Raw genomic sequence first — 141,941 nt, 5'->3', positions numbered from 1 at the left:
GTTAACACTACCTTACGCGCGCTCTACAAAAATCTTTATCCAGTAAACGGCTTGTACTAATTGCTAGATGATACTGCTGAATTTTTAATTGTATTAGCGAAGAGACGCCATCTATTGTTGCATAGTAGGAATAGTTTCGGCTTCGTGAAACGATAATGATCGGATGTAATGAAGGTAGATGCTGAGATTGGAGGCTGCGCCACCCATGCTGGTGGAACGGTAGTCGCTTGTTTTTGCTTTGTTTTTTTTTTTTTGTTCGATTGAGATGTTGTGTGATTAGGTCGTATGTAGCGATCGGTGATACGCAGTGGGCGGTACGCGAAAGCGGAATTCTTTTGGTGAAGGAGTTGTTACAATATATCTGAATGTACGGGTTGGCGCTGGAAAAAAAATACTTAATATCATTACGTGGGTTTACAATTCAACTGCATGATTCAATCAATTGTTCAGTTGTAGTACTTGGGATTGTATTTAGAAAAGTTTATATGTTCCTATGTCTCTTTAATATATCTAGCTAACTGTTTACTCATAATAATTTGAATAGTTTTTTAGTAGTCTTACATAGCTACATGAAAAAACATTACTCGTAAAACGTTGATTTTTCGCATTCGTTAAATATTATAAAATACTTGCTTTTACACGGGACTTCGCTACCGTGGGAATTTTTAGACAAATCCTGTTATTTCTAAAGGTCTATTCTATCTGTGTACCAAATTTCATCAAAATCAGTTCAGTAGTTTTTAAGTTAATTCGTTACCAAAATACCATAATACAAACCTACCTTTTCTTTTCATTATTAGTGTTAACTGAAGATAAAAGATAACTACTTACTAAGAAATACTTACATACGCGAAAAAAAACTACATAGGTACTAAGAAATACTTACATACCTACGCGACTGGCTATGAAAAAGTTGCTAAAGAAAATATTCCAGTTCGACATAACAAATCCCTCAGTATATTTCCGTACAATCTCTGGGGCACACGTCTGATATTAACAGGTACTCCAATATTGGGACATGCATTTGATCTTTTCAAGTCCCAATCGAATTTCACTTTGATATTTTTTCCCTTGAAAGACACAATGAAAAGGGTCGACTCGAAAGTCGAACGAGTCGAGTCAAAGTGAGTGCTCTAGAGTCAAAAGTTGGACACTAATGGTAGGGTCGTTTGTATGTTTGTTTGTTTGACTGTTGCAAGGGTGACGTCAATAGTCGTTGGAATTTAACTTCAGTAAGTATACACAATTATTTTGACTACATGTATTTTGTGGTTGAACACGGCTTAATTTCCTTAAAAGATTATGTCGGGCTTTTCCCGAACTGTGACTCGGGTCAGATATGGTTCTGCTTGATAGACCTGATAAGGTTACCTTTTAATATTTTTGGATTTGGTCTTCTGCACGAAATTACTAAGTTTATAATATGCTGTCCAAATGTGATAGGTTTCTCGCCCTTCGCCTAAAAGAAGAATCCCTTTATCAGCTTATCCCTTAGTCGTTTCGGCACGGTCACGGTAGTTTGGTAACAAATATCTCACTCTCTTTTGTTTGTGTATTACCAGTTTTTAAGTCAGGAGCCGGCTACTTATCTACTAAATCTGATAAGAATTTACGTAAAAAACTGACTTATCTTCGCTAGCGATAGTTTTTGTCATAAAAATATGATTCAATTCTTAGTACTATATTGTTTATGTTGTTAGAACATATAGCAGTAGTAACAAATATAAAGTCATAAATCACATATTGAATAACGTTAAATCGCTTTCACATCTCATTAAATCAGTGGATACGTATCAAATATGTTCATCCAAACTTTATCTCTATAGTTATAAGATTGAATTTGTAAGACGTGCCACAAATGATACTTCAAAGAGCGTGTTATCGTATGATCGCTTCTTTGTGAGAGCAAAAGGCCGCCGTATCAAGTTCTACAAAAACTTGGTTCTAATTACGATAATTATTCATTAGCGTGGTCTGTTTCATGTGGGAAACTTATTGGCAAAAGGAGCTTCTGTTTTAGTAAGTACTTTTATATGTTAACGTGGACCTGAACGTAGCCTTTCAGCCTCAGCCTTCGGTAGAGGCTGTTGGCACTGTCTACCCCGTAAGAGATAGTGACGTGATAATGTGCGTGTATCAATTTTTATATGTTTATCAACTTATTATTGTCGGGCCTGTTGGAAAAAAGTCATGGCTGTTTCTTTTCTAACTAGGTGTCTTCTTAGGGATGGACCCGGGGTCATCTTTTTGTTTCAATCCATAATTGGGTATATCAGGTTAAGTTTCGTTATTAACCTATTTATAGGTTCTCCTACAAATTCCTATACCTATGGATACATACACATACATATCATATCTTTATTTCAAAAGCCACCTCACTACCTGGCCATGGGTTAATGACAGATAGCAGCACATACATAATTAAGTAAAGTTAATTATATATATAATAGATACTTACGATAAAAAAAAGCAGCTGAAATAGACTTTGATTGTTCATCACTACTAAACAGCCCGTGTTAGTTTAAGCTTTATAGATATTTAAAGCTTTATTTACTCAATTAATTTATGATTTCAATACAATACCTATCAATTTACTAACATTATCGCCCATATTCGCTTATAAATATCAACAAGTCGAATTAAATCCCTATTTTCCAACTTTGCAGACCTTGTGGACGGGTGGTAATGTAGAAAAAACATTGTGAGTAGCCGTCTGCGTGAGCTTTAAGCTCCGTCGTCAAAGGCGCCGCATGTAAGCTCGCTTGATAGCAGCCTCCATTTTGAATTTCGCTGAGATGAGTAATGTCGATTTTGTACGATAACTGTTATGTTATTGTGAAATGTTATTACAGGTAGTTTAGAAAAAGTTCAGGAATATATCTATATATATTCCAGAACTTTTCTAAATTTCTTTGATTTCTAACCGATGCTCTTATGGCGAGCGAAAACATCACTCACATATATGTATTACGTCTTTCTCCCTTACAAGGTAGACAGAGCCGATAGTCAACAAGACGGTCAGTTACGTTATAATAAAATAGAGATTCAAAAGTAGTGATAGGTTGCAAGCTCATCGACTAAAAGCGACATCCCAAGTTACTCATATAAATTTGTCCCTTGATTGACTCCCACTCTGTTAGTGAAAACTGTCTTTTATTCGCTACACTAGCATTCGAAAGCTAAAGACGTTATATAATAAATTACACATACATACATATAATCACGTTTAAATCCCTTGCGGGGTAGACAGAGCCAACAGTCTTAAAAAGACTAATAGGCCACGTTTAGCTGCTTAATATATTAAATTTATAAAAAAAAACTCGGTTTCCATTGAGATCAAGTCTAGAATTCTGTATCTTGGTATCATTAACATAGTTTGAAGTCGCTCGCTTTCACCTCATTAGCCGCTTTGATACCCGCGGCACCAGGTGGCGGTAATGCGCGCTGTTTACTAGAAACTACTTCGATTTAACCAATTGCACAAGGAAACGAAATTGTCAATGATGTTTCCGATCTTAATAACATAAATAAATAATTTCACAGCATGCAAGTAGGTGAGATAAAAGTTCAGATAGGAAACTTAATTAAAAAATGTAGATAAAAGATGAATATTTGTAATTTTGTACTATAGGAAAAACGTCCCTATTATATTTGAAACATTTTGAATTCCGTAACAGCCCTATACAGACTTTTTAGCATTCGAATCGTATAAACTATTCAAAGATGACTCGTGATACATACTCTGTGGATGTAAAGCATCAAAGGATATTTTAGCGGATTTTATACAAAACACACGCATTTCAAGTACACTCGTGTATTTAAGTTGTGACGTCAAAGGTTCCTCCTTTTCTGAATACGAAAAAAAGCGGGAGTTGACAAAGAGTTCAATGCATGGAGCTGACATAAAAAGCTGAGGTTGCGAGGTATATTGCCATTGAATTAACAATAATTTTGTATCAAATTGGTCAAATCTTAGTTTTTATTTTACCGCGACCAAGTAGACGATTTTTTTTAAGAATTATCAATTTTAAACTTACCTTATAACGGTCGCTTTTTAAACATATCAAACAAAAGATGTTTCTTAACTTACGCGTTACATATACTTATTTAAAAGTTCTTTTCGAGTTTAATTAAAGTAAGTATTAACTAAGTAAATATTTTATTTATTCGTTGTCACGTCTTGTTGTTAATCTCTATGGGTTTGGCTATACTTGTAATTAACATAGACGTGTCTACAAAGTTTTAGAGTAAAGAGCATTCGGCTTTGAGTTGTCGAGCATCATCGTGGTTTGCTTTTTATGTGATAGTCGAGTTAGTTGATGTTTTCATTAAAAAGTAATAAATGTATGAAGCAGTACAAATTGGTACTCTAGGGCCATATGCACTTTATATTACTAAAAAATAAACAAGCTTATTTTGCCGTTGCTGACATATATGACTATAGGATCATGTTAGCGTTATAGAAGTAACTGAAGGACAAATGTAAGTTTATTTATGACCTTTTCACCGTTAAAGTTAAACCACTAAACCGATTTTAGAGAAACTTGGTTCAAATATAGTTTTTAATTAGAACATTTTTAGAACTATTTTTGGTAGTTGATACTGGAACGAAAAAAAATGAGAATTTTACTTTAATACGTCGGTATTAAAGTAAAAATAGTCGGTATTAGAGCTGCGGTAAAAGAGTAAAATTGTAAAAACTAGTATGAAAAATAATGGCATAAATGTTTTTATAGCTTGTTACGTATGACCTCCTTGTGTGAAGTAAATGAATTGTAAAATTAATAAAAATTGTAGTTCATTAGAGATTATTGAACCAAGTTATAGATAGTTTTGGAGTTCAACTGTCAAAATTTCTATGTATCAGCTACCGATGTTAAGGATTCGTCAGTAGTCAGTTTTGTGATGTCAGAACAGAAATAAATTACGACGGACGCCGTAGGGTCAGCAAAGCCGCGCCTCGATTTGTTACATTGATTCCGAAATGACGGGTAGAGATAGCAGAATAATTATTTAATACTCGTATTTATATAAAAAAAAATGTGTAACAAAATGTATAAATAAATGGGGGCTATATTGCATGATAAAAATACTGCTGCTACTCAAAAAATTTTGTTTCTAAATATATTTGTTTTATAAGTAGGTATAATTTTATAGAAAAAATATAATGAACTATCACTATCACCGATTACGTACCGATTTCTTGAAAACATAGTCTTGATTAACAAGAACAAAACTTTATATTTTATACCCTTTTAAAATAAAGTTATGATTGAATTGACAATCATTTGCTTATGATTTTGTATAAATTGGTCTTAAATTATTACTATTTTATGAGAGTTATTACGACTTTTAGCTTTTATTTTGCCGCTACCCAGAATAATTTTTCGCATCGCGAATATTTTTAAAGAATTATCAGTTTTTAAAAGTAACATAAAGTTTATAGCAAAGATAAAACGTTGGTATTATATGTAATAAAGTATCTCTATAGACTAACTAATTCAATGTCAACATTTTGTGAAAATAAGTTATTAACAATACTTAATTCATAGTTTTGTAAAATTTTCTTTTTTTGAATTATATAACAGCTTTTCAAAATATATTTAAAATTAATATTTTTTTATCTGCTGTCTGTACATTTGATTGAAACAGCATAACATGCACTAGTGCTGGCAGTCGGCGCGATAAATCAATCCATTTGACGGAGAAATACTACTAGCTTTCGTGTAGTTACACTAGTCTTTTGCCACGAGTTCACTCGACAAAATATCTAACAAGGATCTCAAATATATATAATATATATTTTTTAATTTTATTTATTTATATACTACTTTATGTACACAGAAAACATCGAGAATGATAAACACAAGAAACAAAATTACATTTGTTCTACTCAATGTTCTTATTTTCGTAACCTTAAATGGTTGAGAATAAATGGCGTGCATTGCTGAAGGCCAATATTAAGTATTGGATGAAAATAGTCTAAAGATGAAGGTGTACAGTGGAACACATTGAAAAGTGTGTTCTTCTTTTGCAATTGCTTTTTAATTTCTATTCCTCATCTAGCTTGTGAGCCAGGCTTTACACCAGTGACCATTTTTTTCAAAAATCCTACCTAAGCTTTGAACTATGGTAAAATTTGCGAAATACCACTAGTGGTTTTGGGTGTGCGATGTAACAGATAGTTACATCGAGTTTTTTTTTTAATTGTCACGTTTGATTAATTAAAAGATTCGACAAAAAATACTTCTTAAAATTTATATTTTGCTGCCGGTACAAATTTGATAGTTCAACCAGTACTTACACAAAGCGGCGTGCACCAGTGAAGGCGGCATGATAAATCAATCTATTGTGAGGCCGTATGCCGTGTCTTCGCTACCGACCACACACTAGCCCAGAAATGATGAAATGATGGGCTGGTTCAATGAGCTATGGCCTCTTGGAATTCTTGAGTGTTGATTTGAGTGATATTGATCCAAATTATGGTTTAATGACGAAGGCCTGATCACCGTAATGGTGATTTGACACTAGCGAATCTGGTTTGATTAATATAATTAAAAATTTATACAAAAGTGTCAGTTTGAAGAAAATTTCAAAACTTTAATACTCGTTCAATTGTTTTAATTACTATAAACGGATATAGTTTCAGTAACTACGTAAATATTACCGTAAATGATTTTGCTGGAATAAAACATAAAGATTTAAGTAGATGTAGAAGATAAGTACTTCATATAATATGAAAGGTTTTTGGAAAACCTACAAACGGTAGTGCAGTCTCAGACAAAAGCTAATACCTAGTTATCAAACATAATAAACTTCTCACGAGTAAATTTAACACAGATAATTTTCATCCCAGCTCAATGCCGACAGTGAAACAAAAAAACATATCACGAGATACATGAAAAGCTTTTTACATTAAAAAGCTCTATCTTAATCCATATTAAAACTTTTAAGTCCATCGGAAGGGTGCGGCGGGAACAAGAGGTGTTATTTTGAACCCATCACAGATTATAAATTTTGTTTTTTTTTTTTTTAATAACGCACTTAGGTATCGTAACACAAGGAGCCGGTGAATTAAATTTAAGAAGATTATTAAAAGTATTATTTTGTCGATACCTCTTTAGTGCGTTATTGATGTTAGTGTATTATACTTAGCTTAAAATATTTTGGACTTTTGACTATTAGGCACTACCTAAAGTGCTGGTAAAAGATCTTGCACTGTTGTGTTGTGTGTATGCATTTTTAATCCAAAATGTTTTGTTAAATAAAATATCACTCCTAGTGCGGATATAAGACGGATTTCTTAAAACATGTTTAGACTAAATAAAACGAAAATTCATTGAAATGTTACATTTAATGAATTTTTCTTTTATTCAGTAATAACAACTTTTATGCGATTTTTATTAATTTGTACCCTCGATTCATAAAATTTTTTAGAGACTGCATGTCCTTTGTAGATAATTGAGAATTGTTTATAAAGGTTATTCTAGAACTCATTCTGAGATTTTAGGCTCCGTCTGCCCCGTAAGGTTACAGGTGATATATGTAAGAAAAACAAATAATCATGGCCTCTGGCCAAACCGATCACAATAATTCTTAGTAAAAAAATCTAAAATCGCTAATTCGTTTCATTTGATCTCGCCGATCTTCTTCAATGCTCATTGTCGAAATGGTGTAACTTCGAAACTGGTAATTTCGTTAAATAGAGACTTCGAGTGGTATTGTCCGTCTGTGTATTGTGGTAACAGATCTGTGTGACAGTGACGTGGGACGGGGCGGCGCGGTTCAGACAGTTTTTTTTTGTACAAATTTGTCTGCAGAAAGATCTATTTGTTGATACTGTAAGCAGTTTTATTTGATAGATGTGGATATAATGTAGTCAATTGAAATGTCTAGATCTATGTTATCAAACATTTTTGAATATATTTTTTCGTGACAGTTTTATTGTTAAACTATCATTGGGCCGATTTAGCCTATAATATGTCATTCTATTCTATATTCCTGTTAAGTTTCATCCAAATAAGTTCGGTAGTTTTTGTGTTAAACAGTAACAGTTTGTTTCTAAACTCTTTATTGCACAAAAATAAATATAATACAACAGTCATAAGTAGTCCTTATGAGAGACTTTTTATTCTAATTATAATATTAAATTCTTGTATATTGTCGATTGTGTTAATTTAAATTTATGAAAAAATAACCTATACTTTTGCAGTATATGGGAACGATAAAAAATACAATCCCCATTTTTGCACAAGAAAATCCAACGAATAAGCGTACCGCTATAAAATTTACAAAAATATGACATGAATGAAATCAATAAATCGATGACGTTTCGAGCGTGCCGACAAAGTAGCGTTCAAATGCTACTCGACCATTATTTATGCTGTTGGCTGTTGACAACCCTATTATGAAACAACTCCCAGGGGTGCCAAGCTGTACTTTGACATTTTTTTCGTGCATTAATGACAAGTCCTCGACAAAGAAAGACATAACCATTGATAGTGGAGTTCTCACGTGCAGTTATTACACGGTGCTAAATGATTTGGCTGCTGACTCTATCGATGATTTCAAGGTTCGAAGTGATCGCTCCTTTGTGAGCTACGATTTGGTGTGGAACGTTTTATTTGTCCAAATTGTGAAAATAAGAGAATAGATACAATACTAACACTTACACAATTTTAAGTGTAAGTTATAAAGTCATGTAGCCACTAGAATGAATCATGTTTAATCATTTAAAGTAAATTTAAAAAATTTAATTAATAAATTTTCGTAAAAGCAAATTTCCGTTTCATTATTTATTTTGATAAAAAAAAGAGTTTGATAAATAATCTTTGTAAATTGTAACGCTTTTAGTAAAAAATAATTATTCTGCTGTAATAAGGGCTAACAAATAGGGCGCCATTTGCAATTAAATATTTATAGTTAATTGTTTTATTAGTTAAGTATTTACCTACGACATCCCACAGTTGGCCGATGAGTGTTCATATGTCTATCATAATTAAATGAAATTTATTCGCAAATATTATTGAATCATAGATCTCACTCATAAATTGTAAAATTTTAGAAGCGGTAACTAAAACTCACATAGAGTAAATATATTTGATCTCAAACTATTGAGATTTTAATTTTGAACCCCATTGTATTTTCAAAGTCGTTTTACAATAAGATATCAAATAACATTGCAATGATGTTAACAAAACTGGTAAATGTTTATATCTCAGAATTATCTGTACAAAAGATACTGTAATTATTGGCTCACTTTACTTTTTTTATTGGCAACAAATAAAATATTGAATTACGGCCTTTTGTGGCGCGGTCAGGTAAATCTTGTGTTAGGTTTTTATCGTATTGAAAATTGTAGCATTCTTTATTTAAAGTTTTGATAGATCAGATACCTAGTGAGTTTTAATGATTAATTGAAAATGCACTGAAGAAGTGTATTTTAAAAATAATTTTGCAAAGAGTTAAATTTTGAAATATTGTAGAGTAAATAAATTAATTGTAACCGCATTGAAGAACTATATTTCAAAAATATTTTTAGAGTTAAATTTTGAAAGATTTTTGAGTTGTAGTATCTCTTTTTCAATATTAACTTAACTGTTAGTTAAAAGTTATTGGACTTTTTAATTCAAACTTTTAGTAAAGAGTTTATATAAAAACAAATATATTATAATAATTAGATAAGTCGATTGTCACAAAGATTTTCAAACTATTTTATTAAACAGACATTTACATGTCATTATTTACAGTTTTTATGATACAACTTCTCATATAACAATTATGGTTATTAATTGGCTATCCTGGTATTATTTGTTTGATAAACTCCCAATTAAAAAAAATTCAACTTGTTTTTCTTGAGAAAGTGCTTGTCAGATTATAAACTTTAACATAAGGAAAAAAATATATATAAATGTTCCCGCGGTTTCTGCGATAAATCCCTCGTAGCGTAGGCCTACGACTACACCTACGATTCTACGAGATTATGCCCTAGAAAAGGACTCAAACGCGCCTATGTCACAACAACAAATATTGTGCCACTATTTATTTTATATTTTTATTCTTCATCTTGCTTATGTATGTAAAACTATGAAACAATGTAGCACATACCTAAAATACGGAACCGGCGGAGGCCAACCGGCAAACCACTAAAGTCCGAAACACAAAAAATCACTCAACATTCATTAACACAGTCCGAAGGAACGCGTGACGCGTCAATGCACGAAATACTTTAATTTGTCAAGTTTCTGAACGCGCCCGAATGGTCAGTGTAGCGCGTAATCATCGAATGCCCTAAGTATTGAGAGCGTTCGGAAGCTCTGCGAACCGTTCACGATGACACGGCTGGGTAACGACTGGCCGAGCCATCTGATTCCAAGTCAGCCGTGTGAGCATCGCAGGGGGCGGGGCCTCGAGGGGCAGAATCACCCTAGGGTGGGTGCCGCACACAGCCGCAAGCCACACACACAGCGTGCGTATCGACGCCTACATTCGAACTTGGAACAGTCGGCGCTGAACGCACGCGTCTTCTGACTTGTCCATTGTCTTAGCAAAATGACGTTGCGTTCCAAGTTCGAATTTGTTTGTTTTTTCTTAGTATGAGTTGCCAGTTACTTTAACGACAGTTTTATTATGTGTTTTGTTTTAGTTTTTTTTCTTTTAATAACCAAACCTACTTACGTTATAGCTATACAATTCTTACTTTTACCTTTTTAATTGAAACTTGATCATCTTGCAACTGAGTATTGCGGTATTTTTGACTCTAATAAGGCAGATTTATAGACTATTACGCGTAATTCGTACGTAGCCATTTTTGCCACCGAACCGTTGGGATCATAAAGTGAGGATAAAACATTTTATAGGCACTGCTCGTACGCCCAATGTTCATGTTCACGACTTTAGGTATAGTAATGTTCGGAATAAAAGGTTTGTCGGTTAAGCAGAAAGGGTTCTAAAACTTTATAACTATACATAACTGAGATCTCCACCTTTTCGGTCGGTCGGACTAATGTTTCAGATAGAATCTCATTTTTATGACAATAAATGTTACATTCTGTTTTATCCCTGATGAAACTAAACAGTTTCAAATTGGAAAACCTAGGCTATGCTTACCATTTTTACGTTTGTTTAATTTGAGATGTTCATACTAAGTCTAAAAATTTGAGTGAAATCCCAGTGATGTCCTGATCTCCCCTGGATCCCAGGGTGTGCCTTTTGATAATGATCCTGGATTGGGTAGGTAAATCAGGTTTTTCCCCGCCTTAGTCGCCTTTTCGATTTATGGTAACGTGGGTTACGGGTAGTACTCACGTTACGTACTTAAATATGTACGTTTTATATAGTTAAGCATTTAGGCATCTTTTGCTATTATTAATATTCCCCTTTGTCGTATTTATAAATGCAACATGATTATACATTCAGAGTTCTTTATTTATGAATTCATAGCTACAGGCGACAAGGGTACATCTCATTATACGGGAAAATATTAATTCCATTGTTTTTGTTGTAACATTTAGGGTTGGGATTAAAAGTAATATAGTAAATATCTGTTCTTATTCAGAGTTCTGTTTTTTTTCGTTGATTTCATTTTGACCTTTAGCATTTTATAAATAAGATGACTATGATAAAAAAACAATATAGATTCATGGTCGGATTTTATTAAGTACTTATGCTTTTGGCAAAATTACCATTAGGTAAAGCTGTTGTAACAAGATATGAAATTTCGATGCTCGGGGAGTTTCAAGAAATGTTCATTAAATCAGATCAAAAATATCAAAAAGTTCCAGTCCTAAAGCACGTGCGTAAGTTTTTGTACTTGGTCTTTTTTACAGAATAACCTAACGTATCATTTTTCCTTTTAAAACCATATCGAAGTCAAAAACTGATACCAATAAATCTGTACAAAGATACTCCTTTGACGCATGGGTTCACAGAACAAAGGTGGTCGCAAGTAAAGCTGTTACAGCTCTGTGCAAGGGTGCAATAGCGTATCTGGAAACCGCACAAAAACAAGGTTTGCGAGACACCGCGTCACATTGGCTGCATGCCGGTCTAATCTGTAACCTATCGGCAAAGTATCATCCTTTTTTAATGCCGAATTGGGATGCAAGTTATAAGAGACTTGAGGACTATAATTATAAATTATAGAATAAATTTAATTAGAATGTGTATAATATATATATGTATACATATATGTTAATGTCATCGTAAGTCGAACTTACTTCGCTATTGGTAGTAAATATAAAAAAATCTTTATATTGGCTGAAAAAGTGTGAAATAAATAGGAAGTGACACATTTCCAAGAATATCTGTACTTACATGTTATGAAAAGCAATCGGGATTTCTATACATACATACTGTTATAATTATCCACCGTAGCAAAAGCTATTGGATCCCGACAGGCAAAGGAAGGTTCGTTAATTCCACTAAGACCATAATTTAAGCGAGCGAAGAGCCTCAAGCCTTTTTCTATAAAACCTTTTTTTTCAATCAGTATCGTGTTTAATTAATTCTTATCAGATCTCAATTTTCTAAAGTGTTTTGTTTATTTTGGGCCCAATTGGAAGTAGGTAGGTATACTTTGCGGATCATACTTACCATTTGCTAACGAAAACAAAATAATAAAAGAAGATTATCAAAAAATCCTGTGTCAAATGATAGATACTAAAATTGTATGGACAAATAAATATATATTTTCCATCTTTCTCTCTTATCGCTTGGGCCATACCCCTAATCTACCGGTATGAGCACAAAGCTTGCGTTAGAGCCGGCGTGTTGTGAGCCGCCACTGATGCGTGTGTAAAGTGAGGCAGCTGTGGCTTCAGCCATTTGTAGCATTTTTACACGTCCCTGTCTTCAACGGGGGTGACAGAGCCTCGGTTCGTAGGGTAATGCAACTGATGGTTGTAACCATTGTTACACTATGTCATTATATTTTATCTCAATTTGAGATTTGTTTGACAGCATTACGACTGCGCAGAAACTGCGTGCAATGTCAAACGATCTCTTAGCTTTGGTTTAAGCACATTATGACATTTCTATTGTCATTTTTGTATTTATTTTAAATAGTCTTATAGAAATTCTTACGGACTTATCCCATACATCTTGGCAATCAACGCAATCATTTTGTCAGTTAAAATAACGGCCAATTTAATGATTAGAAAAATGCAATCAAAAGCATTTTCGCGAAACAGCCCAACCAACAATAACGCTGCAAGACGGCTCCTTTTAAACGCAATGTAACAACATTGAAAACAATCCCTTACAAACGCGAAACTACAAAATACTTATCGATGCGTAAATTAAGGAACCGACGCTATTCACTCGGAGAGCAAATATAAAAAAAATACTTACTTAAAAAAACTTTTAGCCGTGCGTATCTAGATGTCCCGCTGCGGTAACATACATTGTTCTTAGACAAACATCTTTGTGCATGAAAACCTCCTTTATATTTTATTTTTATTTTTTAGTAAACCAGCCAGTATTATATTGTATTGTGAAATTTTTGATGGTTGAATTAATCGGGGTTCAAATTAGCGATGACGACGCTTTGTATCGGCCTTGTAAACATACAAATAGTGAAACTTTTGACCTGGGGATCAAAATAAAGCTGGAATAGAATGTAATAGATTTGCGCAAGACTTATAGTTCTGGATACCTACATTTTTGCCGGATTTAGGATCAAGAAGGATGGGAGGAATTTTGTTACCAGTATTTTACGCAATTTTACATCACTTATTTACTTACGAAAAACATTGCGTAAACGGAAAACTACAAAGTGCTTAAAAATTATGATGATATTTTATAAGATGGACATTCTTCTACCAGATTAAAAATACAAATAGATCAATGAAGCTCTATTAAAATAATGTGTCCCCTTATTTACAAAATACAAATCAATACCTGAATCCAAAAACAAGTGTCACTTCTGTGTTATTATTAATTTAGCGATTACAAATAAAAATGATGTCTCAATCAGAGTGTATCGAATACCGTGACATGGTATCGCGAAATCCCACAATAAGCGAGAGGAGCCGTGAAATTAGGCTTGTATGAATTAGGGCTAACTCATTCTTTGCTAAGCAGCGTGTCAGACGCCGCGTGTCCGCCATTGTAGGGCCTCGTGTGAAACCGATTTGTTAGTATCCATCCGTGGTAATATTATAAAAGATTTGTATTTTTGTTTGTAACGAATGAACTTAAAAACTACGAGAATTTAATCCTTTAATGGTTATGTTTAAAGCAAAAAGGTTTTGTTTTTATTTGTAGGTAACGAATAAACTAAAATACTTTGAGGGCAACAAAGATGACATTTGGCACAGAGACAAACAAAATCTTTAGTACTTAGTAACTTATTTCTTTTAATTTCTACATTAACGAAACTCCGCGCAGCAGATATTTTATCAATAATTCACAGCTCTTACTGGATAGAGATTTAAAACTTGTCCCAGGGGAGACATAGAAATGATTTCCAAAAATTAAAAATATACTATATTATGTATTTGTATCTATATAGGTTGTTTGCAATAAAAATAAATTTTGCGTAACATGACGTATCGTTTTATTTTCTTTTTAGTATTTGTCTACCCGAGTAGATAAATAATCTATGTAAAGGTGACATATCAATCAATGTTCAGCCAAAAGTAACTTACTTAATTATTATATTCGACTTACTACAAATAAGTAGGTACCTAAGATAATGTGTCAAATTCTCTAAGGATATTTTTTTGGAAAGTAGGTTAGAATACCTACGCACTCCTATAGTTGTAGGAATAAGGAGTTCAGAAATATTAATTCAAATTAGTTTTTAAATAAATCAGTTTTCTGTTCAATACTTTTAAAAACTCTTAAGGTATTTTTCCATTTGGGTGTGTGTTTTTCACAATTTCTGTGTGTTCTACACAGAAATTGTGAAAAATTAATAGAAACACTTTTTTTATAAAAAAAACATTCCACTTTCAAAATGTATCGCCGAACGTGCGTCGAATGGCTTTCCTCTTTTGTGAAAAGTGGAAATTACGCGGGCAAACTTGCACGGTGTTCTATTTTCCTCGTACATTTATCAATAAACACATTTTGTAGTTCTTAACTTTCATTGTATGAAGATGTCGCATTACTACTATACTTTGCAATGTAATACCTATATCATAAATACAAGTTTTATAAAATATAAAAAGTTCATTTATATCAAGTTTCAAATCTTAAGTCTTAGCTCTATAATAATTATATTATTTTTTATAAAATTTGTTGTTGATTACATTAAAATGTTTTGTTTAATAACATACAATAACGCAGAACCTTAACACTTATAATAATCCCGAATTAATCCAGTCTTTCGCAAAAAAATACTTAGGTAATACATAAAATCGAACAGTAACCGATACTAAAACAACACGATGCATCATATTTCCCCCTGTACAGACTATAAACACACGCACGTTTTCCGTCTCTTTCACACTCGCTGTTTTCCCGCATACGTCTGTTTCAAGCGTCTTGGGGCGTGAACTTCATTGCGATTGGTAGAGGGGCGAATGGCGCTGAACGTTGCCGACGGCAAACCTTCCGACGGCATTTTCCCGACGCTCGACGTTCGAAATTTAAAAATGTGTCGTTTTATATATTCTTAAGTGTTTAAAAAATATATCACCAATTTTTATAATCTTAACAAAATATATATTGTTCCGATAAAAGTTGTTAACTAATCGCCCATAAACTTTAAATATATTTTTTTTTTTTCAGAAACTAATTTGCCCGTGGTACTTTCTACAAACCAGTCATATCATTCAGAAAAAGAAATTATTTGTGTAGCAACAGCTTTACTTACCTACATGTTATTTAGATTTTAATATTAAATCCAACAGCAATTAAACCAACAGCAAAGGTTCGACTGGCAGAGAATGCCTTGTGGCATTAAGTCCACCTGTAGTACATTTTACGTGCATGAAGTCTAAATAAATAAATAAAAAAAACAATACGCAAATATAACTTATAAGTATATTTCCGTATTAAATAAATCTTATCAGAAGTAACTTTGAGATCCTACTTTTATCTTGTGCGATCCATGTTAACGATTTAATCTTAGTAGGTAAGATAACCTTACTTACGGGATAAAAGTAAAAAGAGTCCGTGAACTCAAAAAAAGTAAGTACTTTTTGGTTGTGAAACAATTTAATATTCACATGCATACTTATGGAAAAACGAATATTACTTGTTGTTAAGTCACTTAAAAAGTATTTTTTTTGTAGAGCTTCGACACAAAATACTGAAAAACAAATTCCTTAATGACTAAGTACATATCTTCATGCGAAGAAATTTTTCCTGACCTCTTTCTTTTATATTACCATAAGAGACTGAATTTTATTAAACATGCAAAGTAGGTATTTGTAAATAATTGACAAACAATACAACGTAAATAAGAAAAACGCACCTTTTACAGGATGCAACTGTTTTATACTTAAAATACTGGCCACAAAGAAACAAGTTCCATTTTTAAAAATCATCTGGCGCCGTAGTCGACGAGCGTGAATGTAAGGGCCAATTCACACGGACGCGCGCCCAATTACGGCGTTACACGGCGTGCTGCGCGTACGCACTGGCTCGTGACCACTCTGCTTAGGAGTTAATAACCCATGTGTTTGAAACATAATTCTCAGTAAACAGTCATATTTTGATAATAATGAGGATACTTTATTGGTTAAAACAAAAACGATCATATTTTGCTAGTGTCATATGACATTTACAAGAATTTGCAATACATTTTTGTATTGAGAATTGTACGAGATATTTCTAGAAAGCTTCGTATAAGCTTTAATTGTAAAATAACTACGTATTGCTGGAGCAGATTGATGTTTTTATTTGCAAGAAAAATGTGTTGATGTATATCTTCTTGATTTCCGTCTGGCTGCCTAGTCGACCATTAAAATTTAGTAAAAAAAATTATGTATGTATTTTAAATACTTACATTTTATATAATATGATTATAATGGATCACACTGGTCTGGTACAGGAGAAACATAGCGTATGCCAGTTGATTCTATTCTGGTGCAGGTTGTAAAAGTCAAATAAGGGAAAAGGTAAATAAACATTTACTTCTTTCAAGACTGTTGAAATCATATTTTATTTATCCCGTAACGGATGAAGATGTAAGTAGGTAAATGTAATTTTGTATGTTAAATTTAGATCCCGAATTTGAAGCAAACACCTCAGCATGCTATCAGCAATATGCTGTAATGAGAGAACCCTTTTTTTATTCTAAGAAACTTTTTACCCGCAAGACTTACATAATTGGAGACTGAAATTTATAATTTCCTTCGCTAGGTTTAATGAAACAAATCCCGTTTTCTCAATGTTATAAACCTTTCACAATCAAAATAACTCTAGATCGGGGACAAAAATCACACCTCGCTAAGAGCATTACTGCGAACGTTTATAATCGGCTAAATATCGAATTGTTCCATCTATTGTTGGAGGCTTTGGAACCCTCCAGAATTGGTTCCGAGAGTTTTAAGCCTACCGCCTTCGGAAAAACTACTTAACACACCCAAAAAACAACTCTAAAACAAAAGCTTTGAGTGGAATTTCGATTGCCGAGTGGAGTAAAATAATTCCCGAAAAGTGAAAGCTTTCCTACGCAAGGTATTTAGGTTTAAACTCGTATTGAAAGAGGTGAAAGTTTGGGGACGTGTTGATAGACAAATTTGGGCTTTTTGTTGTAATTTTAGAGTTTGCTTTAGATTGTGTGTGGAGGGTTGTAGGGTAGTGTTGAGAAGATTGTGTAGTAACGAGTCTACACACTGAGTGTAATTGTATCGGGGATCAGATCGACCCGGGGCGCTAGGGATGGGGTAGTGTCGATGTTTCGATTTCATTTGCAAACGATTTTGAATCTTATGACTTACACGCTCTTGAATATAACAGTTAAACTATTAATTCGATCGAAAGTACTTCAACCAGAGCCTTGAAGAAGAGACTCTTTTAGGCTCAGGTTGAAGTGCTTTGTGTGGTATTAATAAAGAAAAAGTGTAAAATCTAATTTTTATCAAAAGAAATCGTACATGGTACTTTTTATTTCTTAGTTGATCTTAACTTGAAATAAATCTTAGAGGTATTGTTCCATTAAATTTTAACTTCCGTATTTATTGTCAACACTTACTACTAAGAGATAATAATTTCGATTGTTGAATCATATTAAGTATCGAATACCTACATTAATACAGTTATGCAGGCAGAGTCCGTCAATTCTCGGTAGAGCACTCAAAATTTTTCTGAAGACGTTGTAGTGTAACCCTAATTGTAATATGTTATACTATTATATACTATATACTTGATGATCAATAAATCAGTATCGATTCAGCTTTTGTTTAATTTACACGCATTCCCTCCTATATTAGATGGCGACCCTTGCCTAGTCTGTCTCCGCGCTCGCGACCCGATACCGCGCCTTTTAAGGACTACGGAATTTTATCATCGTGTGTGGCCGTGTGGCTCTCTGTGATCGAAAATGCGTTTGGAAGAGTACAATAATAAGATTCGTGAAGCGATCACAACGCTATTGTTACACGGAGGAAATTTGGTAAATTTCACGAAAAATGGGTGCATCTCAATCTAACAAGAACGAGGATGTGGTGATTGCCCAAGTTGCATCTGGAGGGAGTAATACGACCCAATTCGAGAAATATATGAACACCAATAATATAATCTTGGTCTTACTGCTGGTTTTGGTGGCCACGGGCGGCCTGATATTCATATACAGAATTTTTAAAAATTGGCAGGGATTTGTGATACGACAAGAAGTTAGAGATGCAATATTGACCAGATATTCTAGTATCATACGACGGCAGCAGGATAGGGGTGATCCTGTGTTCCAGGCCTAGCGTGATTGACGATGACGACCAACTACGTGACTAGCAGACCCAGTCCTGATGTTCATCCTACTACGTGCGTTTTAAATCTCTCGGGTGTGTACAGTGTGATATATATAGTGATGCGTTACGTTAATAAAAATTAAGAGTTGTTGCGGTATAGAAGTCGGGACTGAGTGCGAATACGGCAGAATTTACGGATTACGATACCTACCTATTTAGTGGACATTAAGTAATTATACCTCTATATTAAATTACCAATATACTTATACGTTTTATACTTATATACAAATTATTCTTATCCATATTAAAGTGTTAAAGCTAAAGCATAATTGTGGTATAAATAATATTTCATAATGATAAGTACTTAACAAAATTATTACTTTACCGTGTATTGTTTACATAGCGATGTCCATATATGATACGTCTCGGTGCCACTACTACTGGAGCTCACGGGAATTAATATGGTACGTAATTTTATATTACTTTTTCTATTGCTATTTTATACTAAGTTATGGAAAGAGAATTATTAAAATGCTTGGAAGATATCATACAAATAAAGAAGTATTTGATTAAGAAAGGAAAATCTAGGTACAAGGGAAACGTTATAAAAAATAAATTAAGTGAGTCAGATTTAATTTTGAAACGTTGTGATAGTATTGTAAAAGTTTTGTGTCAAGAGAAAGGATTGAGTAGTAAAACAGTAGATAGTATTAACTCCATAACAACTGAAATTCGTAGTGTGTACGACAATATTAAACTTTTATGTTCAACTCCTAAAGAGGAAATAAGTAGTGATAGTGATAGTAATTATAGTGAAACTGCTGAATTTTTAGACTCAAAAATGGAGTTTGATTTGAAGACGGCCTGTGAGTTTATCTCTGTAATGAACAGTAATGAAAATAATACGAAAAACATGATTGACTCGATAGAAATGTATGCTGAAATGTTGTCCAATCCAGGAAAACAAATTTTGATAAAATTTGTGCTGAAAAGCAGACTTACAGAAAATGCTAAACTTCGTATGCAAAAGGAATATTCATCTGTAAGTGACCTTGTTAAAGACTTAAGAAAATTTCTTTTATCTAAAAAATCTTTTACATCAATTCATTCGCGATTGCAAAATGTTACTCAGGGTTGGCGTACAATTGATCAGTATGGGGCAGAAATCGAAAAATTGTTTTCCGATTTGACAATTTCGCAAGCAGAGGGTAATTCAGAAAAATACGCTGTTTTGAAACCTTTGAATGAAAAGTTGGCGGTGAAACGGTTTTCAGATGGACTGCGGGATTCCCGTCTGAGCACCATCATTACAGCTCGAAACTACGAGCATCTCAAGGACGCGATCCAGGCGGCTAAAGACGAGGAGGTAGCTGCAACGTCTTCGACGACGGCCTCAGCAGGTATCATGCAGATCTCGCGCCGTGGAAGAGGTATGTATCCTCAATATACTCGCATGCAGCATGGCAGATTCCAACATTCGAGGTATCAGCATAACAATGTAAGAAATTTTAGACAAGGAAATCAGTTTCGTGGCAGTCAAAACACTTCGTTTAACAATTTTAATAGAGGACATTTTAATAATAGAAGCGGTCAGAATCGTACTCGTTATAATACCCGTGGTAGGGGACATATGAAAAATTCTTCGAATCGTGGTTCGAATCATCGTGTATTTTACAATGAACAAACGAATGAGGAGGTTCAACCCGAAACATCTAGTACAAATGAATTAAAGTTTTTTCGATCTTAAACATAACATTTTGACTTTAGATGGTAAAACAAAATTTTTGTCTTTTTATGTTAATAGGAAATTACATTTTTATTTGGTTGATAGCGGTGCATCTTTATCTGTCATAAAAAGAGATTCTTTACCTATAAACGTAACTTTAAATAAAGACGACACTATCGTGAACGGAATAGGCGGACAAATTCGTTCGGCAGGATATATTTATCTTAATTTGGAGCATAATAGTGATCATTCTAGAATAGTATTCAATCATAAGTTTTACGTATTCGATAGCATACCATTACAGGCAGATGGAATTTTAGGCTTAGACTTTCTGTGTTACTACGGTTCAAATATCAATCTGAGCTCAAATGTAGTCACTGTATCCCAAAACGGAATGGAATGTTGTTTGCCACTTTATGATTCAATCGATTATTCTAGAGAAGTGTTACTTATCCCAGCACGAAGCGAATCATTCCATCATGTTTATGTTTCTTCTAGTAGTGACAAGGATTATGTTGTTTATCCAAAGCAATTAGCGGAAAATTTGTTCATGGCAGGATCTATAGTTAGAGTAACAAATAATAGAATACCAATTAAAATATTAAACACCAATGAACATCAAATTGAGTTGCCTACATTTCAACCAGAATTACATTTGTTGTCAGATTACGATACATATAAATTCGAGTCTTGCTCAAGAAACTCAGAACGAGCAAAACGTTTATTAGATTTAATAAATTTAAAAAATTTAAATACTGAAGAACGAGATTCAATTCAACTTTTGTGTTCCAAATATGCAGATATTTTCTTTTTGCCAGGAGATAAGTTATCTTCTGCAAATGTTAATGAACAGTCTATTACATTAAAACCAAACACGACACCAGTTTATGTCAAGCAATACAGGTTACCACAATCTTTAAAAAAAGAGATAGACAATCAGATAAAAAATATGTTAGACAATGATATCATTGAGGAGTCTAGAAGTGAGTGGTCTAGTCCAATAATGTTAGTTCCAAAGAAATCGGATGGCAAAGACAAAAAATGGCGTTTTGTTGTTGACTACCGAAAATTAAATAATTGCATTGTTGATGATAAATTCCCGTTACCCAATATAACAGACATATTGGATTCATTAGCAGGTTCAATTTACTTTACACATTTAGATTTATATCAAGGGTATTTTCAAATAAGCTTAGATAAAGACAGTAGAAACTGCACATCGTTCACAACGAGCACAGGAAAGTACCACATGAAAAAATTACCCATGGGATTGAAAACTAGCCCAAGTGTTTTCAGTCGTGTAATGTCTATAGCGATGTCAGGATTAAACTATGAAAAATGTTTCATATATTTAGATGACCTTGTAATTTTTGGCCGTAACCTTGAAATTCATAATCGTAATTTAACAGATGTGTTTGAAAGGCTTCGAAAAATTAATTTGAAATTAAATCCTCAAAAATGTGTATTCTTAAAGAAAGAAATACTGTATCTAGGACATTTGGTTTCTGAAAAGGGTGTACTTCCTGACCCAGCTAAAATTGAAGTAGTTAAAAATTATCCAAAACCTACTAATACCGACGAAATCAAAAGATTTGTAGCCTTTTGTAATTACTACCGTAAATTTATAAAAAAATTTGCTGAAATAACTGCACCTTTAAACAAGCTTACAAGGAAAAATGAAGTATTTAAGTGGACGGAAGAGTGTACAGTTGCATTTGAAAAATTAAAGGAAAAATTAAGTTCACCCCCTGTTTTAGATTTTCCGGATTTTTCCGAAGGTAATGAGTTTATTTTACAGACTGATGCTTCCGGTATTGCTGTCGGAGCAGTGTTGTGTAATAAAAATATGAAACCTATAGCTTATGCCAGTAGACCCTTAAACAAAGCGGAATTAAATTACCCTACGATTCAGAAAGAATTACTTGCTATAGTCTGGGCAATAAAGTATTTTAGACCATATTTATACAATAGAAATTTTACAATTTTAACAGATCACAGACCATTAGTTTACTTATTTTCAATGAAAGACCCATCCAGTAGACTTTTAAAATTCAGACTTCTTTTAGAAGAATACGATTTCAAGATTAACTATATAAAAGGTAAAGATAATAGTGTTGCAGATGCTTTGTCTAGAGTTTATATTACGTCAGATACATTGAAAAGCATGAACGAAGACATTATAATGGTTTTGACTAGGAGACAACGTAAAAATTTGGAAGAAAGTAGTGAAAGTTCTATTTTAAGTAATCCCACTGATGAAAGGTCTGATCAGCCTCGAGTTGTGGAATTGTTTAAAATACCGAACGATTACATGGAATTGACTTTTATAGAAAAAAAGGATTTAGATAAATTGAGGAGCAAAAATAACGTAGATTTAGAAAAAGAATGTTTCATTTATTGCAAAATAAAGAATACTATTTATATAAACATTGACTTTAGGGCACATTTTACGCGAGCCGAATTTGTGACTAAGTTAATGGAATTTTGTAAAATAATCAAAGTAAAAGAACTATGCATAGTAAAAAATAATGAGATAAAAACATTCATAAATGATTTGTTACAAGAAATAAATAATAGAACGAATTGGACCGGTCCACGATTTTATATAATAAAGAGTGTTAAGAGAATAGAGAATGACGAAGACAAACAGTATATTTTGCATGACTTCCATTTGTTACCAACCAGTGGACATGCTGGAATTCGTAGAATGACTAATAACATTAAGAGGTTATTTTTTTGGCCTGGTTTAGATAAGGATATTAAGGATTTTGTAAATAAATGTAGCAAATGTCAAAAAATGAAGCATTGTAGATATACCAAGGCGCCAATGGAGATAACTACAACTGCTTCCAATGCTTTTGAGAAAATTTATTTAGACCTTTGTGGACCTTTAGAGAGAGACTCAGATGATAATCGCTATATCTTGACAATCCAATGCGAATTAACAAAGTTTGTCGAAGCTTATCCTTTAAAAAATAAAGAGACGGTAAGTATTGCACATGCGTTTGTCAATAATTTTATACTTAGGTTTGGAATACCAGATACTATTGCAACAGATCGCGGAACGGAGTTTGTCTCATCTACAATGGAACAGGTTTGTAATTTATTAGGTATAGAAAAGTTAACATCTACAGCTTACCACCACGAATCGCTAGAAGCTATTGAAATTTCTCATAAGAGCCTAGGTGCGTTTTTACGCATACATTGTGATGATCAAAAAGATACGTGGAGTCAATGGCTTCCATTTTGGTGTTATAGCTACAATAATACTGTTCACACAGAGACGAACTACACACCGTTTGAATTGGTATTTGGTAAACCTAGTAAAATTCCCTGTAGAGTTAGAAATAATAATAATATAGAACCCTTGTATAATCCAGAAAATTATCCTTTACATTTAAAGCATCGTTTACAAGTATCTCTTCAAGATGCTCGTAAGAATTTAATTTATAGTAAAGAAAAGAGGAAATGTTTATATGATAAAACATTAAATGATGTATCATATAATACTGGAGATTTAATATTAATTAAAAATGAAGTAGGTAAAAAGTTAGATTGTAAATTTTTCGGTCCTTTTACTGTCATAGAAGATTTAGGATGTAATGTGAAAATTGCAAAAGATGATAATAAAGTAGACGTAGTACACAAAAATAGGACAAAAAGGTTTATTATGTCATATCAATAATACATCGTTAAGTACTTACATTATGTTAACATTTATTAAATATGTACAATAATCGTATACTTAAATATGTAAAAAAAAAAAAAAAATTGTACTTACCTTGTAAAATGTAGTCGTCAACAGTATACCTAAATACATACCTATATCTATAATATAATCGTCTAATATTAAGATTATCTGTGTTGTTTAGCACATAGGTATACTTTGTATTAATTAATATTCTTACAGTAGGTAATTTTCGTCGACGAAACCTACACGAATACCTATATAACATTGTATTTGTTTATAATCATAAAAATAAAACTAATATTTTTATTTTTATTCTTTTTGCACCCCCGTGGTGTAGTGTAACCCTAATTGTAATATGTTATACTATTATATACTATATACTTGATGATCAATAAATCAGTATCGATTCAGCTTTTGTTTAATTTACACGCATTCCCTCCTATATTAGAACGTCCTAAATAGTACATAAAACTTATTAAACATCAACCTACTTGGTCAGCGTCGGAGGAATGTTTCATGTTTTGCTCATAATGAAACATCTACTGATATGGCTAGTTATAATGACCAGCCTCTTTGTCTTTTACAGATGAAAAATCCTGACGGTTATTCTTCTATCTTATCAATGACTGAAAACTTAAGATACTTTTTCATTTCATTTCCTCCCATACATAAAAGTTTACATACACGTATATGTCAACTTTTTACGATTTCCATAAGGCTCTATGTATAATTTTGTCCAGTAGGGAGCTTTCCCAAAGGTTATTTGTCCTGATATCGTACTGTACTGTGTACAGTAGTACTCTGTAGAGTAGAATAATTGGAACACTTAAAAGTAAAGTACTTAAGGCGACTAAAGAACAAAGGTACAAATAACTCATTTATCACAGAAATTCATTCATTACTGAAATTTGATTTTGTCAAATAAAATTAAAATGTGTAAGGTATTTCATAGTGTTGTTTTCAAGTGATCCCAAATTTCATAACAAACAGCTAAGAATAAACACGCTATAAAAATGGTAGCAGATTGAGTCAATAATCCCTTACACACATATTCTTATCGATAAACTGTTGCTACAGATTTCTATCGATAGATGCTCGGACATCACTAGTGCACCATGGGGCGCACCCCGCGGTAAGCCAAGAGGGTGAACGGGGGTCGTATTTATTGTCCCTTATTTTTATTTGTTTCGCCATTGATATAATTGTTGCTTAATGATCGGCGACGATACGCGGATGTAATTGAACTCTTGGGAGTCAGTTTGGTATGTGGTGTGTTAAATAAAAAACTCGGTGATGGGAAGTCATGAGGACATCTTATCCTGGAAAGTGGGGATTACAATCCAAATTAAATCATTCTAATATTACAAATGCGAAAGTTTGTGAGCACGTATGGATGTTTGTTACTCTTTCACGAAAATACTACTGAACCGATTACGATGAAAAAGAAAAATTGTTAAGAATGTAGGTAGCTGAAGACCCAGAATTACACATAGATTACTTTTTATCCCGGAGTAGGTACCCGCGGGACCCCACGCGGAAGAAGTCGCGGGCGGCCTCTAGTAACATGCTAAATCATACTTAATTAGTTTTCTCTCATAACATACATCTTTGAGACTACTAGCGACATCTATATAACACAACTGTAGAGAAATAAGATGGAAATATAGACAGTGAGGTATCAAGCTAGTTCTTACTATTATTTTCGCGAATTCGGGAGGGTTTCAGAGGGCAGAGCACTCTCCGAGAATGAGAGTGCTTTCAAGTATTACTACTACCCTGCGATAGATGGCGCTGACTTAATTTTACATAGTAAAAGTGTTGAATTATTTTTGTATAAATGTTTATTTTTGTAAGAAAATAAGGAATAATAAACTATATAAACCAAAATAAAATTGAAGTTAGTTCAACTTCATCAATTCTTATAATAACGTAGCAAAAATTAATGTTCATTTCCTATCACTCCTTATATACTTATACGTTTGCCCTTGCTTGCAATAGTTATAAAAAAAATAAAAAACAAGTTATTACCCTTACAAATTATATCAAAAAAACCCGCAAGCTATCAATAACAATCGATGTTACAGAGGTTATCTTTGTCGGCGGTTTTCTTTGTAACGCTCAATATGGCGGCTCCTTTACCGCGATTACGCAATGGATTTCTATAATCTCAACCATTGTTTGATAGACAAACAGACGGACGAACAAGTGTTTGCCGTAAACAATGTTAGTGTAGGGATTTTTAAAATTTTGTTTCTTCGATGTTTTGGAAAGATGGTTTTATTTTTTGAAAGGTGACTTCTACCTGTTGATTCGAAAAGAATCTGCGAAGAAGTGTGGTCACTGAAGATTTTGTAATTAATTTTTATGTTACTCTTATTCTTTGGCGTGTATTCCTGGTTTTTAATCCACTAAAGAAATATCTAATGTTTCAAATATAAATAAGAAAGTTAAGTTTGTATATTTGTTTGTTTGGCAGCTCAAACCTATTGTTTTTCCATCTATAAAAAATAGCCTGGAGTCTTATGACTTTTCTTACTAGTAAGGAATTAAACTTTAGTAAGTGAACTATTTGTGGGGGTAAAAAATAATAGTAAAAGATAGCTACGAAGCAGCTACGATCGTAGCAGGCGCTACGACCGCCGTAGCTCGCTACAGCTACGAAATATCAGAAACAAGTGCAAGCATAATCCCGATTTCTATGATTATTCAAAATACATCTATTTTTCAACTTCTTGTGTAGCAAATCTATTCAGAAGTACGTAGATGTATGTGAAACCCAAAGGATAATATAGATAAATTCTCAGTAGAACAGTTTTTGTCACTATGTTCCGTATATATTTTTATTTATTTATAGCATGTTGGCACTTCCCAAGCTCTGTCACGTATAACTTACCATCAGGGGATTTCATAGGAATGTTTTCTCAACGGCAAATAAAAACATAAAATAATTAACCATACTTAAAGCCGTACCGATCCATTATTATGTTAATGCAGTAATTACGGACCATCTGTCTTGGATATCAATTGTTGATAATCTTCGTAATCCCACCCGTTACCTGCGCAGGGTGTGGGTGCAAGGTGGGGGGGTGCGGGAAAGAAATCCTATTTTCATAGTTCACTTACCCAACCGCCGTAATTTCGTTAGCACGCATCAGAGCATTGGGCTTCTGGGTTGGATGGTGACCAAAAATTTTGATAGTTTTAAATCTTATTTGGTAATTCTTTCCGAATCAAAAAAGATCATTGTCCATCAAATAAGAGTAAATATTTACACAATTATCAAGTCTTTATCCCTAACGGGGTAAGCAGAACTTATATGCCTTTCACGGAAAAAGAAGTAGCTGGATAAATATATATATTTTTCTTTGTTTGCTTACTGGGAGCAAGAATACAAAATAATATAAGTACACAGTGACTTTAAATGCATTAACATCTTTTAAATTTTTATATTGTGTCCATGATTCTGATCTGAGCCATCGACAGGTTGAGTCAATTTATACGCAAAATTAACATTTTCATTTTCAAATAAATTAATAAATTAAACGAAATAAAATTGAGATGAAGTATTAGCTTTATTTTCTCTTATTAAAGAAACTTTTTAATAATTTAATTACTAATGATTTACAAAACGAATTTAAAACGAATGGCACACTCTGAAAATATTTATATGAGAAATAAAGAAAACAACAATTAAGTACTAAATCTTATTTATTTTTAAATATATTTTTATATAACAATAAATAACACAAAAATTTGAATATTTGGAAAATTAAATACGATTATCACCAAGTACAAAGATCATTTGATCCCAGCACCAACATCTTAGATGTTTACAAAGTTATTCCATATTTTCAATTTAAACAGTCTACAGTGGGAAGGCGGTTTGTTTCCCCTCACCGCCAAAACTTTACACATATAGATATTTTATTTATTTGTGTTTATAAAAGATTGCCTTTTCATTTATAGTATCATATACCCACTGACGTTAGTCCTAGTTGCGTCTCCACCACACTGGAGATTGAGTTATTGTATAAAATAAAAATATGTTTATTTATCTCCACAACCAATTATGGTCGTGTTATAAACTATGACTAAACAATAATTAACACCAGTGGACATGGCGTGGAGATCTGTAAAATAAACATATTTTTATTTTAAGTACCGTGAGTACGAATATAGAGCATATCTCTGCCTAACCGGTTAGGATAAAAATGTTATGTGTTTTTTATCCACGAATACTGGACATGTTTTATGTTCTTTCTCTTCTTATGTTTTAGTTAACTTCAGAGTTAGAGAAAGAGAAAAAATAGACATAATTATGCTTTGTCAATGTTCGTGAATAAGCCTACTGCCTACCTATTAATAATAAGTATACTAGCACAATAAAAAAAATAACAAGACATAATAAAGGAGCTACTCACGGCATACCACGCCTATGGTAAGTACTACCAGTCTCCCCATTGTCATAAACACAAGGAAACTTACGTTAATTCCACATACCATAACTCGTCAAATATCAAACTACCCGTGAATAATTGTTTTGATAAGATAATTTGCGTTTCCGCCAGTCTGTCCGTCCGTATGTCACCGGGAACTCGGTAACTCAAGATGGCTGTCGCCCTTGCCTGTCCGTAAGCCTATTGGACCGGCAGAATTCATTATAATTGTTATAGGTTATTGAGATACTAACTGTCAATATTTATATGTCACGGTGTTCGAAATGAGGGGTAAACTTTGAAATGACAAATACATTTTTGGTTGTGAAAAAATGGGTATAATTGGCATCGCACATGGCGACTTGGAGTACTTGGAGGTGACTAGGTATATCAACTGATTATTAGGATCTCAATTTTACCATACCTTGGCTTTAAATCTGGCGACTCTTACTCTGGCTTTGTCTCCTTCGTGAAGGATTAATACATATGAGCTTTGTTCTCTTCAGTTTCTGTATGGTTTCGATGGAGAGCCCTGATGTAATAAGACATAAAGCATTATCGTTATTCGTGAATAGCCCCGTAGGTAGACGTGGCGTTCATGCAAGTTTAGAGTAGGACCACTCTGTCACTTTTCCGTAGCAATTCAGAATTTGATAAAAAAGAAAGAAAAGAGTTCATACAATTTGACAAAAGAGAGTTCTACTACAAAACATCTACAAGTTTTGCATGACAACATACTCATGTAAATTGTAATTTTATTTATACTCTCTTGTTAAATATTTATCTCATTCCAACAAATGCATCATCGTCCCATCAAACTGATTAGCTCAACATTATACAAAGAAATTTAACTCGCCATTAATTGTTTTTAATTAAGTTCAATGAGATGCCCAGTGCGTCGCTTCCAAGAAGGAGCAACGATCCAGCACCACACCGATGCGCGCCCGCGCGGAAACTGTCACAATTTGACATTTCACTTGACGCGACGTTCCTTATTCAAACAGCCCGCCTTTTATTTTTGTTTCTTTATCTACCTCAATCAATCCAGCCAGCATCTTCAAATTATAGTTTTTATTATAAAGCAAAAAGGTTCCTTATTGAAATTGAAATCAAGATATGGGATAAATATAATTTTTAATCGTCTGTTATATCAGTAACCTGTTGTGGGGTATTTCATTTCGTGCAACGGACGCGATGAATGCATAATAAAGTGGAAGCATTTTTATAATTCTCTTAATTTCTGAAGGTCAAATTACCTCACCAAAAGAACTATATGCGTTATAATAGTTCAGTTTTGTGAAAATATAAAGTTACGTTCCTGAAAACTGAAATGTTTCAAGAACTCCCCTTACTTTTTATATTAAAAACAAAACCATCTACATAATCTATATTGTAAGCTTATTCAATAAATATGTAATAAATATAAAAATATTTAACTATTTAACTTCAATAATTCACAAACTATTTACAAAAAATCTAAATATTTTAGCTGTTGTTATTTTAACTTTTTTTTACGTCGGAACGAAAGTGAATCTGCATCAAACTTTTTTCGGACTGGCCGCTGACACTACACGTCACGTTTGAATTCCGAACACACGAACCTTTATATCGAAATAAAAAAACATATTCTTTTTTTACCGCGCTACACAACGCAACCCGATCCCCAAATTCACTTGCTACCAAGTTTATTATTTGATACTTTGAGGATTATTATTTTTTAAAGCTTCTTTACTGTGGCGGCACCGCTTTGGCTTTTTATACCCGCCCTCGTAATACGCTGGTGTTGTATGGAAATTGTTTACCAAATAGTTTCAATGACGCTCCACAATCACGTTTTTAAGGCAAAGGCAAACACGCATGAGATTTGATGGACTTTTACAATATACGAAAAATCTAAACAATATTTTCCCACAGTTGTGATTTACAAAATTGCATGAACACTTTTCATAATCTCATATAAAAGTTAACTGTAAAACATAAAAAACTCAGACCAAAGAGTAATATTATTAACTACTCAATCAAACTCACGTAAGCGTGTAACGTTTCAATCATTTCTTGCAAAATAGATTGACCGTGTTTTTTTTTTCAAACCCATAACCACACTAATGCTCAAAATATTTCTTCACTAATTGTAATTTAAACTATTTTTATCTCTTCCCGATATCTCTTTTGGCGCGAGACTTGGCCTGGTGGTCCTCAACCGGCCTGACACTTTCTTGAAGAGCCAAATTGTCAAAATGTCGACCGATCACGACAACTAAACCAATTTATTTTAACTTCCAAACTCTAGCCTGTATGAATTTGAACCTAAATGCTCTATGATTAAAGACAAAAATATTGATAAGCAGTTTTTAAACTGCGTTACATTATTATAGGACAAAAAGTTCGATCAAGATAAAAGATGGGACGACAAAAATATCAGTTCGAAATTTTGCTTGATGATTTTTGATATTAAGAAACGTTTTTTTAAAAATGGAACAAAACTAAGTTTTAATTTCTTATTTACCCGATGAGCTTATAGTAGAATTATGAGGTGCCTAGAGGTTTTTCACAAAGCAGGCAAAGTGATAATGATTGCTGAGATAGAGGGAAGACAATACCTGTAATTTTACATACATACATATAATCAAGTCTATATTTCTTGCGTGGTAGACAGAGTAGAACAGTCTTGAAAATACTGATAGGCCATGTTCAGCTGTTTGGCTTACTGATAGAATTGAGATTCATATAAAGTGACAGGTTGCTAGCCCGTCGCCTAAAAGAAGAATCTTAAGTTGATAAGCATTCCTTAGTCGCCTTTTACGACATCCATGGGAAAGAGTTGGAGTGGTCCCATTCTTTTTTCTATTGGTGCCGGGAACCACACGGCACTGTAATTTTATAAAGTTTGTTTTAAAAAATTGTCCTTAAAAGGGATCGTCCTGTTTTTATTATTACTGTTTGTAAGCTTATATTTTAGTAACGAGTATTTGATGTACATATATTTCGTGTATTCCTACATATACCCTGTATATGATGATGATGTGTATTATTGTGATTCAGAGAGCCACAGGTTGCTATCCCACCACCATACGAATTATTGATACACACAAATTACAAAAGTCCATTACTTTGGGGAGGTAATTTTTTCGAACGAAACATGCTGGTTTACTTCAATGAGGGGAGTACATAGAAGACAACGACTGAAAAATGTTGACTATTACATGTTACGAGTATTATGAGAGAATCTTAATACCAACAAAAATATAATATTTCTTTCAAAATGTTTTGTACTTACCTACGTAAGTTCCTCATGTGTCGGTCTGTCTGTCCATGATTGTGAGAGCGCTAATTATTCGGAATAATCGTCGTGTATCGATAATTAGTTGAGGCGACGTTGTCGCGCGACCGCCCGCGACTTCAGTACTTCTCAAACTTTATTTTTGAATTATTTTTCTATACGATAGCAAATAATTTTGTACCTAATGGTAAATAAAGAACAATTTTTTATTTCAGACATGATTCAGACAATATCACTAGAAGTATGATAAAAAAGTAATGTTACCAAGAGACATTAAATTAAGTTAAAGTTAAACTTTAAGTATTCTATTACCAAATCCTCTAGCTTATTTTAACTTTATGTTTCTACTTAATTCTTTTATTAAATTAATTTTTGCATTAACAAAGCTATCACCTGATCCCTAAATTAGTTTCTTTGTGCTATGTTATATATTTTATATACACATAAAATATAGAAACTACTCTTACTCTTATTTATGTTATAAAATTAAATCACTAATGAACTTAAGTAAATAACCATTACTGTTGAATAAAGTTTGAGAATCATTTGAAAACCTTTGAAAATGATGGATCGACCGGCGGTCGACGAGGTGTCGGAGCATCGCAGAGGTTTTTATAATCGAATAATCGTTATCGCTGAATCGATTCACTCGCCCCGAAACTCTTTCGGGACTTTTGAGTTTAATGGATCGATTTCGTTTTCGTAACCGATCGAATTTACCTCGTAAATCATATATTAATCATTTGTTTCGTTTAGGTCAATTTGGATAACGTTTTCTTGAAGTAGGTAGTGAAATGTAATCGAGATTACATCTTCACGCCGTGAGGAAGAAGTAGAAGCAGTCGTCGAAGCCTTTGCATTAAAGTTTGACAAGCACAGTGTATTGAGTCGTTGTCACCTAACTAGGTGGCGTCTGGCTCAACCTACTTGCTCGATTGCCCGGCAAATGTGAGCGACATTGTTTGCCTGACTGAGCCAGCAAAGTTTGAGAATATATCCAAGTTTTGAACCCGTGTTGCTAAAGTTAGATATACTTTCATTAAGTACACTGGAGTACGGGTAAAACGAAGAATCACGCTAATGACCGTTCCCGTGGGAATTTTAGGAAATTCTCTCTAGTGCACCCCTAGACCACATAAGGAACCTAATTCCAGACTTATTTCAGGTTATGCGTTGATATGCCAGTCAACCAGTCAGTGTCCTTTTTTATATTTATTTCAGGATAAAAAGTAGCCTATATTCTAATCCAGGTTACTAACTATATCTGTGTCGAATTTCGTTCAGATCCGTTCGGTAGATTTTGCGTGATGCGCGTACAAACATACAGACAGACAGACGGACAGACAGACAGACAAAAAATCTGAAATAAATTGTTTTGGCTTCTGTTGACCCTAAAAAGACCCCTTATAATTTTTTTTCTTAAATATCTTCAATGTTCTGTACATTGAAGATATTTAAGAAAAAAAATCAGAGTTCAGTTCAGTTACAGTTTTATTATATGTATGGATTATTTGTAAGTGTTGGTTTTTAATATTAGAATAACGGAACCTTCGCTTCTTGTAAATTTTGGCTCGATCTTCCTCGTAAGGGATTAAGACGTAGTAAAGAAAATTGTATAATTGCAAGTCTCTACTTTGTGGTTGTCTAATACAGAGAATCTTTTATTCCCTATGAAATATTGGTCCTTCGTCAAAAACGTCATAATTCACATTTTTTGCCCCGGACCGCCCAGTAGCCTGAATAACTACGCCGTATTAACTTCCCCATTGTCATTTATTGGGCAAAAGTTAATTTTAACATCGAAATCTTTACAAAATCATAATAATTTTATATGGTAACTCTTACTGCTTTGGGTTAAGGTTCTAAATTGAGTAAGAAATACGAAATATTTCTTTGAATGTTCTTAACAAAGAAATGACATTATTTATAATCCGTTTGGCCATATCTTAGCTGTTTGTTGTTTATAATAATATTTGTTGGTCCCAAAAAAAAAAGTGTTTCGGGAAAAGATTATGAACATACAGGACTTGCTTATCATGTAGTTACAATATATTCCATATTCTTCTATTCCTTTTTTCTTTTTAAATTTTTAAAGAAAGTGAATGAACTTCAGTTATTTATATTGTTATACATAGAAATTTACTTTTTTGTCATGATGTACTTACGTACCTACTGGAATTACAATGATAATCTCCCACTATTTTCAGAGTTATCGATACTTAGATATATTTATAAATCTTCCTCTACTGAGTGTCAGACTGACAGACACAGCATAGTCCAAACCGCTGGGTCTACAGACTTATGTGGTCTAGGGGTGTATTGTATACCTAATACAAGAGCTCCAATTTGCCAGTAAGAGGACAGAAACCGCGGGCTGAAGCTAGTTATAAAATAAATGTTCAGCTGCCCGCCAACTGTTAGAATTTAGTGAAACAAATCGTGAGTCCAGCACTGTCAACGAGAATGTTTTTATAAGTTTTATACATATACATGTGGTCACGTCTATATACCTTGCGGGGCAGACAGAGCCAATAGTCTTGAAAAAACTGAATGGCCACGTTCAGCTATTTGGCTTAATAATAGAATTGAGATTTAAATAGTGACAGGTTGCTAGCCCATCGCCTAAAAATAACCTCAAGTTTGTTAGCCTATCCCTTAGTCGCCTTTTACGACATCCATGGGAAAGAGATGGAGTGGTCCTATTCTTTTTTGTATTGATGCCGGGAACCACACGGCACTATTTATTAGTACGACCTAATCGCTATATAGTAAAAGCAAGTATGACCACCAAAAAAGGTACAAAAATATAAGCCAAACGCGCAGCTTACTTAACCAAAACATATTTGATTCAAACACTTATTCCGCTTGATAATCTATAAATAGCATTTCCGTCTTATTTGCAATTAGTCTCAACTACTGGAAACCACTGAGTAAATATAAAAATATGAGGTGGGGTACAGAGGTCGCGCGAGTTCCATTCGTCTCCTGTCAAAGAGTGTATGATCAATCGACACCTGTTGATTGACGCTTACCTTTCAGATATAAATTACTGGAAGATATCTCAATCAATTTTAGAACCACTGTGACGGATTCATATCACTAACATAACACCTGGGTCAATTTTTTAAGCAATGATGCTTTTCTGAGCTGTGAACTATGCGCTTGAGTGCTTACAGAAAGGGAAAATGTCGTGGAGAAACTTACACCTTTAGGCAACGGTATGTGTAACCATGATACAATATGGGGAGGTCAGGTCGGAGTCGGTTAGTAAAACATGACTTAACCCATCACGGATCATGGTCAAAAGACGAGTGAGGTTGTAGAGCAATCTCTTACAATCTGAATAAGGTAAATGAGGAGACATGTGAGGATTTAATAAGAAAAGTTATCTTAATCCAGGGGAAGATTAAGTCCTAAGTACTAAGGATTTTTTTTAGACGTCCATCTTCACGAATTCATGTTGGACTAGCAACCTGTTACTATCTGAATATCGATTCTATTATTATATTCCATCCAGTTTCACGTAAATAAGACTTGAGAAAAAAAAATAAAACACACAGGATTCTTTTTTTTCTAATAAGTACATAAGTTGATCATATCCAGCCAGTTACATCTTTGATCAATGGAAGGCGTTGTGGCCACACCAAATTAAGCAACCCATTCCATAGGCAGCTTCCCGCAGCTCGGTAGCAGAGGTCAAATTGTAATTTAATTAATTCAAACATCATACACTTTTTACCATTTCCAATTTGCCCTGGGTACCAATACAGTTTTGAATTAAGTAGGAATAATATTCCAAGTCGAATCTCGATTTAGCTGTTAGGAATTTATTTACATACAAAAATTTGTCTGGAAATTTGCGTGATGTGAAAAGGCCGCTATTTTTACACAATTAAATCATCCATTATTTTTGTTTATTTCAAATAGTATAGGATTTCCAAAGAATTTAAATGAATTTAATTTAAATGATTGCATTCATGTAATTTGAATGAATTTAAATGATTGCATATACTTTTATAATCTCAACCATATTGTCGCCATTAGCTGACTAAAGACCATTTCATCTCATGGGTCACGTAAGAGGCGACGAAATAAGAAAAGAATTAACCTCATAACAATCCAAACTAACTAATGGTTTCCATTAATATTGTCTTCGCCAATTATTTATTTTTTAACATATTTTTTATAAACGCAACACTACATATACGCACTCTTTCACGCACGCACTCAATCCTATTCCTGTCCCACTCTCACACATTTCCCAAATTTCGAAAAAGAATTTTAAAAAAAAAAAAGCGCGCCAATTTCGTCTCCGCGCGCAACTGCACCGCTCTCTGCATCGATTGTGAATATTCGCAAAATTCATCAAAGACGCTAAAACTTTATTAACTACGCACCCCGGGGTTAATTTGTGAAGTGCAGTGATTTGTGTTTCCCAAAAACTACCCTTTGGATCGTGGAAGATACCGGCGCTGGACAAGAGCTCGAGTTACGGATCAAAGGTACTCCTTGTCCATTTCCTTCCGCGAGACCAAGTGTTCCTCACGAGCCGTATCCCTATCTGCTATCCTCACATTACTCTTCTTCAACGCAATACTTCTCACACGCTATTAATATCGTATATTTTACTTAATTCCAACGCACCACGCAACGCATCTCATTACTACATACTTAACTACCTACATTACGCTACACTTTCATTCGCTTAAACACTCATAAACTCATATGTTTCTCTTAAATATAATAATTTATTATCTTATATATTCACAATAGAATATATATTACGCATAACAAATATTCGTTCAATTGTATTTTTCGAGATAATTTGATATTTTTTGTTACGAATTTGCGTCAAATTATTTATCGACATCGCCGCCATATTTATTTTCACCGATTTATTTTATAAATTTATTTTCTAGTTTCATTAAAGTAATTTTTTACATATTTTCAATTTAAAATGTCGAAACAAAAGTCTGAATGTGCATATTCTCCCGAAATTGTTCGATTAACAGCAAAAAAGGAACATCTTTTTGCTATTATTCAAGACGCATATACACTTAGTAAAGATATTTCCGATGAAACAAACAAAGAGCAGTTCTTGATAATGATACAGTCGCTTGAAAAAACTAGGACTGATTTTATGCAAACGCTCGATGATTTAGCCATAGCTCAAATCTCTTTTGATCCAAAATCAAAACCGGATTACTCCAGTATGAAATCTTTTGACCAACTTTATTGTCATATTAAAGCTTGCGAAAATAAATACAACTGTAAGATTTCCAGGTGCGATCAAAAGTTTGAATTGTTGAATAAGAAATTACCCCCGCTTAATTTGATATCATTTGATGGTACCCCCACAAAATGGTCACTCTTTTATGAAAACTTTAAGAGTTTAATTCACGAAAATCCCCGCTTGACGGATGCGGAGAAGGTTCAGTATCTGGTAGGCAAACTAACAGGTAAAGCCCTAACAGTATGTTCCGGTATACCTCCCACGTCAGACAATTATTTGATTATTTGGAACGCGCTTTTGGAGAAATACCAAGATATCAGAGTCCAAGCGTCATTTTATATTGACCAAATGATTAATTTTAAGACTGGCCAATCGCTTGATACATTCTTGGAGCAATTTTGCTCGGCCGAATCTGCGTTACGCAGATTAAAAATCGATAACTTGTCCGATTATATTTTTACGCATATAGCACTCAATAAACTTGACAAAGAGACAGTAAGGTTATTTGAGCAAATGCATTCATGTGTTGAGATACCTACTTTTTCTCAGATAACGCAATTTGTCAATCATCAAAACAAGATACAAACGCTTCGTTCGTCTGCCTTTACTATGAACAAAACGCTACCCTCGAACGCTAATAAAAATACTAACAAAAATAAACCAACGCATAATTATTTCGCTAACACCGATCAGATAAATACCAAAACAGACATACGTAATTCTAATTCTAAAAACTCACTATCTTACAATTGTTTGATATGCAATTCTCAACCTTCACACGCATTGTATAAGTGTCAATATTTCTTGAATCAGACTCCAGTTTCCAGAAATAATTTAGTCACTAAGTACAATTTTTGTATTAATTGCCTCGGATTTCATAATATTGCAGTCTGTCGTTCTCAACGTAACTGTAATATTTGTCAGCAAAGACATCATTCTTTGTTGCACATGCATGATACTCAAAGTGCTATCACACCGTCTAGTCACAAGGCGACGTCAGTGAGCTATCCGTCTCACTCGCACGCACCGTATTCAGCCCCTGTTGCCGATACGCTCACACAGTCGAATTCTATGCAGCAAGTACACGCAGACTCGAATACGCGCGCAAATTTAAATAATGTTGCGCTGTCGGTTGTTACTTCGTCTCGTTGTAATGAGCTAGGTAATACCGTTGTTTTACCTACTGCTTCCGTTTATGTTTTTAATAAGAATAAGCGACATAATTTACGTCTATTTTTAGATTGTGGATCTATGAGCCACTTCATCACAAAATCTTGCTGTGATCGATTAAATTTAAAAATAACTCCCGCTTCCTCCTCGATTAAAGGTATCGGTCAGACCGAAAGTGTATCATACGGAGTCACTACTCTGAAATTCCATTCCCGTTTCGATCCTATGTGTTCGTATGATATAGTTGCGCGTGTTATTGACTCGATCACCGACCACCTACCCAACTATGAGTTAGATATTTCTAAATTAACTCACTTTAGTGACTTACCAATGGCTGACTATAATTACCACACGCCCGGCGAGGTGGATTGTTTAATTGGTAACGAGCTCTTCCCGTTTCTGTTAGGAAGTGACAAAGTGACTTCACCGCATTCTTCCGTAGTTGCGTTAGAAACTACTCTTGGATATGTAGCCATGGGTAAGGCTGCTGTTACGCGCATCAAGCCCTGTCGCAATGCTAATAATAAAACTTTCTTTTGTTTTACTGAACAAACCTCAACGCTAGAATCAATTACTCAACGCTTTTGGGAACTCGACAATGTCCCTCATAAAACTCATATGAGCCCTGACGATCAGGCCTGTGAAGAAATCTTCAAGTCAACTTATTCTCGAGATAGTACCGGTCGTTATACTGTGCATCTCCCGTTTAAACATAATCCTTCAGAATTAGGAAATTCTCATTTTATCGCTAAACGCCGTTTACTGAATTTAGAGAAAAAACTTGATAGTAATCCTGATTTACGTACAAATTACAACGACACTTTGCAAAGTTATATTGATAAAGGTTACTTATCTAAGGTTGAAAATGCATCGTCGGATGATAGCTCTTATTATATTCCGCACAGAGCTGTTTATCGCCCCGACAAACTCACTTCGAAAACTCGTATCGTTATTGACGCCAGTAGTAAAACTACTAGTGGAAAGTCCCTTAATGACCTTCTTTATACAGGTCCAAATTTACAGACAAGTATATTTGACCTTTTATTAAATTTACGCATGTTCTCTGTGGCCCTATCTGCAGACATTGAAAAGATGTATTTTCAATTGAAACTTACTCCCACTCATCACGCTTTTCAACGTATTTTATATCGATTCGATTCTAGATCTGATATCGATACATTCGAGTTCAATCGTGTATCTTTCGGTATATCAAGTTCCCCTTACCTTGCCATGAGAGTCATTCGCCAGCTAGCTGCCGATAGCCGCGATCAATTTCCTCTCGCCGCTACAGAAGCTGAAACTCACATGTACATGGATGATTTCATCACATCTATGGATGGCGTAGACGTCGCTCTAAAGGCCAAGTCCGAGTTGATCCAAATGTTTGCCTCTGGTGGTTTTAATCTCACGAAGTGGATTTCTAATAGTCCCGACCTCTTGGACAAGTCGTCCGCAATGCAAAGTGAAGACGTCATACAATTTGATACTAACGCTTCAACTCCACATAAGATAGTAGGAATGCAGTGGTTACCTACTACTGATCATTTTCAATTCTCAACAAACGCTGATATGCAAGAGTGCACCAAGCGCTTTATTCTCTCGATTACTGCGCGCTTGTTCGACCCATTAGGACTACTAGGCCCGGTGGTCACATACATGAAACTGCTCGTTCAAGAATGCTGGATGGCTGGCCTTGATTGGGACGATCCAGTGCCTCCCGCGATCTTAAATAAATGGACACAGTTTCATAATGAACTTGCTTGTCTAGAACAAATAAAAATTCCGCGACATGTCGGATTACGTTCTCCGCATGTCATTCTTCTAGGTTTCGCAGACGCAAGTGAAAGGTGCTATGGCGCTAATGTGTATATTCGCGTTAGTCAAGACTCATACTCACCCGGCTCTGTCCACTTGCTCGCTTCTAAGTCTCGCGTAGCTTCACTATCTAAAATGCCACTCGCACGACTAGAGCTGTGCGCCGCTCTTCTTCTCGCTAACCTTCTAGACGCCGTTAGACATACTCTTTCCCAGAGATGTCATATCAACGAAATATACTCGTTTTCAGATTCATCTGTGGCGCTTACGTGGATTCATTCTCCGCCGTATAAATTCCATACATTTGTGGCTAATAGAATTACTGAGATTAACTCAAAACTTCCCGCTAAGCATTGGTTTCATGTAAAAGGCATTGAAAATCCCGCAGATATTATATCTCGCCCTGTAACGCCTAAAGCTCTAGTCAACAATCAATTTTGGTTTAATGGTCCCAATTGGCTAAGCCTTAGTTGTTCTGATTGGCCATTGAAACCTTTTACGATTAATCCTAATGGTTGTTTAGGAAATTTAGAGACTAAAACAATAAGTTTAGTCGTTCAAAGTCCTGAAGATATTCAGACTTCTCATCCAATTGAAATTATGGCTGAAAGAATTTCAAACTGGTTGAAATTATTACGCTCGGTTGTTTATATGTTACGTTTTATACAAAAATTAAAATCTCAACAACCTATTTCTGTACAAGATTTAGAATTTTCTGAACTTTATATAATCCACTTTGTTCAAAATAAGCATTTCTCTAAAGAAATTACCGCTTTGCGAAATGGGAAATTATCTGATAGTTCTCTACTCAAGTTAAACCCTTTTATCGACAAGGAAGGCCTTCTAAGAGTCGGTGGGAGATTATCAAACTCTGAACTCGATTTCGGTCAAAAGCATCCCATTTTATTACCTTCTAAAAATTTAATAACTCAATTGATTATTGATTATTATCACGTTACTAACCTTCATACAGGACCTTCACTATTACTCGCTCTTATAAGACAAAAGTTTTGGATACTATCCGCTAGAAACTTAATTCGTCAACGCGTACATAAATGCAATATTTGTTTCAAACTTAAACCGAAATTCACTTACCCTCGCATGGGAGATTTACCTACCTTTCGCATTTCAAAAGTTAAGTGTTTCGTTAACACTGCTGTAGATTATTTAGGCCCCTTTTTTATTACACATATTCGACGCCGTGGAATCAAAAGCCACAAGGCATATGTTTGTCTATTTGTGTGTCTCGCCACCAAGGCGTTACATTTAGAATTAGTTTCTGATCTCAGTTCAGAATTGTTTGTCGACGCTTTCAAACGCTTTATAAGTAGAAGAGGTCCGGTTTCTATGATCTATAGCGATGGCGGAACCAACTTTATCGGCGCTAAACGAAAACTTAGTGAAATTTATGATTTATTACAGTCCACAGCTCACCAAAATTATATCAGTAATTATTTATTGACAAATAAAATTCAATTTAAACATAGCCCGCCGTACGGTCCTCATTTTAACGGTCTAAGTGAGGCTAATGTTAAGAGTGTTAAAACTCATATACTCAAAACTGTAGGCTCTCAGATCTTAACTTACGAGGAGTTCACAACTGTCTTAGTTCAAATAGAGGGTTTGCTGAACAGTAGACCCCTTTGTGTGCTAGGTACTGAACCTGAAGCAACTGCTCTCACTCCAAATCATTTTTTAAATGTTACTCCTATAAAATTTCTTCCCGCTGAAAATTACCTTGAATCGCCTGATAATCGCTTATCACGTTATCAATTGTTATGTAAACTCACGCATGATTTCTGGCGTCGTTGGAGCCAGGAATATCTCACTTCCCTTCAACAAAGAGAAAAATGGACTAAGTCCTCAGAAAATATAAAACTGGGTACTGTAGTCATACTCAAAGATAATAATACGCATCCTCATTGTTGGCCCCTGGGAGTCATTACAGATGTTTACCCGGGTAAAGACAATATAGTTCGAACCGTCAAGGTTCGCACTTCTTCTGGGAGTTATATACGTCCAGTAATCCGGGTTTGCCCATTGCCTACTCAATAAACGTTATTACCTAGATTTATATATTTTAGGTTGTAAGTTTTAATTTTTTTGTTATTAGTTACGTATCTACTCAAAACTTGCAATTGTATTTATTCCTAGTTCCTGTATGTTGTTTCATGTAATATAGAGGAAACCTCTAGGCCGGCAGACTTGTCTTCGCCAATTATTTATTTTTTAACATATTTTTTATAAACGCAACACTACATATACGCACTCTTTCACGCACGCACTCAATCCTATTCCTGTCCCACTCTCACACATTTCCCAAATTTCGAAAAAGAATTTTAAAAAAAAAAAAGCGCGCCAATTTCGTCTCCGCGCGCAACTGCACCGCTCTCTGCATCGATTGTGAATATTCGCAAAATTCATCAAAGACGCTAAAACTTTATTAACTACGCACCCCGGGGTTAATTTGTGAAGTGCAGTGATTTGTGTTTCCCAAAAACTACCCTTTGGATCGTGGAAGATACCGGCGCTGGACAAGAGCTCGAGTTACGGATCAAAGGTACTCCTTGTCCATTTCCTTCCGCGAGACCAAATATGACATGCTGTCTTAAAAATATTCAGAGCATAACGAAACGCAAACTCGCGAGCAAAAGCTAGTATGTACAAAACTTGTAAGTACAATTTCTCACAACACATAATTATTCTCAACGTATAATAAATCAATAGCAGCTAAACAGTAGCGGATTTGAAGATATTCATTATTAGTTATCGAATAAAAAGTTAACTAAGCGCATCGACCTCTCAGACCAAGGAGCTTGGAACCTAATGAAACCACATTATTTATTGGACCAAAACATCAATGTCTGAAATTTCCTGGTTTCATTAAATTTAAACATTTGAACGCTAACACCAAGGTGTGCGTGCACCACGACGGAGTGATGATTCACTACATATAAAACGACCGAACGTGAAAAAAAATCCTGAAACAATTTTTTTTTACTTTCAAGATTTCTATCCAAAAACAAAATATTTTTTTCTTCGGTAATTTAGTGAAGGCGGATATGAGCAGGAATTGGAACAAAACACTTATTTCATTTAAGAGCTGTTAGCTCTTAAATAAAATTAAGTGTTAGCATATTTCCTATATACCTCCACATTTCCGCCTACCACTAAATTTACCTGGTAGTAGAATTGAAATTGCCACATTTTTTTCCATTACAAATACTTTATAACGTATATTAACATTTGGATATAATTTGGTTCCAAACTTCTTGCTTACGAAAGGATTCATTACAAATATTACATCAGGTTTTACAATGAATTTGAAACTTTATCTCACAGGCACAAGGTTGTAATATAAATTTTCAAAATTCTATTTAATGGATGATCTTAGGTATGTATAATGTAGTTTGGTTTGGTGATTCCTATACGTGTCAGAAGGCAGTGGAGCGAAAAATAGAAGCTTCCATGATACGTTCGAGAGTAAAAAATAAATAAAAAATACGACGTGGTAGATAAGTAAGTAAGTATATAAATAAATACTGTGAGAAATTTGGAATCGAAATCAAGATAATTGTAAACTAGTTAATCACCGCGACTTTTCTTTTCGAGTAGAGTGGCATCAATTAATATGGTAAAAGCCAAGAGAGAAGAATGATCACATAAAATAAAGGGATTTTATCTCTGAATTAAAAATAAAATGATAGTTCTTAGTGACACGTTTTTTCAAATCGCGTTAAAAGCACTTTTCATACACAATAACATACTTTCTTGACCGTTATCAATACTCAAGTATTTGTATAGAAACCTCAAAAATAGATCCAGTTTGTATTGAAAGGTATCGTATCGGAAAATTCGAGATGTAAGTACAGATGTGGCACAGAGCGCAGATCTCACTTGCTCTATTCAGCTTCAGATGTTGTATTGAAAAGCTCTCATTACGCCTACTTTAGCCAGGATAAATCGATTCAAATTCGATTGCGAGAATCGAACGCCCACGATTATCGAATATTCTGTTAGACGCGTGGTCAGTGTCATTTTAGGGTTCCATAAGGTACAAGAAGGTTGGAATACATACATGCATATAATCACGTATTATCCCTTATAGGGTAGATAAAGCCAAGATTTGATACGACTGAAAGGTTACGTTAGCTGAAGATAAATTAAATGTAATTATTAACCTTTTCTTTAATTTTTTTATGAATAAAGTGTATCTACTCCGGGTCCAGAAGAATAGCAATAAAGGTGGCAACCGGGATCACGCAAAATAAAATTTTAATCTAAAAAATATAGAATTGTTTTCATTTATTTTCGCTTAAAACATAATTCTTGACTTTTCTTTAGTGTTATCCCAATCGTTGTAATATGTTGTAAATATTTATTTATAAATTAAAATATTATGAAATATTGAACGGAACCATCAGTAGAAGGGAGATCTTCGTTATTCTCTCACATTTAAAAAGTACTTAGCCGACAGTTTCCAACAAACAATACGAGAACTTACATACATTGTACTTGTAATGGATATGCACCAGAGCATAAATGGTTTTGTGTTTGTTTGCATGCCGACACCTCAGAAACTTATTGTTATTAAAGAGCATTCTATTTTCGATTTTGGATTATGCCACAGCTTATACTGACCGCTGCTGGACAGAGGAGCCGCCATTTTGAAAAAAACGATTTCAATCCGATTTTTATGTTTTGTGATGAACTTGTTTGTTCTCAAGATAAAAGACAATGGCAAACTAAAGGCTTGTAAATTATATTACCAACTCAAGATAGGGTATCGGATACGGTATAGGATTATGACCTGTGAAATAAGAGGATGTCACTAGAGGACACATAACCTGACCGGGCAATAATGATTACTATAAGTTCTGAGATAAATTTTAATTTACAACCATACGCTCCATAACAGCAGTACAATGTAAAAAAAGGCTACGTTAAAGTGGGACAAGGCGAGCCACATCTACCTCATGCATCTGAAAAAGTGGGTTTTAAAAATCACTACACGGATACAGAAAGAGATGGAGACCAAGGAAAAGATGGCCGATTGATCGAAAGGCATTCGATGGGGTGTTTTGAAGACGATAGTTAGACATGTCTGGATGGATCAGAGGCTTTTGGTCAGCCGTCGATAAAATGATTGGATAGGTCAAAGTTTAATACCGAAGATAATTAAACGAGATCAAAAAATAAATAAAATGATGAGTATGGTGTAAAAGAAATAATACTTAAGTATATTCTGCCGCAAACTACATGGATCTAATATAGTGACGTTAAGGTAAAAAGTCACAGGAAAGGGCGATTAGAGACAATTTAACATTCATAGAATAACGACAATCTTAATTGGACTAGTTTTTTAATGTTTAAGAGAGCGTGCCACCCGATCCAGCTAGAATCCACCTGAGGATACTTGGGTGGATACTACGGCTTCACGACGTCACATAAGCCACCAAAAACCTATACAAAGCAAATCATGGTCTCTTGTTCTTAGACTGTATCTGATAGGAAATATGTGATAAATCATACCTAGTTACTCACCTCTCAAATTGGAAGGCACCGGACAAACATTTACTTTAGGAAAACGAAAACAATGTAATGAATACAGCCTCCGAAATCGGTTTCACTCAAAGAAGCATAAGTTATTATCGAGTGAATCTTAAACATCAGTGATTTTTTTTATGTCCAAGCGTATATTGAAAGCGTACTGTTCAAACTAGTTATCACTACCGAATTTAAAGCAAGCCTAGCGTATGAACATTGTGCTTAATTCGCAAAAAATCTACTTGGGAGGTTTCGGGATGTTTGTTTCGGGATGTTTGAAGGATAATCCTGGAGGCCCCAATCCTTTGTGGCCCGGACACTTTGTCGGCGAGCTGCTTGGGAAATGGAATGCGTTTTGATACTATCTGTAATTGTGATGATATTATGCTTACGCAAAAAGCCGCGTTTTATCTGTTTCAAATACAAATATATTTGAAACAGCTAAAACAGCGGCTTTCTTTCGTAACTACTAGTGGTATGTTACTGTCTCAGTTTTCTACCTGGTAGACTAGTTTACTAATAAATGTAGTTTTAGGTATTTGTATAGAATTGTATTGGTGTATTTTAAATGTTTAAAAAATTAACTAGTCGCTTTTGTTGTTTATTTCTTATTTTTGAATTTGCTTAGGTGTTCACAGGGGCATGCCTGCAAGGTGACCACTATCAACGATACTTGCATACTTTTCCTTTATTTACATTTTTAAATGTTTGATGCAAACTCATCGATGTACAATACTCTTGAACTGACCTTTCACCAGAACATCTAACTATTCGAATTCAACCCATTTTTAATGATCACATTTTTATTAGGTACATAAGATATAGCCACAGAAAATAGCAACACACAACCATTTCATTAAAATATTACTTTAGAAAGTAATTCCTTCGCAAATATCCAACAAAAGTAACGGAACTGCCATGATACACAAGAACCGATGAGCCAGTGTAATTAGATCCGAGTTGTAATCACAAATCAATGATTCATCATTATCATCACCGCAAACAATTGAATTTGTTACTATTGACGAGCAAGAAAAGGTTTTACACGAATTTCTCTTTGAAAGTGAGCTGATCAAAGAGGCTAATTATCAATTGAGAGTAGCTGAATGCGGCTGCTGTTTGGGCTAGGGATGGGATTGATGTAAACTTTTGAAAAAAAAACACAAGCTATAAAATATAAGCTGGTACACACTACACCATTGAAGCTAAAATAAACATTGATGTCAACTTGGTACGTTTTCGTGTGGGACTTCAGGATTCCCAATGTCCTTTCTTAACAAGCAATTACAATATCATAAATTTAGTTATGCCTAGATACAGATTATCTATGTTGTTCCTTTACGGTTTTATAGATCTCTCTCCTCCTCCTCTAACTCTTTCTACGTAAGTTGAAAAATCTCATTGCAAATCATAAAAGAAGAATGGGATAATTGTACCTAAATTACAATTGCAGACATAGAAACAGTGTGATACATTACAAAAGAATAAAGTTAAAATACAACTTAAAAAAAGAATGTTCACAACACTATTATCTGTGGTTTTGGTAGCGCACAAAGCAGCGATTCAAAGATGGCGGGTCTTTTGATGCGCTTGCGCAGCGGCGAGATGTATCAAACTCTCTTTGAATATCGAATCGCGTTTTAATTCGACACGACGTTTAGCCATCGCGAGGTTCCTCTTTCATATCTTTACGGCTACTGCCTTTAGTGGATTCGCCGACATTCATTACAAGGAAGAATTGTGAAAATTTAATTGATTTAAGTAATGTTTCAATAAGAACCCGTTTCTTTACGGATCCTTTACGGTTCCACCTACTTGGTGAAAGACGCTGAAACGTTGCACATAGTGGTAAGGAAGTATCAGCATACTGCTCTGACATACACAATCACATACTTAGATCAATCAATTTTCATCTTCTTTTCCTTTGTCCCAGTCCTCACGGGTTTTTTTCTGTTACCGTGATCTAGGATTGTAAACATGCGATAGATATATAAGGATAGACTCTCTTCTAATGGTTTCTGCGAGGAGCAATCCTAAGAAATAGCGTCTTAAATGAGACGGATGGGACAAGAAAATGATACAAGAATAGTGTTTCGATTGTTTTTTTCAGATATTATGTATAATTTTAAATTGTCTAGAAAACAGTTCTTGATATAAGCCCGAATAGTATCATTAGTCCCGGTTACATCCTCAACCTTTATGGAGAGGGTGCCCTGGATGCGCTATTGACCATGATCCTAGATCGGGTGAGACAGAATTTCACACAAACCTCCACTAAGCCGACCTCCGCGACCTTTACAATAGAACCTAACCCGTATGGGATCATCGTCATACATCCAGTTGTCTGAATGTGCATGTGCAATGTTTTATTCACCTTAAGAACATCGAGCATATAAGTACCTACCTACCATTATCATATTTTTATACGTTAAATATTGAAGTCAATCAAAAATGCCCGTGACCGACGGCACGTTTTCCGTGCACTCTCCAAGTAGCCGGGCACCAAAAACAGTCTGTATGTCTGTACGTCCATCACGACATAATTACACACTGTACGAGGCTGGCAGCCTCAGATTATCTCCACAAACAGAGATTGGCCCCCGACTGCGCCCGTCAAGCGTGAAGCTCCCGTGTGGCTGCGATTGCGCACGTAACGATAGCAAAACAATTTATAATTAATTATAGCTTAAGACTTCGTTACTGAGGGATTTTTCGTAATATTTCCATAGTGGATGTTTCGATTCAGTGATTTGGACTGATCTTATACTTTTACTATTAATAAAATTTAAGTTGCTTTTTGTTACTATTTGTTGTACTATAACTGCTACTACATTATATGAAAATCTAAATCTTATGATTGCAAAAGTTGTCATAGCTAAACATACTTAAAAAGTAGAATATAAGGGCAAGGTTCCTCTTTTGTCAGATAAAGGACATTATTCAGGGATCCGCTTACGATGGCCGCAGTAGAGACCGCTTGGAAGATTTTTCATTAAAAAAATAGTTAATTTACGTGTAACATCTTTTGCCCGAAGCTCTGCCAGCTTTTAATTCACGTTTCAGTTGGATTTTTAGTAGTAACCTGTGCTCCCCTGCGCTCTCTAAAGAACATATCTACATTTTTTACACGCCAAATTTTTATAGTTTTGACTGAAAGTTTAAATCAGCCTGGCTGAAATTTTAATTTATATGGTTTATTTGTCGACAGTACCCCAGATGAGTAGTGACAGTGGTGAGGTCCCGGGTTCAAGTCCTGTCAGAAACAGCAGTCCAATCTACGGAGCCATCCGCCCGCCTGTCTCTGGTATGTGGGAAACGTACATTATCACGAGTTTTAATTATACATTTATAAGTTTTAGGCACCTACTTCAAAGTATAAGCAACCAGTGTTTGAATGTGGAAGATATTTAGGTCTTTTCTGCCTAGACATTCATGTCATTCATTCATTTTCTACTAGACTTCAAAAATTCATACATTGAATCTTTTTCAGCTAAATTATTTTAATGTCATTTCAATAAATAATTCTATTTATCTTCTTTCTGTTTCGGCTGCGGCTTACTTGTCTCTTCGGACTGTAGTTTCTGCTTCAACTTCTTGATTTGCTCCTGCTGTTTGTTGTAGAAGAACCCTTCCTCTTGGGCCGCAGCGTAGCGACCCAGTCCTCCACCTGGGTACAAATAAATACATAATGAAGATTTTAGGACATTACGGAATTATACTACACAGATTAGGAGGAAAGGTTATTTCACCTTTTTATCCCTTACCTACGGGGTAGACAGAGCAAAGTCTAGAAATTACTAAAAAGCCAGGTTCAGCTGGTTGGCTTAAAGGGGGAGTTGAGATTTTGGTATGCTTGGAGTTTTAAGGAGATGCAATTAAAATAAGTGAAACATAGAAGTATAGAAGTGTAGGTAAGTTAAAATGCCCTTTGCCAATTTTGTGGCAAAACAAAATCAATCGTGTTTCTATCGAATAAACTCGTCTATCACCATTTTTTTCATCCGTACGTTAATTTGCATCATATCTGAAATCACTTCTGAAAAAAATATACATACATACATATGATCACGTCACGTCAATAACTCTTGCGGGGTAGACAGAGCCAACAGTCTTGATAAGACAGAATGGCCACGTTCAGCTGTTTGGCTTAATGATAGAATTGAGATTCAAATAGTGACAGGTTGCTAGCCCATCGCCTAAAAAAAGAATCCCAAGTTTGTAAGTCTATCCCTTAGTCGCCTTTTACGACATCCATGGGACAAAGATGGAGCGGTCCTATTCTTTTTTGTATTGGTGCCGGGAAAAAATATTGAGGTTAATAATGCAATTTACACGGAAAGTTGTTTTATAATAGTTGATCGATGAAACCTTTTCTTTTTAATTAAGTATCTAAGCATATTGAAAAGAATGAATTGTTTTGATCACAAATCTTTGCTGGTCACCTGATTCTTTCACTGACCCGCCTGCCCCACCTCCTTTACCAGCTCCGGACCCTGGGTCCGAGAACCTTCGAAGAGCAAACTTCAAGTATTTTAATGTCTGACATCCTACAGAACAGCTTTTATTAAAATCATATGATCTAATTCTAATAAAATTCATGTTTTTCCAACTATTGACAGCAAATTTTGAGGTGACGCATATTTTTTTTTCGTTTTTATGTCAGTCAGTGTGTACAAAGTATTAATATATTTATAATATAAATGCGAAGTAATAATATAAGTTATGAATGTGGATGAAGCGAAGGAAATATGCAGAGATCGTGGCAAGTGGAAAGAGGTAGTCTCTGCCTACCCCTCCGGGAAAGAGGCGTGATTTCGCACATAAACCCCTGAACCGACTTTGATGAAATTTGGTACAGAGATAGAGTCGAACTCTGAGAAAGAACATAGGCTACTTTTTTTCGAGAAAAAAGTAACCACGCCGATAAATCGCAGGAATATCTAGTTACTTATAAATTAAATCCGTGGTAACTATCGTAATGAAGAAGAGTACTTGCATTTTTGACGACAGTGACTACCTACGTAGTGGTCTTGTAGTAGGATTTGTTTTGTATGTGAAAATTTTATTGCATATGACCTCAATCGATACATATAAAGCTTTCTTACTTTTTTGTTGTGGGCAATGGGGTATAGTCGTAGTTGAAACTGTATTATCAGCTGGAGAAAACATACAACGCTTTTGAAAATTGCTTGAAAGGAAAGGAGGATCTCAGGTTGACCCGCATGTATGTTTGTCCGCGATTATCTCGCGTTTTGCTGAAACGGGTCCTTTTTTTAACAAAAGTTATTATCAATAGTGTCCTAAAACTATAATGCCTAGGGATATACATTCACACTTTATCCTATATTTAAATAGATTTTACTGAAAATCAAAGATTGTGCTCATTAACACACTATTAACTTATGAATCTCAGTTCCAAGTAGACTTAAGTTTCAACTATTTTGACTACGCTCTGCCCACTCCGTAAGGGATTACGACGTGATAATGTGTTTGTGTGAAAAATTAACAAATTCATTGATCCGTTGACACGCGCCATAAATGAAGACCAATTAAAATTTTAAAAGTCATTAAAACAGTCCTAAAACCAAAGGTAAGATTTGTCGCGCTAAACTTGCTAAAATGCTAATTAAGCTAATTATTTGCACGTATAAATACAAAGTCGGCTTTCATTTTAACCACTGTAGTTGGTACGAGACGACATGGTGAAACTAAAGGAGGTAATTAAAAAACAACACAACGACTTAGTATTAGAAGATTTTTTACGTGCCGTGTGGTTTCCGGCACCAATACAAAAAAGAATAGGACCACTCCATTTCTTCCCATGGATGTCGTAAAAGGCGACTAAGGGTTAGGCTTATAAACTTGGGACTCTTCTTTTAGGCGATGGGCTAGCAACCTCTCACTATTTAAATCTCAATGATCTCAATCCTATCTTAAAGCCAAATAGCTGAACGTGGCCTATCAGTCTTTACAAGGCTGTAGGCTCTGTCAACCCCGCAAGGGATATATACGTGATTATATGTATGTATGTAATGTATGTATGTAAGATTTTTTATTTTGTGCCTTATGGTTCCCGGCACTTCACAATAGGATCACTCAATCTGTTTCCATTTAAAGCGATTTAGGGAATGAGCATGGCGCAACCTGACGCTCCTCTCCAGAGGGGTGAGGATGTGTCCGGCCGTAGAAAAAAAAAGAGTAGATTCTAAAATTTAAGGTAATAATAAAAGTCGTAAGTCGTAATGTAATAATAAATACTTTTAATAATTTTTTTTATTTTCAGTTAATTATTTTGCTCTTCGTGTTATCATCTTCAATCGCTAACAAAGTCAAGTGAGCAATTTATATTTTATTGAATAATACTTACTTTATTACTTACTTAGTTATAATCTGTGGTATAACATCTTTTATTTTTACCTGAAATATTGGGCGAAATCACCATTTTTTGCAGTCAATGAATCAAAAGTGTTTTTCTTGAGTATAGTGTGGTGAACTTGTTCTGAGGAGGATATCTTTTAACCATACTTTAACTTTCAGTTGTTTTGTGACATTACTCAATTATATTTCAGTAAACCATGTCCAACACAAGTCTACGAATTGAATCAGGCTGAGCATGTCTCCAATGTTAGAACCGGCTGCCTCTGTCCACCTCTGTTCGGATACCAAGTGTCTGACTACCTCCGCCAAAACAAAGCTGATCTGGAGAGAGTCGTGGTCGTCTTCTACAGGGACAAGACAAACGACCAAGTTTACATGTTTACACCTAACAACGAGAAGCAACTCTCGATTCCCGAACTAACTGTTGATGATGAAGATGATTTGTACAAAGTGGATGGGCATTTCTCCGTCGAACTATTCGGTGCTAGTTCTGTCAATTTAGGCATTCACACACAAAATCTGAATTACGCAACTCGTCGTAGACAACCAAATAGAAAACAATCAGACAAATGGTATAAACCTCAACAAGATTATATAGAATATTATGATGATATAGAAGATTATGTGTCCAGTAACATGGCTCCCGATGATTCTGATCGGAGAAAAATGCATGAATTCCCCCCAAAAATTAAAATTATAAATGACATGCCTACACCTAACGTTGAACCAAGTATAAAAAATTGGCGTGAAGATTGGGATGATGTTATTAATCCTAAATTTACTGATGAGAAAAAAGTAATAAACTTTCCACATAAAAATATAAAAACAAAATATGTTCACAAACCCGAAATTAAAAAAAATAAACCGTACTGGCGCGAGAAGGAGGACGATGTTGCAAATCTACAGATATTTTTACAACAAAATAGAAAACCAAGCCATGCTCATGTTACAGAACTTAACCCAAAAACCCATTATTATCCGGCAAATTGGAATGTACAGGCTGTGTATAATTTTAGGAATTGGTATAATAAACACGTAGCACAGTTTCCTGAACTGTTTACTGACAATCCACAATACATTTCCTATGAAGAACACAAAAAACAGATTGTGAAGATATTACACGGACATGGATATAGTGTTGTAAATAACCAAGTATTGAATCCCTACGGTGAACGCGTTGATTTGAGCAAATACAAATTAGTGCGAGTTACAATCAAACGACGCACAAATGACGATGAACTTCCTCTATATTCTACCATTGAAGGAGTTATGTTCGTAAATTTATCTCCACTAACAATATTAGGCGTCCTGCCTTTAAAATATTCATTCGACGATTCAGTTCTAGGGTGGACGAATTCGGCAAATCCAAAGGCTATGAAACACGCAGAGTCCAATCAGTATTTTACAGCCAGGACGGATGCAACGTCCGATCAAAAACCGAGTCCAAATCTTAATTCAGTTAAATCAGCAAATCCTAATGCGACTCAAGTCACTGCAGTTAATGAAACTGTTACAACGGATATAGTTACAGAGGAAACCACCGTTACACCACCAAAAAATAATGATTCCATTTTCAATAGTATCAGTAGTGCATTTCGCAACATCGTTTTACCCAAACACGAAACTGAAGCGATGAAAAATGACGGGTGGAACCGTCCAGATTACAGGATCATTGGCGGGAACCCTGCGACAGGCAGCGGAACACCTATCAACAGTAGAGGCCGCTCGGCTGCCCCCTAAATGTCTGTTGTATTCAAAGATGTCCAAATGTTGTATTGACCATTGCGCTCTCCACCGGTTCAGATTCGAAGATATATATACGGTACCTTTATAATAATATTGCAATTTCATTGGGATAATAAATTATGTCATGACTGAAAACGTTTGTATTTCTGTCCCATATACCTACTTAAATACTTAAAAATTCAAATTTAAACTCCTTATATTTCCCAGGGATGTCGTAAAAGGCGACTTAGGGATTGGCTTAAAAACTTGGGATTCCTCTTGTAGGCAATGGGCTAGCAACCTGTCACCATTTGAATCTCAATTCCATCATGAAGCCATACAGCTGAACGTGGATTTTCAGTCTTTTCGAGATTGTTGGCTCTGTCTATGTGTATGTGATGTAAATTTATATTTTTGTTTGCGTATACATATGTGAAATCATGTTTACTAAATTCAATGACGGTTCCTTTTAATTTACAAAATGAAGAATAAAAAATTTTGTATTACATTTCTCAAAAAAGGTACCTTGTAGTTCATACACGCGAAAGTGCAAACAAACTAGAAGTCAATGCTTGAAATCAAATTTAAAATTCAAAAATATGTCTTAAATTAATTTATTACATAATCTAATATTTTTTTTGTCATACCTAACACAGATTAATTAAAAAATAATAATACATTTGTGTCATGTCCAGCCAGCGAATAGGTATGTATTTCATATTATTATTATAGGTATGTATTATATAATATTGAATGGATACAATTTTTTATTACCTAAAAAGAACCTATAAAATTTATCAAAATTAAAATAAGTGTGTCTATCTAACTTGAAACATACATACATACATACATACATAAAATCACGCCTCTTTCCCGGAGGGGCAGGCAGAGACTACCTCTTTCCACTTGCCACGATCTTTGCATATTTCCTTCGCTTCATCCACATTCATAACTCTCATAATTCTAACTTGAAACAATTATACTTAGTTGTGATTCAATTGAATTAAAAATTTTCAAGCATTTATTTATGTAAAAAAATATTTTGGTATCCTCTCCACTATAGGTGTTCAGGACTGGAGAGCATAAATTTTTGACATTTAAAAGTACTATGCTAAAGCCCTCTAGCAGGTAATAGTAACAGTATTAAGTAACAAAACAGTGAACACCTGTTTGGCAGCATAAAAGCATTTCAAATTATTAATAGTTCGCCAACTTATCACGAGATGGTGCTTTAAGCAAAGAGCCATCTAGTGGTTATAGGGCAAAGTTAAAGATATATCGTGAATGCTTTTTCAAGTTATCATACTTGCTAAGTCAGCATGGGTTTTGTTTTTGATTAAGTAAACGAGAAGTTGACTCCTGTCCTGCCTGACTTGTTGAATTCGGAGTTTGTTTTGTTTCCAGTTCAGTTGGGCTTCAAGCTCCACCGTAGTTAGAGGTTTTGTTAGTATTATACTAAAATACTCGTATTTCGAGATCGTTTATAACGAAACCAAGTGAATTTTTCAATGACAATAATTATAAAACAACTTTGTAAGTGATTGTATGTTATTCTTCCGGTGCAGTGTGTTGATTCCGCGAAATTAGTAGTTTATTTTGTTTATATTTTGCTGTGTTCGCGATATTCTTGTTGTGTACTGTTGTGAATGGATACGATCGTGCACTAATGGAAGGATGTTATTGTAGTGGACCTAACTTCTAGGAACATTTCAGTACTTTCATGGGATTAAACAACTGGTATGTAAGTTCTGTCTTTGCATAATACCTGTATGCTATAATTTTTCATTCCAAAGTTATCATTGGAATTAGGAAAAGAAACTCGTAATTCAGAAGGTTTATTATTATGAATTAACTGTTCTTATTTGTATTAGTAGGTAGGTACATGTATATATTTATTTAAGTAATAATAATAAGTTTACCTACTTAATATAAAACTATCGTTGACGATGATATTCTTTGTTGCTTTACGGACTCAAAGTTTTATATCGGGTAGGTAAGTGTCCTAATAATAAGTAGGTAGGTATCCCGACTTTACAATGTTCGGCACTTTAGTTAGTTATCCTGCCCATGCGCGGTGCGGTGCGTACACGCAGTGATCGTGAGGTAGTTAGGTAGATGATGGCCAATCAGGAAATCAGGAACCTTATTCTAATTCCTGACGAAAAAATTAATGGTAGGTTAAGTTGTATAGACGTGTGATTTTTTTATTATGATGACATAATAAAAATGCTTCGAGGAACAACTTGATAATGTGTTTCGTATAAACAAAACAAATTTATAAACATTATCCAGGTAACATGCTGCCTATGTCGATTTAATACTTACGTTGCTTCCTAGGTCTAGACTACAGACGTCTCATAAAAGACGAAATAAGATTTCGCAAGCGATCATAATTTCTCGTCGGCCGTGGGCATTGTCCATCGCGGGCAGGCCTTGCCCCCCGCGCGCACACCCTTGCAAAACCGTCGTTGGATGGAAAAATTCGTTTTGCAACTTTCCTGGACCTTGAATTGCTAAATTTGGTACACACTTCAGTTTTAATTTGTATTTGAAGTGCTCTTTATAAAGTTTAATTAGGCACCTAGTTTATTATCTACAGCATTGCGCTTATTTACTTTTATTCAAATCTTGATTCTTTATATTGTTTATTTTTTTTTAAGAGACGTTGGGACCTAATCTCGATAAGTAACAAAAACTACCTACCTTCTAGGTTTTGGCCATATCTAGCACACTGCACACATATGACGGTCGTCGTAAATCCCAAGGGATAAGTACTTTTTGTTGGATGTAAATTATCCTATGTCCTATAAGTACTTACTGTAACGAAGTGGAAAAAAAATCAAGAATATTTTATTAAGTACTGAGATGAACCGTGAAGTGGTAACAAACAAACAAATAAACATAATATGGTGATGCCCATACACCTGTCCACCTTTATGATTTAAAGAACCTAGTTTTCTAAACAAAAGAACCATTACTAGACTATTTTCATTAAAATATGGATCTGATATCCTATTTCGACTTGAAGAAGGGACAAATGAAACAATGTTTTACTATCTTCATTGAGGATTTTTTCTTTAAAAGTTTTTAAATCCTAATTATGTAGGACATAATAAGCATTTTACAGTAAACAAGATTCAATAGACCTGTTGACCACAAGCAAGGGTCACTTGTTTTTTTATACAAAACAAAATTTGCATAAATTTTATAACATTTATGCAACACTTAAGAAACATCTCTTGCGATTTACCACCGTCTTTTACACAATATGAAGGTTCTATTTTAAAATTCGGTTCCAAATATTGTGGTCTATTCGGTATAATTCGAGACTGAAGGTTTTGAGAAATCATTTTAAATTAATATGTTTTATGTAAAAAAAAAATAGGTATTGGAGTTTCACAAGGCAGTGTATTGGCCTATGCGCTAGTTATTTTGAAATGTTTTAATATAATTTTTGTATGTTATGATTAACGTAAAGCTAAGTATAGAAAGGTCTTAAAGAGATATAGGTACTAGTGGTTCGTTTGAAAAACCAAATTAATAAAAGGTTTTCTTTTACCCGACCAAAATAGTGCTTAACTAGTGTAAAGTTTATTTATGTAGATTATGGAATCAAACGAGTAGCGATATTAAATATTCATTCATTCATATAATCACGTCAATAACCCTTGCGGGGTAGACAGAGCCAGCAGTTTTGAACTGACAAGCCACGTTCAGCTGTTAGGCTTAATGATAGTATTGATATTCAAATAGTGACAGGTTGCTAGTCCATCGCCTGTAAGAAGAATCGCAAGTTTATAAACCCTATCCCTTAGTCACCTTGTATGACATTCATTGAAAAGTGATGGTGTGGTCCTATTCTTTTGTATATAAACGCCGGTTCGATGTATATTAAATATACAAAGTCCAATATAAATAACTCAATATAAGGATTTTTTCTCTCCAAAACTAATTGAACCGTGACTCATATGACTGACACCTTAGTAATTAACAGGTCAGGCGGGTCAAACCTCTTAAGTACACAAAAAATAAAGATAACGGGAAACTCTGACTAAACATGACACTGACTCTCAACTCAACTCATCATATTTGGTAGTTTGAAGTCACCTTTGTATTAACATCGAATGCCTAACAATGTGTGGTTTTTAATATTAGGTCATTTTGTCGATTTTTTTATTTACATATACTTAGTTGCTCAAATCTCAGCTGAGGTAACATAGATAAATGCTTAATATATATCTGTAAGAATGATAAAATCAAAAATCTTGTTCAGATATTGTGGTAAGAATACTTAATACGTGTCTATCTAGTATTGTATTTGATCTGAGTCCTAATTTACACCTGACTAGCTGTGCCCGTGACTCCGTCCGCGTGGAATAGTTATTTTGGGCATCATTGAAACTCTGGAGGGTGTATAATTTTCCCCGTTTTTTTTCACATTTTACATTATTTCTTCGCTCCTAGTTAATAGTTGCAGCGTGATGTTAAAAGCCTAAAGCCTTCCTCGATAAATGGTCTATTCAACACAAAAATAATTTTTGAATTCAAACCAGTAGTTCCTGAGATTAGCGCGTTCAAACAAACAAACTCTTCAACTTTATAATATTAGTAATAGATGAATCTTGATGTTACCTTCCCATTGTCACCGTTAGTTCAATCCTATGTGGAAACTGTTTCTCAGTCCAACGCTAGTCTATTTTGAATGAATTTCGAATGCTCGCAATGCATGCTCGATTGCCTTCCCCACATCCCGTCTAATCTTATGAAAACACGACACTATTTTTGAACTGGTTAGTGTGCCGTTAAGTTTGTTTAAAGAAAGAAAAGGAGTCTTTTTTTACCTATAAAACCGCTCATAACAAAATGTCCCGTAGAATTTCTACAATAGGAATAAGTTCTGGGAATGTCATATTTTTATTTGTTACTTATATTAAACATGCAAAGGTTTCACGGCTAAAGCGCTGGACAGTTCTATCAGGTGGCAGGCGACAGTGTTAACAGGTCACCAACAAAATTCTAGCAGGTGTACCATAAAATGATTTAAAACGCAGGTAACTTATACACACCTGAATGGCCTTTCAGTCTTTTCAAGGTTGTTGTCTCTGTCTACCCCGTAAGGGATGAACGTAATTATATGTACTTATGTAATTTATAATAGATAAACTTATTATTTCATAACCCATTAATTAACTTACTAAAAAATATCAGTAGTTGTAATGACTTAAACAATTAATTGAAGATAAAAGGCTTATCAAAAGAACAACTTAGGTAACTATTGAGCGGGCTAAATGAACAATGAACATTTAAAAAAACTATTGTGTTGTTATTACTCAAGCCACATTGATGTAAAAAAATTCAGTTTAAAAACGGATGCTACGAGTATACGAAAGATAAAATTATCTGCAGATTTGTGTTCTACAAAATATACCGAGAACTTAGTTTTATTTTTATGTTAAGAAAAGTTTTTCATCTGTAAATAAGCACTTAGAGACGTTTTTTTGCTTTCTATCTAATTTTAAGAATACGCACGCTTTATTTGCATCTAAAAAATAATATAAATTTATCTTACCTTTTTTTTTAAATCCTTTACTTATTTTATAAATGCAAAAGTCTGTCTGCCTGCCTGTTCTAACATATGTAGGACGCGGCAGGGAAGTACAATTCTTAAATTCCCATTTTCCTTTACAAACACAATAAATACCTATTTTGTTTTATTAAACCTTATTCAAAAAATTTAAATAAAGTCGTGGTCATGAATCACGAAATACGGACATCTTTATTATTGTGAACAGTATTTCTCACGGAAAAGATGAAAGTCTTTTTTTCATATTTTTTTTTTCAAAAAAAGATAAATACAATCAGTAGAATTTTACGCAAATTAAAATAGGGAAAGGCTTTTAAACATAGAATTTTAAGTTTAAGCGCTGTATTAGCAGCATGGCATTGTCTTTGAATCTCAATACCATCATTAACCTATACAGTCGAACATAACCTACAAGTCTGCAGAGCATTGGCTCTGTCTGCCCTGTATTTGATAACTGTTGTTATGTATGAATATTTAATATTTTTTTGCGACGCCCTGCTTTTTTTATACTTACATACATACTATAATCACGTCTACATCCCTTGCGGGGTTTTTTGTACACGTATTTTTATTCGTAGTACTTATGTACTACAGAAAATGTGTGGAAATGCAGTGTAGTATGTTCCGCCGCTTCTTTTACACATGCGCTTTGGAGGCGGCAGTAGTAATAATTAGATTTAAGTGATGTGTCGTCAATAAGTGATACCTTGTATCCAATTTTGAAAATCTATTCTATTCTACGAATTTCTTCTATTGCCTTGCATAGTGTGACCTGAAGAACAATCTGCTCTGTGGTCTGACCTGACCTAGTGTGGGTCTACAGGGCATAACCACTCATCAATTGACCCAATATAATCTCGCCCCGAATAGGCGTTTCCTGCCCATATGGAAGGTACGAGTATATTGAATATTCATCATTTAACCTGTTTATGTCAAATTGGATTAAGTTAGTTTGTGGTTGCTAGATTTCTCGTAAACATGGTAAAATAGGTCAATTAATGGTCCATTTTCTATTTATCTTTATCTTATAGTACATTTTCGATTGCATTCTTAGCAGCTCTTAGTCAAAAGAAGCATGTAAATGATTGACCGCGGTTTCGGCTGTGCGTTTTGTTGTCAGCCATTCAAGATATTGATAATTTTATTGGTTTTTTTATGTGCCCTATGTCTATGCCGTGTGGTTCCCGGCACTAAAGATCTCTTTCTCATGGATGTCGTTAAAGACGACTAAGAGATAGGCTTATAAACTTGTGATACTTCTTGAAGGCGATGGACTAGTAAGACTAGCAGTGATTGTTGAATATCAATTCCATCACAAAGCCATACAGCGGAACGTGGCCTTACGGTGTATTTAAGACTGTTGGCTCTGATTACCCCGTATGGATTATAGACGTGTTAAATGTATATGTATGTAGGTATATGTATGTGCCCTACGACTACAACGACGTAGGTAATAAACCGGCAAAGGAGATGATTGAGACTTTAATTTTGTTCTTATAACAAATAAAACGGATTGAAGAATAGCTTGTTAGTAAAAAAATAAATTCTGAAAACCTTGATGAGTTGAGAGTCACGCACGTGGTTCTAATTCGCTAAGTTTATTTCTTTTTAAACATTTCAGTATTCTCTCCTCTCAAATATGCCAAATTAAAAACGAATACGAGTATAATGGGTCGGATTCGTCTATCGGGTTAACACTTTAAATTTATTTTAGGTATGCAACTTTACTTACTAAATGTCAAATTACGAGTTTGATAAGTTTAGTATTAGTGAGCACTTTTACATAAAGTTGATTATTAGAAAAACCAGTTTCTTTTAACGAAACGCGGACAAGACCATAAAATTATGATAAATCAAGGAAAAAGCATCCTTTCGATTATCTAAATTGACCTTTTTGAGAGGCAAATTACATGCATGGATCTTAGAAAATAAAAAAGTTAACTTTGCGAATTGTGATGACTAAGTAGTAAATTAAATACGATGGCAATTACATGTGAACCTTCAGACTGACTTGAAATTATATATGATTATGGTACAATTTGGAAGCATTGACCGAGGACGTAGATGCCCACGAGAGAAAAAATAAAATAAGATGTGCTGTAGTAATCTTTACAATAAGTATATGTGTGCTATACGCGAGACTTTCTCAAATAGGATACATACATATAGTCACGTGTTAATCCCTTACGGGGTAGAGCCAATAGTCCCGAAAAGACTGAATGGCTACGTTCAGCTGCTCGGTTTAATGATGGAATTGAGATCCAAATAGTGACAGGTTGCTAGCCCACCGCCTAAAAAAAGGATCGCAATTTTATAAGCCTATCCCTTAGTCGCCTTTTACGACATCCATGGGAAAGAGATGAAGTGGTCCTATTCTTTTTTGTATTGGTGCCGGGAACCACACGGCTCAAATAGGTGATAAATATTAATCCTAAATTCCCAAGGCCTTAATATTGACACGTCGCGAAAGATGATATGCGAGCCAAGCCAAGATTTATCTAAACGCTGCTGTAGAGACAAAAGTCGGGAGATGGACCCCGGGCTCCGAAGCATTGCGGTGGAGGGAGACCTGAGAACACATAAAGATGAGAGTGAGAGTTTTCAAGGCGAGTGGTTGCCAGGTGACCAATAGTCAAATAGGTATGTGCTTTACCATACAAAGTCACAGCACAACAAACATTTGAACAACTAGATCACAGATACAATAAAATTTAACTAAATAGGTAGGTATTCAAAAAGTTTTAGGTCATCAAACAAAAATATTTTCAAATATTTACTATGCACGAAACCATGACTTCACAAATTAATGACTATGCTTCAATATAAAAAAAAAACATATTTCCGCTGAGTCAAAGATTGACCGCATCATTAAAATAGTAAACGCTTATATATTCATACAAAAATATACAGGAACAGCAAAAAAATTGTACGTATACTTAACAAATTAAAAAAAAATCTTGTTAATTGATAAAAGATGAACCTTGAATCAACGTCAATGTGAATTTTTTATATTAATTAAATACAAAATGCAACAAAAAGCGGCCTTAGAACAAACATGACCTAATCGCTATTACTGATTCCTGGCAAAACTCAATAACGACTAACAACCTTTTTTGAGGTTATAACAGTTAAAAAGTAGATTTAACACGAGGCTAGCTCAGTTGGATGTACGTGACATGAGGGCGTGCCAACTTTAGAATACTAATCAGTTTTTTTTTTCATTTTAAAGGATGCCTGCTTGGCCGACCTAACAATCCTGATGCTTGAATTTGGAAAAAAACAACGACGCTCGACTTCATAACTTTTTTTAATCATGGAAATTCCATTTTATAGTTAAAAATGGCTAGTACGCTGGCTATAAAATATCTACAGACATTGTTGTAATTTCATAGATTCTCTACGTAAATGCTACAAATAATAAGTTAACTGCGTAGTTATCTTGCCATTTAACCAGGTACCGTAAACGTTAAGGTTATTGGCACTTTAACCGTGGTCACGGAACGGGATAGGAACTCACGACCGCCATAAATAAGACTATTCTAGTGCTTGCTATATACTTCTAGGTATTGAAAACAGGTTAGGTTACCCTTCGCGGACCTTATATCCTACTAAGAAGTGCTCTATGGCAAGAGTACTCCTACATTTTTTCTTAAATCTATCTAACTGTAATGTTTTTTAATTATTTTCTGCTTTGTTATTATGAATCATATATTTTAAAAATAGAAGTAGTTTTGTAATATGACGTAAGTAGGTACGATAATAAAGAGAAATAATATTTGCCAAGGTACTTTTGTGCAATCCTGAATAAAATTTAAAAAAATATATGTCTACGAAGTGACAAGAAAAATCCGTATTTAGTTGATTTTATAATTAGAAAACGTTATATTGCCATCGCCACAGACTTCGATCATATTTCGGCCACAGACAAACAAAGCTTACATTCCATAGACTTGCACCTGTAAGACTACGTATGACCTTGCATTACTTTTCGCCTCAAATGACCATCCGACAGTGAAAGGCGATGACCTTGACTTCATATATTACTATCAATATATGCCGTTCATTGTACTTGTTATTAATGTAACTAAGGGACGCCCCCGGCAACGCCCGTGTAATATAAAAATCCTGTTAATTTCCGTTCCCGCGGGAGTTTTGGAAAACCCTCACTGCTTACCTAAATGTCCAGAAAACTAAAATAAGAAATGTCGTTTTCCTAGTCAGTCAGTCAGTAATGGGAGATACAATAGATAAACCTATATAATGATGTAATGTACTATTATCCAACACCAACTTACTTTTTTTTGTAACGGAGGGGAAATCCTTTTACGGACGATCCCCCGGGTCTCCTGTGAGTGTGGGACTCCTGGCACCGAGTGTGTCAGACATTCCGACGCAGCCTTCCTGACAATTCGAAGGCACCATGGGATCGACCATGTAGAAATTACTATAAGCCAAAACCAGCAAATAATGTACATTTGTCAATTTTCAAGATAAACCCTTATGATTCCATCTTTAACCGATTCGTTGCGGATGACACGGCAGTCGTGTCATATATTTTTTTAACGTGTGGCGTATGACTCGGTAGACGTGCCATTTTAAAATTGATTGTATCTCTCTCAACTTTCGTTTTAGAAGATTCTACCCTGAACAAATAATCCTAGTTTTTTACGTAAATCAAGCCTGTAGGGTTCGTTTCTGAATATTCTATGAAATAGAATAAATCAGGGATTTTCAACCTTTTTTATATTGTATTAATATTAATAACCAAAACAAAGCGGCACTTATTATTATTTTACTAATTTATTATTACGGCAATAACGGCCTAGTGCATTCGTGAGTAGTCTCTTCTTTACTGTAGGTCAAATAATCATCATAAGGCTGAGAGTCGGGGAGTTCTTCTTGCTTTAGTATAGTTTAGGTTTCATAATTTAGTTTTCTTTGGCAAAAGTTCTTTCGTGAACAAAGTCTGAGATTCGAAACTAAAATTTTCAGTTTCGCAGATGAAGGCATTAAGTACCACGTTTTGTAACTTTGTTTTGATCTGAAAAATGAATGAAAAAAAAATGAAACTACAACGAGTGTAAAACATTACTAATATTATGTATTACCTAAAAACATTATTTTGATCTAAAAATTAATGAAAAAAAAAACTGAAACTACAACGAGTGTTTAACATTACTAATATTATGTATTACCTAAAAACATTATTTGAATTTAACATCGAATGTAGTTTACATCGGACACACACATCTATTTAATTAACCTCACTCACTCATTTTTTAACTTCGAAACCTACAAAATGTTTGCTACCTCTGAACAGAAAAGTAACTTGCCAGCCATTTTCAGGAAAACACTTAATAAACTCACTCAAAAAATACTTAAAACGACGTTACCTTCCGCTTACATGCGTGGTTTGCTTTCAATTAAGTGAATCAAGTCATTACACGTGTAAAAACCAAGAAAAAGAATATAACTTTTCAGACATGGCGGGTGACACGGCTACCGTGTCACCAAACGCTATGGCGTTTGACACGGCGGACGTGTCACAAAATATTTGTATGCCGCAACTGCTAAGTGTTTATTAATGTGCGCCGCAACGAATCGGCTATGCCATGGAGATAAAGGTGGCGTTTCGGTCTTTGTGAGACTGTTGGCTCTATCTACCCCGTAAGGGATAAACACGTGATTACTTGTATATGTACCCCTAACAAATATACAACCACCAACGCAACGTTACAAACTTTACATCTTACAATATAAGTAAAAACTATCAATATAATAATATGTTGTTCATTGTAGTAACATTATTAATTAAAATCTTAGTCATTTGTTGAGCTATCTTGCAAAACTCAATACCTAAAGCAATAATTTTTGATGGCGAAATGACGGACAAATAATAGACGATTGCACAGTTGCCAACAATAGACTAAATTTAAATAAAGTATTTACTATTTACTGTGGAAATAAGACATAATGGCAACATCATTTATTCTCACATAGCTATAAACGTGCAAGAACTTTATTTGTACACGTGTGAATACTTATTTCTATTATATTCATCCTCTTGACATCTCGGTTGCGTTCTCCTTAAAAAGAAAACCCGGATTCCGCCTAGCTGACCACGATCCAGGAGTGAATAGGTCCTGACCTCCATGATTCTGGGAAACAGGAGAGCCTGAATCATGGTTGTTGCATTAGGTAGATAGTGCATTTTTATATTTCTTTTGTTAAGTACCTTTAACCACGATAAAGAGATTAGTTACCTATATTATTCTTAACCATAACCTACGGATATTACTAAAGTACAAATACATACATATTTGTTTAATAAATTGTATTATGAACTTATGCCGATGCTTGTACATTTAATAAAATTAAAGATTAATAATTTTAAATTAGTTTATTATTAGTATTAGATGAGTAATTAAATTACCAGGCTGTTGAATGATTTGGCGAAGTTTTTATGTCGCTCATTGTCTATGCAATAAGTTGTGACTGATCAGAAAAACGTGACGTTTGATGTCCACAGATAATAAAGAAAATGTGAGGCGACGTGGGCGGACATACGGAACCGAAACGTAAAGCCGATCAAGGCCGGGGCATGTGGCAATATCATATGAAACACAAATAATATTGTGGAGCGTCACTGCTACAACATGAGAGCATTTATTTAAGAAAAAAACAATCGAATGTTTTTTTTTTAAATTATTTTATGTTGATTATGATTACCTAGATGCAAATATTTAAATAGCATTAGAACGTTAAAAATGTTGTCTTTTCTGTTCTGCTGTATCTATTTGACAGCCATTTTTCAGCACGTAATATTGGGTTAGTACACACGGTTAGTTTCATTATCTTCTGTTTCTCCAGTTCAGATTTACCCATTTTTTTAATAAAGTAAACAATGAATGATGAAGCAAAACTCCACTAAAAGTAATGTAGATACGCTCTTAGTGTTGTCAACTATTTATATTATAAATCTGTGAGGAAAGTGCCAAGCCAATGTGAAAACTCATTTTTTTTTTCTTAGTAGGTACTTTTTGCCATCGTCGAAATTTGATCTTTTGCCTGCGTTCAGGAAGCCGGGACATTTTAAAATATATTTTTGTTCTTTTCGGGAGAATTACAAAATTCCTGGCAACCCTATACGCACTGCATAAGGATCTGATGCAACTGCAGGCTATTGCATAACCATGGTCAATGTCTTGGCTTGGTCATCCGAAGATCTTGTGGTTCTTATTACCATGGCTTAGGGTTCAACGTCCGGTGGCCCCAACTGTGAGGTCAGTCGTAATTGTAACATGTCGCGATAATTACGTAAAAGAGGTAGGCCACGGATTTCTACATTGATATCAATCAACACCAATATGTAACACATTTTAGGCAATTTTTAGGCTTCGAGTGTATTTTTTCTTAAACCCTTGTATTCAAAACGCATCCTACCATTGGTTAGCCAGGTTTTTTTTAATTCGTATGAAGATATTTATCTTTGTTCTTTGAAAGGGACTGGGATCGGAGATGGATTTTTGGCATCCACATTTTGTTTAATTCATTTTAAAACACGTGACAGTGCAACGTACTTGTATAGCTACTCGTAAGAATCTATTATTTTTCAAAATTTATGTACTGTACGTAATGGTACTGAAATTTCAAAACAAACTGAGCTTAAGCTACGTACGGACTTTTAGGTAATCATTTGAAAGTTGTCGCAGTTGTACGTGTACAGTACTTGCATAAGGAACAGGAATTTAGTTTCAAATTAGATTTTCAGGGCATTTCTAGCCTTAGAAAGCTTTTAAAGCTTTAACTTTCGATATTTTGTCCTGATCTGTGTTGGAAATTACTACATTAATTAGAAATAGTCAAAAATAAAGAAAACTTGACGCTCTAATTCACACTTTATTATTTCAGGGCGTAAAATGGATTTTAACCACTAAAAGACTTCTTTTAATTTAGTTTACGTTCTGGCTGGCCTTTGTCTTCACGGTTCGTTAGGAACATCTATTTTCATTCACACAGAGTGCGCATTAGGCGCAATTAAATATTTCATGAGCATGCCAAATAAAAATTTGTGTAAAATATTTCACGTTTACGTTATCCCAATGGAAGTAACGTAATCAATTTATTAAATTATTTTGACAACTTCAGACTTTAAACTGTTATCACCTTGATGTTACAAATAAGCTTAGTTCACTTTAATCTATACTTGTATACATATATGTATGTAAGTATCTGTAAGAAAATTCTTATTTCCCAAAGGGATCAATATTAGTGTCAGTAAATCAAAATAAATAAATAAAAATAACTTTTTTGGTATAAAGGTATACAATGTGCTGATATAAGTTACATTACCCAGTGATATGTAAAGGTTATAAGGTTTTATTCATAAATCTATGTACCTACCCTTACTGTCGAGTAGTGCTGGAATATTAGAACTTTTTCTAATAACTAAATTTTTGGGGAATAATTATGGTTCTAAGGGGCGCACTCCAAACATTATATTCTACCTCTGTGGTTAAAATCAAGCTCATGGATGGAGCAACTAACCATGACGAATTAGTGATGTTGTGTTTCTAAGCGGCATTATACCGAACGAGTCCACTCGATTACATAAATCGGGTTAAACGAGACGATTATTCGATTATCGCAAGCGTGACAAGAACGTGTTCGAATTGTCGATTAAAATTGGGCGGTATTTCAATTGATACTTAGTAGTGTGATTATTTCAAAATTTTAAAAATGACTACTTTCATTAGATTCTTATAATCGCATTTTTTAAACCTAAGTAAAGTCACTTAAGGACTTAAGCTAATATTTGTTTTTCCTGATCTTCGTCATGTACTTATCATACATTAAGCAAATATGATTATTTAGCTATATCATTAGCATACGAGCAAAATATTCTTTCGATATTTTCCTTAATCATTAAGTAAGCATCGTAGAAATCTGAATAATAAGATAAGCCAATAAAGAGAACGTCATATCTAAACCTTATTAGTACTAGTTAGATATTTAATCAGTTATGTAAGATAGATCTTTAAATAAAGCCGTTTAATCTCAGTTTGTCTTATTAGATTTTGTATTTAGTCGGCCCCTGTGGCGCAGGTAGGCACTTGTTTGCGACACTGGAAGTCCCCGATTAGAGTCTCGGGCAAGGCATGATGAGGAACTTATTGTGTATACATATATTATATATGACGACTTATTCTAATAGGTCTGAGTTTTGGATGTTTATCTATATAAGTATATATTATAAAGTATATATCGTTGAGAAACATAAATTTCGAACTTATACGAGGCTAACTCAATCCGTGTAATTTGTCCAGTATATATTTATTTGTTAAGATAATTATGTTCCAAATTTTTCCAATGGTGGCATGCGGAAACTTCCATATCTAATTTTTTATCATTCATCATCAAATGATACTTTACACGCTGTGAAAAGGTTATACAGTCTGTTACATGTGTCATACTACGCCTTTGATGCACGTACTTACAAGTTATCAGTTGTTTTTGTCTCGCCTGGATTACATCTGCAGATATTAGAAATACTAGACTAACACTAAAAATATATATTTTTCTATAACCAGTCAGATTTGAACACTAACAGGTCAGAATAAATCTAGGAAGTACAGTGTAGTTTTGTACGCCAAGTTCATGCTTTATAGGTACTACACAATGACCCACTTGCAGGTTCTTAAAATGCTATTGTTTTTAGGTTTCTAGGGCCCCAGAGTAAATTTTCTCTCTGATTTTATGAAGGAATGCAAATACGAGTATACCGAGTCTGTTACTGGCATTGTGAAGAGTCGTAAAAATATAATTCTTTAAGCTCCGCACTTACTCAAGTTCGTCTTTGCAAACGAATCATTTAATTTAATTTCTTTATACATAATAATCAGATTACATACATACATACATATGGTCACGTCTATATCCCTTGTGGGGTAGGCAGAGCCAACAGTCTTGAAAAGACTGATAGGCCACGCTCAGCTATTTGGCTTAATGATAGAATTGAGATTCAAATAGTGACAGGTTGCTAGCCCATCGCCTAAAAAGAGTCCCAAGTTTGTAAGCCTATCCCTTAGTCGGCTTTTACGATTTTACATCCATGGAAAAGAGATGGAGTGGTCCTATTCTTTTTTGTACTGGTGCCGGAAACCACACGGCACAATCAGATTTAATTTTAGGAAAAAAATATATATCGTTTCCGTACGCAATTCACGTGTGCGAAGTCGCGGGCAAAGGTTAATTAAACAAAACGGAAATTACCTTCACACTTCACGGTCCTTGTGCACTCTCGTATTTGTCACATGACACGGACGCAAGCGCAAGACGTGACATTTACATTAGCGTCACTCTGCTCGCTAGTTTACGTACTTGTTTACAATAGGTGAAGTTTACTTAAATGTAAAGATTGATGCACATATTTTTTGCTTTAAAGTTTAAAGGCTATGCTTGTATGGTGATAGATAGATAAATGATTTAATTGGGGCCAATCAGATTGAAGCGAAAATTATTTTTTTTTGTGTATGTATGTTTGTGCTGCGATAACTTACGATCCGTGTGTCTGTCTTTGATGAAATTTAAAACGGATGTTGAATCTATCTAAAGAATTCTTAAGTTCGTTGGGCATCAAAATCGGTTAAGTAGTTTTTGACATCACTAAGACAAAAATTAAGTGTTCGCGTTTCTAAATTCGCGGTGAACAATTAGTTGCTATCAAAAGACACACATTACATTGCATCCACGGTGGCAGTCTGCACTGAGACACAGGAGGCTTACTCTTAAACTCTGAATTTTCAAAGAAATAACTATTATTTCTCTGAGAATTTCATGTACTACATATATAAGTATACACTAGTATACCCATAACACTAGTTCAGAACAGAAAAATCCCGGTTTTGAAAGTAGCGGAAATTCCCGACTCTTGTCAAGTTTTGTAAGTATATAGGTATACGATTTCTGTATAGTATACATGCCAACTAGCTGTTTAGCAAACGTGTGTTTGGGCCTAAGCGTTTATATGAATGTTTTATAAATACCGCTGTAAGCACGTGCCTTCGTGAGCACTTTGTTCCTATGTTATATAATACCTTGTTATAACAAAGAAGGTTATAACCAAGATGTGTCTTAACTTCTTACGAGATGATAGATAGGTCACCTAATATTGAAATTGTTAAAAGAAAATATTTTGTAAGCAAAGTTTGGTAAGTTGGTATTATAGTTCATTATAATTTGCCAATCCATTCAAGTTCAATTGTTTTCCAAAAAAAAATATAGTTGTAGCTATAGATGTAAGTAGGTCGGGGGCTAATAAAAATATAACCTTCTCTTCAGAAAATTTTGTTAATGTGAAATTTTATCCTATCCTACGAGCTTTTACACTTTCACTAGTTTCGGCTATGCGTTGTTTACATTCAGATACTTACTATAGTTTCATACATTGATTTTTACCCAATAAAGACGAGATTATTTGAATTCTTTTCAAATAAGATCGCTATAAACCTGTTAATACACAGATAAAAATAATTTATGGCTTATTGTTACCAGTGCAGAGTGCATCACTCGTTGCCCAGTAATTCCGAGAGATTGCACTTTCCCACGCGGTCGCATCAACATTGCGGTTGTACTCGTATTGTGCCCGCAATGTCAGGTGTACCAAGAATTAGAACATTGTTTTAACTTCAATAGTGTACTCAAATATCCACAATTTACCCACGGTGTGGGATTGCAAAATTATGGCCCAAGTTATGAAGTGAAGCGATTCAGTTTGATTATAGTGATGTATGAGTTATGACACAAAACACATTTTTGGTAATGAGTAAAGTTGCTTTTGTTAGTTAATACTTAAGCCATATTGATAAACAGATAAATAATTCAATTGATATCAAACATACACATATTACAATAACATGAACCTGTCAAAAAACATCGGCCATGTATTATCGTGACGCGGCACTAGAATTGATACGAGTAGCATATTATAAAATTGTTGGGGTTTACCCATGTGACAACCCGCATGAAAGTCAACAATATTTTAGCAGGCACTGGCATAAACGATGTCACAGCTTTTCACAATAAAAATTAGTCTCTCAGAATACACAATACCATAGCTCGCTCTTTGTGTCGAATCATAAACACATTTGTTTTCTCTTAACAAATTATTCTCAGACGCTATTAATTTGAGCAATGTCTGTCCTTTTAATTAATATTTGAGAAAAACACCTATTCGTCGCAGAAAATACCTTATCGCAGTATAAATCTTTTAACTTGGGCCAGCTCCTATCGAGATCGATTTCAAAGTATCCTTTCACTATCATTGCCCAATGTTTGGACTACGAGTGAAGCCGAGGGCTATATATTACCTTTATCATACGAATGGGCCTAAATTAGAAAAATTATAAAAAGAAAATAATTTAATCAGATAACTACAATGCAAAATGTGTTGCTGTTGTAATAATATCTTTATTGCATAAACAGATTTTGGCTAACACATTGTGTTTTATGAGGTGCGGTAAAGTGTGCATGCCACTTCTATAAATAATAATAGCCTTAATCTGCGCATAATGGTTTTCAAAACCATCAACTTTTCTAATTTTTTTGCCTTAGCCTTACTGTCCAAAATTATGCCAAGTCATTCACGATTGGAAAAGACGAAGTGATGGTCCGTTTCCAAACGGGTTCAATTACAGCGAAAAATTAAGTCCGATTCTTGTCAAAGGTAAGCCTTCTCGACGGTCAAAAAACATTTTCGAATTTAAATTTATAAATTCTCAGAAATTCACTAACTAATGTAGGTATCTGAAAAGGAAGAGGAGGTTGTGTTTCTTTTAAACATGAAATACCTTGATGGTCAAACAACAAATGCCAGACTGAACACGAATTTTTATGTCGTTTAGATGTCGATGTACGTAAAGAGAGGTAAATACTGATCATTCTTCTTCTTCTACCTAGCGTGTACCCCTGTTACATCCTCACATCTATGTAGAGGAGCCCGGGGTGCACCCCGTTGACCATAATACTGAATTGAGTAATTCAGGTTTCTATATGAAGCGAATCTTAATTCTATTATTAAGTCAAACATCTCAACGTTGCCTATCAGTCTTTTTAAGATTATTAGCTCTGTCTAACCCGCAAATAAAGACGTCGATATGTATGTATGTATGTACACGAAGCGACTCTCGTCTGCCACAACCTTTGCAGGGGAACCTAATGCATTTTGGATCATGGTACTCGTACAGGGCTTTAGCCCTGCACTAGATTAATGTGCTCATTTCCTTAGTCATGGCATCCAGGGGTTAGTTATGCGAGTGGTTCGATTGTAAAGTGTCGGGAACCACACCACACAGTTAAATAAAAATCTTGAACACTTAACATTGAAGAAACCTCATTTATTTCACTTTTATTCCGTAATCACTTTAATTAGCATAATCCTATAGGTCCAGCCAGACTATTGCACATCGCATCATTTACACAAACATAATTTTCCGTTTGGAAACACTGCGTTGGCTGATCTTCTATCCCTCTCTAACATCTATAAAGGAAGACCTACCGTCATGCCATTTCAAGCATAAAATAATTTACAAACTCACCGTGAATATTATCAAACTTTCCGCTTGTATTTTCATAATTCTGGCAATTTCTGACCAATCAATTAGATACCTGAATCAGTTTATCAATTTTAGTCTATCACTCCATAAAGGTAATGCAATTATTACCGGACTGACAAATAAGAAGTTATGTTTTTCGCGCGTAATTTTGGTAACTATAATGGTATGGTAAATATAATATTATATTTTAATACTTCTTGTATTTTAGAAAAGTTGTATCTATAAGTTAAATAAAGGACATTAATCGTCTTGAATACGTTATGAGTATGCGCAATAGTATAGAGAGCCGTAGTCAAAATTATTTTCAAGATTTTTTTTAACATATTTAAAGAAGAAGATATGATACAATCTTACCTAAATTTCCCAATTGTGCAATATAAACCCTCCTACCGACCGTCATCGGCCGTTATAGTTTTAAAGTTTATTTGCTCTAACATCAAAAGTTAATTACCTACTTACATCGCAACTAAAATAATTTGAAAATATTTTGTAAATTAATTTGTTTTTCGAAAGCTTTTCTTCTTTTTCAATATTTAAGTAGATAGCTATTTCAGTAAATCCAATGTTGTCGTTTTTTCACTTTACATTTACTTTTATTTACAACAGAAAATTAAAAATTAATGAGTATTATCCAATATAAAACCAAAACCTACTTTCCATGCAATAGGCAAGCAACTTCTCAACAATAGTGTGAATAGAGACAGCCATTGTCTTTTTATCGATATACGGAAAAAAGGGCAATAACACTTATAAACTGCAACAATGATTTCAAAGAGTTCAGTGCGATGTCACAAACGCATGTTGTGTGAAATAGTACGTACATTCTACTAATATAATCAAAAGATTATTGTTTGTAAAGACTAAAATCAAAATTTTTACAGTCCGATTTTGATGACGAGACCGTAAGGAGAAACATTAAAAAAAGAAGATTTGACAGATAAGTGTCTAAATGTTACTCAAATCCTAATTGGGACAAAAAACCAGCATAAATATAGGACTTTGACGAGAAATCTATATATTTATTTGTGAAAAATACACCAATTACACAATTTAAACACTTTATGCTAGATTCTCACTGACCCATGCGAGCTTATTTAAATAGATAAAATTGCAACGTTCAATTATATCTACGTTAAATAATCAAAAATTATCGGGTCGAAACCGAGGCAATGTAGTGAACAAAGCCTGGCAACCTCGTAACTAAACATTGCAAATATTATGTAATTACACGAACATAATACTTTTGTCTAATTAATTACTAATTTGAACACTCTGTTGTTGATTGCCTAGACTTTTGCCGGCTTCGTTGCATAAATATCATTGTAAAGCGTTGGAAGTTTTTACAATGTGCCTGGAACCTATATTTTCTCAACTGTGGTTTGGACTTTGGATTAAATTTTTTTAATTTTGTACATAAATAGTCCTGTTAAAAACTACAGTTCCTGTGGTATTTGCGAAATATATGTATTCTTTTGTAGGTGGCGGTAATTTTTAAGTTACTCTATGATTCTAAGTAATACCTTAAAAGTGTAAGGGCCACAGGAGTTACTCGTAAACATAATATTCGAATTATTCGTATCGTCTCTCGTTGCTAAACAATTACTCAAAGACAAAAGTAGATCATCTGATTTAGGTGGCAGCAAGGCCACAAGACTTCCTTCTCACAATATTGACGTCTATTTGAAGGTTATGTAGACGATCTATGCAAATTAGCTTTTTGTACTTACTCTTACATCACGTCTTCATCTTTTGGGTTCAATGTTATGTTGAATGTCATTATCGGGTTAGAATAGCTAGAAGCTAAGGTTGTAAGGCTGTTTTAGGCTTATGGAAACTACTTCCGTCCAACCAAGCGGACATTAGAACTAAAATTGAACCCTATTATCCTAGACTCTAGAATAATTTAAGTACTACTTACTACTACTCTAGGACCTAGAGTATAAAATCACATACACCCGTTCCGAGTATTTCTAATGCCCCTTTAAAAAAATAACCAGTCTATTCAGAGATTTTATTTCATAACTCTACCTTAAATAATTTCATTCGATGACATTAGTACAATCATGGTACGGTACAGTATAAACCTATTACATAGAGTATATAAATTATATATTTAAAAACAAAATTCGAACTTCATAGAGCTCTGACGCTTAAACCATCTTCACATTTAAAATTTAATAGAAGGGGAACGTAAAGGGTTTTAATGTTAACTGGTGAATTAGGTGCGGGACGAATGCATACTTCATGCTTGATTAAAATACCAGTTCCACACGACTCTGCTAATACCATCAGCCTTTGGTAAATGTCTTAAAATGTCATGACCAAATACTAAAGAAGACGTGCGTTCCAAAGGTCGTCTTTGTGTCGCGATATTTGTGATTTATTTTTAAATTTTGTACATTTTGAAATCTTCAACGAACGCCGTGTAATTTTGAGTGAATTCAAACTTCACTTGTCAAATAATGAACAGCTTAATGAAACTGTGAAACAGATCATAAAGTGAATAAGGTAAGGAAATAACACACGGCGACGCCCTCATCCCTAATGGTATAGATAAACTCAGATGTACGACCGATGGAATGAAAGCTGAGGACTTCGGAGACCGTTCAAAGAATACAGTAAAATGTACATACATACATAAAATCATCAGCGGAAGAGTTACAAGAGATGGTAAACTGTATGCATGAAGCTTTAAAAGAGAAAGGAATGAAAGTAAACGTAAGTAAAACTAAAACACTGGTTTTGAAATGGAGAAAGAAATGACAGCATGTAATATTTTGATTGGAGGAGAAAAAGTTGAGCAAGTCAAAAGAAAAATTTTTCCCTCCGGGAAAGAGGCGTGATTTTATGTATGTATGTATGTATACATAAAATCACGCCTCTTACGCGGAGGGGTAGGCAGAGACTACCTCTTTCCACTTGCCACGATCTCTGCATACTTCCTTCGCTTCATCCACATTCATAACTCTCTTCATCCAAGCTCGGCGGTTTCGGGTACTTTTGACCTGACCTGTAAAATGTTAATTATAATAAATAAAGAATAGACGAAAATCAGAAAGTCAAGACCCGGAGATCAAGACTAACTAAATTCGAGAAACTATTCAGAAATCCCTAGAGGCGTCCTTAAAAGAGTTCGACTCAAGTTTGTTATAAGGACACGTTTTTGTAATCGGTGTTAATATGTTGTTTATAATCGAAATTATGTACAGAATCTATTATTATGATTACTTTACCACATCCGCTGGATCTTATTAATATTCACTTATGTCAGGGCCAGGTCAACCGTTAACAGGTGACAAGACGACAAATTAAAATAGTAGAATAATCTAAGCAACCTTGTACTTGAAACGGCCTTGTTTCAAGAAAATTCATTCATCATTAAAGTAGTTAGAAAGACAGGTAATATATACTTATAAGCATCTTGAAATGAATCTGTTATGAATATTAGTCTTGTCAAAACCCCTTCTTTACGAGAACAAGGGTACTCTCGCGTCCGTCACGATGAGTGTTTTGTTGTGGAATTTTTAAGCCTCATTTTTTTTTTGTTATATACATATGCATATATATATTATATATATATTATATATTATATATATATTATTACATAGCTTTGCAAGATTAGGGGAAATAACCAATTAAAGTAAAATTTTGCTGACTAAGCAAATATACAAGGGGAGCGTGAATGGGAACCATGGAGTAGGAACGCCTAGACGAACGTACCTTGATCAAAACTGGGATGTCTTGGAGAGAGGTCAGGTCAAGAGTACTTGAAACCAAGTAGCTTGCATGAAGAGAGTTATGAATGCGCTGTGGATGAAGCGAAAGAAGTATGGAGGGATAGTGGCAAGGGGAAAAATGTAGTTTCTGCCTACCCCTCTAGGAGAGAGGCGTGATATTATGAATGTATGGATTAAATACTGTTTTATTGTGATTGACAACTACGGAACAGAAGCCTTGTGGAAACCTTCATAGCGCGTGGCCCGACACGCCCTTAGCCAGTTTTTAATCAATATTTTAGCATCAAAAGTCAAACAAGATGAAATAATCATTATAATTATCCGTAATAAAAAAAATTATCAAAAATCTATCGACCTCCACATACCGACGTGCACGGTAAAAAAAACGCCAAGTTACGAAATCGTTTTGTATTCCATTCGATGCACTGATGAATGACCGTCATTACCTCATGTTTTATTTATGACCTTGGCCGGGCTCAGTGTTACGCCGCATAAGTATAATTTCTTACATTATGTAATACACTTTATGGAGTGTATAATTGATTTTATGGACCTCATAATATAAGCGAGTAAAATCAAAATACAAAACAGGTACTTACTTCTATAATTTTAAGTGTGGGCTCCGTGTATGTTACGGAGTGAACAAGTATGCCTAATAAACACGCAGTGAGGAATGGAAAAAGCGACCACGATTCAGTAGGATCTAATTATGTTATCGGAATCTAGATATAATACAGTAACAGCTTGCTATTTTAGTCATCGCCTAAAAGGATTCCAAGTTTATCATGTTTATCCAAAACTTAGAATTTTTAGTCTTAATTAATGCCGTGTTGTCCCGGCACCAATGCAAAAAAGCATAGGACCACTCAATTTCTTTCCCGTGGATGTCGTAAAAGGCGACTAAGTGATAGGCTTATAAACTTGGAATTCTTCTTTAAAGCGACGGACTAGAACCTGTCCCTTTATATGAATCTCAATTCTATCATAATGCCAAACAGCTGAATGTGGCCTATCAGTATTTACAAGACTGTTGGCTCTGTCTTCCCCGCAAGGGATATAGATGTGACTTTATGTTTGTATGTATTTATGTATTTTAACAATATGCGCGGAAAGAGTAGCATTTGGCTCACATACCAGTAAAACCACTACCACTACTACCACTTTTTCCCGGAGGGGTAGGCAGAAACTACATCTTTCCACTGGCTTCAAATAATGTTTTTTGCTTCCAACCATGCATGTCAGATTGCAACCTCAATGACTTATGATGATTTGATCTTCATATACCTACATAATACGTTACTATGTACGGCCAAATCTCATCAATTTGTTATTCCAATAAGTAATTGTGCTGACTTTTGACTCACCCAGTCTAGATAAGGGGTAATTAGGTATCTAGAACATTTAGATGAAACAAAACAAGTGCTTGCAAGCTAGCAGATAAAACCGAGGGATTCTTCTTATTAACTAGCGACCCGTCGCGGTTTTATCCGGGATACTTAGTACTAAGATAACATTTTAATGCAATGCATTCATTAAAACAAGAAAACAAGGCAGAGTCTTATTATCAAGCTAACGAAAAAAGGACGCAAATCGTGAATATGAAGGAAGTCATCACATTATGAAAAGGGCTTTAAATGATTAATTAATTTTAGTTATTGTAAAAGTTGTGGCGACATCACTAATGTCCCACACTAACTGTCAATAATCGCGAAGAAATTAGCCAATAGCAGCGAAGAATCTAAATCGCGATAACAAAGATTTCACGTTTTTAATACAACCTCTGACTCAACATCGTTGGAGCCGCGGTTCCCCAGGAATAAAAATTCGGTTGAGCCGAATCATCGCTCTACTACAAAGCAAAACGATGTAATGATGCACTTAACTTAGATCGGGAATCATACACCTTGATAAAGACGGTAGCAAAGCAAAATATGACGTTGAATAGAATAATTCTAAACATTTAACAGTTAATCTATATTATAAAGCTGAAGAGTTTGTTTGTTTGTTTGTTTGGACGCTCTAATCTTAGGAACTACTGGTTAGAATTGCTGCAACTATTAGGAGCGAAGAAGTAATGGAAAATGTGCAAAAAAACGGGGGAAATTATTCCTCCTTGAGGGCTTCAATGATGCCCAAAGCTATTCCACGCGGACGAAGTCGCGGACACAGCTAGTTATTATATAAATTATAACTTACCTTTTTTCTCTATCTCCTTTGCTTGTACCCAGTTGCAATTTGCGCCACTCTGGTTCAGAGCCTGGAGCCTCTTAGAAATTTCTTTTTCCACTAAATCCTGTCTGCTGCATCTTTTGTTTTGAAATCATACTACTACATCTAAGGAACTCCTCTAGTATTATATGTTCTGTGGTATATATTTGTTCTCGTATAAACAGCGAACAATGGGACCTATGTACTACGTAGTACAATACTTGTACTTGGCCCTTGCGACAGGATATCGGCGATCAAGCGATTGTTCCGGCCATTGACTTCATTGTGACCAGGGATTATAGGACTATTTAAGTGGTTAAGGTCGATACTATCATAAAATCCATACTCTCATTTGTATGAACAGACAGATCTGTATCTGTATGATCTCTTTCACATCTAAGCCACGCAAAATTGTGGTGACTTACTTTTAAATATTATATATAATATACAAGGTTACACCTTGTAAAACAGATTTTGATTAACAAACCAAACAGATAAAGGCTATTATAGAAAAGAATTGTGACTAAGAATCGTATTTAGTTGACTTTTCAAAAACCTGTATAGTTTTATACTCCTGTTGGCCTTGTCTTATATTCTTGTCTTTATAATTTTATATCAGTACTCGTCATCATTAAAACAAGAATTAAACATGAAATCCTGTCATCAGTCTCACCTCAAATACAATAATATTATTATAATAATAATATCAGCCAAAATTTTAAATTTGCGTTTTTGGTTATATGATGAGTGAATAACTAAAAAACTTGACTAACGAAAAATATTAGGCTTTAGAAGGTGAAATTTAGTAGTTTTAGTTTAATGAGGGTTTTCAAATTGTCGCTATTTTTAACAAGTACGTATAAAGAAATTTATTTTCAATCTTCTCCCGGCTTGTCCGGCGTCCTCCACCTCTCTGGACTCCAAAGATCGACGTTATAATATGTATGTAATCCTCAGACCATTTATGTGATTGGAGGAATTAAGAAATAATGGTGTTATTGTCAAAACTATTAATGTTAAAACTACTAATGTCAAAAGTACCCGAAACCGCCGAGCCTGCATGTCAGTTATGAATGTGGATGAAGCGAAGGAAATATGCAGAGATCGTGGCAAGTGGAAAGAGGTAGTCTCTGCCTACCCCTCCGGGAAAGAGGCGTGATTTTATGTATGTATGTATGTACTAATGTTAACTATTTATTGGAGTACTCAGAAATTTCCCGAATCACCTCAGTATAATCTTCCTCGCAACATCACAATGAAAATACTCGTAAAAGCAAATCAAAGACATTTGAGCCGAACACAAACAGTATCCGACGCGGTTTTAGCTCGGTTCCTCGTTATCTAAGCTTGTTTTATAAACATTGGGCAATGTTTTCCCACGGGATTTCCTCGACGGACTAATTAGGATTTTGACTGATATCTTGCATACGGAATTAGAACGTACGCTAGTTGAAAATTAACTCGGTTTTATTCGAAAAGGTAAGTTCTTGTGCAGTTAACAAAAACAATTTAGTTCGAGTTTCTCACGTTATTATTATTCATAAGCTTTTGCTCAGAGCTTTGATCTCGTGGGAATTTCCAATAAACTTTTTGTAAATAGATGTAATAAGTAGTAATGTAAAGTATTTATGTAAATTATCCTTAGTCGCTTTTTCCATGGGGAAGAGACGGAGTGGTCCTATTATAAAGTGCCGAAAACCACACGTCAACATACTTATGCCTTGGTTTTCGTTGTCAGACTTTAATTTCATTTGTAGCGGGAGCAATGATTCGGGCTCGACCGCCACCAAAGGGAAGATCTTCCGCCAGGCTAGTTTTTGTCGGAGTTATTGCTCCAATCCGTGAAAATCTTTGCTTGCGCGATTTAGGTTTTTCGCTGTTTTTGACTGATAGCGTCTCTTGTTTTATTTTTTATTTTTGTGTCTTGTGGCGTATAGATGTCGCCACACATTTAATAGCATAAAAAGACCATTAAGGCTTTCAACATAGATGCACATTATACTCGTTATATACCAAACACTATAGTGAAGCATTAGCAGGTGTGCTACCGCAGGAAATGCATTGAGTCACCATACACTGCCTCACGTTAAGCATTTCATGCTATACTTACATTATGTTTTTGTCAGAGTTGATAAACACTTGAGCTATGGAATTGGAATTTGTATATTTGTATGTATGTTATATCTAATACATGTATGTTATATAAATACAAAGGAAATCGCCTAACCTAGCCATTCTTATTATTGTCAAGAATTTGATCGGCTCTTCTAGAACAAATACTTAGATGACGGTAACCTACCTATATTCCGTTTTGAACACTTTTTCTTTTAGTGAAATTATTCGGTTAGTGAAATTAAAAAATCAGGTGTGGGTGCAGCATAGGTTAACTAACTCATTCCGGAACCAAAAACAAAGGTGTATACTGTTAAATTAAACTGAACATCCACACAACTTCGACGTTGTAATACTATTTGGACGGCCTCTGTTCAGGCTAACTCAATCTGTGTAATTTGTCTCGTATATACATGTTTATGTATATATTTATTATTTATCAAATCGCGACACGATTTGCGAACAGTTAAGAAGTTATAACGCACTGTTTAACAACATCTCGAAATAGCTGGCCTTAAATATAAGGTCACTGACTTACTTCAGGTAAGTTTAACCAACGGAACAGAATAAATTGGGTTCAACTTTAACCAAGACTTACTAAATGTATGTCTTAAGCAGAACCAAAGATTGGTTCATGACTTACGAGTCGAACGAGCTTATAATTAGGTAGTCAATGAACATAGTCAAAATAATCCTAAATACTGTCATTTAAAACCTGAGAAATAAGGAAATGTATTCCAACGGTCAGGTCAAGTGTACCCAGAATAGCTTGCATGAAAAGATTGAATGTTGATAAAACATAAACAGTAGGTACGGTAAGAGTTAGTAATATACTCGTATTAGGCGTACAAGCAAAAGTTAGCACAAATATGTCAAATAAAAAATAAAATAATAATATCCTATTTATTTGCATAAATGAAAGAAAAGACTCGTTCCAAAATAAATACAAATCTTTATTGTATTCCGGGAATCGAAACCAATCCTCCTGGATTCTAGACCATTAAAAAAAAAAAAATTAATCGTTATAATAGTCTTCCAACGCTTTCTGTGTCTGAAAGACATTTCATCCCCTTTGAAGATAGACATGTTTACACGGATCCAATTAGAAGCTAAATGCTAACGCGTCAAATCCTGCTCTTGTGTACGGTTGGCAAATAATATATTTAATTAATTAAAGGTGACAAATCACACAGAAATCAGTTCTTGCCACGTCAGGAAATCACAGTTTTGCACAGAAGTTTTATCATGGAGTAAAATATTTCCGCAAAATCATAAATTTTAGAAATAGAACTATAACGATGTGTTAAAAAAATAAAAAATTACTTTCATACCTACGTAGATATTTTTGTAGCAGTAGTGTCTTTATCTTTTACATAGGCAGAGTAGACAGGATAAACCAAAAACAGTCTCCAAATCTTTTGGTCATAATTAGAAAAAAAGAAAAATTACTATTCTTATACCTAAAGTATAAGAATAGCAATTTTCTGTAAAAAAATGCATTAAATTTTCAAATAATTTATGTCGTAAATACTATTCAGTTTTACCTAAATAAAAAAACAATAACATTTTTTTTGCTATCGGTCCTACGTGCGCATGAGTGGCTCCGTTTGTGTAGTGGGCTGCTGCACTATATTTAGCCCGGGGCACTCCTGTACGGAATGCAAATGCTTGCACGCTTGCAAGTTCTATGCACCCTTTATTGTTTGGGAATTACCTTAATACTAAGCCACAGATTAAGTATTTTGTTTAAGTGTTTCTATGCGCACTGCCACAAGACTAACTTATACAGCCCTCGTCTTCTTAAATCTTACGTAGTCTTAAATTAGGCAGTCGTCGTTAAAGTCACGTCTAAAGGTCAAAAAAATCTGTGGCAGTTTTACGTGAACCTTGCTGACACTGGCAATTTCTGTAGAACCTCTTATTCTTTAGTTGGCTTCTACGTCATTATCAGGAAAAACAGTCATACTCGTCGTTCAGTCGAAATCTATCGGAATTATTTTATTCCAGGCGCATATCTATTCAAAATTAAAACATACAAATCACTTCTATAAATATCTCTTGTAGGGTAAGCAGAGCCAAAAGTTTTTAAAAGACTTGAATGTTCAGCTGTATGGGCCTAATAATGTAATGAATTAAATGCTACTAATAGTATAAATGCGAAAGTTTGTGAGTACCAGTATCAGGATATCAGTATGGATGTTTGTTACTCTTTCACGCAAAAACTACTGAACCGATTACGATGAAATTTGGTATTAAGGTAGCTGAAGACCCAGAATAACATATAGGTAGGCTACTTTTGAGTCCACGCGGACGATGTCGCGGGCTAGTTAAGTTCTAGTTAAATATAAATACAAAATTAAACATTTATCTACAATCTAGATAAACTAAGATGACGATACCGGTGCTTGAGCTAAGCAAAGCCTTCTCGTAATTATCTGCATACGCCAAAATAATTACAAGTGCAATAAACATGCACTCGAGTGGTACTTGAGAACCACTCCAGTAATGAGGTTAATTAATGCTGTTAATTTTTTATTGTCTTTTCAACTATGCAGTATAAACATACGCTTTTACTAACAAAGAACCTGTAGCTAGTTTATGACATTGATTAACTTTTAACATCTATTTGAAGACAATATAAAAAATGTTTAAGGATTGATAGGTGGAGTATATATATATATATATCTATATATATATATATATATATATATATATATATATATATATATATCTGTGTAATTTGTTCCGTATACATTTCTTTATTTTATTTTTACCGAAAGGGACTTAACTAAATTCTCATTTTTCTCTTCCCGTGGGAATTTTAATAGATAAGTGTGTACCAGGCTCGGGGTAAACGGGGCCTAACAGTTCTTTCGAGACTTTTGGCTCTGTCTGCCCCGTAAGGGATAAAGATGCGATTATTTGTATATGTTTTTAATTAAGGATTACATTCGCAATTTCGCATCGTCGCTGACCGTAGCCGCTATTTAGATCGCGTAATTGAATTCGCATTGGCTCGCTCAATCGGGGCCAAGTATAGAGCGAGGCTGGGTCAAATGCTCAAATCGACCATAGCTCATAGACCATAGACGACCATGGTACAATGAGGGCCCTTCCCGTCTTTATGGTCGCCCTGAATTGATTAGGTTGAGGACAAATGATAATTGAACTTAAAAGTGTCGCCAGATCCGTTTAGTTGAATTATTACAGAACTGATTTAAAAGAGAGGATATTCCATCATTGAATGACTGACTGACAGACAACTCACAATCTATGGGACTTTTCTTCAGTTCAGGTCCCAGAGTTTTTCCAAAGACAAACCTTTCTTAAGTGCACATAAAGAGCTCTTTATGTTGTCGAGGGATGCACTTAAGAAAGGTTTCCCGAAATGCGGGAAAGGAAATTATTTCGGGATCGGTATTTTTCTTTACACTCGGTTGAAACCGCGGGAGTACTTTAATATGGAATAATAGCCAAAGTAGTTGAAGATACTCATATCATTTGCCGAAGACCACTTGCAAAAAGATCCCATGGATAGAAAAGTAGAAGAAGAGAGAAAAAGTAGAGGCAGCCGCCTTGTCATGCCAATCATAGATTGATCTTGCATGTCTTGAATGATAAACAGTAATTACAAGAAAACTTCAATTTATATAATTTTACTACCAATATATGTACGTGACAAAATGACACAAATCTGAACCAAGAGTTATCGTAAACTCAATCCGGCCATTACTTGTAAAGATTGTACACATCACAAGAATACTATAACATTGTATCAGTAAATGATAGCTTGATTTTTACATTGAAGCGATTAATATATATGTATATAATGATTTATTTATTTTGTATTTATAAATATAAAATAAATGTTGCACAATTTATTATCCACAGAACAGAATTACGTACCTAGTAACAAGTTATTGTATTAGATGTTAGTAAAGATTTAGTACTCTGTCACCACACAGCTGAATTAAAACTTATACAAACTATACCTAAAAATACAGTTGATTAGTTTTGTACTAAGTATGTTACCCACATGTCATAATAGATAACTTTACAAATATGGTGACCAGTCCCAACTTTCCGAGGGTACCTTTTGAATTCTTACACAAGCATTTTGCCGATCAATACTAACATACTCGCATACATAAACTCATACCAAAAAAATTAAGTGTTTCCCGGAGGGATAGGCAGAGAATAAATTATCCACTTGGCAACAGTATATTTCAATGCTCATAATGGAGTTAAATATTTTTCTCCATCGAAGCTATAAATTTAGACGGCCTCTGTGGCGCAGCGGTAATACGCTTGTCTGTGACACAGGACGACCCGGGTTCGAATCCCGGTCAGGGCATGATGAGAAACGAACTTTCTCTGATTGGTCTGCGTATTGGATGTTTATCTATATAAGTATTTATTATAAAATATAGTATCGTTGAGTTAGTATCTCGTAACACAAGTCTCGAACTTACTTCGAGGCTAGTTCAAGCAGATTAAAAAAAAAATTTTGCAACGCGTCGCTCGCTCGTCGATGTGCCCAATCCTTACTAGCTGAGCGTGTCATCTTGAAATTGCAACTGAATTGCAATTGCTGAACAATCGTCGTATGCAGTGCAAACGGGCCAAGGGCCGTTATAAATTTACGAGAACCAATCATCTTATTATGGCGGCCAATTGGTCAATTTGTGAATTGTTTTACATTAGCATGGAATATTCGCGTGATAGGATACATTATGATGATGGAAGCTATGCTGTTGTATAACATTTTGGTTATCATTTTGTTGGCAAGAAAAGTGTCAGGCTATAGCTTTAGGGAGCTCGTATCAAATTAATAATATTGAAATTAACACTCTGCCTGCTGATCTTTGACGGATCTGCCTCTAATACGAATGTTGCACTGTGAGTGACTTGGCTTACATATTGGCTGCAGTGTAGTTTGTTCCGCCGCTTCTTCTACACATGCGCTTTGGAAACGGTAGTTATTAGATTTAAGTGATGTGACGTCAATAAGTGATACCTTGTATCCAATTTTGAAAATGAATCTATTCTATTCTGTTCTATTGACAACAAGTCGGAAAGCTTTCAGTGCTCTGCATTATCTGCAACGTTCAAAACATTTTCTTCTAAAAAAGGCAAAGATAATACTTGCCCATGCACTACTTATGCCTATAATTGATTATGCTGATGTGTGTCATCTGGATTTAAAAAAAAAACATCTCATCAAATTAAGACATCTTCTTAACAACTGTTCCATGTTTTTTTTCTGCCTTCGGCGATATGATCATATTTCTAAATACCGTTCTCAGCTAAAATAGGTCCTCATCTTTTACCGTAGGAATCATCACAGCCTTATAACATTCTCAATCACCAGCTTGCCCCGTACTATCTAAAAAAGACTTATAACTCACGTTCTATTCACAAAAAAGTAAGAACTTCAAACCATCTTCAAATAAGTTAACTCTGGCTACTCCTTCTCACCGGATAGATTTTGTTTCCAATTCTTTTTCCGAGTCCATAAGGACATCCCCAAGTCGTTCTAGTTTCAAGCGCAGATTTACAAACATTTCATTAATTTCTTCGATTATCGCTGCATCTATTTATTTATGTATATTGTTTATTAATTATAGTTTTTTATGTATGTTTAATCTAATTACTTATACTATTTTGTATTTGTGTAAGTATAAACATATTTATTAAGTTTAACCTTTGACACCAACTAAAATTGACTGATAGATAATGTTTCTAGCATAAAGTCCGCTTGTTGTGCTAAAGATTTGTATATATTTACAATAAAGTGAATAAATTCCGAATAGCCGTAATAATGAATAAATCATAAGTAAGTGAAGTAAAAAAATCATTAATGTTCCACTATGCCATCCAATCAGTCAATTACTATGCTATCCATACTATGAGTTTTTAATTAAATAATAAATAAATCGAAATTTAAATAGAAGTGAAACTCCGATCTGAAAAAATCTACAAAATATCTATAAAAAAAATATTTCTTGAGTGAACTCCCAAATCTATATAACTAACGCCATCTATCGATATCTGTTTAAAACATGCACTGTATAATGAGAACGGTAATTTCACCACGGCAGTCAACTGTCAGGATGGCCGAGCGGTCTAAGGCGCCAGACTCAAGGTTACCCTTGCCTGTGTAAAACAGGTATGAGTTGTTCTGGTCCTCTCTGAGGGCGTGGGTTCGAATCCCACTTCTGACAAGATTTTTTATTTTCTTCTACATTTTTATAGTGGTAACTTATATTGGTGTTATTTTATTAAAAATAAAATAAAAGCTAGTATAAGATTCTACGTAGGGCCCCAACTTTTATACTAGATAAGTAACAAGCTTTTACAAGCAGTTTTATATAGATTTTTCGCAAATCCCACGGGAACTATAGTTTGCACCGTGATTAAAGTACCCTATGTCTTTCTCCAGACTGTATTATATGCAAATTTCAGGAAAAATAGAAGATAACGCGTGTAGAGACAAAAAACATACAAACTTACTTTCGCATTTACAATATTCTCTCGTCAATCGGCGGCCATAGTAAGGATTCTATTTTGTGGGAAACTGTATAAGCTGGCATATATAAAAAACGGATAAATTAACTTATCTGTAATTTCACATCTGTTATTAAATCCTCGGTAGTATAGTGGTAAGTATCCCCGCCTGTCACGCGGGAGACCGGGGTTCGATTCCCCGCCGGGGAGATTATTTTTTTATATACATTTTTATTTTTGTTTGCTACAGGTTGGCGGTATTGGTGTGATGGTGCGGGTGCTCACAGTGCTACTGGTGGTAGCACTGTGCCGCGCCGCCACCACACTCGACTCGGAGCTCGGCGTTGGCAAAGCAATTAATATATTCATGAGGTTTGTTAATTGTTCCTTTTTGAGCTTTTCGTTACACTGAACGAAGGTATTGCTCTGAAAATAATTAGGAGTTTTTCCTACAATGACCGGGGGATTTCTTGTCGAAACTTCGTAATGTAGCAAAAGTAGTACAGGAACCTTACCTACTTACTTTTATTAAAATTAGGTTTATCTTTCTGCCCGTTTGTTCACACACACGCAATAACAGGGTATGTCCTATCCACGCAATTAAACTTGATGCGCTATTGACAGTTTTTTTTGTTACTTCTCTCATTTAAATATCAATTTCATTTTATACATATACGTTATTTTTGTCCAAAATTAATAGAGCTGGCAAGTGAGGGCTAGTTGTTTAAAGCAGAAGGTGTCTTCCAGGTATGGTTACCTCAGCATATGTATGCGCGTGGTGCCTCGCAACGACACAGAGGGCTGGGTGTTCCGCGAGCCCACAGTTAGCGTGTTCAAAGACGTGGAGCAGTACTCCGTCGCACCAAAGCAGAGACAGGCCAAGACCATCTTCGACGGCGATTTCCATATGGAGTTCTGCGATAACTTGAAGCAATTGTTGCAGGCTTACTTTAGGGACTTTACATTTGAAAGGTAATGGAATAAAACTAAACAATTTTTTACCAGCTTCTCTGTACGAGATGGCGGTAAATTTTGTTTTATTTTTCACTATTCCATAATAGATGGCGTTGAATTATATTTATTTTACAACTTTTGCACGGTAGATGGTGTTGTATTGTTTAAATTTTTAACTATTTTATGAAAGATGGCGCTGCACTGTTTTAATTCTTGAACTATTCTACAATAGATGACACTGCATTGTATTAATTTTTAAATTATTCGATAATAGATGGCGCTGCATTATATTAATCCTTCAATTATTCGATAAAAGATTGGATTTCATATATCTCGATGAATTTGGAACTATCTTTTCGTACCTATATGATTGCAGATTAGAGCGGCCATGGCGAGCGTTCACGGCGGGCTGGCCCACCGATATCATGGCGAGGAACCTCGGCATCAACTCTTCCTTCATCAACGGAGATCACTGCTACGTTCTCGTCAGGGTCTCAAGGTAGCCTTTTACAGACACCATTTAAAATTATGTTGAAAATATGTTATGAATGTATTGCTTGGGGATCCCTCTTGTTGGAATTAACAGAAATACTTAAAAGTTTTCTAAACATCAACTATTTTATCTCTCCAAAGCTCCACTGTCCAATTGCTGTTATTAATTTAATTTTTCATTCTTTTCCAGGTTCCGCGAAACAGCCAAGCTGAAGGACTTGCCAAACAATATTGTAGTCGAAGACGTGGTTTATGACGCCATTCGGGAGTCCACCATAGGCGACACAGTATCCATTGCGGATTTCATAAGGAAGTACGGATCGCACTACATTGCGTCCTATGTTACGGGTAACTCGCTTTATCAGGTGAGATTCTTTTTTCACTTTCTTAAGTTATTAAGTTTTTTTAGGTGCCCGGTTAAAATGCGTGATACGCATAAATGCACAGGTTCGAATCCCAGCTCGGCCATGGATCGATGACAATTTTCGAAATACCTACATTAGTTTGAATACAAACTGATGCTCTTACGGTGAGGGAAAACATCTTTAGGATACCTACACATTCAGGCAAATGGTTGTTTAACCATTATCGCTCTATTACGGGTTAGCTTTACCTGTAAAGGTTGTGATGGGTTTGGATGGTCGTGTAAAAACCTGATTCACCTGATCTAGGATCCATGGTCATAGGCAAACCCATGACTCCTTTCTTTTTTCTCTTTATTTAACTATATTTATGTTCGACCACTGAATGTGCAAATGAAATGTAATATTACTGGTTTACAATATATGTACGTAATGTATCACCATTTTTTTAACCACCAAAACATTGGGAGTGGGAAGGTATTTTAAAATATTCAATGTTCGTAGTTGAAAAAATATTAGCATTTGCTCAAGGCTTTCTTTCCTTGAATTTTAAGAACGGAATTAAGATCCAATTTAAAGCATATCATAAATATTGCCGACGTGGCTACGGTTTGTTGTCAAATACATAACTTTTGTTTTCCATATTCACCTAAATTGTTTAAAACTTTATTTTCCCTTAAAATTAACGTAATTGTTTGTAACAATTACGTTGAACCTCACGATGCAACTCTCGATAGTAACGTGACACTGTATACGGCGTAAAACAAGCGCAAAGCGGACGTTTTGAAAACATTTTTCCATAATTCCGAGACTTTATAAGAAGTTTGTTGTTGCTACACGATTCGCTTATATGGTATTTAATAAAATACCAATAGAAATGAAGCAGCGAGTAAAAGCTAATACATATATATAATATATATGATATCTGTAACATTTCCTGAATATAATGGAATTAAATGAAATTGTTAACAGTCTCTACATACATACATACAAGCCCAAATTATGTTAGTTGTAAACTATGTAAGTCAAATTTAAAATGCGGTTTATTATTTTGGACTCTTTATAGATGCTTATTGATACAACTTAATGATATTTTATAGTTTTTCTTTTTGTTTGTATCTAAGTACATACAGGCTTAACTGATTTTGATGATTCTTATTTTTGTTTTGTTTTTAAGTTTATACCCTGCACACTTAGTTTTAATTCATGCCAACTTAAGAGTGTATAGTATTCCATATTTCAATATGGAAATGTCTTAACTTTTTTATAGAAAATATATAAGTACATAAAATCCCCAGGTTTTCGTATTCTCCCGGGGGGTTTACGCGAAGATTAAAGAACGAGTGAAGTCAGGGGGCGTCACGGAGCTGCCTCCAAGTGAAATTAATAACTTTTTCTCTCCGTTTTACGCAGAACACATCGGCACGATCAAGGTTGGATTTTATGCCTGATTCTAAAACAAAATCATCATTATTCCTTCTTCCAAATTCATTCATACCATTTCATATCACGTCTTTTTTATGAATGTTCTGTTTGTTATGAAAAGGATCATCAATTCGTTGAAACATTAATACATTTTGAATCGTATAGAACCAGGCAATATGTTTAATCACCATCAAAAAACATCTTTCCTAATCGTTTGTGTGTTAACTTTTTCTATCATTTCATTGGCACATCCATTTCATTTGAGAATCGAAAATTTTATAATGGGGTAACATACATAGATATTGTTAGTGAAAAAAGTCTAAATAATGAAGGTTAATTTGTTTTAAACAAAAAGTTAATAGCCCAGTAGAAATAATTATGACAATATTGTACCTAATTTTTGAATTAGTAAAGACGTTTTGTTAATCCAACGTTGATCTCCAGCTTATTTGAAAACTTGGGGATACGAGAGTATAAGAAATATTTTTTTAGAAAAGTGTATTATTGTCTTTGCTCTCACTCCAGGTGTTTGTGTTCTCTAGAACTGCATACTCTATGATCAAAGAGAGGTTAAAAAGCAAAGGTGTTGCTGATATAACAGCCAAGGAGTTGGAGGGATATTTCTCACCTTGGCATGCTAAGCATATCGGTCAAATTAAGGTAAAATATTTTATAAATATGGAAATAGGTGGGTATTATTAGATTGATCATTCATTATTTCTTCATTACCTCACATCCATTAATTTCATTACTTATTTCAACCTCAATTACTTAAATATTTGTCATCAAACTACGAGTGATATCAGCTTTAACTACAGTTTATCTGAAAAGTTTTATGAATTGTGCATTTTTGTATATTTTTTCTTGAGTTTGACAGGTTTCCAACGATAGAAATTTTGTCTGTTTTTAACTTCAAAATGTTTATGAGCAGTTTAAAATAAATAGATAATTATTTCATATCAACATCAAAAGAACATTACAAATCTTATTTGATGTGATTTAAAAACTAACCACGGGCTATTTTCTAGGTGGCCAGTGGTAACAAAACTGTAGAAAGTTGGGCGATGAAGCGACTGCGCGTCCACTACTACATATTCTCATATCCCAGCCTTCTGAAACTGCATGGAGAACCAGCCTTACTGCGGAATCTCGACACGTTATTAGGAAACGAAGCCTTATTACAATTAGAATTAAAGACATTATCGCCTGCGTTCAAGGACGTGAAAAAAAAGAAGTGGTTCGAAGAAGTCATAGATAATTATTTAAAATTGTGGGAAAGCAACATGTGATTGTGGTGCATGTTTAGGTTATTCCAATTTCGAAAATGCTGTGGGCTGAGATGCATTGCCATTATAACAAATTATTATTTTTAACTGTTTGAACTCAAACCATTAAGTTTTCAACTCGTCATTTACCTAACTACATGACTTCCAGGCATCATAATTTATAACAATTTACGAGACCGCATAGAGGTAGTATAGGTACAGCATTTTCGAATACAAATTAGTCTTAATATAGCTGTTGTGATAATTATTTTTAAATGAATCAAATGCAACTGCGACGCCTGATTCTGAATTTTAGGTAAATATACCTCTACATAAATAATGTCTTCCGAAATTTTAAGGAATTGATAATATATTTATTTTATACATTACTATTTTATAATATGTAATTCAAATCTATTTTTCGTCATGTAAAAATAGTTTTAATTTTTAAAACAATATATGTATGTAACTGTATTTGCGAATACCTAATTTATGACAATACACAATGAAGTAAAGCTGTAAAACCAGTTTTTTTGTCAAGAAAAAGCCTGCAATATGTAGCATAAAAACTAACAGTGAACTACTACTTATTTAGAAATATTTGAATTTATTTTTGTAAATATCAAATCCAATGGTTAGTGCCTTAAACATTTGGCAGGTATTTTTATAATAATATTAAGGATAGCTTATTTTGATCCCAACTTATTTAATTGAAAGAGTGATGATTTCACGAAAGTATATTTACTGTTTATTATAATGTATAATAGGTCCTGAATAATATAATTATATTTTTGAAAAATGTGCAATATTAGTATTTCAATAAAATTTACAAATCGTGGGATCAAGGTATAAGATTGCATTTACATTAGTTTTACTTAATTTATAGTAAACTAACTGATGTAAATATTTTTCAAAACATAATTTGTTAAGAACAATAATGATTAAATAAAAAAATATGATTCATCACTTATGTACCCAAATTTTTATTTATTTGTGAAAATCCTAACTTATCCACAGATTACATAAAGCTACACTTCAACTACATACGTATAATAACTTAAACAGGGACAGACCGAAGATCCTGGCTTTCGTCAAAGAAAAGCTAGTCTAGCTGATAAAATAGAAGTCATTTCATACCAGAAAAATAAAATATCAAAACGAAACCACCAAGCCACGAAGCATAGAAGCAGGATACAACAGAACAAGATGAAAGACCAACACGCAAAATACGATCCGTTCGCGATTGCTCACTTTTGTCATTCGTCAGTAATTGAATTTATATTTAAGGCAAGGGTGGATAGGCTTATTTGAACTTGCCTGCCTTGCCTTGCCTTAGGCCTCATCTTACCACCAAGCAGATTGCGGTCAGGGGCACTCAAATCTATTATACAAAAAATAGAGGAATGTTATTCTAGCAGCTTTCTTACTGCGGTGTCGCACCTGCGGGTTGCAGTTATGCAGTGATACCTCAAAATTGTTGTGGAAATGGGCACCAATGAGGTAGGGTGTTTTGTTTTTTTTTATTAATTTTATTTGTTTAATCTTTTAATATATATATATATATATTTGGTTTATTATGTCACATATGTTTGAAATATTTATTTGGCTTTCTAGTTTCTTTGCAATTTGATACAAATCAAAATAGTTGGCTAATGTTTTACTTATTTTGAAAACGCTAATGGTTTATTCTATATTCATATATATTTATATTATAATATATTCAATTCATATATATTTATATTATATTATTTATATTAAATTAAATTGAATTTTATGAAACATCTATATTTAAATAATTGAGGTAGCCTTCTGGTTTGATTGCCATTTGATACATTGAGGTAGGGTGTTGATAAATTATTTACCTCAGAGAAAGATGCAATATCCAATATGAGTTGGTTTCCCCTGCAGTAGCAGAGAACAGATGGGAGTCAGTCCATGCAAAAACCTGACTCACCCAATCTAGGATCATGGTCAGGGTCACACGGGATCCTCTCCAGAGTGAGGGTGTTACCGAGACCGACGCCAGAAGGTAAAAAAACATGCAATATATACATACTAGGTTTTACCTGCAGCTTCGCCTTCGCAAATTTTGAGCCTACTAAAGAACATACAGGTTTTTCGCAAATCCCACGGGAGTAATAGTTTCTCTTGAGATGAAAGGTACTTACTTAATTATATTTGCGCAAATTTCAAGAAGATTGGTTCAGTAGATAACACGTGAAGAGACAAATTTATTTTCAGTTTTTAGTCATTTAGTTAAGACTATTGAGAAGGTATCCTAAGGACGAGACGGCTCTACAACCACGAATTTAAATGGAGTAAATAATCAACATTATATGATAGACTAGATTTTGCCCGAGGCTTCGCCCCCGTAAGTAATTTCAGAAAAACGGAGCCTACGATACTCCCAAAGAATTTCGTGAAAAATCTTTTCTCGTTATTAGGTATTGGTGTGAATTTCTAGAAACATACATAAATTATATATCCCTTTCGGGGTAGACGGGGCCGACAAAGACTAAAGGCCACGATCAGCATAACAAATCATTAGATACTTGACGACGAATGGCAGTAGAATTCTTAATTCATTAGGTAAAATCAAAATTCCTAATCTCTGTTATCTCGCAAAACGCGGTCATTGCCTGCATCTTTAGCTTTATCTTAAAACAAACCGTGTGTTGATAGCGTGTCATTCAACTTTCTTCCTGACGAAGATGTTTCGGTTTTCACTATTGAAGAAAAAATGCATCTTAAAAAATTAATGGAGATTTTTGACTTAAAAAAAAGTTAATACACACACACATTCATAAAACAGAAATAAGGCATAAGAAATTGGTACTTAATGGTTCTCCGCAAACTCATTCTTAATTAAGACTGGCGCTTAAAATACGTTTTGTTAGAAACTTGTCATGTTAAAAAATACAGTCAAAAACCTCCTTTTCTGAAGTGGGTTACAAGTCTAATTCACGCAGCGCGGTATAATCGGTGTAATGTTTATGCAACGAAGGATATCCGGTGTGATATGCGGTAACTTTGTCAACACTCGCGTGTTACATAAAAATCTAAAATGTAGACAAGAATGGAGCTTAAGAATTGAGGTGCTCGATGGAAAGATAACACACAACACTAACATACGGGGTAGACACAGCTAATGGTCACAAGACCAAAATCTTTACCTAAATAAATTTAGATTCATACATACATATAATCTCTATACATCTTGCGGGTTAGACAGAGCCAATAGTCTTGAAAAGACTATTCACGTTCAGCTGCTTGGCTAAATGATAGAATTTAGATTCAAATAGTGACAGGTTATAAGCCCATCGCCTAAAAGAAGAATCCCAAGTTTATAAGCCTATCACTTAGTCGCTTTTTACTACATGGGAAAGAGTTGGAGTGGTCCTATTCTTTCTTCAATTGATGCTGGAAACCTCAAGGATTCTATAAATTTAGACGATGCTTAAATTATAAGACGAAAGATTCTTTAATATGAGTAGAGTCGTGTGGTGGTGACTGTCTGCATTGAGGAAGAGACCATACACAATTACACACCAAAAAGTGGAATCTAAACTTCCTCATTTAGGATCAACCTTCCAAGAGTAACATTACAAAAAGGACAGCCGTCTACTGAAATGACAGCAAAGCGTGTGACGCCGTGGTATACCTGGTACGTGGTAACCTAGTGTAGTGATAATTTAAAGTATCGTTTAGTCGTAAAAGATTCAATCAAGATGGGTCGGGGTTATCGCTGGACATGATGGGACCTTGGGTCTTGTTAGACACATCAAAAATGTTAATTTTTATTAAGAACGCTTTGCCTGTAAATCTAAGTACTTTAAAAAATCTTCTATAGTCTTGAAAAGACTGAATGGCTACGTTCAGCAATTTGGCTTAATGATAGAATTGAGATTCAAATAGTGACAGGTTGCTAGCCCATCGCCTAAAAAAAATAATCCTAAGCTTGTTAGCCTATCCCTTAGTCGCCTTTTACGATATCCATGGGAAAGAGATGGAGTGGGCCTATTATTTTTTGTATCGTTGCCTGGAACCACACGGCACTATCTACTTACGATCAAAAAACTCATGTACGGAGATTGACTAATTAATGTGATAATTTTCCGATCGAGAAATACGTAAGCAAATGTTATAAAAAATAATCGGATCTATTAGACCTTGATAAATGACCCATTAGACTCAATTCTTTTAATTATGAATATAAGTATACTATTGATCAAGTAAATTGAATTCTTGATAAAAAAAGACCAAGAAGGTATGATAAATCGAAACTATTTTTAACAAGAGTATAGTAGTTAAGTAAATGAACCGAAAATTCTATGATGTCTGTTAGTAAAATATCACTATAAACTCATAATGACACCCAAAAACCTAATTTTTCTAGGGCAGGATTTTTGTTTCTCGCGATTTTCTCACTATAACATCTTTTCACGACCTTTTCTTAGCCGCCCAAGTTGTAAAATGTAAAACATTTTTTATTACTCCATGTTTTTCTTTGTAATTACTACTTACTTAATACTGAAATAATGTCAAATGATACAGTATGGTATTTATTATTTTATCATAACGCTTTATATTCCTAGAAGAGTTTGATAGAAAATCGCGCCGGCAAAGTCTGTTGCAGCGCATAGTTCACATATTTTGATAAGTGCTCAGAAACTAATCTGTTAGGTCAAGTTCAGAAGATGTTTACTTACAACATTTATTAGCAAAATGAGAAAAAATCTCAGTTCACGCGCGCCATTCATTTACAGCGGATTAAATTGTGCAAAATGTTGTTCTGTCTCGTTCTTTTGTTTCTTTTTAACGTGTGTGTGAGCGAGAAAAGTGACCTGGGATTTGGATTGAACATTGGCAACGCTATCGATGTATTTGCGAAGTATGTTAAATTATTTATTGGCTGTCATTGGATGTCAATATTATTCATGATAGTGGCTTGGTTATAATTATAATTTAGTTCATTTGATTTATGCTAAAAATATAGTAATTTTATCTTGGAGCTTGGGTGCATGTGGGGGCACCCCACATGCACTTGCATTTAGGGACTTCTTTACTATTTAAAAAGTTTATTTTGACATTGCAAATATACTAGGTATTTGTGGCTGTCGACGTCTCTGATGTTATGTTGTAGACAAAAGAATAGGTACTGTACCTGAAGATTTTTAAGATTCATTGAAATTACGTAGATGGCTACGTAATTTCATTAAGAAAACAATAAAAAACAAACTGGTTCAATTTTATAATAATTTTTATTTTAATTAAAATATCGTATTTAATAGGAATACAAGACCCAGAACGAATAGGACCCACACCACCAAATAATCTATAAGTAACCAAAACACGTAAGAGTAGGTGCTAATAAAGCATAAACAGTTCAGAAAGCTAAGAGTTGAGAACTCTCTTCTTTTAAAAGTCGTGTAAGAACGCTTATCTTTCTGCACTCCAGCTACATGGTGGCACACAAATAAAACACTCCATTTGATTAGGGCGTTACTACTATTCTAGGTCCTCCTGGCGTAAGTCCTGATTACAACCTCACCTCTCCTGCGAGGAGCCAGGGGTGCGCCTTTTTACCGTGATCATTGATTTGGAACTCAAGTCAGGTTTTTACACGGATCGGCTTCTGTCTGACCTATGCATCATCTGTAGGGGAACCTTACCCATATTGCATCTAGTAAACTATACCTACTAAGTACGAATATGAAATTGCAGCTATGGAGATCTATCACAAGTCACACAAGTGGTCTCAGCCGACTACGACGAAGAAGAGAAAGAGGAACCGATAGTACCTTTCAGTGAGAAAAATATAAGGGTGTTTGCAAACGCCACGAGCACTGAGAACGGGTGGGAGACCCTGTCAGCTAACATGGATATCATGTTGTGCGAGAACTTTGAAGAACTACTGGAGAAGTATTTTAGTAACTTCGTGATTGAAGGGTACGTAATTTTCTTTTCATAGACTAAAAAAATCCTTAGTTTACGCTAAGAATTAGGGTGAGAGCCTGTTTGAGTGACTGAATGCAAAACACGCAAAAAACGCTGTTGTCGAAGCAGCTTCGCGAAAAAAGTGAAGTGGAATAATTTCTTGCGTTCCTTTTGACGTGTAGGTAACCGCTGTCAAAAGATTTTTCCAAATTTCTAAGTTAGTTCAGGCACACGAGATTTGGCACAGTGCTGTTATACCATAAACAGAAGAGCGTGCATGAAGAAAGTTATGAATGTGGATGATGGATCTGCCTAGTCCCCCGAGAAAGAGGCGAGATTTTGTGTATGTATGAATTCACTTTAAAAAATGGCGTTATCGCATCTACATACATAGTAGATTGAATGAAATGAATGATGAATTGCCAAATATTTCATAAGAATTATATATTATATAAGTTACATACTTAGTTTAGATAGAAAACTAATTTAACCCACAGAACAGACCGTCCCTGGAAGGCGTTCATGGGCGACTGGATCCTGGACGAGATCATGCGGACCCTGGGCATCATCTATGACGGAAAGCCAGACAACTGTTGCTACGTCCTCGTGCGGCTCACCAAGAAACACAAGTCTGTGAAGCTAGGCAATTTGCAAGTAGGTTTTATTAATAGAAATTATGAGTCCAATAATATCTTATTATGAAACATAACTGTGAAGCAATTAAAGCATAGATATTCAATATCAAAATTCACTGGTAAAGGGTCAGGTCAAAAGTACCCGAAACCGCCGAGCTTGCATGAAGAGCGAAGCGAAGGAAGTATGCAGAGATCGTGGCAAGTGGAAAGAGGTAGTCTCTGCCTACCCCTCCGGGAAAGAGGCGTGATTTTATGTATGTATGCAAATTCACTGCTTGAAGTTTGCGTATGTACTGTGATTTTTAACCGGTTATTTATGATTTGCGTTTTGTTAATTGTCTAAACAGTTTGTATTTTGCTGGGTCTCTGGTCGTGTCAAGTGTATTTATACTGGACTTTTTCCGGTAAATTTTAAGACAATCTCCATGACTCCTAACCCACTTACTTACAGGATGTCGCAGTAAAAGATTACGTGAAGAGAGCCACAGAAAATCTGAACGTGAGTGACCCTAGCGAAGTGCGGAGGTTCATGAAGAGTTACGGCACCCATTACATTGATTCGTATGTAACGGGCAATTTTATTTATCAGGTTAGTACCTGTAATTAATCAAACTAACATACATACATAGTCACGTCTATATCCCTCGCGGGGTAGACAGAGCCTTTAAAAATTGAAAGACCATGTTCAGCTGTTTGGCTTAAAGATAAAATTGAGATTCAAATAGTGACAGGTTGCTAGCCCATCGCCTAAATGAAGAATCACAAGTTTATAAGCACACCCCTTAGTCGCTTTACGACATCCACGGGAAAGACATGGAGTGATCCCATTCAAACTAAAACGTTTATTAAAGGAAATACCCACGTTTCCACTACCCGCGAGCATGAGACAATTGCGAGATATTCACATCTTGCCTCGCATACAAATTCTATAAACACACAAATTGACATATGTACGTGTGGGTTTCTGTGCCTACTGATAACTGCTATCTGCTCGTCCCCAGGTGTTCAAATACAAACGGCCTTGGTACAACGCGTTCAAAGCGAAAATCCGCAACGGGCTGCAGTCTGGATCCAGTAACCTGCGATTTTATTTCTCATCCTACTTCCTCACGCAAATTGGGGATATACGGGTGAGTACGGTTTTGTTTCTTATCCTGTTTGGCTATTAATGAACTTCAATAATGCATGTCTTATGTTCTAGAATCTCCCTCTGTCTTCGTTCCTGATTGGTTGAGATAGTCAGTCAGTCAGATAGATCAAGAATAGAATAGAATAGAGTAGATTTATTTTCAAAATTGGATACAAGGTATCACTTATTGACGTCACATAACTTAAATCTAATTATAACTACTACCGCTTCCAAAGCGTATGTGTAGAAGAAGCGGCGGAACAAACTACACTGCAGCATTTTCATCGGACGTCAATTTACAAATATAGATCTCTTAAATCTAAATCGTGGAGCTTCCAAACTAAGCTTCGTAAAAACCACACGCAAGTCCGATACAATTTGGTCATATCACAAATGTCAGGAATTTGTTTTTACAGCTATCGATTGGCTTAAAGACAATACTAAATTAGCATTTCATGAATTTCAAATAAATTTTTTTACTGACCAACAGTTACATTCTCTAAATGTACCTATTTAAACCTTATTCGACCAACGCCAAAACCGAGCTTTATATTGAATACAAGCGAAACCTTTTTTCAGATAGCGAGCGGCAACAAAACTGTAGAAGCGTGGGCTCGTCACAACCTACGCGACAGCCAGTACTTATACTCCAGACCTAGTCTCCTAAGGCTCCATTACAGCCCTATGTTGGCTTACAAACTTAACCATTTGCTGGACAACGGCGCTTTACTAGGCCTGGGCTTGAAGACTCTAAGGCCGCTCTTCAAGGACAGACGCAAAGGGGAATTGTATGCAGAGATAGTTGAAAACGATTTGCAGTTATGGGAGGTGAACGCGTAGTTATATGTTTTTATTTAAAGAAATTGATACTTTAAAATATTTTGTCTTTATCTGTTTATACCTATATATCTGTACCTTTGAGAGAAATAATAACATATCATATAGATACATTATCAACATCACAAAAGCGAACGAAACAAGAGAGCAGATTCAGAAAAAAATGACAATGAAGAAAGGAAAATTGCTTATTATATGGCATATTTACGTAAATATGCCATATAGCAATACCATGTACCTATTCATAGATAACTATTTCTCGGAAAAAAAAAATCTTTTTAATAAAAGAAAGAACTTAGTACATTAGTTTATTCATTATTTAAAATTACAAATTTTATTCGACGTTTACTTAATTTTGTATTTACAAACAAGTTCAACCTTTTAGTTGTTTTTTTAAAATATCTCATTTTGTTTTCAAATTATGTTTTAAATATGCTGTATTCAAATGTGGGTAATAGTTATTTATTCTAATATTTTCTAAAACTACAATACAAAAGTACATTCAGATCCTATAAAATTAAACACATGCTTCTAATTGATATTTAACTTTAGACCAAACACAAACCTATCAAATTTTTTATACATAAAAATTAAGTGCAAATACTTTAAGGGCGGGTATTGAAAATCAGTTTCGGTTGTAAGCAAGTATCATTAAGTGATATCTAACTTTAAAGCTCAATAGTTAAAAATTTGCTTTTTATTGTAACGTGAAACGAAACAACGCTTAGTGTTCAATCGTTCCCGCGGCCGCCATGCCTAAAAGGATAATATAAGTATTTTTGGATACTAACTACTGAGCTTCCTTTTTTCTCAAATCACAGACATTTCACTCACTTTTAGTACTGGGTTGAGGTTATTTTAAAATAAATCGCTTATAGAGATAACCTCTAAAGAATAAATACGAAATCATATTATAAATAAAGAATTTACATCTAGAAGCTCGATCATTAAGAATTCCAATAATCATGAATAAATGATGATTGAGAAAATCTAACACATTCTATTCCATCATATTATTTCTAACATCTAAATATTAGCATAAGATTGATTAATATTTTTGTAAGACTAGTTAGTCGGCTTTCTGAAATTACTTTGTTACAGTTATTTTCCTACGAATATTGCGTTAGCGCAGAGATATTACTCATATTTTATGCACATAAAACGTGAAAGCAGATATATGCGCGCCGCCAACACCGCAATCTTTTTATTTAATAAAGCACGCTAACGGAATACGAAGACTCGTTATTTCTGTTCCCATGAGAATTTTGGGAGATCTTGTCTTACGAGTAGTACAAAACTAAACGTACCTACATGCGTAATTTCTCTAAAGAAAAAATAGGTAACAGAAATAAAAAATAGGGCTAACAAATCAATTGGGTTGATTTGTTAGTCAATCAGTCAGAGTTCGTTTTAATTTTAATATATATAAATTCTGTGCAATCTCTTGCTTAGACCTTGACTAAAGTGATCTCTGCGACTAATGCCAAGCGTGCGGCGCGACCAAGTCTATGTCCACATGAAAATTGCAACAAACTAAACGCCAATTCTTTTTACGTTTATGGACACAATAACTTACAATTTTAAGGCCCTTTAATCGTCCAAAACTGCTGACAGCCATTTTTGCTATTTTCTTCAGTCCTTCACAAGTTGGTTTGAGATTTGAACAGTCTCAACTCAGCACCTGATAACCGTGTCTCTGCTGGGCACCTGAAGAATTAAAAGTTAGGTAAGAGCTCAATTAAACTTTGCACGATACTAGTTTATAGTAGTCACAGAACTTACTAGGCGGGCTAGTACTATCGCATTATAGAAACTTGGGTGAGTTGTTTTTTAAGTGACTTTAACCTGGACGGATTTTAGAACAACCATATCCTTTTCATACCTATACAAGTGGGGTTCTATAAAAGGTTTATGTTATTTACAATTCTGAATGGTTACTGAGATTTGAACCGGCTCACCTAGCACCTGAGGACGGTGTCTCTACAAGGCACTTGGAGACACCGGTACAGCTCGTGTCATTGACTCTCATACGAGCCAAACTGAACATTTTACACCAGCACTGCTCACAAATTACTGAGATTTGAACCGGCTCACCTAGCACCTGAGGACGGTGTCTCTGCAAGGCACTTGGAGACACCGGTACAGCTCGTGTCATTGACTCTCATACGAGCCAGACTGAACATTTTACACCAGCACTGCTCACAAGTTACTGAGATTTGAACCGGCTCACCTAGCACCTGAGGACGGTGTCTCTGCAAGGCACTTGGAGACACCGGTACAGCTCGTGTCATTGACTCTCATACGAGCCAGACTGAACATTTTACACCAGCACCGCTCACAAGTTACTGAGATTTGAACCGGCTCACCTAGCACCTGAGGACGGTGTCTCTACAAGGCACTTGGAGACACTGGTACAGCTCGTGTCATTGACTCTCATACGAGCCAGACTGAACATTTTACACCAGCACCGCTCACAAGTTACTGAGATTTGAACCGGCTCACCTAGCACCTGAGGACGGTGTCTCTGCAAGGCACTTGGAGACACCGGTACAGCTCGTGTCATTGACTCTCATACGAGCCAGACTGAACATTTTACACCAGCATCGCTCACAAGTTACTGAGATTTGAACCGGCTCACCTAGCACCTGAGGACGGTGTCTCTGCAAGGCACTTGGAGACACCGGTACAGCTCGTGTCATTGCCTCTCATACGAGCCAGACTGAACATTTTACACCAGCATCGCTCACAAGTTACTGAGATTTGAACCGGCTCACCTAGCACCTGAGGACGGTGTCTCTGCAAGGCACTTGGAGACACCGGTACAGCTCGTGTCATTGACTCTCATACGAGCCAGACTAAACATTTTACACCAGCATCGCTCACAAGTTACTGAGATTTGAACCGGCTCACCTAGCACCTGAGGACGGTGTCTCTACAAGGCACTTGGAGACACCAGTACAGCTCGTGTCATTGACTCTCATACGAGCCAGACTGAACATTTTACACCAGCATCGCTCACAAGTTACTGAGATTTGAACCGGCTCACCTAGCACCTGAGGACGGTGTCTCTACAAGGCACTTGGAGACACCGGTACAGCTCGTGTCATTGCAGCTCGTACGTGCTGGTGACCTTGGTGCTGGCGAACTGGTTGCGGCCCACACGCTTGCCGTTCACCAGCATCAGCATCGGGTTGTTCAGCCGGATGGATTTGAAGTCGTATTTCTGCGGAATAGAGTGAATTTTTGCTGGTGATATAAATTAGAATAGGAAAAAACTATGACGATAAGTTTGATTGTCGCAAGGAAAAAGGAGTAAGAGTATAGTTCATTCATTCATTCATATAGTTAAAAGTAGTAGGTTCACAGATTTAAGGTCGTGTGCCTGGGGAGGAACGTGCTTTTTTGATGATGTGATTTTTATGATAATAACTATGGATATAATATCATACATAACATAAAGAGTCAATTAAAGGTGGACTAATTACGAATAATTTTTTACTTGAAATTTGTTGATACATAAAAATACAATTTATACACTTAGTTCAAATAATCATGATAAGCTAAGTGAACATATTGCTAGTGCTCACAACTAGTGCGGAGTCATGCGCGTGCCGCGTGACCCTGGGCTCGGGGACGCACACGCAGTCGCCGATGATGGCGCCGCGGCCGTCCGCCCAGTTGTACACGGTCACACACATGCACTCCATGCTCTCGTCCACTATCGCGAACGTGCTGGAACAAAATTGATTGTGTTATTTTAAAAATTGACAATAAAAAAAAACAAATTAGGTATACAGGATAATTTTAAATTTAATATATATTTCAAATACCAAGCACACTTCAAAAAAATTAAAATTTTTATTCATTAAACGATACTTCATATTGCTTAATAATTGTCAAAACGTTTGGTTTCACAACATTGGTTGACGTAAAATATGATTGACTGATTGCATACATGCTTATGGTACGGCTTAAGGAGACGGAATTCTTATAAAAAAAACGGTGGTAAACTGAAAACAACTTTTTTCAAACACATAGTTATCGATTTGACCCGAAAAAAAAAGACTTACAAAGGCACCGCAGTCTCGTTATGTATGGACCCGACGACCCTGCCCAAGATCACTTTGCATTCGTTGGCGCCATCTTGCAACTGGTCGAGACGCGCGTAGTCCAATGATACGTCTTTACGGGCGCCAAACGTGTGGAATGTACCCGATGCGTACGCGCCGAGCATCTTCTTGTCTATGCTCTGGAAAATCAAGATTTAGAAGAACGTGAATATATGAAAGAGGACACTGATTGACAAATCAACGCCCAGCCCAAACCGCAGGGTCGAGAAGTCAATTGGTATGTACTCGTAAGTTGCTTAAATTGATTCAGGGGTTACAAATGTGGATTTACCTAAAAGAGGAATTACCGCGTACGTACTCCAGTAAATGAATAAATGGTAAAACTTTGTCCATCTCTTCTGCCTGTGAATCATAGCCGTTGGTGTTATGCCTGAGGAACCGCAGCTCCGATTATTTCGGAGGTTATATTTACGTTTTGTTTATTTGTGGGATAATTATGTCACCACAGAAGTTAATATTTGAACAGTTAGAAACAGACTTATTTACCCTTACACACATAAAAATATAAGTAATTGTTCCTTCCTTAAAATAAGAATGCTCAAGAAAATAATGTCTCCCATGAAAGAAATTCCTTATTATTGAACAATCACAGATCTAAATTTCTATCATTTCTCATTAACAAGTGCAATTTGAGCAGTTTCTTAATTTTAGACCTCATATGTCTGACTTTGTCTATCCGAGCCGCAATTTTTTAATCTTTCTTTAAACACAAGCACTCTACCTGCACCATTTGTGTCAGTTTCTTCGTCTTGATCTTCCCCTTAGTCTTGACGAGGTCATTGGCTGCGACCAGGTACTGTGTTAACCTGGTCAGCTCTTGCTTCGGAGTCTCCCATGGAGGGTCTAATCGGCACGCGTACTCGAAGTTCTCCAACGCCTCGGCGTAATGCTCTTCATATTTCAACGCCTGCAATAGATGCGTAATTTTATTAATTAAAGATGTTAATTTGTCACACAAGGTGTAGGTATCAAATCACTACATAGTATAAAACAAAGTCGCTATTTTAGTCTGTTTGTCTGTATGCTTAAATCATTAAAATTACGCAACGGATTTTGATGCGGTTTTTTTAACAGGTAGAGTGATTCAAGAGGAAGGTTTTTATGTATAATTTTTTCCGAATTTTTCACCCGTGCGAAGCCGGGGCGGGTCGCTAGTTTTGTATATTATTTGGCATTTATTGTTAAAATATCTGATGATAAGTTAAGTAACTTGATTGCTTGGTCTAGCTGTATACATATGTCGAGTGGTTGTCTAGCTTAGGTAATACTTAGTTAGGGGTGACTTAAGTACTCGTTGGTAAAAAGGGCTAGTTTAACTTAAGCTCTGTATTTTCATAGTAACAATATGCTTTTTTTTTGTATGAAATAAAAAAAACAGAAAACATAATTTGATCAATTCTATTCTATTGCAACACATCGCAATGCTTAATTAATCATTTTTTTATGTAATGGAAATACTGAAGTAGGTACTTTCAATCTAAGCTTTGTGATTAGTCGATCACTGTAGGTATTAGTTAGTGACTTAATAATTTTTGGATCGTACTCATAGTCAGACCCTGGGCACCTTTCGCTTGCAGAGAGAAGCGGAACAAAGACCAGGAGGATGATGAATTATAATGCCAATATATACTCTTTTAGGCGATGGGTAAATCTCAATTCCATCATGAGTCTGTCCAGCTTAATGTGACTTTTCGAATATTTTCGAATTCACTACTGCCCTGTAAGAAATAAAAATGTGATATACATACATATATATTAAAATTAAATAAGGTCTCAAAGTCCTGAAATACAGGAGTTTCGTAATTAATTCAGTTCACCATCTGTTACAACCATTTTTAAATATTTTTCATATAAGTACTTACAACTCCTTTATTATAATACAAGTCGGGTTGCCCCTTAGCGACGGGGTCGAGCCAGGCTTGCTTGTAGGCGCTCATACACAACTTGAGAGTGGCCGGGTCCTGCGCTATCAGGAAGAACTGACACAGGTAGGCGTTCCCCAACACCGACCAGGATACGCCGTCTTTGATGTCCTGAAGACACAAAAAATCACGAGACTTGCAACGTATATGTGAGCTTTCTATGCAATTGTTATATCTATAGTACACAATAATACAATAGAAGTAAAAAATGTTATTTTTATAATTTCTGTATGTTTGTACTAGCATCACGCAAATACCATAGCTCCGATTTGAATACGGTTTTGTCAGATTATAGTATTTTGATCCAACGGGTACCTACACAAAAATTGCCCGCCACCCCTCTAAGCGGACAACACAAGGGATCAGTTTTAATGTATTGAGATAGCAAGTAAGTACACTTTCACGGCGAACGAAGTCGCGGGCAACAACTAGTTAATAACTAAAAAACACATTTTTTGTGTGCCAGCATCTGTGAAAGCTGATTTCTGCAACAATTAGGTAGGTACATTAAAGAGCCTGAAGACAATCTAGGTACTTCTGATTGGTAAATATGTCAAATGATACCTGTGCAACGGCCTCCTTGGCTAACTCCACACTTTTCAGAATGGCTTGAGTAGCTTCACTGCGTTTTTTGTCTCCGTTTTCTTGGCGCAAAATTATAGATAGACAACGTAGAGATAGGCGGTTTCGTTCCTGTGTTCCATAATTATTAACATTTTATAAATATTCCATGGATTGTTACACACATATTTATATGACGCGAAATGCGAAAATGAAAACGTATAGATCATATATGTTTTGAATTTTAGCCTGCAGTTTTTAGCAAAGCAGAATGGGACCTTACTTTCTTACAATTGTTATTTCAGAAGGTGACTAAAGGTAGCACATAGTAACTAGAACAACTAGTAGAATCATTTCTTATAAACACATACACATTTGTATCAAATAAATATTATAATTAAATCAAATTAAACAATTAATTAATTCAAAACATTTATAATCTATACGTTTTCATTTTCGCACATTTGTGTAATTTGAATAAAGAACTTTGGACAGGCAAGCATAAACTTTTGTCAAATCAATATAAAGCATCAATCACTTTCTTGCCATATTCTGCCGATTGAGATTCTTCTAGATTATCTATAATTTATACAAGAGGTATAAAATTATACACACATGCTTGAGTGCTCCTTCAAAACTGGCTTTAGCTTCTTTCACATTCATATTCTTCCAGTAACACTCTCCAAGCTCATTCCATGCGTCTACGAGGTGCGGGTTCAACTTCACGGCTTTGCTGAGGCACTGGGTCGCTCTTGGGTCATATGCAGGGCTAATATTGTAGCATCGACCCTTCATATATAGGAATTCAGCTCGGAGATCAAAGGGTATTTGAGTGTCCACTGTAATAATGGAAACATTATTGTTTTTTTCTCTTTTTGGGCCATTACTACTGACAAACCAAAATATTCTTTTTGCATCAAATAGACCATTTATTGAGGAAGGCTTTAGCCTATATAACATCACGCTACAACTATAAGGAGCAAAAAAATAATGGAAAATTATTCTTTTGCTTCAATGATGCCCATAATAACTATTCCACGCGGACGAAGTCGCGGGCACAGCTAGTGTTAATACAAGTGAAATGTTGAGACATAACATCATATTATCTTAAAATAACAACAAAAAGGTAAATACCAACCATCAATAGCCTCAAATTTCTCAACAAGAACTTTTTTCTTCTCATCAACACATTTGTTCTTTTCTGGTGCCATTTCCAAGGGATGATTTTCAAAAAAAAGATCTCTAAAGGCGTATAGTTCCTTTAGTTCTACCTGAAAAAATAAATAAAAAAACTGGTTAAGTTGATTTGCTTTCTGTTAAAAATTCTGTGTTAAAGCAACTCATAGAGATTTCTTAACCATTTATAATATACAAAAAATATATGACAAGATGTTTATAACAAGCAATGTACATAAGATTATCTAATCTAGGCAGGTGTAACTTTCATTAAATCAGAAAATGTGGGGAATCCTAGAGGATATGCAATAAATTTGGGTTATCAATACGTAATCATTATATTTGTGTTATTTTCTGGAAGAAAGAAAAGAAAACACCAAGCAATGATAAATTACTGGATGAAAAAATTAAGTTTTGGTGATAGCTGGGCTACATACTGCTAATCCTTTTACAACTTCCGAAACATTTTCAAGAATCTCTGCTTCATCTTCTGTTTCACGAGACATATTTACGAACTTTTCCCCACGCCTGAAAAACTTGTATGAGTTAAGTTAATAGAATAATAAAAAAATGGGAAAAAAACATATAATTTATAATATTTGTAAAAATTTAATTTTAATAAATAAAAACAAACCAACCTGTGAACAAAAAAAAACAAACAGACTAGTGTGGTGTTGCCAATCGATTGATGTTTGAGTCCACAACCGATAGTTAAGTTAAAAAAAGTATCGATAGCTTTGTTGGGTGTCAAACTTCGAATCAAGTTAAAAAAATATATATTTCATCGACGGTGTCAATCAAAATCAAGGGATTTAAAGAAAAGGTTAAGTTATTAGGTCTACAATCTCCTTGGTGTCAGTAGTATTTACGGTAACGATAGTAAAACTATCGATACCTTGTTCGGAACGTTATAACAACACACTACACACCATCAAACCAAAGACAATTTGATCTAAATGTCAATGTCAATTTGACAAAATAGACCTTTTTTTTCTATTAATTTATTTTTTAATGAATGTCAAGTATCCCTGGCTGTAGTAGTATTTGGTATGTCAATACAACAGACCTTTGTTACGTCACTGTCAAGTCAAGTCAAGCAAAATACCAACAAGTCAAAGCAATTTTCAACCAAAAATTTCGGGAAATTTCAGGTATTTAAAAATTATCTTTTAGTAACACTACATTTGCAACAATAAATAATCAAAATACTTTTCGAAATGAAGAAAGGTTTGCTCTTTGGCATAGTGGCGAGCTCGAAAACTCTAGTTCGTTGTGTATTCTGTAGAGTCTACATTCCTAAGGCGAACAAATGTATAGAGCAGCACACGCAGGGAGTCAAGCACAAGGACAACATAACGCTCATGACGGAGAACGGGATGATTCTTAAGAACGATGAGATGTACTGCAAACCCTGTAAAAAAGTGGTAGATGAAGAGGAATCAGTGTCGAAGCATATTAATAGTGAAAGTCACGCAAACTGGCAAGCGGCGATCGAAGATCTCACGGACGGCGAGTACATACAGTTAGAGTCTTATCTCACTTCAGAAAAAGAAGAGGCGTATTGCGAAGTATGTAAAAAAGATATTAACTGTAGTTTGCAAGTCATAGAAGCACATGTTAACAGTATTATTCACAGAAGTAACATTCTGGAAAGATTGAAACCTCTGAATGGTATTTTCCTGGTAGAAAATGATGATGAGGTATATTGCAAGGTGTGTGATGAGTACATAGATAATACAGTTCAGTCTGTTCTAGAACATATTGATGATGATGAAGAGCACATAGATTGGTTTGCAGAGATGGAAGATCTCATAGAACAGCAAGATATATCTTTAGAGAGATATTTAGCTAATGAAAATGAAGTCAATGTGTACTGCAAGAGATGTGATATGGAGATAATTTGTGATTTTGAGAGCATAGAAACACATGTTCATAGTGAATCTCATCTTAACAATTTTGGTTAAAGTGTTATTTTGTCATTAACTCTTTGTTGTGGTTGGGTAAATTGTTTGTCCACTTTGCAGTGCTGGTTTTTAAGATATGGTTGAATACTTCCATCCATGACTTGCATCAAAAGTGCACTGTATGAATTTTATTCAAAAATTTACTGACATAAGTTTTGCGTTTCATCTAAGTTAACAGATTGATTAAATCTGACAATTTTTCCATAAACAAATAAGTATATAAAAAAATAGAGAAGGATGTTAATGTACAGCTGTGACCACAGGCATTGATTGTGAGATGTTAGCCCATCTTGCATGTGATTTTTTTTCACTATTTCCTAATAAAGGACTGAAAAATAATGTTATCGCTGAATATATGTATGGGCAACAAGAAGCAAATTTTGCTCAACTTGTCCTGTAATCTCTCAAAAAACTGAATGTCAAATGAATTGAATTTTTATCATACCAAATACCTTCTATATTGAGAATTGACTTTACAAAATAGTGGTGACAATAGATAACTGATCGTCACAGCGCAAAAACATGTAAAATTTTAATATTATACTATAAACATTGAGCTTTACCTGGACCCCAGATTTCAGAGTATAACAACTAAGGGTGCAACTGGGAACACACTAGAAGCTAGTATTTGTAAATTTTTCTTGATAACCAGGTTATACTGGATGCCACTGGCAATTTTCGGTGATCCCAGTCCCTATATTATATGTACGCAGCAATATTGGGGTCAATGTTATTTAATGCTTGTCATCTTATATGCTTAAGGCCATTTGAACATAATGTGTAGCAATACTGCATCTATTTTTGGAATAAAATGTGGACAACATGATACTTAAACTTGACTGCAGCAAATGTCTAATAATATTAATCAAATAATAATAGATAATATTTATTGATTTTGTATGTTGTTATTTTTCAAGAAGACTGTTATTTAAATATCCTAGTAAATAATTCATAGTATATTAAACTCTAGTGAATATGTAAAGTATTATCAATAACTTACTACATAGTAAAATATGTTACAAATAGTATACAATACATATTTTATGTTATGTTTTGTAAGGTCTGCACCTGTTTAGAATTTCTTCACTATTTAATTTCAAAATAAAAATAATTTCATAGGTACCTGTTTCTTTTGTGGTGCTGTAGTTTGCTGTCTAGAATTTAGGTTCAATAGTCATCAATTATTTAGGATTTGGAAAGTCTTATCAAATTAGTTAAAAATATATGTACTTTTAATAATTTCAATCAAGTAACTCTCTCAGCCTATGCTTCACATTTAATTTACTGAAACCCTCCTAATAGATGATCCTTAAAAAACCTCATATATGCGTCTTTCCTTTTTTTCAAATTCATCGTCTGGGGTTAATAAAACAATGATACTTGTTTAAATTCATTTATTCAGATATAACAGGAAAAGTTATCAAAACACATAATATTAGTAATTAATACTATGTCTACAAATATGCAGTCGTATGAAGTATCCTATCTACTTGTATTGGTAGTTCAATCACAAATAGAAAAAAAAAATACTTTTTTTTCATAATAATAACTTAAAAACTGCACTAATTATCTCAAAACAAACAAATAAATAAAATCCGCACTAAAGCAATAGTGATGGGAAGTAAACTTTTATGCTTACTCACAAGCACCAGTAGTTTGCGTCGCTCACAATAAGACCTAAAACTCCCTAAAAACTAAAAGGGTTCAAATCTGACTTGTAAAATTCAGCATAATATTTTTCTTTTCTTCTTTTATTACTCAATACAATGTATCTATTAAGTCACCAAGAAGTGGTATAAAGTCCTTGGTGCAAGTAAAAAGAACCCACCCAAATAGTTCTTCAAGATAAAGAGATTTAAATAGCAATTTCATATCCTAAATTTTTAATAATCAAAAGGGTAGTCATCTTCATTTTCGTCTTCTTCTTTTATGGTTTTGAGTGGCACTCCATGATTGAATGTGGGAATTGGAGCAGCACACTTTGGTGGGGGAGCTGCGGTAGTTCCAGAGTCGCACTTGACTTGTTCGCCAAGTCTCCAAGCCATCCTATCCTGGTCTAGGTGGACCACTTGAGCTAGGTCTTCCGCGCAGCAGTCGATGCGTGATATTGTGTCGTTTAACTTGTTTTGTAAGCGCCTAAAAATTTATCTAATAATAGCTGTATATTTTTTTAAGTAATATGGTGGTTGTATACATATAATCGAAACTGACAGGGGAATACCTACCTACATATGTTATTAAATAAAATATGAAATAGGTGTGAAAAGTGATAGAACCAGAAACAAATTTACCCCGTAGTCGCATTTATAAAATCAAAATAGAAAAATCTAAGTGTGTTTGTAATTAAAAAGTCTAAAATACACACACGATCTTTTGTATATTGCCCTGCAGGTTGTTATTAAATCGCTTCAGCCTGGCTAATTCTTCTCGTAGTTTTCTGTCCACGTCGTCTCTAGTGGTCTCCTTCGCCGGCCGGAGTGTGCGGTCTGCTAGTCTAGCTTCCACCACTCGTTCCTGGTCCATTGTTTCCAGAACATTCTGTTCAGTTGCTACCAATTCTTCGTCGAGGACAGTCAGATCTCGTACAGCCTGTAATAAGTTAGACTTATGAATAGTACTTACTTTATAATAGTTTAAAAATCTTGTCATTCTCATCTTTACGTGCTTCCAGTTGCACAATATCTTAAAATTTAACCCATTGTCAATACAGTTAAGTACTACTCTTACTTGATCTCAAGTATATTCTGTTAGGAGTTTAAGGCGTGCTTTAATGAAGGTTAAAATGAAAGTCTAGCAAAGAAATGGGTTAAAAACGGAATAAATATTGGTATCGACCTCTTCTCGTTGCCACTGCAATTCCTGCAGTTTTGTGGTGTTGTTGTGCAGGCGTCTGCGCAGTGCCGCATCCACTTTAGCCCCACATGATTGCGCGGCGATAGATAAGTGTACTCTTGCACCTCTTACCTGAAATTTTATCACTCTGAAAATTCACTCTCTAATTGTTAGTTCTCTCTTCACAAATAAAAATCGTTCTTTTTAGAGCATCACCGTACAGCTACTATATTGCTCCACTCTCCACCTTTTACTTTTTCATTACTTATCTCTCTCTCCTCCCAGTCTCTCTGGTCAGAAATACACCTAAGCATCCTAAAACGAACCTGTTGTCTCGTTATAACAGCATTGCTAAGTGCATTCAACCCAGCCCGTTTCAATGACGCGCATCGATTCTCCCAACGAGTTAAAGGTGAAAAACTGAAAAGAAACATTGAGATGTAATAACATCAATAGACAATAAGGTAACCTCTTCTCTTAGTGTGGGATTGAAAGGAAAAAAGCACTAGATTTCGAAGGATATCATGAAGATTTTTATAAACTTACCTTCTTTTCTTATTTTTCTTCACTTTAAAGTTGGACAGAGAGTTTATGTCTATTTTAGCACAAGATTCTTCAACAGTAAGAGCGTCTTGTTTAAATTTCAAGTCCGCTTCTATTCTTTTCTTAGTTTTATGTAGGGAAGCAGTCTGCTTGTCCAATTCTGGGATCATCTTCTCGAAATTTTTCTTTTGTTCACGAAGGAAATTGTATTCCTGCATAACTTTTAAAGTTTTGAATTATTTATCGCAAAAAAAAATAATTTGGTGTATCTTGAAGTACTGGTCTTTTCCTGTATTTAATCTGTGCATTTTGGGGTCAATTTCTTGCCTGTCATAAACCTACTGGTTTATATTGTAAAGCAACTAGGTCTTAAGTGTACAGTCTTAATTTATGTTTTGTCCACAATTTTGAGTAGGTGACTGCATGATCTAATTTTTGATAAAGCGAAAAAATTACGGCCTTTCTACAAAATTGAAATTCATACCTCCAAAATCGCCTCCTCCACAGGGTCATTTGAAGGTTTCAAGGCTCCAGGTCTACTTGCCTCTCTGGAGTGGTCGTTGATCTCGTTCTGCAGCCTCTGGACTATAACTCTGAGTGCGTTGTGTTCATGCTTCAACGCTTCGATGCCTTCATCCAGACGATTGGACAGGTCTTCCAGCACCCAACGCCAAGAGGCTATGTCCGAAATTCTAAGATTTTAACAGATATTAGTTACTCTATGTACTCGATATGATTGTTTATAATTTATATGACTGTGTTGATGTTGTCATTATTGTTGTTGAATCTCAATTCTATCATCAAGCCAATAAGCTGAACGTGACCTATCAGTCTTTTCAAGACTGTTGGCTCTGTCTACCCCGCAAGGGATATAGACGTGACTATATGTATGTTTGTATGTTGTCGGCCCTTATGGCACAAGGTCCCTCAAATCTCAACATTGTGAAATTAAATTTCAACATGTAAATTTATAAGAATATAATCCATAGTCATAAGCAACCCGGGCTTACAGCAAAAATGCGACTGGAATTTTACTATGACGATGAAAAGATGGTAGATCGTCTTTCATTCACAGAAGCTATAATTAGCTGTATGTGGCCCAATAAATTCAAAAATATGACGGTTCATGCCCATTTAGAGTAAGATCCCAGAGCCGTAAGACACAACTTATTTTCTAAAGAATGGATCTTTCGATTCTCAGTAGTCTTTCATGTACTTTTAATACCTGCATGTTTGTGAGACTTGCCCGGTGACACCTGCGCAGGTACCAGACGAGAAAGGTAACTAAAAATCACAGTTACTTAACTTAAATTTTTATGACTGATTTTTATATATATTTTATAGACTATTACTCTGAAGTCATATCAGAGAAGTCAGACGCTTTCCATGCGCCAAAACTTTTGTCAGACGCTTTAAAGCTCTATCAAAAAAAAATTAACTTAATTTATTTTTAAATGTCTGACTTTTATATATGTTATTCAGATAACTATTACAAAGTTTTATTAAATCAGTCAGACAGTTTGTAATGACCAAACACCCCTTAAACACAAGAATTACTCAGCCTCGAGTATGAGCGCGATAGCACAATGCGCATGCGCGTCAGAATAAAATATCTAATATTTGAAAAGTACTTACTGTTTTCAATTTCATATTTTTGCATATCTATTCAAATACGATGAAATTTATAATTAAAATAATAATTAATAATTTTTAAAATAATATAATATATTGCATATAAATAGGGGAAAATGAATTTTTTTGTAGCAATAGCCTTTCAAAAAGAATGATTTTTATTTTATTTAAAAAAATATATCTATTATAATAATTTCAATAAAAAAATTATTAATTATGATTAATCAATTGAATAATTATTTTATTGTCTCTTTATCATCTTCATCATCAAAATAATCATTTGAATTTTCATCATTTATTAAATGTCTATACTGTCCACTCAAGTCATCGTCCTCATCATCAGTTAGATTGTCGTTGCTGGCAGAATTTTCCGTAAAAATAAAATCATAAACAATTAAAAAATAGTATAGTAATAGTAAACCTATAACATATAAATATAAGTGAAAGGCGACTAAGGGATAGGCTTACAAACTTGGGATTATTTTTTAGGCGATGGGCGAGCAACCTATCACTATTTGAATCTCAATTCTATCATTAAGCCAAATAGCTGAACTTGGCCATTTAGTCTTTTCAAGACTGTTGGCTCTGTCTACCCCGCAAGGGATATAGACGTGACCATATGTATGTAGTCTACTTTAATTCGACACCACCGCAACGGCTTCGATGGTCCAGTGGTTAGCGCGTGAGACTGTGAAGTTGGCGGTCCGAGTTCGAGTCCCAACAATAACAAGATATATATTAATTTTTATTAAAAATATTTTTTTTTGTGTTGTTTGAGTATTTATTAAAAAAAACTGAAAATCAAAATACTACATATAATCATACGGTAAAAATATTTTGTCTGTACATTTAATATTTTGACTGAAACAAATAGAGAATTTTTTTTTACATTTTTTGTCTGTCTGTCTGTATCAGACTGTATGATTAAGATTCAACTCGAACTTTACGCGGACGACGTCGCGGGCAACAGCTAGTATGCAATATATTATATTATTTTAAAAATGATTAATTATTATTTTAATTATAAATTTCATCGTATTTGAATAGATATGCAAAAATATGAAATTGAAAACAGTAAGTACTTTTCAAATATTAGATATTTTACTCTGACGCGCATGCGCATTGTGCTATCGCGCTCATACTCGAGGCTGAGTAATTCTTGTGTTTAAGGAGTGTTTGGTCATTACAAACTGTCTGACTGATTTAATACAACTTTGTAATAGTTATCTGAATAACATATATAAAAGTCAGACATTTAAAAATAAATTAAGTTAAATTTTTTTTGATAGAGCTTTAAAGCGTCTGACAAAAGTTCTGGCGCATGGAAAGCGTCTGACTTCTCTGATATGACTTCAGAGTAATTGTCTATAAAATATATATAAAAATCAGTCATAAAAATTTAAGTTAAGTAACTGTGATTTTTAGTTACCTTTCTCGCCTGGTACCTGCGCAGGTGTCACCGGGCAAGTCTCACAAACATGCAGGTATTAAAAGTACATGAAAGACTACTGAGAATCGAAAGATCCATTCTTTAGAAAATAAGTTGTGTCTTACGGCTCTGGGATCTTGGACTAATTGTTTAATCAGAAAATGTTTTTCTCATCTGCAAGGGAAAAGGAAGAAATTGCTTCCCATTGAAAAGTTTATGTACGGGTGTTTCAACTTAATCTATTTGGAGTGGATATTTTAAAGCCTAGGCAGTGTACCGATAATTCAGTTAGTGTGTCGGTGCGAGCATTTCCGGCATCGATATAGTTAATGCACTCACTCGCTATAGCAGGTAGGTTTAGAGTTCGACGCGTATTTGAGACTATTTGATTTAAATGTACCTAGTAGCTCGTAACTTTAAACAGGCTCAGTGAGGTAAGGCGGGAATCGCTCCCCATATTTAGTTGATTTATCTACTCTTCAGACCATAGAGATATCACAGACAGGCAGACCCCGGGCTCCTATTCTGGGAAGACGTTACCGGGACAAAATAAGAAAGTCAATCAAAGAAGGCTTCCCCACAAACTTGAGATTTTTGTTTAAGATGGAGCTTCTTTATATTATTATTATCCACCAGAACCTAGTCTTCGAATCTTTTCAAGACTGTTAATTCCATCTACGCAGTAAGTGATAGAGTTAAAAAAATAAAAACGATATGTAGGTGTTTAAGATTAAGGAACTTACCTTTTCTATGTAATAAAAATACCTTTGCTGCAACGACTTTTTGATCTGATACTCGCTGGCTTCCCTTGAGAAACTGTTCAGCATCACCAACTCCTGAGAGCTGTTCACTTGCTCAAGCACCTTATCACCCAGGCTGTCCTTCAGACTCCTTAGATTTTCTATGCCCCGGGGACAACCAATGAAACCGTCATCAGAAAACATGGTTTAGAAAAATTGTAGTTGTAAATGTAAATATTATTGTTTTTCAAAATTGTGATTAGTAATGTCATTGACAGTTGTCATATTCAAAAGGGTTGGAAAAAATCTAAGGTGGAAATCCGATAGATCCCCAAAAGTAGGTCTAAGTATTCTATTAATAATATATGTAACATTGCTGAACTATAAACTCAGCAATGTCCCATAGCATTATTAATAGTAGGTCCTTGCCAGAGTTTTGTTTTGAGCAATTCTGTGCATATTGGGCTTCAGTTGCAATGTGAAGATAATGATTTACAGTTTCGGTGTTTATCTTTTCTTCTGATTTAGTTTTTCTGACTTCGATTGTCCTTCACCACTATAAAAGCCGCAATTATTGGCAAGTTATTTTTTTACGGTACCTAGTTCTGGCGCCCACAAATAAAGCTCATTGTGTAATAGATAACACCTACGTCGAGAATTCATTAGATTTAGAAAGTCACTAATAGGCGGGCATTAAGAAAACCGCAGGTAAAGATTAAGCTAACCTACGCTATTCGGAGCACGGCAGAATAATTATAGCATGTATCCGGATAGCAACAAGGTCTGTAGGTAAATTTTCCAGACTAAAGGTTATCCACTTTTAAAGGTTATCCATACATACAATCAATATAGGGACTGAGTTTTTAAAATTTGTTTTATTATGTATGAAATGTAATCACATCAAACTATGAATCAATTAAATTCCCTTTAGTGCTCTTATGGACTCACAACTTACACAAAAGGCGACCTTCTATTATTTCTTTAAGGCTACCTTGATTCACATAAGATGTGTAGAATTGATCAACTTGTAAGAACTATAAAAATAATTTATACTGCAAACAAAGTTAGTTTATTTATAACAAATAATTTATTCACAGTTAAAATCCTTGATCACATCTATAAAAACTACGTAAACCGGACGCAGTATCACGAAATAAACCAGCTCTGCTACGCTGATTATGCTGAACCCGAGGAAAAGGCTGAGCAAGCCTCCTATAGCCCCTGAAAATAAAAATAATAAGGTAATAAACAAGTATCTACCATACAGTAGAAGTCATGAAAATGTAAGAGATCACCCAGCTGTTAGCATACATTTTGGTTTTCTGTGACTTAGATATAAAGCGCAACACTGCCTAAGGAATTAGGGTTTGTATGTCCGCTCCTTAATGTTCACTGTCTAAATAATTGTATATTTAAAGCAGAAGTCAGAAGCAATTTATTGATATGCATCTGGGTATGAAATAATATTTAATCTATTTGCTCACCGACAAAATAGTAGTCGTCATACTGAGCATGTCTATGTTGACCCAAGAACATATCTTCGTAAAAGTGTACATTCAGTTGTGTTAATTCACCTCTGTAAGAAAAAATTATAACTCATTAAGTATAAAATATTGTTAAAATGAGGTGCGATAAATCCGCCTTTGCTCAACATATTCATAATGTTTGTTTCTACTACATATTTTTGTTTACACATTATTATTTTTTTAGCAATAAAGATAATCTGTATTGTATTGTACCAAAATTAAGAGCGGCAGGTAAGCTGCTGTCAATTAATAAAACGTGGGCCTTATTAGCTAAGCTGCTCAGTCCCATAATGCAATGGTTAAGTAAGTATGATATGTTTTGAATAAACTATTGTACTTAAACGTTTGTAAAAGTACCCATGAGCAAAACAATTTACCGTTGTGGATCACCCCATGTCGGGGACGGGTCACCAGGTTCCTTGACCAGGTCGGAATAGAAGACCTGGCTGTAGTAGATGACGTCATTACAGGATGGGTGGCAGGAGTTACTGCTGCTGTGGGAGACCTTGCCTTCTTCGCAATCGTCGTAGTAAGCGAAGATTTGCTGCTTTGTTACTATACCTGAGAAAAAGGTTAAAGATACTGTTGAAATGAGTAAAAATTTTCTTTGACCTTTTTCAATAACATTTCAAAATATTACAACATAAAAATTGTAAATGTGCTTCTTCAATAAAATATCCAAACCTTTGACTTTATCAATGCACTCGTAATCAGCTATTGTGGAACAGATAGGATCTTCTAAAGCTTTTCCTGAAACAAAGCATTACTTAGTTAAAATTATTCATTAATCTTACCTATTCTTTTATCTTGTTAGCTTTTCAAACAGGCACCTAAACAATCCATATTACACTACTCGCTTGTAGAAATCAAAACCTTCAGTAAACAAAAAAGACAATGACGTAATAAAACTCGAGCATCTTAACATGATTTAGGTAAATAATGAATTTGTTGAAAAAACTGAACAGTATCATACTCGGCCAGTTGAAAAGCGAGCAGTTACATTGCAACACGGACTCTCGTATAAAAATGTCCATTTTACAATTCGTCTCCGTATAAAACTGGAAATACTCCAGCTTCCTTTCGTTCTGGAAGTAACACTGCCTTCGTTCAGGGTCTAACACCCTCAAGCCCACGTCTGTTTTGTACGTAATCGGTGACACTTCCACTGTTGTCATCTTATCCATTGGGATACGAAGGACAGTGCTAGTATAGGCATGATTGGTTGGAGATCTGATGAGAACCTGGAACAATTAAACATCATCTATGTATTACTTCTCCCTTATAACGATTTTCATTTAATGCCAGCTATTAATTATCTTGTTGATAGTTAAGAAAGTATGAATTAAGATTCTACACAGTATTGTACTGACGTACATATTTGGTTAACACTAAAACGAATTAGTGAGAACCATGGTAGAACAATCTTCTTTTAACACAATTGGAGCCTCTAAACGTCATTGAAATCTCGGGTGATCAACAACTAATACACTCCCACGTCGTACACCACTGTCCTTAATATTTTCTTGGTGGCACATCAGTAGTCTGACTATGTATCGGACGCAATAAGAAGAAATGGTAAGATAATCGTAGATCCATTGCTAAAGCAAATCTCCGAGAGTCTAGACCGACACTGACCGTAAAGCCCAGGCTGTTTCCATCACAAGCGAATTGGTGCTCGCTTTTATTCAAAAACAGTTCCACGTCCAGACCAAAAGCCTCTCCAGCTAGCATCACCCTGTATGGGTAGATGTTCGGGTCGGATGGATAGTTCACTGGATACCCTCCGTCTAAGTTCCAAGACAAAGCACTTTCATTTGGGACGGTGGAAAAACTTTTGTGCCAAACTAGCATATCTTTGGTCCTGGAAAAGAAACGTCTTGTTAATTTGTTCAGTTTTTCTGTCAGTTTCGTGACTATTAATAATATCATTACATTAATAGCATGATTTCGAAACAGACAAGATCTTTTTTCGATTATTATATTATAATACTTACATGCCGCTCAAGGGCAGGCTGTTGAAAGCGTAACACAAGCCGTAGTCCGTGAAGATAGGTCTAAAAAACTCTTTGCAGCAATCAATGGTGGCTGACGTGGTATCAGGTTTGGCAGGCCAGTTGCAGCGCTTGACTACGTCAGAGCATTTTAAGGAACCCTGAAAATTAAAAGAGTTCCATATCAATTAGGTATTATAATACGTACAAGTTCTGAAGCTGAAACTAGTGCTTTCCAGACCTTTCTATTGCTCATAGATTACAATAAAGATATTTTGCTTTACTTTTTAAAGAAAAAGAGTTTATTTTATTATAATTTAATGAGTCCATTTACCGCGTTTAAAAAGTTCTGTAAAAGAATATTTTCCTTAGGAGTGAGTCGTTCCGCCAATCTTGTGGGAAGAACACGCGGGCAAATATTTGAAGCGAAGAATTCTTCTAGTCTAAAAAAAAATTCAAAATAGATGTTTATATTACGTTAATTTTTCTTTGTCATAGTGTTATTAATTTTAATTCAATAAAATCGAACGGCGGTATATTTAAAATCGAGCATTTTTAGTTTGTGATACTTTTTATCTCAACTTATCGCACCTGCACATTGTATACACTTACGGTTTCAATCCCGAAACATTGACAAACGAAGACTTGACTCTCAAATGCGGACATATGACCACCGTTGGAAACGGTACTGCCCAGATCGGGGTAGGCAGAGAGTCGATGACGTTGACGAAGGGAGTAGAGGTGTACTTGCTGAAGAGTCTGATGATGTTGATGGCGCAGAAGGCAAGGCTGATGACTACAATGATGATCCAAGTGATGCGCTCTCGGTTGCTGAAGGTCGGCTCGAAAATGTACCTTTGAAATTAGAAATTACACTTTTTTTTAACTATTATTTATTCCTCGCGTATGTAGAAATCATATAATATGGGTTTGGACAGGTATTAATGCTCGTGATCATAATATATTTAAATAATATAAAACTATTATGAATAGAGAGTTATGAATGTGGATGAAGCGAAGGAAATATGCAGAGATCGTGGCAAGTGGAAAGACGTAGTCTCTGCCTACCCCTCCGGGAAAAAGGCGTGATTTTATGTATGTATGTATGTAATATAAAACTATTTATTATGTCAGATATATTTGGGATATAAGATTTTAGAACATTGTGCAAAAAAATTTGACATTTTAACGTAACAATTAGAGACACAAAGTTTTGCAAGAGAGCAGTCTAACAAATTATTAATCATCATAACAAGTAAACAATTAATTACTTGACTCCATGCAGTGATCCTCCGTAGAAAAATTGTTTTAGACCTCTTAACACTTCCCTTGCCCAGAAGTTAGCTATCGTCCCCTTCTTCGTTTCTAAATGATCTGTTTTAACTTGTCTCGTTTCATTATCTCTTGATCTAACAGAATTTAGATATTGGAAGTCCTTCCAATAATAATTTCCATAATACCAACTGGAAACATCTTCTGCTTCTATACTTTGGTCAAACTGAACTTTATTTTTGCTCTGTTCGGTCATTTCAGTTTAATAGATATATTAAGACGGGTTTATAATAATAAGATGAAGAAAATTTATAAATTTATGGTCCTTACTCGGTAAAACCTTTTTGTCCAATAGCTAACCCGCACATAATGAAAGAAAGAAGGTTGTGGGTACTTTGCTTAATTAGTGCATTAAACGTTTGCCTCTATAGTTAAATGTATGTAAGTTGTTAATTAAGTTTAGTCTTTTAAAAAAATGGAAGCAATATTATTACCCAAGAAGAAGAAGAATTAAGTTATGTTAGTAAATTAAATAAAAAAGGAATTATAGATTCTTAACATAGTTATTATATTCAAGAATACAACTTAATGTTACAACTAGACTGCTAACCTCATGAAAGCTTGCCTTTGTCTAAGCCTGTGGGAATACTCATAGAAAGTTGTTATATAAATAACTGTTTATTACGATGATGATGATTAACATTAAGGACATCCGCGCCAGTTAATCCAACTACAACTACAAAATAAATATTATTTCCATCAGAAATATTATAACGGATGAAAATAAAATTTCTGTATGAATACGAGTATACGTATGGGACAAACCCACGAGAATTAACTAGTCATTGCAAGACACTGACTAACGATAACAACACAATTGCAATCGAATGCACTTAGTCGTATTGACAATATTTAACACTACACTGTTCAAACAGCAATAAAGTTAATTGACAATATTCGAGTCTTACGCAACTGCGAAAAAAGAGGAAATACTGTCCGTCATATGGTACTTATTAAGTCCACGCGAGTCAAGTTACTGATAGATTATTTTTTAAATGTTAAATTATTCATAATGATCTCATTTATTTATAAACATCTCACTAGAAATCCGAAACAGACAACGCTTTTACAATAATATTTTTGTGTTCTCATCTATGTGATTACCTATATAGTGGTCACGAGCTTTGTCTGATGAGATTTTATGTATATACATTGATAAAATCGTAAATACGTGGGTACGATTTTATACTTGAGGCAGTAGTCACCCGATAGTATGATTGAAAGTCTTATTTTGCTATCAAACTTGAAAAAGTTTCGCGAGGCCCATGTATTGCCACCGGCGTTTCAATCATCTCTCTATCAAACAAAAATGAAAAGAAAAATGAGTTCTTAGTACTAAGTATACAAATCAAAAGAAGTATGCGGGGATCATGGCTAGCCGAAAGATTTAGTGTTTGCCTTCCTATTGGGAGGGAAGCGTGATTATTTGTGGTAACATAACTAATTACAACTGAAATATTTAAAAACTATTTGGTGGTCGCGTCACTACTGTGAAAAGTTTCTTAATCCTTCCTCAGCCGATATCTGTCTCATCTTTTCTGGTTATACCCCTCTCTTTCTCTCATCTTTGCGCATTCCCAGTTGCACCCTCCGCCGTAGTGCTTCGTGCCTTGGTTCCACTTTGTCCCAAAAGCGTCTTCAGTTTTCAAATCATACGCATATCATCTTGAACGATGTCAAGGTCCAAGGTTTTCCCGGTTGCACTAATTTACCGACATTTCTAACTAAAGAGCTAGTTAGATTAATGCGTACAACACAACTATCTGTAGGTAGGTATGTCAAATTTTAATTATCTGTTGTAAAGTATGTTTAAGTTTGCAACATGAGGTCTTTCACAGAATAATGTAATAAAGTTTCATAAGCTGCGAGACAAAGGAAATAAAAAATATCCTGTACCTCGATTTTCGGGTCTAAATGAATTATTTTCTCATTATGACTAAATAGGTAGGTATGCTGAACAAAAAGTCTTTTGAAAACTGTAGTACATCCTGTACACTTGTTAAAAGTAGCAATTCTGATTTCCATGGAATATAGCTAAGAACCATTTAAACCACCGATATAAGAGTTTTTATATAATCCGTGATATCTACAGGAACATACATAAAATCACGCCTCTTTCCCGGAGGGGTAGGCAGAGACTACCTCTTTCCACTTGCCACGATCTGTGCATATTTCCTTCGCTTCATCCACATTCATAACTCTCTTCATGCAAGCTCGGCGGTTTCGGGTACTATTGACCTGACCCTTGACCCTATCTACAGGAAATGTATTGTTATCCTGTGATTGAATAATATTTGTAAGAAACTCAGTACCTCTCTTTTTGTACAGGGCGTTAAACATTTTTAGAGCTGTAGGAAATGCAGTATCCTGTCCTGAAACCTTATAATTCCTGAATATCCTGCACGCCAATGTATAGCTTGCCATAGCTTGCTTTAACTGATCTTGATACTTTAGTGTTGTATACTGAACCGCAAGGAAAATTTGTTTCTTGCTTTCCTAGGAAAATACGTTATGTGATTTCGACTGTGCGTTAATCAATGTCAATCACCCGTGTGAAGAGTCCCCTACGTCTTTTTCCGAACTATATATTCCTATGCATAAATTAGTGAATACTAATGTGGTTTAACTGAAAAGAGATAAAAAACAAACAAAGTTACTGTGACATTTAAAATATTTATTCTTGCACTCGTTGTTCTCCTTCCGTTTCTATCTTACATCTTGACAAATTAATTGTCACACAGAATAGGATTTTGTTAAAATAAATTTTATGTTCAGTTTGAATTTTAAATTTAGAATGAAATATTTCTTCTTTATTAATTACAAGTATACTATGGAATAGCTATTGCAACTACAATATTTGTAACAACAGTGACATACAAATAACTATCATTAGATAATGTCAGTCAGGTCGGGTCACTGACACCGCGAGTGATAAGGAGGTATGAATAAGATTGACTATTTTTAACAAAATACAATATCTTTTCGTGAGACAGTTGGTTAAAATTCCGTGCCGTGTGATCTCTATAACTATAGTGATTATTTTTTAATTCTGACTTACTTAAAGCTTGAACCACCATCTGAACATCTTCCTGGCTTTTGTTCCGGTTGTGTCAACCATATAAAAGGGCCCGAGAAGTCCACTTACGACCACGAATCAGAAACGGGAAAGTCAGGTTTATTTACGGAGAGACTCCGGTCTAACCCCTAAGTCCATATAACACGGGAATCTTATCAGTTTCGATGATTTTTCCACATTTAATGGAGAATGAGCAGGTTTTCTCAAGTAGTTTTCCGTTACTATAAGAACAACGTTAGGATTTAACCTAATGAATGTATGTAAAAGTAATTGGTGCAATTCTGGAGTTGGATTTGAACTAAGGTGTCTTTAACCAGGTACGCTTACGAGTATAATGTCTATCTCACCGCTCTCAACGAAAGAGTTTTGATAACGTATTTTTTAAATTTGTATGTTGTGTGTTTTAATTTGTAAACAAAATTTTTAACACATGATCAAAACTGTTTACTCGACACACATTTAGGCTACTGTATATATCAGTAAGTATTCCTACACGCGTCCAGTCAATTATTACAGTAAAGTCGGTTATCTGGTTTTGTCGTGTATTCAATAACTGAGGTAATTTACTTCATTAATCATTTATTTCATTGTGTCTTGTGATAAATTGTTTGTATCAGTGGCAACTTTACACATGTGTATGGCATTTTTTTTTGGTATTTCGATAAAGCTCTACCTACCTGTTTCCGGTAGAGTATTTCTTCTTTGGATGTCGTAGGAGGTGTTTGAGAGGGAAAAACACCAACAAGTATCAATTCCTAAGGTTGACGTCAGGTGAGCAAATGAATTATTTCGAAGTGATTTCGCTTTCGCGGTTTGTAGGTATATCACTTACATAAATAAATAGGTACATATAACCTAAAGGCATTAACATTGATCTTACCATTTTTTTCAGTAGAAGAACCGAATTCCAATAATTATTTAATTTATATAATGCCAACGAATAAAATATGAAATATCCTACTGTACGTAATTTATCTCCTCTGACCCAAATATCGGCATCGTTATAGAAATATCAAAAGCCAAAAAAAGAATCTTTACACCAACACCACCTTAAGTGCTTAATGACTATTATCTTATACAAAAGCCTTATTGAATTGTATAACTGCCCTTTTCAACTCGCTTCTTGTTCCCATAATGTTTTTCTTTTTGCCAATCATTTCGGAGTTTTTGGATTACGGTTTTTAGTATAAAGTTGTGCTTATTCCTTTTGGCGTTAGTCCCGGTTACACCCCCTCACCCCTCTGGAGAGGAGCCCGGGGTGCGCCTTCGACTATGATACTGGATGAAGCGGCTCTCGTATGACCTCCGTAACTTTTGCAGAGGAACCTAACCCGTATGGGATCATGGTTATATTAGTATTGAGTTCATCACTATACAATGTTGAGTCACATCATATTAAATGGTTATCCGCGATATAAATATTGATTTTACTTTTAAAAATACATAAGTACCTATCCATAAATCCACCAGAATCATGGTTACAGACGAATCCTGACATCTATAGAAAGGTATAGACGAAATATGGCGATTAAAGCCAAAAAAATTTTTTTTCTTATATTTATATTTTGTATTTCAGAAACAATGTCGATGCAGAGGTTACTCGGTACAATTGTTGTACTAGCGTTTGTTAATAAGTGTAAGTTATATTCTTTGTTTTTTTTTTATTTCGAAAGTTACAAAATAGCTTCGTCTTACTAATAACACAGATAAATCTATAACTATTTTAAAACGACTTACAGCCCGCTTAACACTTCTTAATAAGTCCAGCAATTGTGTAGTACAAAATATAATGTTTTGTATTTTTTGCACAAACAAAAAATATAAAAAAATGGAAATCTTGGAATGATCAATAAATGATTTTGTTGGTTTATATGTTTCAGCGTCTGCCATAAACTGCTACTATTGCAACAGCGCCAACAACACGGCGTGCCTGGACCTCACGAAATATGACGCCGAGGAGCTCTCCCGGATCATCCCGATTGTGGACTGTGAGAAGGCCATCCCTAGTCCTGTAAGGCTCAACTTCTTTTGCCGGAAGATTATACAAACCAGTAAGTGTGTGTTTTAAGTACTATTAATATTCCAGAATAACCCTAGAATACCACCCAAGCTAATAAAAGCGTAGTAAAAAGAGAAAGCAGACTCCAGATCCTGAAGTATAGTGGCGCAGGTCCACACAAAGAGAGAAAAAGAAATACTTATATTAAAACTAGCGACCCGCCCCGGCTTCGCACGGGTGCAAAATTATAAATGTAATTATACATAAAAATTCCTCTTGAATCACTCTACCTGTTACAAAAAACCACATCAAAATCCGTTGCGTAATTTTAAAGATTTAAGCATACAGACAAACAGACTAAAATAGCGACTTTGTTTTATACTATGTTGTGATTATGGAAAGTAGTAAGAATAGTATAGTCGAGAATCCCACTTAGTTTTGAATTAACTTAATTTGAATAATTTCTCAGTTTTGTCATGTCATCTGCTTAAAACGTATACATACATATATTTAATCGTAATACGTATTTTTCCTTTACGAGGTAGACAGAGCCAAAAGTATCGAAAAGACTGAAAGGCCACGTTAAGCTTGATGAAACTGAGATTGAAATAGTGAAAGGTAAGATCCATCGTCATTGAACAAATAAGGATTAATATTTATCATTAGGATAGTGAAACGAGTGTCATATTTTTTTTTTGGGACTAATTGCACAAATTGAGTTTGCCTCGAAGTAAGATCGAGACTTGTCTTACGAGATACTACCTCAACGTTACTATATTTTATAATATATACTTATATAGATAAACATCCAAAACCCAGACCAATCAGAAAAAGTTATTTTCTCATCATGATGAGATGCCAGGGCATGCCCTGGCCGGAATTCAAACCTTGGACCTCCGGTGTCAAAGACAAGCGTACTACCGCTGCGCCACAGAGGCCACCATATACATATGTACGCACGTTTGAGGATTAAACGACGCAATGACTGACAGTGTGAAATCAAAGAGCGATGCCTTTCGTCAGAAATATACCCGGGAATATTAAGCAGGCATAATGTTGGACATCTAAGGAAATCTCATTCCATGTTTAGACAAGCGTAGGTATGTGTACCTACCTTAATTGTACTAAAATTAATTTGGATGAGTTCATTAATAACCTGTTGCTTTCTAAACTGGTCTGGTAGCGAAAAAAAAACAGGGTGTACCAGCTGGTTCTCTTTCCAAGCAGATAGTAAAAATCGATGAAGGGAAATATAACAATAAACGTGGAATTCTTCTTTTAGGCCATGGGCTGGCAACCTGTCATCCTATTTGTTGTATCTCAATTCCATCATTGAACCATACGCTTACTGAACGTGGCCTTATAGTTTTCAACTGTGTCTACCCCGTAAGGAAAATATGTATAACGCATCTTTTTACACTTTATACACATTCTCTTCATGCAAGCTCGCCGGTATTTTTGACCCGATCTTTCGCCAAGATATCCTCGATATGTGTGAAATTATTTAATTATAAAATATATTAGTTAATAAGTGAGCATTACATATAAACACACTCATTGTTTGGTTCGGCGTTAACCCAATTTTACAAAGATAACCCGGCGATCCAAATTAGACGTATTCAAGATACACCAGTTTTTAGCAGCGGTTTACTTCTAACTAATACTCTTGATTACTTTGGTCGACGGTAGTAGTTCAGGAATCCGAATTTTGAAATAGGGCTTATTCCAGAGTGCAGAATTTCTAATAGATATTTTTACAGTGCAGAGTGTAGGCAACCTTCTTGGTATACGCCATAGCAACGGTTGCCATGGTGTTTCTTAGAGAGATGTCAAAAATAATTCTTACTGTCAAAGTTTCTTAATTTATACGTTGAATAATATAGACATTTTAAACTGATTATTTTCTCCTCTTTTCTCCTTCTATCTTCTGTAGGAATAAATAACTTTTATAACTATACTTCCTACACAGAGAAACTTTGTGAACTAGAACATTGAGTCAACCGCATGTGTATGTAACCGTGAACCAATTTGGGTTTGCTTCCTCTGCATTAGTTCCGGGAGTCAGATGGGAGTTTCCCCATACCGTTTTCCGCAATTCAACAGTGTAGTTAGTTATACCTAACACAGTATAAACATCGTAGCTTCTGTCTTCTTCTGTAGTTCTGTGAACTCGGTCAATGAGCAGCTGAACTAGTTTTTACGAGTATTATAATATTTTAATAGTCAGTGCCGTGTGGCTCCCGGCACCAATACAAAAAAGAATAGGACCACTCCATCTCTTTCCCATGGATGTCGTAAAAGGCGACTAAGGGATAGGCTTACAAACTTGGGATTCTTTTTTAGGCTATGGGCTAGCAACCTGTCTAGCAACTAGTTAAATCTTAATTCTATCGTTAAGCCAAATAGCTGAACGTGGCCATTCAGTCTTTTCAAGACTGTTGGCTCTGTCTACCCCGCAAGGGATATTGACGTGACCATATGTATGTATGTATAATATTTTCAGTCTATCATACGGATGCCCAAGCCAACGTGAGAGTGACCCGCAGCTGCGGCTGGGTGCCCAGCCACAAGCCGTGCTATCAGACCAGCAACCGTGACCACCTGGAGACGGTGTGTCAATGCTTCGATGATATGTGCAACGCTTCGCAACATGTCGACCCGAGCGAAGCAACTGTATTGTTCCTCCTATTAGCATGTGTTTTATATCTTTTTAAAGATTAAATTTGTGAAAAAATATTTTTAATTTATATGACCTAGGTGACAAAGTTCTAAAATTAAAGATGTATCAAACTTTATAATGTAACTGAAATCAGATATGAAAAAACAGAGCGATATGAAAAAATTGATCCGCAACCGACGCAAAGCCTGGTTCAGGGCGGTCGCACACTGCTCTGTGTTTGTTTTTCACTTATAAATAGAGCATAGGAACTTTGTATATACTAATCAATCAATTAACGAATGCGACAGTGTAATCTACCGTAAGTTGTAGTCCCAGACTAGCAAGCGGGCGGGGCTATCTTTCAACGGTGTGACAACGCTTCGGGGAAATTGCGATGGGTTACATAGGGCCATGACAGCGCCTTCTATTCGGGGTAATAGTGATTATTGAGTAACACGCATACAAAATAACGCCTCTTCTCCGGAGGGATAGGCAAAGACTTATCTTTCCACTTTCTTTCTTGGATAAATATATAAATATATACCTACGGGACAAATTACACAGATTGAGTTAGCCTCGAAGTAAGTCCGAGACTTGTGTTACGAGATACTAACTCAACGATACTATATTTTATAACAAATACTTATAAAGATAAACATCCAGGACCCAGGCCAATCAGAAAAAGTTCTTTTCTCATCATGCCCTGGCCGGGATTCGAACCCGGGACCTCCTGTTACAGACAAGCGTACTACCGCTGCGCCACAGAGGCCGTCGATGTAAGTATAATAATTTGCCGAGGTTCAATGTGGCCTATATCAGTCTCCGGCTTGTTAAATATAGATTGTCCCGCATTTAGCAAAGCTAACAATTGCGGTCTAGTAACCGCCGTAACAGCTGACACGCCGCCGTGCAATTCGCGGGCGATGCAAAGCCCGGCTCGGGGCGGCCGCACACGGCGCCGTGTTTGTTTGTTACTTATTTAGAGATCCGCCGTCCGCGGTGACGGCGCTAGCGGCGATGGGAAGTGCCAAAGGAATTCTTTACGTTTGTTTGTACAACGAAAAAATTATTGATGATTGCTATATGCAAATATGTAATTAAAATTTACTTATAGACGAGATTTCTTCTAGTCAGTCTGATATATCTTATTACGATCTTAGACCCTTTTGAATATAAATCTTCACAAATATAATTATTCTAGCGCGCCTTTTAAAATTGAAGACGAGACATAAAAAAAACAAAAACACTTTAATTCTATTTTAAGTATGGATTTCAAGAATCGGAGTGCCGGCACTAGCTTGGGTTTGGAGCAGCACAGGAATAATTTAAAAACATACTAAGGTCTTGTTTTTGAACAGGCGCCGGATAGAAGTTATTTGATAGATAAATTCTTCTGAGATGATTACTTACAGAAGAAGAAAAATGTACGCAGTAGCGGTATAAGGTCTATGCCACGGCTACGGACATTTTACCGAGACTATACTATCCGCTACGTAAACCACTACGCCGTAGCTAACTGCTACGCTAAGTTACGAGCCAATGGGGCTGGCATAGCTTGCGCGACGCCGGTTTTATAGCGCGTTAAACTCCTCCTCACACTTCTTTTATTATGACGTAAAACGGGATAGCAATCCATCCCGTTTAACGTCATAATAAAAGAAGTTTGAGGGAAAGAAATAATTTATCGCTCTACTGGTTCCCTTGAAAATATTGCGAAGGTCAAACGGGAGATACTTCGCTTTAAAATGTGACTTACGCCATCCAAGATCATGGTTACAAGTGCGCCCCAGGCTGTATTCCTGAGAGGTGAGCATGTAACTGTACTAATTCCAGGGGGGTAATTGATGTGAGTATTTTCGGTAAATATTTTTCACGAATTGCATCCATTGACATATTACAAAGAGATAGATATAATATTTAATATACAATATAATAAAAAAATGTGTCATATTTAATTATTCTTATTAAAATCGCAACTAGTTGTTCCCGGGATGCTATGATGGCCTTTGTTTTTAATTTGCAGCCAGTGCAAAAGATAATCCCCATACCTTTCCAAGCTAATAATAAAACGATTTTACGATGCTGATATTTCTTGGAATATAATATTTAATTTTCTGCATACAGTTAAGAGAAAAACCACGTGGTTGAAGAATTTAAGTGATAGGTTCCACTAGAGCAGCTGCCTCAAAAGTTAAGATACGTAGATGGTCACCAATCTACATCGGCACTATAGAATTACAACAAAAGGTAAAGTTAAAAACAATGATTGATATACTAACGTTTTTCCTGATACCACTATCAGGACAAACTACAAACTTCAATTAGTGGTTTTAAATGTTAGTGAATGTACAATCATTCACTTTAAATCCATAACATCTAAACTCCTGTCAAGGTTCGTGGATAAGCCACAGGCCTTATACATAGATCGTATGGCTTGTCTTTGAAGTGATCCGAAGATTTTAAGAGATAGAAGGCATGCTTTTTCAACGTTATAGATTAAGGGATCAGGTACGCCTAAGACTACGATGCAGAAAAAGTTTTTATCATATCAGCTTTTATAATTTTACTAGTATTTTTTTTTAGTAATCTTAAAAGATGTTTTCGTTTAATAAAATGATAAGTAACAAAAATTTTTGTGACAATTATATTGTCTCTTTAAGAAAACCTTTATATAAATATACTTACTTACACAGTTCTCGTCGCGATGAGACAGGATACTAGCTTAAAAAAAATCACCAACAGTCATGTAGACTCCTCCTTTATTTCAATAAACTGACGATTTACAAACAATTAATCGTAAATACTTTAATACAGTTAGCCAGAATCATTTCGTGGATTTTATGAGTAAAGCTATAAAAAAAGAATCCACCCAGCCTTCGAAATAATCCTGGCAACTAGAATATAACAACTCTACTATTTATTTATTACATTTATTAAGTTAATTCCAATGATACGAGTTCCATTTACAAATTCATAATTTTATAAATCGAATCTTACAAGCAACTAGTGACGGGACATTTGGGCTATAGTAACTGGTATTTACCCGTTAAATTATCTCTATGCTAGAACAGACTTTTATTTAGGGCATTATTCCGTGTAGTTTAGTATTGCAGCGTGTTTAGAAGAAATGCAAGTTAATTTTGTTTAGTTTGTCTCTTTTCCCGCTCAACAGGTACGGGGTCCATTAGTTCGGGGTCACTATGGTCTCTGCTTTCGTTCTGGAAAGTGATATCTGTTGAAAACATAAATATTAATGTAAATTTAACCATCTGTCAATCTTATCATCAAAGAAATGTGTAGATAAATATTGATTTTGTTAGTTATCTTCATCATCCCAAAGACAAAAGGATCAATAAATTTATGCCTATAAATAATTGCTAAAAGCTGTATCTGTGACAGTCTTAATACGTGATTATTTTAAAAACACAAAAAATATGTATCATTCTCATGTTTTCCTAGCTAAAGTGTGTGTTAACTGAACCTTACCATCATCCTCGCTCTTGAAGGACCTGCCGACCCTAGGCCCGAACCACATGCCGTTGTTGTCCGAGACCCCGCGGCGCTTTGGCAGCTGCATGTCAGAACGGAGGGCGTCCTGGAACAGAGACGGATCGCCGCGACCCACCCGCGGGAACGCGTACAATTGCCGCTTCTCTAGTGGCTCGTATTCTGTATTTAAAAAAAAAATCAAATAGCTTAAAGCATTTTAGATTTTTCAAACCTGTTAGTTACCTCTAACCCATAAGTTTTGACAAAAAATTTAACAAAAAAAATTACTTGACCTAAGTTTATTATGTGCAATTATTATCAATTTATGCTATACGATTTTTGCAAAAATCTCGTGTTGACTTGCTACCTTTTCAAGCGGGAGGTTGAAGCCTCCCGGTGTATGTAGTAAGCCTTCCTTCTCTTCAAAGCAAATCTTTCATTGTACGGAATTAGTGTAGCGTTAGTTATCTTAAGTACAGTAGACGTATATGATAAATGTCGAACAAATTACATTACAAATAAGAAATGCCATGCATATTTTTATCAATCAATATATAAAAATTACAACTTCTCAGCCTAATGTGGTATAAATATCTGAAATCTGGAACACCTGATGCAGCACCATGATGGTCTACCTAAACTATAGGAAATATAGAAATGACATCTTAACAAAACTCGTTCAATCACTCGAATTAAGTCGTGGGCATCAACTAGTTAATAAATAAAAATAATATCTTTCTAGAGATTACCTCAATACATTTCCACTAAACAAAAAAGAGAGTGTGAGGAAAAGTTAGGTTACCTAAATACATTTCGCTGGGGGGTAATGGGACCTGCCACGTGTGTCGGCTGGCGCGGCCCACGCGCGGGAACGGGTACAAATTCAGCACGCCATCTCGACGGAGCTTTGCACTGTTGTCTGATGAAGAAGAAAAAATTACTAGCTAAAAGCTTTATATAGCATGTATATTAAAGCAAAGCTATAAATAGGCTTTGCTTGAGTATACATGCAAACAGGTGAACTAGTTTTTTTTAGACTTGAGTTTACATCCAGTTTCAACGATAACAGTATTTTTTCCGGATGAAAGATACTTTGTCTTTTGTGGTAAACTAAGTCTGCCAAGCGTGAAAAGGTTACAAAAATACAAAACAACAATGTGTTTTAATCCAATACATATATACATATAATCATGTCTATATCCCTTGCGGGAAAGACAGAGACAACGGTCACGCCAACATTCAGCTGTTATTTGGCTTAATGATAGAATTGAGATTGAAATAGTAACAGGAAGTTTACAAGCCTATCCCTTAGTCGCTTTTGACGACATCCATGGGACAGAGATGGTGTTATTCTATTCTTTTTTCTCTTGTGGTCGGGAACAACACGACATATTTTATTCAATTAGGGAAAATAATTGCAAATTAAATACGCATATTAGTATAAATTTATTTGATCGAGTGTACTATTTTTGAACAAAAAAAAAAAAAGATTTCCAGAAAATGGAAACTGCTTTCCTAAATTGACTTGAAAGGGATGAATTTAGGTCGGCATGTCGGAAAAATAGTGGTAAATAATAAACCTACAGCGGGGTCTATTCTCAAATTGGGTGACAAATGGCCACCGTGACACCTGTAGGTGTATCTAATCGAGAACCGCCATCGATTTCAATATAGATTCGAGCATTTTTCCAATATCTTTAATGCTTCAGTTTTTTTTTCGAAATATTCGGTTCACAAATATTTTAAAATTTTTCAAAACTTCACTCATGTATCTTTATCAGGATAGCAATTTTTTTTACCTAAACGGAATGCGGTCTACTTAGGAAAAACCCAGTCATCATCTGTGTAACATTGACGGGTTGTTTAATAAAATTTTATCTCTAATAAATCTAGCAAAAGATCAGAGGTAAGAAAGTGAACTATGTAGTAAAGGTGGGTTGATAATTTATTTATGTTTCAATATTAATGAATACGCTTCCAATTTTTGGGGCTTGCATTGTGTGATGCTAACTCAACGAATATCGATCGATATATAAACGGTTTTATACTTTGACCGTGTTTCGAACTCGGGGTCTTGTATATCAGAGGCATGCACAACACACTAATGCCACAGAGGCCAATTTGAAAGTTGTACATTCACAAATACCAAAATGAAATTTCAAAATTAATTTGAAATTTCCAATTAGTACAAATGAGAACGTGTGAGACAATTATATGTTACTCCTAAACTTCTTATTATAGATCCCTCAACTTAAAGTATTCTTAGAATCTATTAAGTACCGCCCGCCCTTAACGATGGTGGCAAATCTTCCATTAAGTGTTAATTTGAAGACTTTACAAAGGGAAGAAACTTAACGCGTGAGAGACCACCAATTAGCTATACAATAAGTAGGTACATAATATTTAAAAAAAATAAAATTAACATGTTCCTTCTGCAACCCATTTGACCTTTTATTTGTTGACTACATAAATAAAAATATCTTTGTCTTGTGAATTTTAAACATAAATTAAATTGTAATCTAATTTGGAACAAATTATCGTGAGAAAACAAGAACAAAATTAAAAATTTTGAAACACTCGCGGCGGTGATTGTGTTTCCTCCTAATTTTGTATGTCAATCTGTAAAAGAAACGGATATACCTACCAGAAATTTTCAACTTTTATGTACAAAAATCACGCTTCTCATCCGGAGGGGTAGGTTGAAACTAGATCTTTACACATTACTAAATAGGTCATATAATCACATTAATGATTGTACGAAAGTTGTAATCGACAAACAATTAATATTTTATTTTAAGCATAAAGTTTACTTACTACTACTATTATTGATACTCAAACATTACAATCTTTTTGTTTATCTGTAAATTTTGAGAATTCTTCGTAAGTATAGCAATAAAATTTCATAAACCGCTTTCTACTGTTGACTTGTAAATCTGAATAATCCGCGAGGTTAAGCCTCAAACGCATACAAAAATTACAAGAATTATGGAGTTATGAATGAGTTGGAATTGTGAAAACATTCAAGAATTAATTTGGTGGGCTTCTGTACATCTATAACACAATTTAAATGTAGAGATTATTCATATATTTGTAGTTAAGACCTTCTGAATAACATAAATAGATAAATTAACTCTTTATAGCACCAAAAGAAAATCAGAAAGAAAACTTATAGCAAGTTGCGTAATATTTGTACCGATAGCATTGCACTCTTGAAACATTAAGGCAACAAAACTAAAGGTAAAGGTAAAAAAGAAACGAGTTTGTATGTTTGTTAGAAGTTCCAAAAACCTCAGAAAATCTACGTAAGTTTATATCTCTATCTAGAAGATTGGACGCACCGCTACGCTTCTAAGTAGTGGCTTCTACGTTATATAAATAAGGATAAAATAAATATTGTTTATGTTTTCCCAAATTAAACTTTCTGTATATTTGCATGTAATTACTCAAAAGCGATACAAATGTGTGTGATCGCTTAGAAAAACAACACTATATTTGTTCTAGCTCGATAAATGATAAATATAAAAGTCTCAGTAGGACGTCTCAGTTGGAGACAGTCACTATATTAAAATTAACATAAACCAGAGTCCCTTTCGCCTATAGAGCGCGCATTATGTTTTCTGAACATGCTCTGCTTTTTTTTAACTGAAAAATAATACAGTTAGCACCAGGAAACATCTTGTTAATACGGTAAAAATTACGAGGCATATTAAATAACATTTATGAGAAAATCTTGGATTAGTTTTGGGTTAAAATTTTACATAAAAACAACTTGCGTCTGTTCTCCGCAACCTTTGCCTAACCTAACGTTTATTGAATCATGAAAAATCTACACCAAACCAATTCGCCTCTTCTGAAGACACATGAAGTGGTCTTATTCGAAAGTTCCTGGAACCTTACGGCATCAGATCGGTCCGCTATTATTAAAGTTAGTAGGGAAGTAAGTTGGCGTCATAAAGCCGTGTCACATGAGCCCAGTGACAAACACTTACGGTAAGCACTCGCCAGGACGGACGTGAGGAGGATGAGACAGACGGCTACTCGCACTATTGACTGCATGGCGCCTGGGAACAAACACATAGGGTTACTTTCAAATGTAGAGTGCGGATTAAGATTTGAGCGAACCACAAGGTTTATATTTTGTGTTTAATATTATGCTAATAAATTTAGGATTCTTCTTTTAATGGTCTATACTAGCAACCGACCTATGTCACTTTTTCAATCTCAACACTGGTCATGGTCTTATAGTCTTTTTGAGACTGATAGCTCTGTCTACCCCGTAAAAGAAAAAAGACGTAATTGTATGTATGTAAATATCATACGATAAACCAATAAATTAAAAACATATTAAGACTATCGAAATGAAAAGTGAAACTTAATGGATAAATTAAAAAGGTTCTGCCTCTCCTTTCCCCATCTTGAAGTGCTCCCAATTACACCCTCTGCCGCAATACTCCTTTTTAACATTTCTCTCTGATCTATATTACCAAAAGTTCATTACTAATTCAAACTACCAGCTCGCAGTATGAAATTATAAACTTAATCGTTTCACGTGAGAACCGCAACAAATATTATTAAACCACAAGCTAAAATGTTCGTAAGCATCTTATAGACGCTTAAGCATTCATATCGTTACGTACTTAAAATAATATTCTATCTTTAATCTTTAGAAGTTTAAATGTAAGTTATATTACGTAGGTATGTAGGTTGTCTAAAGATTTGATAGAAAGATAAAACCTGTAGTTAAATTGAGTTATGAAAATGAACTTATCGGATATTCTTTAAATAGATCTCTATATCATATATGATATATACTAGCCGCGACCCGGGGCTTCGTTCCCGTGGCAATTTCAAGAGAAAAGTACCTTACATGCAATTCCAGGTTATATTCTACCGATTTTCGTGAAAGACTAACAATCATACACACATTAATACATCCTAACAAACTTTAGCATTATGAAAAATAATTTAATTCAATTTTTCTCGACATACTTACAACTTCATAAAACAAACGTACCTTTTGTAATTCATTCCAAACATTAATACCTTTGTGGACTCAGACTTTCCCGGTGTATATTTTGCATCATTTTTCAGTTTTTTCCATTCATTGTGCACTTTACACGGGGTTACAAAAGAATTATAAAAGTTTCGTCTTGGCGTTCATTTGAATAGAGGATGAGATAAATCAGAGGTAAAGTTTTCATTTTTATGCGTCTTTGGGGTTCCGTCAACGACTTAGCGTACTAGTTTTATTACCTGGTAGTTATTTGTAGTACTGGTGATTACATACATAAATACATATGGTCACGTCTATATCCCTTGCGGGGTAGACAGAGCCACCAGTCTTGAAAAGACTGAATGGCCGCGTTTAGCTATTTGGCTTAATGATTTTTGAATTGAGATTCAAATAGTGACAGGTTGCTAGCCCATCGCCTAAAAAAGAATCCCAAGTTTGTAAGCCTATCCCTTAGTCGCCATTTACGACCGACGTGCAGGGAACCACACGGCACTACTGGTGATTATTTGCGAAAAAAATCATTTATTTAAAAGTAATTTGTAATAGTTAACTTCGGATACATGTTACAGTATAATTTGTGAAATCTCGATATTTGGATTATCGAGATGTATACCAGTAACGTTATGAAGAAATATTTTGATGTTGTGAGACTTTAAAATATAAATTTTCATTATTAAATATAGTATCGTTGTCAATATATTTACCATACATAAAATCACGCCTTTTTCCCGGAGAGGTAGGCAGTAACTAAATCCTTCCTCTTGGCAAAATAATATTAAAAAAGGGTTTTGTACTAATATACAAATATACAATTACTAAAAAATGAACTGGCATTCTTTGGACCTATTAATTGTATAACTACATTTTTACAAATAACAAAAGTAATTGTATCAGGAACCACGTACATTTTGTCTTGTCCTGTTTATATTTATAAGTTACGAGCAGAATGCGGTGCATTCAGGAAATTAACTAGATACTTTTTATATTCGCTACTGTGGCAAGGAGTCAACCTGGGTATTCTATTTTAGTTTGTTTTTGCAAGAAAAATAAAAAGTAAAAAATATGTAGGTACTATGCTGTGTCACCTTTCCGTGTTTTTCTCTCCCTCGTCTTGGCGTGTTCCCAGTTACATCCTCCGCAATTAAGCTTCGGGCCTGGATTCCTCTTTCCTACTTTTTTCTCTTCCTCTTTCCTACTTTTTCTCCACTTCTTCCAGTCTACCACAAGTTCAGTTTTATTAACTGTCGCAAGATACGAATAAGAAGAATAAGCACAAAAACTAGTGAGATAACCGTAATTGAAGCTGTGTCAGGGTTTTCCAGTTAACTTATCATGAAAAAACGAACGAAAACGGCTGCGTGTACTTCATTATACTATTTTCTTTGCGAATATCAGGGCTTTTAGTGGGCCGCAGCCGGGATAGAAGCCAGGACGACACGAATTACTTTTTGAATAAGTTATATAAAATACAAGGTTCATACCACGTCTCAAAATATGTAACACGTCTTAATCCCTTACGGGACAGTCGGAGCCAATATTTACAAAACGCAAAAGCCACGTTTGATGGATGTTTTATTAATGGAAGTTAGATTGAGATGTTATTATATAGAGACCGGATACAAAGTAAAAGGTCGGTTCAGTAAAAGTTACGCACAAATTGAGTACCTACCTACATACATGGAGTTTAAGGCTATGTTAAATCAGTCTAGAAACCGACAATCCCAAGAAAAAAAACAAAGAAAAAATGTGGAATTAAGTATCTTAGTCATCAGTCAAATTATAATATACAGACAAATGACGTATAGATAGAGTTAGCTCCAAAATATGTTAGCGGGTTGGAACTATACATGTTATGTATATACATATTATGTGTGTAATATCCGTCATATCCCAAGAGACAGTTTAATTTTTTTCCAAGGATTTTTTATCATTACCCTAACCGAGGCTTCAACCTGAGATATTGTGACTGAAGCAAGCGCATTACTACTGCGCTACAGAGTAACAAAAGCTCAATTTTAATTTGCTGTGCAAAACTTTTAATTTCGAACTTTCGAAATGTAGATAGATAGATAGACTTTTTATTGCCCCATAAGAAAAAGAAAAACAGAAAAAAAACACAGGTAATGAGGTACAATGTACTTACTATTTCTGCGGTTCACCGTCTGTGCATTTACTTACAAGAAAAAAAAAACTTCTTTTTAAACTATTTAAATGTTTGAAACAAGAGTGAGCCCACCTCGATGCGCTACCTGTTGCTCCTGAATGCTGTAACGCGGGCTGAAACCACTTTATATAGGACAGGACGCCCTCGCATCAGCGGATCTCAAACTTTCGGGATACGTCGGGCATTAAAATTGTATATAAAGTTTTACAAAATGAGTATATGTACTTACATATACAAAATCACGCCTCTTTCCTAGAGAGTCAAGTAGAGACTACAACTTTCTACTTGCTACCATACTAACATACTTCTTTAGCGTCATCCACTCTTCATAACTCTCTTAATTCGAGTTTATCGGTTTATATAGATTATTTAAAAACTTAGGTTACAGGTTAGCTACTTGTTACTATTTGTGTCTTAATTCTGTCACAGCTGAACGTGGTTTTTCTTTCCAGTATTTGAGACTGTTCACTTTGTCTACCCATATATTATCGAAAAACTTAGTATCTACTTATTGGGCGAATGTACCTACAGTCTAAGACAAAAGTGCATAGATAGGCACACTTAAAATAAAAAAAAACATCTTTTGGTAACAAATTGGGTTAGATTAGCTAAATAGTTTTTCGTCACAATATTCACCATGCTAGTAGGTACCTACATGCTACCTTTAACGTCGGGTTGGGAAACTGTGCAATCAGAAACCCCTATGATAAGAAAAAGCCTAGGCACACAGTACTTATTAGAACATCGAATGGAATAGTAAATTTAATGTTCAGTTTTGGGAATAAAACTGATAATTAAACAAAAGTAAATTGATTGAACTTACTAGAAATTATGTAATACTTCGATTGTAATTTAATTTGTGTCAATTAGCAATAGAATACTTGGAATTTTGAGGTGAACTGTTGCAAAGTTTGAGAGTCGCTGGCCGCTGTGGCTTCGGAATCACGTCCGGAGTTTTGATATAATTCATTTAGGGCTCACCCCTATTTGATGCCAATTTCATCTGGATACAATATACCAAATATTCAGTTTTTAACTTATTTTTACTTTATAAAAATAAAATTCGTAAAATTTAAAATTACCATACGTTTTGCATATTCATTT

General features: G+C 34.8%; 8 protein-coding genes and 2 non-coding genes across 13 annotated transcripts; 6 read left to right on the top strand and 4 right to left on the bottom strand.

Moving 5' to 3' along the window:
- The first annotated feature begins 55,219 nt into the window (after nt 1-55,219).
- On the top strand, nt 55,220-93,062 carry LOC106141095 (torso-like protein). 4 transcript variants are annotated; one of them, XM_060950374.1, is made up of 8 exons: nt 55,222-55,602; nt 87,873-87,994; nt 88,370-88,594; nt 88,953-89,075; nt 89,259-89,433; nt 90,729-90,863; nt 91,381-91,515; nt 91,884-93,061. In XM_060950374.1, the coding sequence occupies exons 1-8, from the start codon at nt 55,582-55,584 to the stop codon at nt 92,142-92,144; spliced, it is 1,197 nt and encodes a 398-aa protein (XP_060806357.1). In that variant the 5' UTR covers nt 55,222-55,581; the 3' UTR covers nt 92,145-93,061. The 4 variants fall into 4 exon arrangements, with proteins under 4 accessions (XP_060806360.1, XP_060806357.1, XP_060806358.1 ...); XM_060950375.1 differs by having other exon boundaries at nt 55,224-55,598; nt 91,884-93,060; XM_060950377.1 differs by lacking the exon at nt 90,729-90,863 and having other exon boundaries at nt 55,220-55,602; nt 91,884-93,062.
- Nucleotides 87,223-87,339, top strand: Trnal-caa (transfer RNA leucine (anticodon CAA)). The gene is made up of 2 exons: nt 87,223-87,260; nt 87,295-87,339. It is a non-coding gene; the product is annotated as a tRNA-Leu (tRNA).
- Nucleotides 87,761-87,832, top strand: Trnad-guc (transfer RNA aspartic acid (anticodon GUC)). The gene has a single exon. It is a non-coding gene; the product is annotated as a tRNA-Asp (tRNA).
- A 3,810-nt stretch (nt 93,063-96,872) lies between the features above and the next one.
- On the top strand, nt 96,873-101,271 carry LOC106135647 (torso-like protein). Its single transcript, XM_060950323.1, has 6 exons — nt 96,873-97,011; nt 97,845-98,069; nt 98,555-98,711; nt 99,144-99,281; nt 99,694-99,822; nt 100,401-101,271. The coding sequence occupies exons 1-6, from the start codon at nt 96,905-96,907 to the stop codon at nt 100,659-100,661; spliced, it is 1,017 nt and encodes a 338-aa protein (XP_060806306.1). The 5' UTR covers nt 96,873-96,904; the 3' UTR covers nt 100,662-101,271.
- LOC106135649 (tetratricopeptide repeat protein 5) lies at nt 100,409-109,118 on the bottom strand. Its single transcript, XM_060950322.1, has 11 exons — nt 109,086-109,118; nt 108,885-108,975; nt 108,410-108,542; nt 107,887-108,110; nt 107,275-107,403; nt 106,651-106,821; nt 105,510-105,695; nt 104,729-104,907; nt 104,246-104,390; nt 103,705-103,881; nt 100,409-102,365 (listed from the first exon to the last, which is right to left on the bottom strand). Exons 2-10 carry the CDS (start codon nt 108,951-108,953, stop codon nt 103,762-103,764), a joined length of 1,356 nt encoding a protein of 451 aa, XP_060806305.1. The 5' UTR covers nt 108,954-108,975; nt 109,086-109,118; the 3' UTR covers nt 100,409-102,365; nt 103,705-103,761.
- A 389-nt stretch (nt 109,119-109,507) lies between these two features.
- Nucleotides 109,508-112,575, top strand: LOC106135646 (uncharacterized). The gene has a single exon (XM_013336002.2). The coding sequence runs from the start codon at nt 109,665-109,667 to the stop codon at nt 110,409-110,411; it is 747 nt and encodes a 248-aa protein (XP_013191456.2). The 5' UTR covers nt 109,508-109,664; the 3' UTR covers nt 110,412-112,575.
- LOC106135641 (tektin-2) lies at nt 112,295-117,791 on the bottom strand. Its single transcript, XM_013335997.2, has 7 exons — nt 117,613-117,791; nt 114,271-114,478; nt 113,790-113,998; nt 113,570-113,663; nt 113,247-113,375; nt 112,777-113,000; nt 112,295-112,547 (listed from the first exon to the last, which is right to left on the bottom strand). The coding sequence occupies exons 1-7, from the start codon at nt 117,789-117,791 to the stop codon at nt 112,295-112,297; spliced, it is 1,296 nt and encodes a 431-aa protein (XP_013191451.2).
- Nucleotides 117,792-118,674: 883 nt separating this feature from the next.
- Nucleotides 118,675-122,632, bottom strand: LOC106135642 (pickpocket protein 28-like). The gene is made up of 10 exons (XM_013335998.2): nt 122,376-122,632; nt 121,717-121,959; nt 121,439-121,547; nt 121,108-121,265; nt 120,749-120,974; nt 120,087-120,354; nt 119,798-119,863; nt 119,491-119,674; nt 119,072-119,163; nt 118,675-118,808 (listed from the first exon to the last, which is right to left on the bottom strand). The coding sequence occupies exons 1-10, from the start codon at nt 122,630-122,632 to the stop codon at nt 118,675-118,677; spliced, it is 1,737 nt and encodes a 578-aa protein (XP_013191452.2).
- Nucleotides 122,633-126,208: 3,576 nt separating this feature from the next.
- Nucleotides 126,209-130,232, top strand: LOC132903125 (uncharacterized). Its single transcript, XM_060950489.1, has 4 exons — nt 126,209-126,283; nt 127,089-127,148; nt 127,393-127,563; nt 130,015-130,232. Exons 2-4 carry the CDS (start codon nt 127,094-127,096, stop codon nt 130,230-130,232), a joined length of 444 nt encoding a protein of 147 aa, XP_060806472.1. The 5' UTR covers nt 126,209-126,283; nt 127,089-127,093.
- A 2,698-nt stretch (nt 130,233-132,930) lies between these two features.
- LOC106135644 (CAPA peptides) lies at nt 132,931-140,918 on the bottom strand. The gene is made up of 5 exons (XM_060950385.1): nt 140,817-140,918; nt 137,649-137,720; nt 134,462-134,578; nt 133,657-133,839; nt 132,931-133,402 (listed from the first exon to the last, which is right to left on the bottom strand). Exons 2-5 carry the CDS (start codon nt 137,713-137,715, stop codon nt 133,305-133,307), a joined length of 465 nt encoding a protein of 154 aa, XP_060806368.1. The 5' UTR covers nt 137,716-137,720; nt 140,817-140,918; the 3' UTR covers nt 132,931-133,304.
- Nucleotides 140,919-141,941: the final 1,023 nt, after the last annotated feature.

Source organism: Amyelois transitella, chromosome 21, assembly GCF_032362555.1.
Source record: "Amyelois transitella isolate CPQ chromosome 21, ilAmyTran1.1, whole genome shotgun sequence".
NCBI lineage: Eukaryota > Metazoa > Arthropoda > Insecta > Lepidoptera > Pyralidae > Amyelois > Amyelois transitella.
Note: the sequence above shows the minus strand (reverse complement) of the source record. Positions and strands in the feature narration are given on the sequence as shown.

Excerpts from the sequence above, each read along its gene's own strand:
- LOC106141095 (XM_060950374.1), top strand. The coding sequence starts at position 55,582 with ATGGGATTAAACAACTGGTAT. Across the intron at positions 90,864-91,380 it reads AACACATCGGCACGATCAAG|GTGTTTGTGTTCTCTAGAAC; the intron begins GTTGGATTTTAT and ends CTCTCACTCCAG. Across the intron at positions 91,516-91,883 it reads AGCATATCGGTCAAATTAAG|GTGGCCAGTGGTAACAAAAC; the intron begins GTAAAATATTTT and ends GCTATTTTCTAG.
- LOC106135647 (XM_060950323.1), top strand. The coding sequence starts at position 96,905 with ATGTTGTTCTGTCTCGTTCTTTTGTTTCTTTTTAACGTGTGTGTGAGC. Across the intron at positions 98,070-98,554 it reads AGTAACTTCGTGATTGAAGG|AACAGACCGTCCCTGGAAGG; the intron begins GTACGTAATTTT and ends TTTAACCCACAG. Across the intron at positions 99,282-99,693 it reads CGGGCAATTTTATTTATCAG|GTGTTCAAATACAAACGGCC; the intron begins GTTAGTACCTGT and ends GCTCGTCCCCAG.
- LOC106135649 (XM_060950322.1), bottom strand. The coding sequence starts at position 108,953 with ATGTCTCGTGAAACAGAAGATGAAGCAGAGATTCTTGAAAATGTTTCG. Across the intron at positions 108,543-108,884 it reads AAGTTGTAAAAGGATTAGCA|GTAGAACTAAAGGAACTATA; the intron begins GTATGTAGCCCA and ends TTATTTTTTCAG. Across the intron at positions 103,882-104,245 it reads CGCATGACTCCGCACTAGTT|AAATACGACTTCAAATCCAT; the intron begins GTGAGCACTAGC and ends TCTATTCCGCAG.
- LOC106135646 (XM_013336002.2), top strand. The coding sequence starts at position 109,665 with ATGAAGAAAGGTTTGCTCTTTGGCATAGTGGCGAGCTCGAAAACTCTA.
- LOC106135641 (XM_013335997.2), bottom strand. The coding sequence starts at position 117,791 with ATGTTTTCTGATGACGGTTTCATTGGTTGTCCCCGGGGCATAGAAAAT. Across the intron at positions 113,999-114,270 it reads TGGAGGAGGCGATTTTGGAG|GAATACAATTTCCTTCGTGA; the intron begins GTATGAATTTCA and ends AAAGTTATGCAG. Across the intron at positions 113,376-113,569 it reads CTGTTATAACGAGACAACAG|GTAAGAGGTGCAAGAGTACA; the intron begins GTTCGTTTTAGG and ends ATAAAATTTCAG.
- LOC106135642 (XM_013335998.2), bottom strand. The coding sequence starts at position 122,632 with ATGACCGAACAGAGCAAAAATAAAGTTCAGTTTGACCAAAGTATAGAA. Across the intron at positions 120,975-121,107 it reads AGCCTGCCCTTGAGCGGCAT|GACCAAAGATATGCTAGTTT; the intron begins GTAAGTATTATA and ends TTTCTTTTCCAG. Across the intron at positions 119,675-119,797 it reads GTGCATTGATAAAGTCAAAG|GTATAGTAACAAAGCAGCAA; the intron begins GTTTGGATATTT and ends CCTTTTTCTCAG.
- LOC132903125 (XM_060950489.1), top strand. The coding sequence starts at position 127,094 with ATGTCGATGCAGAGGTTACTCGGTACAATTGTTGTACTAGCGTTTGTT. Across the intron at positions 127,149-127,392 it reads ACTAGCGTTTGTTAATAAGT|CGTCTGCCATAAACTGCTAC; the intron begins GTAAGTTATATT and ends TATATGTTTCAG. Across the intron at positions 127,564-130,014 it reads CCGGAAGATTATACAAACCA|TCTATCATACGGATGCCCAA; the intron begins GTAAGTGTGTGT and ends TAATATTTTCAG.
- LOC106135644 (XM_060950385.1), bottom strand. The coding sequence starts at position 137,715 with ATGCAGTCAATAGTGCGAGTAGCCGTCTGTCTCATCCTCCTCACGTCC. Across the intron at positions 133,840-134,461 it reads CCCCAGCGAAATGTATTTAG|AATACGAGCCACTAGAGAAG; the intron begins GTAACCTAACTT and ends TTTTAAATACAG. Across the intron at positions 133,403-133,656 it reads CTTCAAGAGCGAGGATGATG|ATATCACTTTCCAGAACGAA; the intron begins GTAAGGTTCAGT and ends TGTTTTCAACAG.